Source organism: Loxodonta africana, chromosome 7 (genome assembly GCF_030014295.1).
Source record: "Loxodonta africana isolate mLoxAfr1 chromosome 7, mLoxAfr1.hap2, whole genome shotgun sequence".
Lineage (NCBI taxonomy): Eukaryota > Metazoa > Chordata > Mammalia > Proboscidea > Elephantidae > Loxodonta > Loxodonta africana.
Genome location: NC_087348.1, coordinates 130,990,018 through 131,134,196, shown reverse-complemented (window position 1 = coordinate 131,134,196; position 144,179 = coordinate 130,990,018). Strand labels below are relative to the sequence as shown.

The 144,179-nt window shown below is 40.0% G+C and overlaps 1 protein-coding gene across 4 annotated transcripts; it reads right to left on the bottom strand.

Annotated features, from left to right (window-relative positions):
* Positions 1-23,948: 23,948 nt before the first annotated feature.
* On the bottom strand, positions 23,949-117,001 carry ZC3H12C (zinc finger CCCH-type containing 12C). Of its 4 annotated transcripts, none has more exons than XM_010595441.3 (6): positions 110,446-110,543; positions 62,432-63,189; positions 43,475-43,614; positions 38,229-38,463; positions 36,171-36,277; positions 23,949-35,513 (listed from the first exon to the last, which is right to left on the bottom strand). In XM_010595441.3, exons 1-6 carry the CDS (start codon positions 110,467-110,469, stop codon positions 34,117-34,119), a joined length of 2,661 nt encoding a protein of 886 aa, XP_010593743.2. In that variant the 5' UTR covers positions 110,470-110,543; the 3' UTR covers positions 23,949-34,116. The 4 variants fall into 4 exon arrangements, with proteins under 4 accessions (XP_010593743.2, XP_023410543.2, XP_023410542.2 ...); XM_023554775.2 differs by lacking the exon at positions 110,446-110,543 and adding an exon at positions 91,105-98,808; XM_023554774.2 differs by lacking the exon at positions 110,446-110,543 and adding an exon at positions 64,642-68,191.
* Positions 117,002-144,179: the final 27,178 nt, after the last annotated feature.

Genomic DNA, 144,179 nt, shown 5'->3' with positions numbered 1-144,179 from the left:
AGCTTCTGAGAGCCCACTTTTCTTCTGCATGACTAGCTTGTAAGGAGAGACTTATGGAGAGAACATCCAGTAATTTCCCATTGTTTCAAAAAGCGTATGTGACTTATTTTTGACTTTGAATTGAGAGCAAAACCACAGCTCTACTTACTTGTACACGTCTGCCAAATCTGGAGAAATTGCTGCAACGTCCCCTTTCATGTCTGGCCTGTTTGTATAATTGTATATAATGAGCAATAAATATATTCTAACATCCATCTTGAGCAATTACTTTCCATTTGATTCCCCATCCCTGGTAGTAGGCAGCAGATATCAAGCTCTCAAGCCATTACCCTACCAACAAGGGGCTTGCCTGCCCCTTCTGTGGTTCTGATCTTCTGATTTCGCAAAATGTTAGGGTGGAGCTGGCCACGGTTTGAAGAGAGAAAGCTACGGAGTATGACGGCAGAACTGGCAGCATTATTAATTCAGTAGGTGGCACCATTGCTGGCACTCTGAGGTGGCTTGAATGTCCCAAAGCTGTAGCTTAGCGGATTTAGTGACGGTTTGCAACGTGAGTCAGCTATTTAAACAGTCACACATCCTTCAAGAATGTAATGTTCTGTGTGCAATTAAGTGACAGGTACTTGCCAGGCATAAAGGTACCCCTTAAAGAAAAACCACACAAAATATATCAACATGATACTGAATTCTCCATCTGCCACTGATGCTTTTCAAGGGTACTGAGGAAATCTAGTTTTAGTCTCCTCTCACAGGGGACGCATAAGCAGATAAGCTTTTTTACCTGACAGATGTAATGCTGTTTGCCTAGTATCAAGGAATATGTATGTATTCCCAAACTAGTCTCATAATTTATTTGAAATCTTTGGTTATCAGGCATTTTTATAACTAAAAATTAACTACATGCTGTGTCATAGTTTCTTATCCACTTGTTTTACTCAGGCCTCTTGTTGATTAAAAGCAGAAAAAAAAAAAAGAAGGTGATCTAAAACCATTTTGCCCCAGGATCTGGGAACGCAATGAAGTCAGAAGGTGGAACAGCCTATCGCAGGGTTTGCAGCACTTGAAAGACTACTTTTCGAATATTAAGAAAATATAGACTGGCAGGGACTTCAGGAAATCATCTGGTTGAGCCCTTCGACCACTGGGCAGATAGACAGTGATCTAAACTCTTGTGCCAGCTCTATTCTTACTTTCACCTTTTAATAGAACCATCAGAGAACCTGAAGCTCAAGTTCAAAAGATAAAGAAGGCACAGTGTGAGCTGCCACCGAACAGGGCAAGTCCCCGTGTGATCCCTACCACTAGGCCAACATTTTCTCCACAGAGCTTTTCCTGGCCAGGACTGGGAACAGAAGGGACAATTATTAGAAAAGGTACAAGACAAATTATCTTTTACTTCCGGTGTCAGTTGGGTAATTGACCAACCAACCAAACAACCAAACAAAAAAACCCACTACCGTCGAGTTGATTCCGACTCTTAGAGACCCTACAACTGTCCCACAGGGTTTCCAAGGCTGGAAATCTTTACGGAAGCAGACTGCCACATCTTTCTCCCACGGAGCACCTGGTGGGTTTGAACTGCCGACCTTTCAGTTAGCAGTCAAGTGCCTTAACCACTGCACCACCAGGGCTCCAGTGAGGAAAGAAAAAAAAGAAAAAAGAGGTAACCTTTATTACGGATAATGATGTATAACCAAAATGCCACACACTTAGGCTGTGAAGAACTGAGGATTTTCAGGTTTGGCTGTTAAGCCTGGGTATTGGCTGTGCCATGCGTTAGCGGTTTGACCTTGGGCAAGTCACTCCAGCTCCCTGAGTCTCTGATTTCTCTGCTGTAAAATGACATGGTTGGACTAAATGATTTCCAAGATCCTTTCTTAAAGTCTTTTGAGGAAGGGAAGGGAGTGGCATCCTTTTTTTTCCCCTAAGTTTTATTTATTTTGTTGTTATTACTAAGAATACACACAGCAAAACATACACCAATTCAACAGTTTCTACATGTGCACAATTCAATGCCATTGATTACATTCTTTAAGTTGTGCAACCATTCTCACCTGCCTTTTATGAGTTTTCCCTCCATCGTTAACATAAACTCACTGTCCCCCTAAGATTCTTGTCTAATTTTCAAGCTGCTGTTGGCAATTTGATTCCATATCCAAACCAAACCAAACCCATTGCCGTCAAGTCAATTCTGACTCATAGTGACCCTACAGGACAGAGTAGAACTGCCCCATAGAGTTTCCAAGGAGCACCTGGTGGATTTGAACTGCCAACCTTTTGGTTAGCAGTCGTGGCTCTTAACTACTATGCCACCAGGGTTTCCTGATTCTGTATAGATAGTTCTTAAATGAGCATAATGCCCAAGGCAGGCCTTTTTTACTAGTTAAGTTAAACTGGGGAGTAGTTTGCTATTAACGCTAAAGAGGAAGGGCAAGGAGTGGGAAGAATGGCTACTTGACAGGCAGAAGGCAGTTATGAAGATTGCTTCTTTTCAGATGCTAAGAAATGCATTGTCAAAATAACGACACGTCAAAGCCCTACCTTCTAAGAAAACAGAACATATTCTGCTCTCACTTCTATCCAGTTGGCTGGATTTCTTCTTGGGCTTTCATGTGCTGGGCAGAAAGACTGTAGTCTATGCTTTTCATTGCTACAAGTGGGGGAAGTTGAAGCCTCTGGACAAGAAGCCACTTTTCTTCATGTGTGAACTGTCAACACCCACCAACTGGGCAGTGCCTTGATGAGTGCCCCCTGGCCCTTGTACACCGATAGCCTGCGGGCAGGGATGGATTACTCAATAAGCAAGGTACGCACGGGCTTACTTGTGCTTACTTACTAATCTGTAGTACACAGTTGCACCTGGTTTTCACCACATCTTCGAACAGGCCTTATGAAATTGTGCACTACAGATTAGTAAGTAAACACTTTGCTTACTGGTTAATCTGCCCCTGCCTTCAGGCTTGGTCAGGCTTTATCCTCAACTGTGTAAGAGCAAAGCTGACAGGTGGAGCAACCCAAAGTGGAGAAATGCTAATCGTGTCTAATCACTAAAACTCTACATCCACATTTAAGGAACGCCTTGGAGCCCTGGTGGCGAAGTAGTTTAAGTGTTTGGCTGCTAACCAAAAGGTCGGCAGTTTGAATCCACCAGCCGCTCCTTGGAAACCCTATGGGGCAGTTCTGCTCTGTCCTGTAGAGTCACTATGAGTTGGAATCGACTTGACAGCAATTTTTTTGTGTGTCTGTGTGTGGGGGAAGGTGTCGCTCCCTCCAAGTGGACAGACCTTCATTAGCACCACACTCTAGCCCTCCCATCTGACTCTATTCTTTTCCAGGGAGATGGAATGAGTTACTTGCTTGGTGAGTTTCGAAAGAAGCCTGTGTAGCCCAGTTCCTTCCTCCTGTTTTCCTCATGGGAGCTGGCAGCCTGTGGTCAGCATGCGCCGTGGTCTGCTCCATAGTTTTACAGAAGCAGGCCCAGACTCCCACCTGGGAGGGATTGGCGGGTGCCGTAGAATAGATGGAAAACCTGGTGGCGTGGTGGTTAAGAACAATGGCTGCTAACAAAAAGGTTGGTAGTTCAAATCCACCAGGCACTCCTTGGAAACCCTATGGGGCAGTTCTACTGTGTCCTATTGGGTCACTATGAATCGGAATCAGTTCGAAGGCAACGGATACCATAGAGTAGACATTTGACTCATAGTGACTCCATGTGACAGAGTAGGACTGTTCCATAGGGGTTTCAAGGCTATAATCCTTACAGGAGCAGATCACCTGGTCTTTCTCCCTCAGCCACTAAAAAAAAGTTCAAATCACCAACCTTTTGGTTAGCAAGTGAGTGCTTAATGGTTGTGTTACAGGGATCCTTACGAGAAGGGTAAGTCTGTCTAATTTTGGTTTACTATTAGGCAGCTCACTTGCCACAGGTATAAGGCACATTCTCCAGCATTAGCTTTATCAGTGATGAAGGTGATATTTTGGCCTCAACAGCTTATTCTTTTGCCTTATTTCTCAAGTAATTTAGCCCACCACCACCACCACCAACGAAAATCCCATTGCCGTCTCATAGTGGCCCTACAAGGACAGAGCAGAACTGCCCCATAGAGTTGCCAAGGAGCAGCTGGTGGATTCCAACCACCGACCTTTTGGTTAGCAGCCAAGCTTTTAACCACTGTGCCGCCAGGGTCCCTGATTTAGCCTGGTGGCTCTCAAACTTTAATGCGCATCAGAGTCACCTGGAGGGCTTGTTACACTGCAGATGGCTGTGCTCCGCCTCCGGGGTATCAAGTTCAGCGGGTCAGAGGTGGGGCCCAAGAATTTGCATTTCTAACACGTTCCCAGGTGAGGCGGATGCTGCCAGTCTGGGGACTACATCTGCAGATAAACAGAGCTCTTGGCTGAGAGGAGGAGTGCTGTTTACTGGTCCCTCTCGAACTCCAGAAGAACTGAATGTTCTCAAGGCTGTCTGAGTCAGCTGGGTGCCCTTTGCCAAACCGGGCCAGCGAACAGTCTTCGGTCAGCGTGAGTAACTCTTACAAATCGATACGCTCTTCTAGCCCGCGGCCCTGGGGAGAAACGAGCGCCTGTGGATCACACTCACGGCTGTTCTCAGCAGAGCACAGAGGAGCCAGCCTCGGTCAGCCCTGGAACGCGGGGCTTAAAGCAGGCTCCAGGAAAACGCCCGCAGCTCTTTTTTGACAGAAGCTTGTACAGCAACTGTGCACAAATAAACATCTAACTGGACTTTTCAACAATAATGAAGCTAATTAAGGGATCTTAAAAACTTTTCATTGGAACATAATATACAGAAACGTGCACATATTAGTGATCAGCTTGATGAATCTTCAGCCTGAAAGGACCGGTGTGCAATCGGTACCCCCAGGGACTCCCCCACCACCTTAAGCTTTTTTTTTCAGTCTAGACCTTCCCTGGGAGTCCCTGGGTGGTGCAAATGGTTAACAAGCTTGGCAGCTAACCAGAGGAGCCTCAGAAGAAAGGCCTGGCTAGCTACTTCTGAAAAATAAGCCCCTGAAAACCACTGAAATAAAAATCAGCCATTAAAACATGGAGCACAGTTCTACCCTGACACACAGTGGGGCCGCCGTGAGTCAGAGCGACTTGACGACAACTGGTTAAAGAGAGGTCCGGCCTTTGCCCTCAGCTACAGACAGTCCTAGGATGTCCTGGCTGATATGAATGTCTTTGTTGGCCTGGGGGCTTTGGCCACTGGGCAGTCAAACAATATGATTTATGCTGGGGGCTTTGGATCATGTCACATCTGGTCTGATCTCTAGAGTAACTGGAGGCTAAAAGTATTAGACCAACCTCTGGGAGGGGCAGGAGGCTACAAGCCACGTGGACAGTATGTGATCAAGCCCCAATAAAAACTCTGGGTACCGAAGGCTCAGGAGAGCTTACCATGCTGACAGTATTCCTTGAGTATTATCACACTGTCACCATGAGACGGAAACACCGTCTGGGACTCCGTGGGAGAGAACAACCATAAGTCTTGCGTTTCGTTCTGTTGAGGACACCTAACGACACCAACATTTTGCCCCATAATCTCTTGCTTTGGCCAGTTCTAATTTGTATTCTTTCAGTCTAATAAAATGTAATAGATAAATATAGCACTTTCCTGAGTCGTGTGAGTTGTCCTAGCGGATTATCAAACCTGAGGGTCATTTTTTGGGGACCAGTGAATTTGAGGCCAGCTGGTCTGAAGTGCCCAGGACAGTCTTGTGGGGACTGCTCCCTTGGACTTTTCGCTGCAGAGGTTACCTCAGGCGGACAAACCCTGGAGCAATGTGTGTATGCCACACACCCCTTGGGAAGGGTCAGTGGTTTGATCCAGTCTATGGTGAGCGGGGAGGGCAGGTGATGCTCCTGACCGTGATGGGCGTGCTTTGAACATTATGAAGTCTGCCGTGACATACAGGCAGTGTGTGCGTGTGGCGGGGGGCGGGGGGGGGGAGGGGGAGGGGGGCTTCAAAGGCTTCTAAGAAGTGCATCATGACAAGGTTAACTCTAAAAAAAAAAAAACTAGTCACTGGAAAATGGGAGGAACTTGAAGGACAGAGAAACAGGAGGGAAACCTGGAAGGAAGTGGTTGTGGTAATACGAGCTCCCGAAGGCCTGAACCAGAACAATGGTGGTGGAAAGCTGGTGGTGAATGTGAAATCTGTTAAGAAGGTTAAGAGGGCTGGATGGAGCTGAATTCTTTTTTTTTTTTTTCTTCTTGATACTTTTTTTAAAAAACTTTTTTTTCCTTTAAGTGAAAGTTTACAAATCAAGTTAGTCTCTCATACAAAAAGGTATATACACCTTGCTATTGATCTCCCCCTAATGAGACAGCACACTCACTCCCTCCACTCTCTCTTTACCTGTCCATTCAGCCAACTTCTGCCCCCTCTGCCCTCTCATCTCCCCTCCAGGCAGGAGCTGCCCACATAGTCTCATATGTCTATTTGATCCAAGAAGCTCACTCTTCACCAGTATCATTTTCTATCCCATAGTCCAGTCCAATCCCTGTCTGAAGAGTTGGCTTTAGGAATGGTTCCTGTCTTGGGCTAACAGAAGGTCTGGGGACCATGACCTCCAGGGTCCTTCTAGCCTCAGTCAGACCATTAAGTCTGGTCTTTTTATGAGAATTTGGGGTCTGCATCCCACTGCTCTCCTGCTCCCTCAGGGGTTCTCTGTTGTGTTCCCTGTCAGGGCAGTCATCGGTTGTAGCCAGGCACCATCTAGTTCTTCTGGTCTCAGGATGATGTAAGTCTCTAGTTCAGGTGGCCCTTTCTGTCTCTTGGGCTCATAATTACCTTGTGCATTTGGTGTTCCTCATTCTCCTTAGCTCCAGAAGGGTTGAGACCAATTCATGCATCTTAGATGGCCACTTGCTAGCGTTTAAGACCCCAGAAGCCACTTTTCATAGTGGGATGCAGAATGTTACCTTAATAGATTTTATTATGCCAGTGGTCTTAAATGGTCCCCAAAACCATGGTCCCCAAACCTCTGCCCCTGCTACACTGGCCTTTGAAGCATTCAGTTTATTCAGGAAACTTCTTTGCTTCTGGTTTAGTCCATTTGTGCTGACCTCTCCAGTACTGTGTGTTGTCTTTCCCTTCACCTAAAATAGTTCTTATCTACTATCTAATTAGTGAGAAAACCCGTCCCTCCCTCCCTCCCCTCTCTCAGAACCATCAAAGAATATTTTCTTCTCTGTTTAAACTATTTCTCCAGTTCTTATAACAGTGGTCTTATACAATATTTGTCATTTTGCAACTGACTAATTTCACTCAGCATAATGCCTTCCAGGTTCCTCCACGTTACGAAATGTTTCACAGATTCGTCACTTCCTTTATCGATGCATAGTATTCCAGTGTGTGAATATATGATAATTTATTTACCCATTCATCTGTTGATGGGCACCTTGGTTGCTTCCATCTTTTTGCTATTGTAAACAGTGCTGCAATAAACGTTGTTGTTCTTGTTAGGTGTCGTCCAGTCGGTTCCGACTCATAGCGACCCTGTGCGCAACAGAACGAAACACTGCCCGGTCCTGAGCCACCCTTACAATCGTTGTTATGCTTGAGCTCATTGTTGCAGCCACTGTGTCAATCCACCTCGTTGAGGGTCTTCCTCTCTTCCGCTTACCCTGTACTCTGCCGAGCATGATGTCCTTCTGCAGGGACTGATCCCTCCTGACAACATGTCCAAAGTATGTAAGATGCAGCCTCACCATCCTCGCTTCTAAGGAGCATTCTGGTTGTGCTTTTTCTAAGACAGATTTGCTCGGTCTTTTGCACGGGTGTGCATAAATTTGTTCATATAAAGGCTCTTATTTCTCTACGATATAGCCCAAGGAGTGGGATTGCTGGATCATATGGTAGTTCTATTTCTAGCTTTTTAAGAAAGTGCCAAATCGATTTCCAAAGTGGTTGTACCATTTGACATTCCCACCAGCAGTGTATAAGTGTTCCGATCTCTCCACAGCCTCTCCAACATTTATTATTTTGTGTTTTTTGAATTAATGCCAGCCTTGTTGGAGTGAGATGAAATCTCATTGTAGTTTTGATTTGCATTTCTCTAATGGCTAATGATCGTGAGCATTTCCTCATGTATCTGTAAGCTACCTGAATGTCTTCTTTAGTGAAGTGTCCATTTTTTAATTGGGTTATTTGTCTTTTTGTAGTTGAGTTTTTGAAGTATCATGTAGATTTTAGAGATCAGGTGCTGATTGGAAATGTCATAGCTAAAAAATTTTTCCCAGTCTGTAGGTAATCTTTTTACTCTTTTGGTGAAGTCTTTGGATGAGCACAGGTGTTTGATTTTTAGGAGCTCCCAGTTATCTAGTTTTGTATACTGTTTATGCCAAGTATCAGGGCTCCTAGCATTGTCCCTATTTTTTCTTCCATAATCTTTACCATTTTAGATTTTATATTAAGGTCTTTGATCCATTTTGAGTTACTTTTGTGCACGGTGTGAGGTATGGGTCTTGTTTCATTTTTTTGCAGATGGATATCCAGTTATGCCAGCGCTATTTGTTAAACAGGCAATCTTTTCCCCATTTAACTGACTTCGGGACTTTGTGAAATATCAGCTGCTCCTATGCGGATGGATTTATGTCTGGATTCTCAATTCTGTGCCATTGGTCTATGTATCTGTTGTTGTCCAGTATCAGGCTGTTTTGACTACTGTGGCAGTATAATAGGTTCTGAAATCAGGTAGAGTGAGGCCTCCCACTTTGTTCTTCTTTTTCAGTACTGCTTTACTTATCCGGGGCCTCTTTCCCTTCCACATGAAGTTGGTGATTTGTTTCTCCATCTCATTAAAAAATGTCATTGGAATTTGGGTTGGAATTGCTTTGTATCTGTAGATCGCTTTTGGTAGAACAGACATTTTTACAATGTTAAGTCTTCCTATCCTTGAGCAGGGTATGTTTTTCCACTTACGTAGGTCTCTTTTGGTTTCTTGCAGTAGTGTTTTGTAGTTTTCTTTGTATAGGTCCTTTACATCTCTGGCAAGATTTATCCCTAAGTATTTTATCCTCACGGGGGCTGCTGTAAATGGTATTGATTTTGTGATTTCCTCTTCGACATTCTTTTTGTTGGTGTAGAGGAATCCAACTGATTTTTGTATGTTTATCTTGTATCGCGATAATCCGCTGAACTGTTAGTTTCAATTGTTTTCTTGAAGATTCTTTAGGGTTTTCTGTATATAAGATCATGGCACCTGCAAATAGAGATACTTCTTTGCCAATCTGGATGCCCTTTATTTCTTCATCTAGCCTAATTGCTCTGGATAGGACCTCCAGCACGATGTTGAAGTAAGAGTGGTGATAAAGGGCATCCTTGTCTGGTTCCCGATCTCAGGGGGAATGGTTTCAGACTCTTTCCATTTAGGATGATGTTGGCTGTTGGCTTGGTATAAATGCCCTTTCTTATGTTGAGGAATTTTCTTTCCATTCCTATTTTGCTGAGAGTTTTTATCATGAATGGGTGTTGACCTTTGTCAAATGCCTTTTCTGCATCAGTTGATAAAATCATGTGATTCTTGTCTTTTGTTTTATTTATATGATGTATTCCATTAATTGTTTTTCTAATGTTGAACCATCCCTGCATACCTGGTATGAATCCCACGTGGTCATTGTGAATTATTTTTTTGATATGTTGTTGAATTCTACTGGCTAGATTTTTGTTTAGGATTTTTCCATCTAAGTTCATGAGGGATACAGGTCTGTAATTTTCTTTTCTTGTGGTGTCTTTACCTGGTTTTGGTATCAGGGATATGGTGGCTTCATAGAATGAGTTTGTGAGTATTCTGTCCTTTTCTATGCTCTGAAATACCGTTAGTAGTAGTGATGTTAACTCTTCTCTGAAAATTTGGTAGAACTCTGAAGTGAAGCCGTCAGGACCAGGTCTTTTTTTTTGTTGGGAGTTTTTTCATTACCTTTTCAATCTCTTCTTTTGTTATGGGTCTATTTAGTTGTTTTACCTCTGTTTGTGTTAGTTTAGGCAGGTAGTGTGTTTCTAGGAATTCATCCACTTCTTCTAGGTTTTCAAATTTGTTAGAGTACAATTTTTTGTAGTAATCTAATATAATTTTTTAATTTCAGTTGGGTCTGTTGTGAGATCTCCCATCTCATTTCTTATTCAGGTTATTTGCTTCCTCTCTTGTTTTTCTTTTGTCAGTTTGGCCAGTGGTTTACCAATTTTGCTAATTTTTTCAAAGAACTAGCTTTGGTCTTGTTAACTCTTTCAATTGTTTTTCTGTTTTCTATTTCATTTAATTCTACTCTAATTTTTATTATTTGTTTTCTTTTGGTGCCTGAGGGTTTCTTTTGTTGCTCTCTATTTGTTCAAGTTGTAGGGATAATTCTTTGATTTTGGCCCTTTCTTCCTTTTGTATGTGTGCACTTATTGATATAAATTGACCTCTGAGCACTGCTTTCACTGTGTCCCAAAGGTTCTGATAGGAAGTGTTTTCATTGGATTCTATGAATTTCTTTATTCCATCCTTAATGTCTTGGATAACCCATTAGTTTTTGAGCAGGGTATTGTTTAGCTTCCAAGTGTTTGATTTCTTTTCCATCCTTTTTCTGTTATTGATTTCTGCTTTTATGGCCTTATGGTCAGAGAAGATGCTTTGTAATATTTCAATGTTTTGGATTCTGCTAAGGCTTGCTTTATCCCCTAATATGTGGTCTATTCTAGAGAATGTTCCATGTGCACCAGAAAAGAAAGTATACTTGGTTGCTGTTGGGTGGAGTGTTGTGTATATGTCTATAAGGTCATGTTGGTTGATTGTGGCATTTAGATCTTCTGTGTCTTTATTGAGCTTCTTTCTGGGTGTTCTGTCCTTCACCGAAAGTGGTGTTTTGAAATCTCCTACTATAATTGTGGAGCTGTCTATCTCACTTTTCAGTGCTGTTAGAGTTTATGCCTCTTGCAGCCCTGTCATTGGGTGCATAAATATTTAATATGGTTATATCCTTCTGGTATATTGTCCCTTTAATTATTATAAAGTGTCCTTCCTTATCCTTTGTGGTGGATTTAACTTTAAAGTCTATTTTGTCAGAAATTAATATTGGCACTCCTGCTCTTTTTTAATTGTTGTTTGCTTGATATATTTTTTTCCATCCTTTGAGTTTTAGTTTGCATCTCTAAGTCTAAGGTATGTCTGTTGTAGGCAGCATATAGATGGATCGTGTTTTTAATCCATTCTGTCACTCTCTGTCTCTTTATCAGCACATTTAGTCCATTTACATTCGGGGTAATTATGGATAGGTTTATGCATTTAGTGCTATCATTTTGATGTCTTTTTTTGTGTATTGTCAACAGTTTCTTTTTCCCACTTAATTTTTTGTGCTGAGTAGATTATCTTTATATATATTTTTTCCTCATATTCATTGTTGTTGATTTTATTCCTGCTGAGTCTCTATTTTTTTCTTCTATTTTATTTTGATGAGTAGGATCATTCGCCTCCTTTGTGGTTACCTTAATATTTACCCCTATTTTTCTAAGTTTAAACTTAACTTTTATTTCTTTATATTGCCTTGTCTTCCTCTCCATATGAAAGATCTATGACTACATTTATTAGTCCCTCTTTCTTGTTGTAATGTTGCCTTCTTTTACATAATAACTTCACTGTTTCCATGTTTGGAACCTTTTTTTAAAGTCTTGATTTATTTTTGTTATGTCCTTGTTTGGGTTGACGTCTGATTGCTCTGACCAGTGTTCTAGTCTTGGGTTGATACCTGATATTGTGGACTTTCTAACCAAAGAACTCCCTTTAGTATTTCTTGTAGTTTTGGTTTAGTTTTTACAAATTCCCTAAACTTCTGTTTATCTGGAAATGTCCTAATTTCACCTTCATATTTGAGAGACAGTTTTGCTGGCTATATGATTCTTGGCTGGCAATTTTTTTCCTTTAATGCTTTATGTAAGTCATCTCGTTGCCTTCTTGCCTGCATGGTTTCTGTCAAGTAGTCTGAGCTTATCCTTATTGACTCTCCTTTGTAAGTGAGTTTTCATTTATCCCTAATTCTCTTAAAATTCTCTCTTTATCTTTGGTTTTGGCAAGTATGATTACAATATGTTTTGGTGACTTTCTTTTGAGATCTACCTCATGTGGAGTTCGATGAGCATCTTGGATAGATATCTTCTCATCTTTCACGATATCAGGGAAGTTTTCTGCCAACAAATCTTCAAGAATTCTCTGTATTTTCTGTTATACCTCCCTGTTCTGGTACTGAAATCACTCATAGGCTATTTCTGTTGATAGAGTCCCACGTGATTGTTAAGGTTTCTTCATTTTTTTTTAATTCTCTTATCTGATTTTTCTTCAGATATATTAGTGCCAAGTGCTTTATCTTCAAGGTCACCAATTCTGCCTTCCACTTGCTTGATTCTGCTCCTCTGACTTTCTATTGAGTTTCTAATTCTGTAATTTTATTGTTAATCTTCTGAATTTTTGATTGCTGTCTCTCTATGGATTCTTGCAGCTTATTAAGTTTTTCATTATGTTCTTGAATAACCTTTTTAATTTCTTTGACTGCTTTATCTGTGTGTTATTTAGCTTGTACTGTGTATTGCCTGATCTCCTTCTTAATCTCATTCCTGATGTCTTGAAGAGTTCTGTATATTAATCTTTTGTATTCTGCGTGTGGTAATTCCAAGAAGGCACCTTCATCCAGAAGATCCCTTGATTCTTTGTTCTGAGAGCTTGTTGAAGCAATCACAGTCTGCTTCTTTATGTGATTTGATATTGACTATTGTCTCCGAGCAATCTATAAGTTATCGTATTAGTTTATTTTATGTTTGCTTACTGTATCGTAGCTTCTTGCTTTGTTTTGTTTTGATATGCCCAAATGGGTTGCTCAAGTGAGCTAGCTTGATTATTCCCACCTTTGCAGCTCTAATGTCCTGTCCCCAGATGGCTAGAGCTGTTATCATGTATATGAGCCTGGGAGTACATTCACTTTTCTTGTATGGATTGAGCTTAGGTGTCCAGGTAGCTGATCATCAAGTGTGTGGCACAGGCTCTGTCCTACAGTCTTAGAGGGGCAGGATTGATTGGTGTAGGTGCTGGTATCTGGTTGCCACACGGCGTCATGCTCTGAATAAGGCCGAGGGCTGACAAGCACCCCCCGAGTGTCTGTGAGGAAAGTGCATCCCTGTTCCCTAGAGTGTGCAGGTGGGTGAGTTCTGCAGATGGACCATGGGCACCCAGTGCTTTTGGTTGTAAGGACTGGGAGGTACCAGTTATCCTTGGACCCCTGTTGCAGTTGATGGGTGACCTGAGTGGAGCCACCAGCCCTTAGGCCCCTGATGTGGGTAGGTGAGGACCCTGTTTAATAGGCAAAGTGGTGTCAAACATCAAACACCCACCTCTCCACCACACAGCTGAAACAGTTGTAGTCTGCCAACAAGGGCCTATTCTCCTGAAATAGGCCCAAACATGTCCCTGCAGGGGGGCAAAGTACACAAAGTCCATGGACCATTTATGCCTGGACAGGAGCCAGTTCTGTCCTGAGCTCCCCTGGTTAATGGAGCTGGCAAATTATCTTTTCCCCCAATTGTCAATTTATTCCTTCTCCAAAGCTGAGAGGACGGCTCTAGTTGTTCAGCAGGGCCCACCTCAGGCCCAGGGAAATCAACAGCCACTGAAGCCGGCTTGGGGGTGGGCGGTGCAGTAAAATATAAGCAAGTACTTAGCTGTTCTTCTCTGGTTCCAGAGGTGTGAGCAGATTGTGTGGCTCTCTGCTCCTCCCTGAGGAAAGTGCAGCTGGATGCTAGTACCAGCCTGCTGCAACCAGCCGCTCCTGGGAATGGTGCCTGAGGGCTCCCGGTGATTCAGGTCCGGTAACTCACCTCCACTTCTGAACCATCTCTGTCTCCCCCTGCCGCTCAGTCTGTTTTCTAACTTTGCCTTTGATGTTCAGGCCTGTAGCTTGTCATAAATATAATCATTTCACTTGTTTTTTCAAGTCTTTGTTGTAAGAGGAATTGCCAGAAGCATCTGGCTATTCTGCCATCTTGGCTCTGCCCCTTGGAGCTGAATTGTTGAATGTGCATGGGGGTTGGAGGCAGGAGGGGAGGAGTGGACTTGGGGCAAGGCTCACATCTCTAGTTGGAAAAGTAATTTATGTTTTTCAGCACCTATAATGTCCCAGGCTCTGGTGCTGAATGTTCTTCGCAGGTATTATATTTAATATATTGTATATTGACTAGAAACCCTGGTGGCATAGTGGTTAAGTGCTACAGCTGCTAACCAAAAGGTCAGCAGTTCAAATCCACCAGGCACTCTTTGGAAACTCTATGGGGTAGTTCTACTCTGTCCTATTGGGTCACTATGAGTCATAATTGACTCAATGGCAATGGGATAGCTTTTGTTTTCGGTTCTTATATTGACAACCCTGAGGATGCATAAAAATATTCTCCTTTTTAATAGAAGAAGTGGCTGAGCTTCAAGACAAAAGGACCTATTCAATGTTGTACAGTGTTCAGTGCAGCACTGGTTCAGCAACCATGTCTGTCTGCCCCCAAAGTTCACACGCTTTTCCCTCTGCCTCACTGCCTCTCCTTCTACCAACAGGTGCCAGTACTGCTCTTGTCCAGGCCAGGGAGCCGCTGGCACCTCACCAGCCCCCGTCAGTGGTCGGAGGTGGGGAAAAAAAGTTCTTCTCTCTGAGCCCACATTTCCCTCTACCCATCACTCCTCCTGGGGTCTGGTGGTGCAGTGGTTAAGAGTTTGGCTGCTAACCATAAAAGGTCGGCAGTTCAAAGCCACCAGCTGCTCCTTAGAAACCCTATGGGGCAGTTCTACTCTGTCCTCTAAAGTCGCTATGAGTCAGGATCGACTCGTTGGCAATGGGTTTGGTTTTTGGTTTATCACTCCTCCTGATCAGTGATTTCTGCTTTGGGCCCAAGGCTCTGTCTGTGGAGTACAACTTTTTGCTTTACAACCTAAAAGAGCCAGTGTCTATCAAAATGTATTTTGTTTCCTCTGGGAGGTTAGAGTTAGCCTCAGAAACTGGGTTTCTCAGAGGGGCTGTTCCGGCAGAGTTTATTGGATGGTTGAAGGAGAGGCAAAAGGTCTTTTTGACCTTAGGTGGGCTAGAGTAGAGCCAGCTCCTGTGGGGAGGTTGGGCTGTTTCCTTCAGGTAAGGAAAGAGGACTCAGAGAAACAGTCTGGTGATATTGCTACCTGTTCAGATGAACAAACAGAGCCGCAAGATAGGCAACAAGCCAGGGCAGCACTCCTCACTCTTGATTCTCTTAGGAGTCTGGGGAGAGCAAGCTTTGGCCCGACTGTTCTAGAGCCTGGTATTGCTCAATCCTTGTATTTTTTCTACAGCATAACTAGAATTTGTGGCTAAAGTAGTCCCTGCACCACCCCTTTAACCAGCTAAAATGAAGATCTTAAGTACCATTTGGAATTTCCTGTTACCAATCTGGAAAGCGGTATCAGAAGTCTGTATATCAAATTCTCATTAGAGGAGAATCTTTCAAAGCCTGTTACCATCTTCCCCGTTCCCCCCATCCCCCAACCACTGCCAGCTGGGTGATCTCAATGTCCCCAGGCGAGCTCTAGCTGAGGAGGGCGAGGGGGCAAAGCTGGGAATCCTTACATTTTGAGATGATACTGAACCAGAAAGACAGGATGGAACATGTGAAGGCATGAGCTGGGGGAGCTCCAGCCTGGACGGCGGCTGCAGAGGCTTCGGAGCTCTTGGAATTCCTGCACCCAAACCTTCCTCCGCCACCCCTTGGACCAGTGGACTCCTTCCTCCATTCCCTGCTCGAGCCCCCTCCCAGCTGCCGTCCTCCTTCCGCTCCACAGAGTTAATGAAGTTGAGCTTGGACTAGAACATGCCTTCTACTCTGCTCCTTGCTATATAATTCGCAGTGTTTTAATGCGCATTGCATTCACGTCAGCACAATGCGCTTTGTCCTAGTCTTTTTCATTTGGTAACGTGCACGGCAAACCCATAAATCTCCGGAGTTTACTGAATAGCTTTTTATGTAGTTACCAAATTGTGTTTGCTGTCACCCTCAATCTTTTCACATGCATATTTGAAACAATTATTTAAATGAATGATAATTACATTCTTGGACAGCGTGGGGAGGGGAGAGGAGAGCTTTGAAGACTGAGATGGTGAAGAAGCCTCGGCCCAGACTTGAGCGTCTGTGTGCTGGCAGGAGCCTGAGGTGCTGAGGATGACCTGGTGTGCACAGCCAGCCGCCTGCACAGGCTTCTGGACAAGAGCAGGGGATGGAAGGCTAGGGATTTGGTGAATGAGAGTGTACTGAGCCATTGTTATTTCCTATTCTTCAGTATACTGTTCCTCATTGCATTCTCCCAGGGAACAGGGGAGGGAATCTATTTGACCATCTAATTAAACTTTTCTATTTCTAATTTCATGCCCAATTTGTGCAAATAGAAAAGCATGGGAAATGCAAATGGCAGCTGGTTCGACAAAAAAGGTGTTGTGTTTGCAGTGGGCATTGTCAAGCGTCTGAAAGCTAAATGGGGCTTTTCAAAAGACACCTGAGAAGGACTCCGTGCATGACTGGAAATGTTAGACATAACATAAATGTACTGCCTTTTTCTCCCTAGGACTATGAAGAATGCTTGGGAGGGGAGGCGGGAGTCCAGACTCCAAAATAGCCTCCTTCCTGCACAGAACCTTCTAGATTTTCTCATCTGAGAGGCAGCTGGGTCTTGAGCACTGAGCCTGGTCAACCGGCTTGAGTCCTGGGCCAGAACCATCATCGGGGGCCTCAGGCCAGGTAGATCTCTGACCTGAGAATTTTGCCTCCAAGGCAAGTAACATCTTTATAAAAAAAACACATCTTTATAATGACTGTTTATTCACGAAAGCAGGGTTGAAGGTGTGGGTCTCCCTGAGACCAAACACAAGCTCTAATTCATATTCTTCCTGATTATCCCCTGCTCCAGTGAAAAGTCCCAGCATGTGGGTGCCCAGTTACAGTATGACTGGTTTTCATTCCTCAGACCCACATTTGTGTAGAATAACTCACACCAAGGATTGGCAGAGGCCCATCCCTGGTGCTGTCTTGCAGCAGCAGAAGTTGGACAAGAAAGTTGGAAGTCTGGAGAGAGGGGGTCCAAGCATGGGTTTCCCTTTGAGCAAATGCTTTCATCTTTTTGAGTCTTGGTATTCTCATTTCTAAAATAGAGACAATGCTTATTTCATAGGAGTTTTAGTTTATGTAAATATATGGTATTGGGCCCTCAAATGGGAGAGGTGGCCCACCTAGCTCTTCCACTTTGGGGGCAGCAGCTATAAACAAGGAAGAAATATTCAAGGAGGAAAGCCACCACCCAATTTCATCTGCCATCTCCCTGGAAATGTATACCATCCACCTGAGACAAGCCCAGAGCATCTACTGCACTATCCACATGGGCTCCGCAAGTTCTTACAGGGAAGATCCGACACCCCCGTCACTCACCTCAGGGTTGTGTGGGTGAGGGGACAAGAGGTGCTGACACATTTGCTAAGGGTCACCGTCAGGAATAAAAATGGAGCTCAGAAGAGCATCAGCAACGCAGTCCGTGAACTATTTAACTGTGAGATTCTGGAATGTTTTACCTTCTCTGTAATCATCATTTATAATCATTATTTTTGTTATACCATTTATTTCCCTATTATAATAGAAAAACCTTTAAGCCAGGTTTACATACAAAAATAAACAATATTTGATGGTTATGAGGGAGGGGAACGGTGGGGATGGAAAAACACTTAATAGACAATAGATAAGTGGTAACTTTGGTGAAGGGTAAGACAGCACACAATACTGGGGAAGCCAGCACAGCCTGTACAAGACAAGGCCATGGCAGCTCCATGGACACATCCAAACTCCCTGAGGGACCAAATTGCTGGGCTGAGGGCTATGAGGACGGTGGTCTTAGGGAACATCTAGCTCAAATGACAGAGTTTATAAAGAATATGTTCTACATTCTACTTTGGTGACTAGCATCTGAGGTCTTAAAGGCCTGTGAGCAGCCAACTAGGATACCCCACTGGTCTCACCCTTTCAGGAGCAAGGAATAATGAAGAAAACTAACGACATAAGGGAAAGATTAGTCCAAAGGACTAATGGACTGCATATACTACAGCCTCCACCAGGCTGAGCCAGTACAACTAGATGGTGCCCAGCTACCACCACTGACTGCTCTGACAGGGATCACAACAGAGGGTCACAAACAGAGCTGGAAAAAATGTAGAACAATATTCTAACTCAAAAAGACAGACCAGACTTGCTGGCCTGACAGAGACTGGAGAAACCCTAAGAGTATGGCCCCACGACACCCTCTCAGCTCAGTAATGAGGCCACTCCTGAGGTTCATGCTTCAGCCAGGGATTGAACAGTCCCACGGAACAAAACAAGACTAAAGGGGCACGCCAGCCATGGGACGGGAACAGGAAAGCTTGGTAATAGGGAACCCAGGATTGAGAAGGGAGGCTGTTGACATGTTGTGGGGTTGTTAACCAACGTCATACAACAATGTGTGTGCTGTTTGATGAGAAGCTAGTTTGTTCTGTAAACCTTCATCTAAAGTTCAATAAAAAAGAAAAACCTTTAAGCTAAGAAGGACCTAAACTTTGAAGGCAGCAAGGAGATGAGGTGCTAAGTTCTTTTATACTTCTTAGTCAGGCCTGGGTGGACAGAGACCCAGGAATGGAGTCTTCTGGGGAAGGAAGGAAGGAAGGGAGGGAAGGAGGGAGGGAGGAAATCCTGAGTAAGGGACCTAACTGACCAGGCAATAGAGTGTACACCATTCCCCCCGGCAGTGAGATAAAAGACAAGGCACTGACATGTTCCTGTAGTTCAAGAATTTGACCACGTTTATGGAGAAAGAAGGGCTTGTAACAACTCAGCCACTTTGATACCTAGGCTCCAACTTGTAAATTCACCAGCCAGCCTTTCTCAACTGATGGCCTAAGGCACCCACTGTATGTAATACATTAACTTTCTCCTAAGAAGTAGTTGTGTATCTTCCTTTGGACATGTGAGAAATGGGTCACTCAAACCATTTGTGTTCCATGGTTTACATGAAGACTCCCCATTGAGAAAACTTGGGATAATGTGAGAATTTTCCAGTTTCAGCTAACAAACGTTAAAGACCCCAGATCTGGTAGTTATTTATATATTAAGTTGGTCTTTAGTATACACTAGAGACATAGTAGATGCTCATTAAACTTGTTGCTTCAACATGAAAGGGAAAGTCTAAGACATGATCCTGGTCTGGGCGGAGTGCTGATGATAGCCATCCATGGACAGGAATTTGTGTGGTTACATATTATTTTACACAGCTGTTTTTTTTTTGTGAAGTGCTCAAACACTTCTTTACATGGGTGAGTTTATTGCCAAGTAACCATGGGTTTCTTATCAAGACTGTTTTCCCCCTTCTGCTTGGCTTCTGTCTTGCTCTTACTCTGCGGCGCCGCCTGTGGAAAAAAGAAGGCTGGGCACAGCAAGTTCCTTAGTTAGCATTGTTCCAGTTTGAAGCTACTGAGTGCAGGAGTGAGTCTCAGAGATTCTCTAGCAAGTATTTCAACATTCAAACTGGAAGAGCTCATGATTTGCCCTCCACTCAGGGCCACCAGAAGGAGCCGTTGTGGTGCAGTGGTTAAAGCACCTGACTGCAGTTCAAAACCACCAGAGGCTCTGCAGGAGAAAGATGTGACTCTGCTTCTGTAGAGATTTACAGCCTTAGAAACCAACCCTACAGGGTCACTATGAGTTGCTATCAGCTCAGCGGCAGTGGGTTTGGTTTTGGTTTGGCAGGGCCACCAGGAATGCAGCCTTGAGAATGGAACAGATCTGAGTTCTTCCCAGAAGTGCTCAGAGCTGGGAAGGTCTCTGACTTCTAAACTTCTGCTCTACTGTACAATGCTGAAGACTTTGTGGCCTTTTGAGGTTAAAATGCAACTCTTGAAATCCCAAAGTAGACCTCAGCAGTTGAATGTATCAAATGGTATTGTTAGAATTCAGGCTCTTCCATGGCATAGCTAATAGAAAGTGCTGATGAGAACGCCCAGAAATGATGCCTATATATTTAAATACTCCTATCATTTAAATGGAAACCCTTGTGGCACAGTGGTTAAGAGCTATGGCTGCTAACCAAAAGGTCCCCAGTTTGACTCCATCAGGCACTCCTTGGAAACTATGCGGCAGTTCTACTCTGTGCTATAGGGTCACTACGAGTCACTCTCGACTTGATGGCAATGGGTTTGGTTTTTGGATCATTTAAATAATGATGGTTACCACTTATTGAACACACAGTAGGGATCAGCATTTTCAAAGGGTTTTATGTGTTTGAACTGCTTAATCTTAACAGCCCTGAGAGATGGGGCAATTATGACCTGTTTAGTGACTTGTCAATTTGTCACGTATCAGTCCATGGGTAGTGCAAACGATGCTTGGCTGCTAAGTGAAAGGGTGGAGGTCCACCCAGAGGCAACTCAGAAGAAAGGTCTGGCAATCTACTTCTGCAAGATCAGCCATTAAAAACTCTCTGGAAGAAAAGGACGGAACACTCCCAAACTCATTCTATGAAGCCACCATATCCCTGATAACAAAACCAGGTAAAGACACCACAAAAAAAGAAAATTAGAGACCTATACCCTCATGAACTTAGAGGCAAAAATCCTCAACAAAATTCTAGCCAATAGAATTCAACAACATATCAAAAAAATAATTTACCACGACCAAGTGGGATTCATACCAGGTATGTAGGGATGGTTCAACATTAGAAAAACAATTAGTGTAATCCATCATATAAATAAACCAAAAGGCAAGAATCACATGATTTTATCAACTGATGCAGAAAAGGCATTTGACAAAGGTCAACACCCATTCATGATAAAACTCTCAGCAAATTAGGAATCGAAGGAAAATTTCTCAACATAATAAAGGGTATTTATACAAAGCCAACAGCTAACATCATACTAGACGGAGAGAGTCTGAGAGCACTCCCCCTGAGATCGGGAACCAGATAAGGATGCCCTTTATCACCACTCTTACTTCAACATTGTGCTGGAGGTCCTAGCCAGAGCAATTAGGCTAGATGAAGAAATCCAGATTGTCAAGGAAGAAGTAAAAGTATCTCTATTTGCAGATGACATGATCTTATACACAGAAAACCCTAAAGAATCTTTAAGAAAACTACTGAAACTAATAGTAGAGTTCAGCAGAGTATCGGGATACAAGATAAACATACAAAAATCAGCTGGATTCCTCTACACCAACAAAAAGGACATCGAAAAGGAAATCACCAAATCAATACCATTTAGCAGCCCCCAAGAAGATAAAATACTTAGGAATAAATCTTACTAGAGATGTAAAAGACTTCCACAAAGAAAACTACAATACACTTCTGCAAGAAACCAAAAGAGACCTAAATAAGTGGAAGAACATACCTTGTTCATGGATAGAAAACTTAACATTGTAAAAATGTCTATTCTACCAAAAGCAATCTACAGATACAATGCAATTCCGGTCCAAATTTGATTGACATTTTTTAACAAGATGGAGAAACAAATCACCAACTTCATATGGAAGGGAAAGAGGTCCCGGATATATAAAGCGTTACTGAAACAGAATAATGAAGAGGGAGGCCTCACTCTACCTGATTTTAGGACGTATTATACTGCCACAGGAGCCAAAACAGCCTGGTACTGTTACAACAACAGATACGTAGACCAATGGCACAGAATTGAGAAGCCAGACATAAATCCATCCACATATGAGCAGCTGAAATTTGACAAAGGCCCCAAAGCCGTTAAATGGGGAAAAGACAGTCTTTTTAACAAATGGTGCCAGCGTAACTGGATATCCTCTGCAAAAAAATGAAACAAGACCCATACCTCACACCATGCACAAAAACTAACTCAAAATAGATCAAAGACCTAAATATAAAATCTAAAACAAGATCATGGAAGAAAAAATAGGGACAATGTTAGGAGCCCTGATACATGGCATAAACAGTATATAAAACATTGCTAACAATGCAGAGGAGAAACTAGATAACTGGGAGCTCCTAAAAATCAAACACCTATGCTCATCCAAAGACTTCATCAAAGAGTAAAAAGGCTACCTACAGATTGGGAAAAAGTTTTTAGCTATGACATTTCCGATCAGCATCTGATCTCTAAAATCTAGCTGATACTGCAAAAACTCAACTACAAAAAGACAAATAACCCAATTAAAAAATGGGCAAAAGATATGAACAGGCACTTCACTAAAGAAGACATTCAGGTAGCTAACAGATACATGAGGAAATGCTCACGATCATTAGCCATTAGAGAAATCGGAACTCAAAACTACAATGAGATTCCATCTCGCTCCAACAAGGTTGGCATTAATCCAAAAAAAAAAAAATTAAATAATATATGTTGGTGAGGTTGTGGAGAGATTGGAACACTTATACACCACTGGTGGGAATGTAAAATGGTACAACCACTTCGGAAATTGATTTGGCACTTCCTTAAAAAGCTAGAAATAGAACTACCATAGGATCCAGCAATCCCACTCCTTGGAATATATCCTAGAGAAATAAGAGCCTTTACATGAATAGATATATGCACACCCATGTTCACTGCAGCACTGTTTACAACAGCAAAAAGATGGAAGCAACCAAGGTGCTCATCAAGGGATGAGTGGATAAATTTATGGTATATTCACACAATGGAATACTACGCATCAAGGAAGAACAGTAAGAAGTGAAACATTTTGTAACATGGAGGAATCTGGAAGGCATTATGCTGAGTGAAATTAGTTCCAAAAGGACAAATATTGTATGAGACCACTATTATAAGAACTCGAGAAATAGTTTAAACAGAGAAGAAAATATTCTTTGATGGTTACAAGAAGGGGGAGGGAGGGTGGGAGGGAGAGGGGTATTCACTAAGTAGATAGTAGAAAAGAACTAATTTAGGTGAAGGGAAAGAGAACACACAGTACAGGAGAGGTCAACACAACTGGACTAAACCAGAAGCATAGAAATTTCCCGAATAAACTGAATGCTTCGAAGGCCAGCATAACAGGGGCAGGGGTTTGGGGACCTTGGTTTCGGGGGACGTCTAAGTCAAATGGCATAATAAAATCTATTAAGAAAACATTCTGTTTCCCACTTTGGAGAGTGGCTTCTGGGGTCTTAAATGCTAGCAAGTGGCCATCTAGGATGCATCAATTGGTCTCAACCCACCTGGAGCAAAGGAGAATGAAGAACACCAAGGACACAAGGTAAGTATGAGCCCAAGAAATAGAAAGGGCCACATAAACCAGAGACTACATCAGCCTGAGACCAGAAGAACTAGATGGTGCCAGCCTACAACCAGAGGGCCCTGACAGGGAACGCAACAGAGCACCCCTGAGGGACCAGGAGAGCAGTGGGATGCAGACCCCAAATTCTCGTAAAAAGCCCAGATTTAATGGTCTGAGAGTAGAAGCACCCTGGTGGTCGTGGTTCCCAGACCTCTGTCAGCCCAAGACAGGAACCATTCCCAAAGCCAACTCTTCGTACAGGGATTGGACAGGACAATGGGATAGAAAATGATACTCGTGAAGAATGAGATTCTTGGCTCAAGTAGACACATGAGACTATGTTGGCGTCTCCTTTCTGGAGGGGAGATGAGAAGGCAGAGGGGGTCAGAAGCTGGCTGAATAGACAGGAAAAGGGAGAGTGGAGAGAAGGAGTGTGCTGTCTCATTAGGGGAAGAACAATTAGGAGTATATAGCAAGGTGTATATAAATTTTTGTATGAGAGACTGACTGGATTTGTAAACTTTCACTTAAAGCACAAAAAAACAAAACAAAACTATGGAGCACAGTTCTACTCTAATGCACCTGGGCTTGCCACGAGTCGGAACTGACTCAACAGCAACTGGCAGGCTGCGGGAGCAGGGTATCAGGCCCGGGAGTCAGCCTCTGTATCCGGGTAACGACTGGACTTAAGAAAACATTTTTTTAAAAGTTATTTTAAAAATCTTAAAAAAAAAACCAACCCTTTAAAACTCTAAAAGATTTCTTTTAAAATCCTTTTAATACCTTAAAACAAACAAACTGTTGAACTCTGTTGACCCGCAAACAATATCCACAACTGAGGTCCAATGCTGATAACTCTACACCTTTAGATAGTGTTATGGACTGAATTGTGTCCTTCCAAAATATGTGTACCAACTTAGGGAGGCCACTGATGTCCAGCATTGTGTCATTGTCCACCGTTTAGTCATCTGATGTGATTTTCCTGTGTGTCGTAAATCCTACCTCTATGATGTTGATGAGATGGGATTAGCAGCAGTTGTGTTAATGAGGCAAACTATAAGATTAGATTGTATCTTGAATGAATCTCTTTTGGGATATAAAAGGGAGAAACAAGTAGAGAAACAGGGAGACCTCATACCACCAAGAAAGCACTGGAAGTACAGTGTGTCTTTGGACCCAGGGTTCCTGCGCCAAGAAGTTCCTAGTCCAGGGGAAGATTGAGGACAAAGACCTTCCTACAGAGTCAACAGAGGGAGAAAGTCTTCCCCTGGAGCTGATGCCCAGAATCTGGACTTCTAGCCTCCCAGACTGTGAGAGAATAAACTTCTGTTTCTTGAAGCCATCCACTTGTGGTATTTCTATTACAGCAGCACTAGATAGCTAAGACAGCTAATGAGGCCCAACTATTGGGTTTTGTTTTTGTTTGGATAAACTCACAATTATAGTTGCTTTTTACAACTGTCCCCTTTGCAAACATTACTTAATTCATAAATGTGTACTAACTTTTTCCTTTTAGGTGAGGGTACCAGGTGGTGGAAGAAGGAAGTACTAGTTCTAGTTAGCCCTGGAGCCTAATCTAGTGTTCTAGGTTCTCACTCAGGTCAGCCTTTGCAAGGACCTGGGGACCCTCTGCTGCCTAATGCTTACTTTGGGTATGCTGAGTTCCCGGCCAACTACCACGAATAACAACAAAAAACACCCAAACCTGTTGCCGTGGAGTCAATTCTGACTCATAGTGACCCTAGAGGACAGAGTAGAACAGGACTGCTCCATAGGGTTTCCAAAGCTGTAATCTTTATAGAAGCAGACTACCACATCTTTCTCCTCCAAAGTGCCCTATGGGCCACTGACCTTCCAGTTAGCAGCCTAACACTTAACTCCTGCGCCATCAGGGCTCCTCCGGCCAACTACTACTGAACATCAATCACCAAATCTGCTGCCAAAGGTAACATAAATTGTCTAAGCCCACAAGTTCCTAGTTAAAAATTTAGGACGATTATCTGGAAAAAAGAGTATCTGACAATGGTAAATTACAATTTTGGGATAAAATAACAAGAAAACCAAAGGTCTAAAAAGCAATGAAGGGGAAAATCTGCTAGAGGAAATAAAATATGCACTGATATTATGGATTGAATTATGTCCCGCAAAACCCATCGCCATCGAGTTGACTGACTCACAGCGACCTTATAGGACAGAGCAGAGCTGCCCCTTAGGTCTCCAAGGAGGAGCTGATGGATTCAAACTGCCGACCTCTTGGTAGCAGCCAAGCTCTTAGCTACCACTAGAGCCACCAGGGCTCCCTGTCCCGCAAAAGATATGCTGAAATTCTAACCCTTGTGCCTGTGAGGGTGACCTTGTTTGGAAACAAAGTTTTCTTTTGTTATGTTAATAAAGTTAAATTAAATGAGGACACAGGGGAGTGGAAAGGGTCCTAGTCTTAATCCCTTCTGAGTGCTGTTTTATAAAAGAGGAGAACAGATACGGAGACAGAACATTTGAAGATCCATCTAGGAGCCGTGGAATGCTTACAAATGCCTGGGGCTGCCAGAAGCGGAAAGAGACAAGGAAGAATTTTCCCCTGAAGTCTGCAGAGAGCACAGCTTTGCCAAGGCCCTGAGCTCAGGCATCTAGCCTCCAGGACAGTGAGATGATTTCTGAACTTTAAACTACCCACTTTGTGTTGTTACCACAGCGGGAGGAAACTAAGACAATTGGCAAAGAACGTATGTTAAATCACGAAGATCGTTAGGCCACTTTGGCATTGTGACCACATCTGATACGAAGCATTTTCAATTCCTACAAGGGCATAAAAGTGAACCTGGGGGGATTTGTCGGGACGGGGAGGCATTAGTAAAATATAAAGCTTGATCCATGCAACCAGACATGCAGAAAACTGGTAAGATCTGTAACGCAAAGACCTCATCGGTCAGAAGAGATGATGGTAGCAGTCTCAAGGCAAAACCAGACAATTAATTATTGATAGAAAATTCTTAGAACAATTGGGTTAGGAAGACACTGTTTTTTAGAAATCCTGTTGCTGTCGAATGGATTCCAACTCACAGTGACCCTATAGGACCAAGCAGAAATGCCCCACTGCGTTTTCAAGGCTGTAATCTTTGCCGAAACAAACTGCCACATCTTCCTCCCGCGGAGCAACTGGCGGGTTCGAACCACCAACCTCTTGGTTAGCAGCTGAGCACTTAAACGCTACGCCACCACGGCTCCTTAGTTTTTGAGAAGAGTAGGCATAAGAGACCCTGTTTATTTCAGTAAGAACGAGGTGGATGCAGTAGTGCCCAGTAAGTCCTTGCATCTCTCCTTGAATTAGCACCATGGATTGAATTGTGTCCCCCTAAAGTGTGTGTCAACTTGGCCAGGCCATGATTCCCAGTTTTCTGTGGTTGTCCACCATTTTGTGATCTGATGCATTTATCCTATATGTTGTAAATCTTAAACCTCCCTGATGTTAATGAGGCAGGATTAGACGCAGTTAGTGAGGCAGGACACAATCTATAGGATTAGGTTGTATTTTGAGTCAATCTCTTTTGAGATATAAGAGAAGCGAGCAGAGAGGAGAGGGACCTCATTACCACCAAGCAAGAAGATTCAGGAGCAGAGTGTGTACTCTGGATCCTGCCTCTGCTGAGAAGCTCCTATATCAGGGGAAGATTGATGACAACGACCTTCCCCAAGAGCTGACACAGAAAGAAAACCTTCCCCTGGAGCTGGCACCCTGAATATGGACCTTTAGTCTCCTAAACTGTGATAAATGTGTTTGGTAAAGCCATCCACTTGTGGTATTTCTGTTTATAGTAAACCCACTGCCGTCGAGTCGATTCCGACAAACAGTGACCCTGTAGGACAGAGAAGAACTGCCCCACAGAGTTTCCAAGGAGCGCCTGGCGGATTCAAACTGCTGACCTCTTGGTTGGCAGCTGCAGCACTTAGCCACTACGCCACCAGGGTTTTCTCTGTTATAGTAGCACTAGATAACTAAGACAATTAGTATCATGCCCACTATTTACTTTATGACAACATACCTACGAAACATTATTTTATAACTGAGATTGAAAAAGACTCTGAAAGGTGATGTGCCCAAATTCTACATATTGTTTGTGTGTATGTATGCACGCATGCATATGCATGTGTGTGTGTGTGTATACCACAGTAATATGTGCAGGTCTGGGGTTCAGCCACTACCCCTGAATACCTGAAAGCAGTCTAAAATCTCTTCCAAGTCTGTGAAGGTTTTTCTCAGAAGGAGAGCATTTCCCAACAGTGACTTAAGTCTTTCAGTCTTGATTATCAAAGAAATACAAGTTTCCATTTCTATTAATTAGGATTGTTCGGTCTATTTTCAAAAGCCCTTCTTATTCGTGTTGACTAAGCTGACTTCTGTAGATCCTAGCCCAGCCACAAGGTAAGCTCCTCGAAGGGACTTCCCAACCTTTTCTCTGTGCCCCCAATGCCTGTCACAAACGTACTCAAAGTTGGCCAAAGGCACACTGTCAGTAAGTACTAATCCAACGATATAAATCTTTTGCATACCCTCTCACTGCTCAGTACTCATCCTAATCAGAGAAGACACCGTCAACGTCATCCAGCATTTCGTATGAACTCACTAGACATGGCCCCTGTTAACAATCATTGTCTCAGCCAGTTGGCTGATGATAAGCAAAATCACCAGAAACGACTTAGTGACAGATGAGAAAGAAACCACTCTCCCCATGTCTTAGGGTATGACTTGTTGTCTTCAGGATTTAATTTCAATTTTCATATGAAGTTTTATGGCTCCAACACTTACGGTATGCTGATACTGAACCTGTATTCATCCAACAGAAGAGTCGGAATGGTATTAGGCTCTAAGCGCAGGCAAGCACGGGCTAGAGAACGATGATGCTTTCATTTTTTAGCACCTGTTCTGCTGTATGAGGTTCATCTCTTCATGAAACAAAACTGAACCACCGTAAGAAAAATGAACTTTTTAATTTTTTTTTTCCCCTCAGTAGCAGAATCACACAGCTGTTTTGACACGGGTTTCCGGCAGGTGTAAACTACTGCTTTTGGAGTTGTAAAAATTCCCTTACGGAAACACACAAGACAGAATAAATAAAATCACATCAGTTTATCGGATGGTTGTTCTAAACATATTCTTTACTTTTTCTGTTAAAAAAAAAAAAAAGCTTGAGATCAAATCAGAAATCCTACTACCAGTATACAACTGTGGTCTGGGAGAAAAAAACCTAAAAGAAAAAGTTAAAGTCAGCAATCTGGTACACTCTGCAGAAGTTTGCATGTCTGTGGGTATTTCCTACCAGGTAGGAAATTTACAATTTCAAAGAAGTGAAGGAAATCTAAAACAACATTTTTTATAAAAACCAACCACTTCAATGTCTTTTTCCATTGACATATATGTTGCTTTAAGAAAGGGGGCAAAAGCTTTAACGAATATTTTCTTATTCATCTGAAATTCTTGGACAGAAAACCAGCATTAGGTGCATGGTTTAAAAAGCGAAAATTTCCTAGTTTCAAACAACTAGATGAAAACATGCTTAAACATTTTCTACTGCCAAGCGGTCAAAACCTGAAAGAGTATGGCCTTAGGGAAAAATCTTTTTTTTTTTTTCACTACACAGCAGTATTATTGTAACAGAAGTAATAAGCAGGTTAACCGACAGCATTAAAGGAAAAAAAAGTAATCATTTATAACAATCAGCACTTCAAAAAGAGAGTTGTATTCCAGTTTTTTAAAGAAAAAAGTATAACTACTTAAGAAGATGGTAATACTCAAAATGATTTAATGTTCTTATGATGTTATTGAGGCAACACAATTTATAAAGCGTGGAGAATGAACATGTTCAGCAGTGTGTACTTCCACTGAATTTAAAATTACACATGATCATATTAAAAGTATCATTCACCAGTGTCTAAAAACATCTATGCTAAGGATGTGGACAGAGAAAGCAAGGGTACACTGTTTGTTACAGAGTCACAATACAACAAACACACTCACATCATAGCCAAAATTATACTAGTCACAAGTTTTAATCTCACAGGATAAAGCTACAGTATGTGGAACTGTAATATATTTATCTTCTTTAAAATCATTTTCAAAGAATGGCGGACCTGTCATTTATTAGAAGCCAAAAAAAACAGCAGAGAACTGTAACTGATCCATACGGTCTTTAAGATATTTTGTGGCCAACTGATTATATGCTAATTTTCAAAATACAACAGCATTTTTTGGTCCATGAGGCAAAGGGTAGTTTAGGGATTCCCATCTACCACTGGAAATGCAAAGTTCATTAAAAAAAAAAAACAGAATACTTATTAAAACATCTTTTTACGGAATACTTTTTTTGTGGTTATACACAAGAAAAGTCTCTAATAAATAAAAGGTATGATCAAGTAAAAAAACATAAATGGATTAAGAGGCTTTAATATGACTGTCTCACAATTTTCTTTTGAAGGCCATCAATTATTTCTTTTAATGGCAATTAAAAGAAATCCTTTCTTATATTAACATATATCAGGGTTTACTGCTTAATATGACTGTTTTCCTCCTTCTAGGGCAGGGTCAGCAAACTATGGCCCAAAGAGCATATCTGGCCTGCTGCTTGTTTTCATAAATAAAGCTTTATTGGAACATCCATTCGTTTACCTACTGGCTATTCCTGCTTTTGTGCTGTGACAGCAGAGGTGGATAGTTTCTGGAGACTATGTGATTCTCCAAGTCTGCAATATTTACTTCTGATCTTTTACTTTTAGAAGAAGTTTGCCAACCCTTGCTATAGGGGCTTTCCCAGACCAATCCAAAATAATATGTATGTTTCTTTACTTTTATTAATACTTTGGTTTTTCTTATTCTAATATGTAATTCATGTTTTTTATACTTCATTTTATTTTTTGGTATATACCTTGGAAACTTAACTGCTCAGTATTCATCTTTCGTCTATTTGGACAGAAACATTATCTCTATCCATAAATTTTTTCATTTCAGTCATCCAGGAATTCTCCAGGAGTTTGATTATAAACAAATGGATATGCCAAATACCAAGAGAGTGGCCTTATTCCAATTGTCTCTGGAATAAGGGACCTGAGTATAAGTGTTAGCAAAAAGAACAGTGAAAGTCAAATATACTTTGGAGTCAACGCCATTAAATCAGGGGGAAAAAAACCACTTGAGGGTTTTCAACACACACACACATACATACATATCCCATAGCTACCCTCCCATCTATCACAAATTAATAGCCAAAACATAACCAAAGTACAACCATTTTATAAATATATTACTGTCTATATACATATAGATACAGCCATAAGAGACAGGTTAAATAGTTATTTGTGTAATCAATCCTACTTTAAGCCTTTTTGCTTTTTAAAATTACATATTCTATTAAAATTATCAAAATAATTCTTTAGAAATACCAGGAATAAAACCAGTGAAGAGTTGCTGTCCATTCAAGAGTTCTAAATCTTACTATTGGCCACCCAGACCCCAGGCTTGGTTGGCTACATCTCAAAGGAACAGAGTCCCATCATGGGAAAGTTGGCCATCAGAAGCACCCCCCCATTCTTAATATTTCATAACAAATAGGTATGTCTATATATAGATAGATATAAAACACTTTTATATTATATATTCTCATAAATGAATTTTTATAAAAAACACAAAGTTCAAGTTTCCACCAAATCTTCTTATACTGGTGTGCATTACTTTTAAATGTTTAGGTCAATGACAAACTCTATCAGGATAGGATATAGAGATCATAAAAATGAGATCAAAAATTTATGTATCACATGCAAGAAAGGAGGAACTACTAAGGGCCAGTATTTGGCCAGTTGAGTACGATTCCCTCTGTACTAAGACACAGAGACGATGAACTGGCTAATTGCTGTGTAACGTACAGTCAACTGTCAATTATTCAGGGGTAGAATATTCAAATCTGAGTCCTTTTTCTTCTATCAGTTGACCACTTCCGGTGATTTCGATTTCAGTACTTACTAACAAACCTCTCTCTGGTTACTTATTAGCAAGTCTGGTAAAAAGATTGGATTAGGAAGAAAGTTTTAGCTAAAACGAAGGTTTGGGATCAGTTGTGGATATAATTTAACGATGGACTGACTCCTTTTACTTATTGCTTTGGATAATGAATTTGCTGTACCTAAAATCTGCCAATATCTCATTCTTAAGCTCTGAAAGCAACATTAGTGCTCGACATACGATAAAGGGACAATTGTCCTCGACATATGAAAGCTGCAATTTCTTAACTCAAAATTAATTGTTCCCGAAGGGTTTCAGTATATGTCGTTCAGAGCTATTCACTTCACTACAGGTGGTGACAGACTACACTATTTCTCCATGGTTCAAACAACAATGAAGCAACTTACATATACTCGGTCAGCTAAAAACACTGGGAGGCCAAATTAAAAGTGTGATATACATTCACCTAAGACTTCATTTAAATAAAGACTTCAGTCAAGTTTAGCAGATTTGTCAAATAATGCTAAAATAAAGCAATTGGAAGCAAAAGCTACCATGTACAATTTAAAAGCGTGAGTTCACACTAAAAAAAAAATTCTTAGAATATGACTAAAATAACAGTTACTACACATCTGTAATCCTACTTTTGGCACTGGTTTAGCCTCTACGTTTAAACTTGTTCTACAGGTAGTGACCAACAAAATCAAGGACAACAAGTTTCACGAGGGAGTAGGGCCGCTCTCAGACAGACGCCCACGCTGAATGGTTTGTGTGGCATCACCTGTACTACTTCTGGGTACAGAGGAGCGCCGTACTCACTGCAAAAACAACAGCAATAATTGTGTAGAACACCACTTTCCTGAATTAAGTTTGCTGAACACGGTTCAGATTATTGGATATGTCAATATGCACAATGCCTTTTAGAAGCATTTACTGTATACCCAAATCCTACTTCATGCAACACACAGTGTCACACAAGTAGTGAAAATGTTATCCTAGTCAAAGGTGCTTGGACATTATTTTCAGGCAGCATTTTACCTTTATTTTAAGTTCACACTAGATAAGTTTTAGGAGAAATAAAATGCCAATAAATTTATTTAATATATTTTAATATAGTATATAAAACTAAGACAGACGCTTTTTATTTACCTAAATTGTTACTTTTATTTTCTACCCTAGTCTAGACCTCAATTTTACTGTAAAAATTTATATTTAAATAAGGGATAAAATGTTGCCCAAAAGTCTAATCATAGTTACACATTTGTGTTTTAACTAGATCTACAAATCAAAATAGTTCTTATAGTTAAAAAGATACAATTTGTATCAACAGTAAAAGGTACTTTCTGGCTTTTCAGGGCTTCAAACTGTAGCAAGTAGAAAAATCAGAATAACCAGGGCATCTTGGCTGACTACAGAAACCGATCTGAATGAGGCTGTTACACTAAGTAAAATTAAAAACTGGAGGCAACAGTCCAAATTCTGTCAACCACACTACTCTCTGCCACTGATTGCAAAGATCTATCTTCTAATCCACAGAAATATATTTGCATCTAGCAAAACCCATGACTTTGAACCAGAAATATCCCTTACTAATACTAGAACAGGCTTTAGTCTGTTACCTAAAACTACACTATTTGTGGCAAGAATCTGGCCTTAATAATACAACAGCACCCCCCCCCCAAAAAAAAAAAAACTACCTTCAGGAAAATGGAAAATATACAGTATCTTACAAAAAATTTAAGTTACCATTTACAACCCCCTCCATCACCATTTGTATAGTGCAGTATCAATAAACGTTGCATACCCTCACCACATAAACCGCCGCAGGCCAGCCTTGACAGACAGCAGGAAAGCTGAAGAGTATATGAAATATAAAAGTTGCATTGAGAATAATTAGATTCATCAAAGACAGGCAAGTACTGTGAAAGAGTTATTTTATCCAGTATTGTTGTGCCCCCAAACAAAAAGACAGACACATTAAAAAAACAAATTAGTGAAAATCTAGGAATTCAATTCCATTTCTACTGTCTAGAAGCACATAATAGCTGGATACCCCAGCTCTAACTGTAACAGTTACGGCTTCTGACTTATTCATATTAAAAAATGGAAAATTTTTTCCATTGATTGCATCTGCTTTCCTTTACCAACCATATTAAATTAACTACTTAACATTAAAAAAATTCAAACAAAAAAACAATAAAAAGTGCCATCTTGCAAATCATTCTAATATATACTGTTACCCATTTCGACATAAACTGGTAACTTACATCTTGTTTAAAATATAAAGTCAGTGCTGTAGTATATCTTTGTTTCTATAAATAATGATTCTAGCAGAAAGAAGCCCACTTTCCCCAAATAAAAATAACTTAAAAAGCTGTAAAAGACTCTAATTAAGCTTGGCTTGAAAAAATAGTTTGCTAGGTCTAGTCAAATGTTCAACATTCTGTAGGTATTGTAATTGCTTGCAATTGACAAACACCAAGGTAATAATAAAACATGAAACAAGGATAAAAAGTGCTGCATATAAACCCCTGATGCACCGAAGATTAATATCAAAGATCACAGATACATCTATTAAATCAAACTGGAAAAATTTCCAGCCAAGGATATAGCTTTAAAAAGGAAATGTTAAAAAATGTTTGAATGTAAAGCAATCCCGTGATACTTCCACCATGTGGGGCTATACGTACAGATTCCATGATACAGTATTTCACATAAATGGATACTATATAACCTCCTTGCTGAGAAGGAGATCACGTGTGCTATTGTAGCAAACCTCCCTCAGCATTTGAGCTGAACAAAAAACTACTAAACACCACAAAGATGCATCATCTTTCAATAACCCAGCTGTGATTTCTCCACCAAAATGGCTGCAGCTAGCTGTTGGGCATCTGTCATGTGAGGATTCCTTTTCATGACAATTCTCACAAGGTCAGGTGGGAAGATGTTGCACAAGTTGATAAAAATTTTTTCCCGGTTGTCTTGATACCTTGGGGGTTCTTGTGGCATTCCACAGTATGGTATTCGCCAGGTAGGTTCTGGCTGTTCAGGTAGGCTCTGGAAGGTGAACTGCTCATAGCATGGCTGTGTGGAGTTGTCCGGCAAGGAGTAAGTCTGCCGATAGCCATATGCATCGATCCCGTAACTCTGCCTATCCCAACTTCCCAGCCCTTCCTGGCGGGAATAAGGTTTTCTTTGTCTTGAAGGTGAACTGTCATAGAGCCGAGAATCGGAAATGCTGTCTATTCTTGTGGCCACTAAGGACCTCCCCAGGTGTGCTGCCTTAGAGTGCGCTGAGCTTGGAGGAGAGGGGTAATCTCCGGGGCAACTGGACCGAGCACCCACAGCTGGGTGCTGCAGATGCACAGCCAAGTGTGGAAGAGGAGGCTTGTGATGGTACTTTGGTTCTTCATGACTGTAACTTTGCACTCTGGTTAAGGGGTCATGGAAATTCTGCAGGAAGGGCTGGGAATTAAGGCGGCTGTGAGGGTGCAGGTGTTGACACTTCAAATTCTCTTCTAGTTGTGGGTCGGGAGAACTGACGTAGGAGCGGTCGTTGTACCCCACATAGGAGTCGCTGCTCCCACAGCTCATGCTCCCTTCACTGCTGCAGTCTGAAGCTACAGAGCTTATTCTATAATCGGTGTCTAAGGAGAAACGCCTTTCAGGACTTCGTGGACCCGAGATGCTCAGATTTGAATATGCATTCAACATGGAATAATATCCAATGTCAACAGGGGAGTCACATTTTGGGTACTGTTCATAAGGCATTGACAGTCCATGATTTTTGGTTGCCATCATCATTGGAGGATATTGTCCCTGTGGTCTTTGATCCTGAGGTGGAAAGTGAACTCCAGATGGAAGGCCATTGCTTACAGATGTAGTGCTTTGGGGTTTTGCAGTAGAAGTAGCCGGTATACTAACTAAGGAAGGTACAGACCTGGTTTCCAATTTGTTTTTGGTGGGAAGCTTTTCCTCTAGGTCTTGGTAGACCTGAGTCCTTATGCTTGGATCTGACTGCCTCTTCGGAGCACCTCGTTTGGCATCGGAAGTGCTATCAGCCTTAGTGCTACAAGGGACACTGTTGCTCTTCACCAGTCCTCCTTCATTGGCAGTTTTGGTGGCTGTGTTCCTAGACATGGCACGAAGTTCATCAGCCACTGACCGCTGAGGCTGACTGCCCCTTTCGGGATGGTAGTATTTGCACTTGTGTCCATAGGTACACTTCTTTCCTATGAAGAGCAAAATTAATTAGGCAAAGGAGCACACCACTAAAAAAAAGATCCTGAAAAATTCAGTTTGGCACTATTATTTTAACTTGCATTAAGAAATAAAGGCAGAAATGGGAGGTATGCTAAGTGTTACTCTGCTCCTTACTCTTGAAAAATATCCGCTTTCAGTTTTCCCAGTCCTTCCTATTAAGAGCAGTAAGAAGTTGGCTGAATGATTAATCATCACCTCCAGGGTTTTTGGCTAGTACCCTGTGTGCCCGACTCACACCTGCCTCTTCTCTTCCAGGAAGTTTATGCTCAGATAGGGAATTCTGTTCTGAAAAGCAACACGTACTGCTGTGATACGACAAAACCATGCTCCTCTGATTGGTATCTAGGCGAAAGGACTCCAAGTTCTTATCCCCTCAAAAGCTAACTTCACGTGGTATTAACTGAGTTTTTGGGACCATGTTTTAACTCAGGGAAATCCACTTGGCATTGAACCCAACTAGGTGAAAATCATTCTTGCTCATGGCTAAGATAGTCTTAAATTTCATTACAATCAAAAAAACCACATACTATGCCATCCAAAATTTTAAATGTTTATTTTTATTAACAAAAGTTTAACAGTATGTTGTGTTCTAAAGGGACGTATTAAATATTCGTAAAGAAAGTTACCATATGGACAAGGCTGCTTTTTGTGTTCAGGAACAATAGGTTTCTTCCTCAGGAAATTATCCAGGCTTGGGCCATGTCTGCCAAGAGGGTCATCGGGGGGCATGAACCTGTCATGGACATAATAAAAAACTGTATCTCAAGTAGGAGGTGGATAATCAATTCTAAACATAAAGAGTACAAAGACTTGCTCATTCTAAGGTCTTTTTTTTTTAAATTTTAATCCAAGTATTTGATTCAACATTTCTGGGGTAAAAAAAAAAATCAATAAATGAAGTTCTCTTTCCTTAATGAAAATAAAATTAAAATGTCTCAAGCTGAACTTGTATTTGTTTTATTTCAATTAAGTTTTGAGTTTAGCATGTGCTAATTCTTTCTCCCTCTCAGTCTTGTAATTTCGTAAGGATTTTAGAAAACGATATTTAAGGAGTATTTTATAAACATTAATTTTGTGAAGTCCTCTGAAGCAGGTGGGGAGTAAGCGAGGAGGAGGCCGCTGAGGAAGAGAAGGGAGAGGTGATGGAAACGAATGGGAAGACTCAAAATCGCCAAATACCCATTTGTGCCAGATACTCCACACAGTTTCATTTTGCCCTCACAACACTCCCGTGAAGGTTCAGCTCCATTTGACAGATTAATAAACTTTTCTAGTATCGGTAGATGAATGAAGTCATCTTTATCTAAGATCACATGGCAGAGCTAAGGTTCGGTTATGTCTGACTCCAAAGCCTAGTCTCTTCCCGCTATAGTAAGGTGATTCTCAGCTGAGTCAGAAAAAGTCTTAAGAAAGTAAATTCATTCTTTTGCGTTGACTCTCCAACGGAGGCAAAGAGAGTCCACGGCATGCGTCATTGACTGAAGAGGTCTAACACTGGTTAAGTTACTGTTTGAACTTGACATAAGTACTTACATATAAAACGTGGAAGATGTGTAAATTCTCACAGGATTGTTAACATGATTGAGTAATAATACTTAGCAAATGTTATATTTAATATTTTTCTAAAAAGAATATGATGGTAAAAGTTAAAAAAAGGCAAATTCACTCAATCCCATAATCCCGATGCAATTATTTTCTATGTCTGTGTCCCAGTTTAGTAATTTTCCATAGGTATACACCACTTGACATGGCTTTAATCAAACATAAATATAATTTTATACTTTGTTCTTTTAACATATATTTTCCCATGTTTCTTAACAGCCTTCATAATAATTCTAAACAGCTGTACAATTTTCACTAGAATATGTCTCACAATTCAATTGATCTCTCTACTGTACATTTAGTTTGCCTTTGATTTTTTGCAATTATAAATAATACAGCAGTGAACACCTGTTTTTTTTCCTTATTACGTATTTCTAGAAATGGGATGATGAGATTGAGAGGGCATAACATTTTTAAAGGTTCTGGTAAACCATGTACCAGTTTCACTGCATTTTTACCAATATAAGGCATACACAAAAATATTTTCGAGAATTAAATGAGTGAAAAAATATGCTTTTTGTAGATTTGCATTTTTGATTAGCAACAGTTGGGCATTTTTCTACGTATTTATGATTAGACTTTTTCTAATGGGACATGCTTGTTCATGTAATTTGTCCATGTATCAACTTGCAGACTCTGATCAGGGCTAGAGTCTCCAGAACTTAAATGAAAATCATCCATTTAGCGAGCTAGCAAAGCTCTAGGTAGATTTCCAGCAGTATTTTGGGGGCATCAATATGTTCAAAATCCTCAGCCTCTAAAGATGGAAGCTGTCCCTGAGTCAGCCATTACAAGTTACTCAGACAGTCTCAGAAGCCTTGCTGTGCCCCCGGTGCCGTCAGTGGCTAACAAGGAAGGGCAGGGACCTGCCACTTCAACAGCTCCTCACACAGAAACCTTCCGAGGCACGGCTCAGCAGTTTTTCCTACTTGTGCTGAGGATTAGTGGGAAAATCAGTTGTTGGTAGAAATCCATCTTAGGTCTGGTCAGTTGCAAGAAGGGGTGGGAATCTGTAGCAGCCACCACACATAGTTAGATTTTCAGGGAAGCAATATTTTTGGCAAGTAAATGGTTTTACTCACTTGTCATTGACAAATGAATACATTAGTAACCGCTCATCAATGAACTTCTTCCACTCTGGCTTTTCATTAGCCAGGTCCCTGTAGTTGTCGTTGGACACAATTATGCCATCCGACTCGAAAGCCAGCTTCACGATGAACCTGTCGTCATAGCACACCACTCGCCTCCCCTGCACACGTCGGGATGGCGTAAACACCAGGATTTTCTCCTTCTCTAATTTACGTAAAATTTCTTGATCTGCCAGAAACACAAGGGTGAAATTTCAGGAATAAATACATAAAAAGCACATACAGCAACTATCATAAAATGTGAGCTTTTCTAACACAAACTGGATTAAAAAAAAAAAAACCACTGCAGTGGAATTGATTCTGACTCACAGCAACCCTATAGGACAGAGTAGAACTGCCCTTAGGGTTTCCAAGGAGTGGCTGGCTGACTTTTTGGTTCGCAGTCCTAGCTCTTAACCCACTGAGCCACAAGGCTTCATATGCAATCATTTAATGGGGGATTATGATCTACAGTTTGTGGATACGGTGCAATTTGTAAACGCCAATTATAGTTATTTTTCCTTCAGGAACTTCAATAACAACGGCTTTAAAAATAGCCAAAAAGCGTACAGCATGAAACCCAAATGTGCCTGAACAAATTCTGAGCTCCAGCTGCCAGCAATGCCACTTACGAGTGCGGCTCCTTGAACACCCCCCGCACGACGCCGTCCTGACAAAGCCGCTGTGCTGGGCTCAGGTGTGAGGCAGCAGATGTGCCCCCCGAGTTTGTTTATTTTACAGTCATTTTTTCTAACTAGTGCACGTGGTGGTGGGAGAGTTCGAAAAGAAGGAGCAGAGATGGCAAAGAAAAAGCCTTAAACTGCAGCATAAGGTCAAAGAGAAAGAAGGCAGTGAAAGTCAGAGCTCTTGTTATGGACACGGCCATGATCTGTTCCACGTCTCTTCCTGTAAAACATGTGGTTACCAACGTGAGCACTCCTTGTGGGGGCTGACGAAATAAGAGAGTAAAAACCCACTGCTGTCAATTCTGACTCATCTTGACCCTACAGGACAGAGTAGAATTGCCCCATAGGGTTTACAAAGAAGCAGAATGCCACATCTTTCATCACGCAGAGTGGCTGGTGGATTTGAACTGCCGACCTTTTGGTTGGCAACTGAGCACTTAACCACTGCACCACCAAGCCTCCTTAAATAAGAGATTAGGACTAATTATGACAGGAAAAAAGATACGTAGAACACTCATTTCGTCTTTGGTTGACATGCTCTTAGCACTTTGTAACTCTGATGATTTGTGTAAAAACACAAAGGTGCTGAAGTTATTTTGTTCAATTATAAAATTTTTCTGACAACCATCCCTTCTTCCTACTCTTCTTCTTCCATTCTGTGCTGTCCCACCGTTGTAAATCCTGGCACAGAATGCCAGGTATAGACCTACAGAGGTCATGATTTAAAAAAAAAAAAAAAAGAGGCTCATTGCTTCTTAAGGCTTCAAAAACCAAAACCAAACCCAGTGCCACTGAGTCAATTCCGTCTCATAGCCACCCTATCAACTGAAAATGTACTTTACTACTTTCTTCTTAGCATTTTTTCAATGGACGATTACTGCATGCCTACTCCACAGTATGTACTTGACTAGGTGCCAATGGCCACCAGGATTAAGAATGACCTCTCTTCAATGACTTCTCAGTCTTAGCAGGTTGGGTAGACTTGTAATTGCTACAGTAGAAGTGTAAGCAGGATACAGAGAAGGCGGAAGAGCAATGTGGGTCAGACCTCATGCTGGTAGAGACGTTTGATGAGGTTCCTAACAAATGAGTTCATAAGAACCAGAATGTGGGTTTAGAAAAGCAGCAGACGGGTAGAAGAAACATGGGCATTAGAACCAGCAAATCAGATAAACCTCAGCTTCTGCTATTTTCTAAACAGGACAGTCACAATCTTACTGAGCCTGTTTCTTCCTCTCCTCACATGCAGTTGATAGGCTATGAGGAGAAACTGAGTTAACACATGTGAAAGCACCTAGCACCGTGCCTGGCAAGCTCTCCATAAACAGATGCTCCTCACCTTAACTGTGTTTACTAGATGCAATTATTAGAAAGCCAATACAAAGTCAAAAGCCCAGTCTCAACTTTAGGATTGGTCAAATTATAATTATTTTGTGTGTTTCCCTAATAAAAAACACTTTGAGGGAAGAGGCCATGCCTAATTTACCCTTGTACTCATCGACACCCAGCACATGAAGCATACAGCAGGTGCTCAATAGAGATGTCTGTGGAATGAATAAATGAGCTATTTAAAGATGTATACTCCTGAGGCCTCCCAGTTTATTGTTCAATTTTATGTTCATGAGTAATCCACAGTACTTTATTATTTGTGAGGGTGATTACTTATATATGACATTTCTCAATCCTCATGGAAGTGTATTTCTTTTAGTGTCCACTGAATGTCCAGTTCCTAGCACAATAACTGATACATACCAGTCACCAACTGCCACTGAGTCGGTTCCAACTCATGGCAATCCCATGTGTGTCGGAGCAGAACTGTACTCGATATGGCTTTCAATGGCTGATTTTTCAGAAGTAGCTTGCCAAGCCTTTCTTCCAACGGGCTGCTCAGTGGACTCGAACTGCCAATCTTTTGGGTAGCAGCTAAGTGCACTAACTTTCGTGCTACCCAAGGACTACTATCTGATACATAGCTGGTGCTTATTAAATATTTGTTACATGAATAAAAGACTAGAGAAAGATGCTAGTTTGAATCTATGACCCTGAGAACTTTAAAATATTTCTTATCCAGTTTCTTTTTTGGTATATCTTGTAAGTGAAATACTTATAAGTGAAAAAAACACTAGACTATTCAATGTACCCGGTATTATCTGATTGAAGGCTTTAGTTAAGAGAATTATTACCCTGAGGCGGGGACACTAAAACCCTCTGATGATAGTTCTACAAAGTTTACAAAATAAATCACAGAATTGATCTACTCTAGAGACTTTTTTTTTTAGAGACTTGGCATGCTGATCCTGTTTGAACTAATTAAGCTCAGCCACACCTCACACTTTACCGGCTCTTTGATCTCCTATTAGTTTCATGCTCTAGAAGTCTTCCAGTCATTTACAAACTTAAACATTATTTTTCTTTTTTAGTACACTTTGCTTTTTTGATTATTGAAGTATTAAAAGTTCTCCACACAAAATAAGTAAAAGTACTAAGAAGCAAGAGGAAATAAAGACCTCAGATAGCCTCAACCTGGAGGCAATTGCTGTTAACATTTTAGTGTATTTCCTTCTAGTCATTTTCTCTGTAATTTTTTTTCCATTGTTGATATATGCACACGTGTGTGTGAGTGAACACACACAAGACCTGCCTTTGATGTACAGGAGCACTCCCTCAGACCAGTAAAGCTTCCACCGCAGTATCCTAGTGCATATTCCATCACGTTGACGTACCCTAAGTTACTGAGCCATTCTTCTCTTGATGAGTGTACAGTCTGTTCCCATTTTTGTCTATTGTGAATAATGCTGCACTGAATGCCATTAGACATACATCTTTCCTGTATCTTTGACTATTTTGTGGGGGGATCTTTTCTCAAAGGGGAACGGGTCAATCAAAGAGTATTAGCGTCTTAGGAGAAACTGCTTCCTGAAGGATGGCTCTAACAGTTTACGTCTCTACAGCAGTGTGAGTAACGGCCTCGTGTGCTGGATGCAATCAGTTTTTAAATTCCTGCTCATTTTGAGGGAGAAAAACAACAACTGTTTTAAGTTGTACTTCTTTTATTACTAACGATGTTGAATGTTTTTCTTCTTGTTTGACATTTGCACTTCTTTTGTGAGTTGCTATGTGTGCCTTTTTACCATTTATATACTGGGGAGAGCTTTGTGTTCATCAATCTGTATGAGCTCTTTCTATGTTAAGGGCATAGATGCATTGCTCAATTTTTTTTCCTTAGGTATCAGTTGGTTTTCATTTTGAGAAATTTCCCCAGGATACAGCAGTTCAAACTTTGATGTAATTAAATCTATCTTATCCTTTGTAGTCTCTTTCTAAACTTCTAAATTTAGAAAGGTGCCCCCAGTCATTCAAAGACTATTTACAGGATGGTTTGATTTCTAACATTTATTTCTTCAAGCCATTTGGAATTTATTGTTATATGGTATAAGAATATAAACATATAACATTTTTTTCCCAAAGAGTTATCCAATGTCTTGGTACTACTCGCTGAATTATGCCTACGCCTCTCCCACTTTATATTTTTATACAGGCTTGGGTCTGATTTCATGGGTCTGAACTCTGCCACTGCTTGCCAATCTATACTTCTGCTAGTTTAACGACTTAAATGATTATAAAGAGAATGTTTCAATATTTGATAGGCCAAACACCCTCTCCTATTACTCTTCATTAGCTGTTCTTGCGCCCATCTTTCCAGATGATTCAGAATAATTTTGTCAAGTATTAAAGAAAAAGGAATATAGACAGGATGGCGCTGTACTTGTATATGAATTTGGTCAGAATAAACGTCTTTATAACGGCCTTCCCTTTCAGGTGCATGCTAGGTAGTCTCATTTGTTTCTGATTTGAAAAGTTTTATGTCTTCTTCACATAGGTTCCCCACAGTTTTTGTTAATGTTGGAGTTAGAGATAGGAGTAAAAATGGTTGGATGCTGAATGAGAATCACTGAACTTGAGCAAAATGTTAAACAATAATTAACAGTTACAGAGGACACCTTTGTCTGAAACTTAAACATTAAAAAATTACAAAATAAGGCAAAATACAAACACATTACTGGGACTGAGTCATTTCCTTCTACCTGACACCAGACAGTCTTTTTTGACCTGCAGTAATTAGAATCTGACAGCCACCTAATCTAATTTCATACAGCAGATGAGAAAACTGGGGCCCAGAGAGGTCCAGTGTCTCGCTCACAGTCCTGTGGCCACTAAATGGCAAAGCTAGAGTATGAATCTTGGTATCCTGACTCCTAGCATGTCTCTAAAGGTCAGAATTTACAAAATATGAAGTCAAAAGTTTCCATACAGATGAAAAAATAAAGTGGCTTATATAGCAAAAATTAATGTTTGTTAACATAATCAAATCATTTTCAAGCTCAGAAACTTTAAAATCCAAGAGAATATGGCAATTCCACAGACTGAGTAAACAGGACCAGATTAACATATTGTTCAGCAGAATATCCGACAGTGGCATAAAGAAGCTAAGAATAAATCACTAGTGGGGCTTACCTGTAATGAGGGCATCAGGTCGGGATTGCTCTTTCCTCCATGCAGGAACAAAAACTGTAATATCTTTGTGGCCTCTTTCCAAAAACCAATCTACTGCCAATTTTATTCCACGGCAGGAAAATATTTCTTTGTTTCCATGGCTGAAAGATGATTTTAGAACACTTAAAACACAAGAAAACCCACATTCGATTTAATTAATTCATGTTTGTAAGCAGAAATGATCACGTAACAGTAACAGCAGATTTACAATTTAAGGTGGAATTGCATAGAGTTTAGAAAATGTTAAGATAACTTAGGTGTTGAGTATCAAGATCAATAAGAAAAGAAAATTGTGGAGAATAAAGAAAAGTATTTTAAAATGTTAAAGTTATAAAGGTAACTTAGTCAAAAAGATACACGCTCTTTTTTGACCGAGACAGGGAAAAAAGAAAGGGGCTTCAACCACAGGAAGAAGAATTTCAGTCAAATGTGAAAAAAAAAAAAGATACCCCAAGAAAATCTGTAAAAATAGTGGAATGGAATACTGACGAGTTTCTAAAAATGGTTCCTGCTCAAGAATTCTTATGCCGGCATTTCAAATCCAACGACTAAAAAATACGCAAAATTTATTAGATGACCAATGTAAAACAGCATATCACATAGTCACAGACAGAAAAACATGTTCACAATGCTTAATCTCATACAAGAAACACTTTCCAGTTCTCTCAATAAAAAGACACCTGGTTTCTGCTCAACGATAATGTGCTGGACAAGGATTAATGATGACAAAAGGGCATTCAAGATTGGATTAGCAGTGTTATTATCTAAAAGAAAATGCCCTACTCAAATGGGGTAGTCATACAAGAAGCATTTATCTCGCACCAGGTTCTGCTTGTACACTTCAACCCAATAATTCACTTCATCTACGTCTTTAAAGACAGTCTCCTGCCTTGAGTGCAACAGTTACATTCTTTCATAGTTTGAGCTCCAAGGGCTCCATTTTGTTATCTAGACATAGATTTTCTCTGTTTCTTGGGGCTGAGGAGAGCTGATTGAAATAATGTAGGTAAATGCTTTAACTTTTAAGTGTAACTCAAACATTAAGTTTATTAGTATTTGTTGCAGTGGTCCCCTGGGAAGCAGAACCATCTAACATACGCCTACTCATTTTTAGAACAAAACAAAAATAGACCAACTTGCTTTGTAGATGCCGAAGGACTCAAATGCAAACCACAAAGGTTGCTCTTTGTTCAACAGGCCAATCCTAATGGTCCAGGGCAAGATCAGAGGTGGACTCAGAAGCACTGGAAGTTTCAGAGCATGGGATAAGGGAAGTCAGAGTTTGAGGTCCTGTTTTCTGAGTAAGAAAGGCTACCTGACAGCCCAGGCAGCACTTAACAAAGGTACAAAGTGATGTTAGGTTTCATGGAAAATACTGAAATCTAATCAGTCTGGTGAAAAGCTGTGGTTAATGGTGGTATTATAAGCATTTGGATTTGAAATCATTAATCACAGGTAGGACAAAGGGTGTCTCTGGAATGACTGAGGAGTAGCGAACTGAAGAAAGCTAGTAGGGATTAAATAGAACTATGCAACCCAATGGCTTCATTTGCTACACATGTTGGCTCTTTGAAAGAACTTCATTTATATAAGTATCGTGCTATGTACGCTAAACCAGAAAACCAAACCCAGTGCCGCTGAGTCAATTCCGACTCATAGTGACCCTACAGGACAGAGTAGAACTGCCCCACAGAGTTTCCAAGGAGTGCCTGGTGGATTCAAACTGCCGACCCTTTGGCTAGCAGCCATAGCGCTTAACCACTATGCCACCAAGGTTTCCCCAGGTACACTAGGTGTGTTAATAGTCCTGCGTAACAGGTTTAGAAAGGCAAATCACTTCAAGCTCTGCTTTTGGGAGAACGTAAGTAGTTGCTATTTATGAATACGAAATTCAACTTGTTAAAACCTTACTATATTTTTATTTTGTATTAATGTTTTGGAATCTAAGTAGATTTTATTTTGTTAGTCACTGATGTTTGAAGGAGCCCTGGCAGCACAGTAGTTAAGTGTTCGGCTGCTAATTGAAGGGTCGGTGGTTTGAACCCACCTTTCTCCAAGGGAGAAAGATGTGGAAGTCTGCTTCCATAAAGATTTATAGCCTTGGAAACACTATGGGCCAGTTCTACTTTGTCCTATAGGGTCACTATGAGTTGGAATCGACTTGACGGCAATGGGTAATGATGTTTGGTTTACTAAGACAAGCATTTAATTGCTGCTGGCTCTAAAGAGAAGTCTGCATAAGCTTTTCCTTTCTGGTGATTTCATTTGGTGAGGGCCATGGTCACATTTTATTCACTCTAGAAATAGAAGAGTCCATCTTCTAATTAAAGAATTTCATAAAATGTGTGTAAACAGCAGACCATTTGCAATCATAGGACATTGACTCCAGAGAGTTAAAACAGGATACTGTACCATGCCACAGAGATAATAAAGGCTGTTCTCATCATCCTCTCCTTTTTCCATTTCCTTTTCCCCTTATGAAAGGGAAAGGGAAAACAGATTAGAAGGAATGGGCCTTACACTGATGAATAATGATTGGTTTAAGCTACTCATACTAATCTCATCTCTGTTGGCCAATGACCGATCTAACAGCAGATTCTCCTAACAGGGTGTAAGCAGAAGTCTGGTGGGGTGTGCTTCCCAAATAGGACGTCAGTCTCATGGGGTTGAGAAAACAAGCATGAAGACGAAAGCTGCCACACTGTGAATGCTAAAAAGAAACATATTAATGAGCCTGGGTTCCTCAGCATATGAACCCACACTTACCTTGGAGCTTCTTCTTATTTGAGAAAAAATAATCTTCTCCCCATTTGTTTCAAGCAGCATAGTCAAACATTCTGTTATTTGCAGCTGAACACATGCTTATCTTCTACACTAGGCATGCCATAAGCCAAAAGCCTGATTCAGCTCGATTAGTATTAATACCAGAAAAAATACATTTTAAGGCAGAACATTATTACAGCCGTTGCTGTCAATTCTGACTCATAGCAACCTTATGGGATAGAGTAGAACCACCCTGTAGGGTTTCCTAGGAGCAGTTGGTAGATTCAAACTGCTGACCTTTTTATTAGCAGTCAGGCTCTTAACCACTGTGGCACCAGGGATCCAGAACAATATTAGGGACAAAAAAGTTATTACATAATGGCAAAAAAGGAGCAATTCATAAAGAAGCTATAATTCCGAACTTGTGTGCAGGTAAAAAGTCTCCTAATGTGTAATGAAAAAGATGACAGACTCACTAGAAGAAATTAAGACATTCATAATCATGCTGATTGACAGAAGAAGGAGAAAAAAATCTGTGAATTTGCTGGAGTATTTGTGGCCACCTTTGATCTGATAAGAGGTCCTGACTGCCAGAAAGTCTCCTTTTGACTACTCTGGCTCAGTGGGATTGAGTTCCCAAGGAAAATTTCTAACCCTTGCTGCAAATTTTGAGTTACTATTGAGCAAAATGGATAATGTAGGCTTTGAGGTCTCATCTGATTCACCAATAGGGGAAAACCAGAATGTCGTCAGCAGGTTTCCCTCTTACAAGGCTTTCTTATCCTGTCATGTTTAGAACAGGAATACTTATGAGAACCCTGCCTTTTAAAGACCAGCAGAAGGCTTTTTTAGGTAGACAAATTGGCATATTTACAGAGATATTTAGGAAAAAAATATCCTACTTAAAAAGATTACCGGTATCTCTTGATCTCAAGAAATAAATAAAGGAATGGATTGGACAGCCAGAAAGAATGAATGAAGAAAACTAGAGGAAATGACTAAGAAACTGAAAGTACCCTCCCTCTCCATGCTCTTAATCCTTCTCTGCTGTCGGTCCTTCTGCCTCACTTCCCTTTACCCTTCTTTGCCTCAGTATGGGACCTGGAGGAGCGCGATGATGACGTCTTGGATGGAGGGTTCCCATTGGTGATGGGACCTGGTGATGACTTCCATTTGGAAAGGGAAGAACTGCCAGCCCTATCTGAATGTCTTGATACAGATTCCACTCCAAGACTCCCCCTAAACCATCATGTAAAGCATAGCTAGGGAAGCAGAAATGATTAGGAGGAAAGAACAACAAGTCTGAGAATTTGGATAAGAGACGATGTTCAAGAATTAAGACATCAGATTGGTGAGTGGTTACCTTGGTAACTTGCAAGAAGGAATAAAAAGGAGTCAGGGTTTTTTTTTTTTTTTAGGTTACTACATAGCAAAATGAGACAGAAACTACAGTGTCAAACAAGCCAACTTACTTTTCATCTCAGCATGAAATAGATCAACCCTATCTCTTTGGAGTTCCAGTGATTCAAACGTATCTTAGAAATTATCCAGGACTGCTGGAGGACTGGACATGGCAAAAGTGCATAATCCTTTTCCCCAGCTGATATTATCCATCCTAAGAGTTATTTTCCAGTGCTCTGGCTGGGAAGATTTGCAAAAATGTGGTAAGGTGCTCCACAGTATGTTTTCAGTCTACAATCCCAGGCATGGGATGTGCAGTGGCTGCTGCGTGGGGTATTGCCTCTGGCTGACTTTGCTCGACTAATAAAACAGATGTGATGGAGCAAAACAGAGACATCCTCATAAGGGAATCCATGACCTCAGAAAGCCAACTATCCAACAACACAGGCTGCTCTTCCCACTGTGGAAACCCACTGTGAGGGGCTGCTGATGGCAGTCCTTGAGGCCTTTCTGCTGGGTGAAGGTGAGCTGGGGGAAGCTACGATACTGCTGCTGCTGGATGGGCTCCTATTAATTTTCATCAGTCGCTCACTGAGGCATTTCCCAAATTTATAGGGATGGTTTCAGAGGAAGATCAGAATAGATCCTTGGCCCTCTCCAGTTTTGTGACAGCCTTGTTGCCAGGAATTCAACAAACACAAGCAAGAAAAAAGGTAATTAGATGGCAATGACAGCTTCTCAGGTAATGACAGGCAGCAACAGTCTTAGGAAAATAAGGAGAAAGATAAAGAAGACAAAAAGACACTTAAGATTGCAATGTTAGCTGCCAGTTAGAATTACTCATAAAGGGAGCAAACTGTTATCTGGGGATCTGGGGCCACTGACAAAGAGAGACCCCCTAATGAAAAGTTAGCATGTCACTATCATAAGAGGCCAGGGCATTGGAAAAAGGAATGCTTCAAGAGGCTGAGGAAAATGCAAGAGATGCCACCCAAGTATGAGGCTTTACTATCTTTCCAGGAGACTCCCCACCCACTCAGGAAACCAGACAGAAAGTAACCACCAAATGGTACAAACTACTGAGCAAAACTGACATAACTGAGGAACCTTGGAGCTGGAACGAGAAGCTAATATGCCTGTTTCTTTTTCCTGCCCTTTATTGTTGATACTGGAGTCATATATACCACAATTTCAACTGACCTTTCTTGTTTTACTGTGACCCAAGTTATGGGTATCTCTGGATGACTTTTTTTTTTTGACCTGTTCTTTCTCCTGGGAGGTCCTTAAGCAAATAGATCCTTTGTTAGAGGAATGTATCTCTCGTCTGTTTATCTGTTGGAAACGAACTTCCTGTGCAAACTAATGGATACTATATTCTGTACTCCAGGTAATATATTTTTGGAGCTCTGGTAGCATAGTGGTTAAGAGCTATGGCTGCTAGCCTAAAGTTCGGCAGTTCGAATCCACCATGTGCCCCTTAAAAACTCTATGGGGCAGTTCTACTCTGTCCTATAGGGTTGCTATAAGTCGATATCAACTCAGTGGCAATGGGTTTGGTTTTCGGTTTTTTTGCAAAGCACCTGAGTTTGTGAATATGTGCCTATCTGTATTGATAGTAAATACATGCTGAGGGGGACGTGGGGGGTCTGTCATGCTATGGGCCAAAATTTGAATAGGGGTTTCCTAGCATCAATGAGAACTAAAACATCCCATGGGAAATGAACTGCTGATCTATTGGAGTCATCCCAACTTCCCCAACAGGTTTCTGTTTTCATTGTAGAACTCGTATCAGACAATAAAGGGAGATAAATTTGCAGACTGAGATGTGAGCAGGGCTACTGAGGTTTGGACCGGGAAAACTGAAGCCCCATGACTTCTCTCCAGGGACTCCTACACACAGCTTTAGCTCTGTGCAGCTCTCTAAGAATTAGGAAACTGGGAACCGAGGGGAGATAGAACGAACACAGCTCATCTTGACCAATAAATGTATCTTCATCTGGATTTCACTATCATAACTTTTCCTTAGTCTGTAAATTTACTTTGTCTCAGAAATCTAACAGGAATTATCTTTACTTTATTCATTATGCTACTGTCACCATTTTTTTACTGTCACTAACTTGACAGGCATATCAATCCTATGTTTCTATTCTCAACAGAAGAGCAGTTCCATAAGAAGTCATAATAAACCATTGCCGTTGAGTCGGTTCCGACTCATAGTGACCCTACAGGACAGAGTCGAACCGCCCCATAGAGTTTCGAAGGAGCGGCTGGTAGATCCGAACTGCTGACCTTTTGGTTAGCAGCCGTAGCACATAACTACTATGCCACCAGGGTTTCCAGAAGTCATAAATAATAACACTATACTTTTCACTGGAGAATTAAAGTATACTTGCTTATTATGCTTTAATTTGACAAACAAACGTAATAATGTGCCATTAAATTAGCCACCTCTGATGAGTAATAGGTTATAAAAGTGTATTTTGTAATGCAGAGAAAAATTCAGGAAACCGCATATTTTAATGTAGTCCTCAGAAAAAATAACAGGCCTTTTTATGGGTCAAATGGAAAAGCCACACTGTATTCCCACTCCGTCTGCCGTATCTAGGAAATATACGTTCACATATTACACTTCTCTTCAGTTATATATACACTTATCATTAACTAGGTTAACCACAGGATAGGAAGGATTATTTTAGAATTTTAACAGTTATCTTCCAGCAGTAGATACAGGGAATAACTGAAAAACACAGAAAAACCTAAAAAGGGAATGAACATATCTATTAAAGACAGTGTCTTTTAATACTTTCCATGGCATTAGGGGGAAAAAAGAGAGGGAAAGAAAAGTCTCTTTTCAATGATCTTTTTATTTCCTCAAATTTGATGTCACTACAATTTGAGTATTTGCTTTGAATTAACATGGTACTTATAATGTTTGTAAAGAACCTTGGAAACTACAGGTGATTTTTATTTTCTAAAATTTATGTAATAAGTATATTACTATTATGATCAAAGAAAAGCTATCCTTAAAAAGTAAGCCTTTCATCACCATTCCCGCAGCAGCAGTGGCAGGGGGCTGGTACTAGCATTCGGCCGCAGTTTCCTTAGGGAGAAGCAGCCAACCACACAGCCCACTCACACCTCCGGAACCTGAGGAGAACGGCGCTCTCGGCAAAAGCTAAGTACTTGTGGATATTTTACCGTGCCCCCACCCCCACCCTCAAGCCGGCTTCAGCGGCTGAATACCTGCGCCTGAGATAGACCCTGGTGAGCACCTAGAGCCATCCTCCCGGCCTTGGGGAAGGAAAAAATTTGTAACTCAGGGGAAAAGATAATTTGCTAGCTCCATTAACCGGGGGAGCTCAGGACAGAAGTGGCTCCTGTCCAGGCATAAATCACTTGGCACTAATATATTTGAAGAAAAATCAGATAAAAGAATTAAAAAAAATGAAGAAACCTTAAGAATCATGTGGGAGTCTATCAAGAGAAATAACCTACGAGTGATTGGAGTGCAGGAACAGGGAGGGATAACAGAAAATACAGAGAGAATTGTTGAAGATTTGTTCCCAGAAAACTTCCCAGATATTGTGAAAGATGAGAAGATATCTATCCAAGATGCTCATCGAACTCCACATAAGGTAGATGTTAAAAGAAAGTCAACAAGACATAATCAAACTTGACAAAACCAAAGATAAAGAGACAATTATAAGAGCAGCGAGGGATAAAAAAGGAGAGCCAATAAGAGTAAGCTCGGACTACTCGGCAGAAACCACGCAGGCAAGAGGGCAATGGGATGACATATTTAAAAAGTGAAGGAAAAAAATTGCCAGCCAAGAATCATATATCCATGAAAACTGTCTCTTAAATATGAAGGTGGAATTAAGACATTTCCTGATAAATACAAGTTTAGGGAATTCATAAAAACCAAAACAAAACTACAAGAAATACTAAAGGCAGTTCTTTGGTTAGAAAATCAATAATATCAGGTATCAACCCAAGACTAGAACACTGGGCAGAGCAACCAGAAGTCAACCCAGACAGGGAAATCCAAAAAAACAAAGATTGAAAAAAAAAAAAAAGTAAGCATTTCATAGCTTGCCAAAATCTAATTCTAATAACCATACATAGAATGACCTGTTTCAGTAACTCTAAACAGAAGTAGCTTTTCAAGAGTAGAACAATATAGTGAAAGTAACATAGCTTTTGGAATCAGACGTGAGCTTAAGTCTTTTCTTTATCATTTTGTGTGACTTTGGGCAGGTTATTCTGAACCTCAGTTTTTCTCCTATTTAAAATGGGGATAGGCCCACCCACCCATACCTGAGATCACATATGCAGAGCACTTAGCAGAGTGCAGGGCACATAGAAGGCTTTGAGAAATATTAGTTCTCTCTCTTTCTCATGTTTTTTCAGTCCTAATTTTTAGATAATGGAAAAAAGTATTCTTTGTAATCGAAATTACACCAATCAAAGTAAGTATCTGATAGTTTAATCTCACCACAGATAATAAATGGTGATTTTTTTTTTTTTTAGGGCAGTATGTTTGATGCTTGGAAATCACTAAACTGTTTTAGTTCTAAAAAGAAACCAAAAAAATCATCAAGATTATCAGGGGACTCAAAACCAGTTGCCGTTCTATAACCGTTTTATTTAATCAAAAGCCTTGACTTATAAGGTTGCTATAGTCAATCTGGTTCTATCTGTACCTCTGATACTCTCCACTGAGGATTAAAGTATAATTATAAACCTTCTATGACTTTAATAGGTTATTATGTTACGCCACCTATGATGATAAGGACACAAGTTAGCAGGATTTATCAGTGAAATGCCTAGAACACGAAATATAAAGGTAAAAGATATCCTTTTAAACTAGAAAACCATATTTGAATCTTTAGGATTGTGTCCTTCAAGTTTCAAAACAAAAAAACCCAAACCCACTGCCATCAAGATGGTTCCGACTCATAGCGACCCTACAGGACACAGTAGAACTGCCCGATAGAGTTTCCGAGGAGCGCCTGGCAGATTCGAACTGCCAACCTCTTGGTTAGCAGCCATAGCACTTAACCACTATACCACCAGGGTTTCCCCTTCAAGCTTAGATATAGTTAATTACATTAGAGAAAGTCAGGGTGTACTAGATACTAATCACAGAATAATAATGATAATCATCATCATAATAAGTACTTATTGAACACTAAATTATTAATAGAAACCCCAGATACTCTTCAAATATTTGGTGAATTGATGTTGTTTCCTTAATTTTTAGGCCCCATTATATACAAAGCACCTTACCAAAAAAACCCATTGTCTTCGAGTTGATTTCGACTCAAAGCAACCCTAAAGGACAGATTAGAACTGCCCCATAGGGTTTCCAGGGAGAGGCTGGTGGAGCCAAACTGCTGACCTTTTGGTTAGCAGCCGTATCTCTTAACCACCACATCACCAGGGCTCCACCATAAAGCATCTTGGGTATATAAAAATAGATTTCAATTTTAAGGAACTCTTTAAAAAAAAAAGATGGCTTTAAAAAAACCTTGCTTTAAGATTTCACTAATGTATGTTTCAATGTTTAGTGATTGTTTAAAAAAAAAAATTCTCTTACATATATCCTATGCTCATTAAAGAGCGGCTTAAGCCATCAGGCTCTTTTTAGGGATGGTCTGTTTATGATTCACTTGGCAATCTAGATTTTTTTTCTTTTGTCCTGAGGGTTCATATTTATTTATTTATGCCTATTTTGCTACTCTTACAGCTACTGAACTTTATTGTTTCTGACCTCTTTTCTTATATACCAAGATCATTTTGAAGCTAACCCCAGCCCTCATCAACAGAAAACCATATCCATGCTCTGTTAAGGATCATTTAAATCAATGTTCATCAAGTTGTGTTGCAAACGGAAATTCCATGGCCTGTGGTCTTTCTAAAGGAGTGTTGTTAGTTGCTGTCGAGTCAGTTTCGACTCATGGCAACCTACTGTGTGCAGAGTAGAACTGTTCCATATGGTTTTCCAGGCTGTGACCTTTCAGAAGCAGATCACCAGGCCTGTCTTCTCAGGTGCCTCTGGGTGGGTTCGAACCGCCAATCTTTCGACTGTTTGTGCCACCCAAGGACTCCTTCTTAGGGATTAGGGAAAGGAATTACTGAGTGGAAAATACACCCTCCAGCTGCCCCTAATTCAGTCAGAACTCTGCCTTGGTTTGTTTTAAATATCGCACTTTCATGCAAGATTTGGTGGGATGGTGCTGCTTTAAAGGAAAATAACAGTCTGAAAAATCACTGATTTTGGGCAATGAAAATATTCAAGACAAAAACTACTGAGGAAGTCTTAACATGAAACAGTTTATGATTAACCTCTGGCTGGTATAGTCAAGAGAGGTAGTTTTGAGAATGGGAAAGGGAAAAGGAAATGCGAAAGAGAAATGGAAAGATTTCCTTGCCTTACAAGGTCCGTGATTTGAGACAAAAATTAGTAATAGGAAGCACATCAGCTAATCTAGATACAAAAACAAACAAAAACCCACCAAACCCACTGCCATCAAGTAAATTCTGACTCATGGCGACCCTATAGGACAGAGCAGAACTGCACCATCGGGTTTCCAAGGAGTGCCTGGTGGATTTGAACTGCTGACCTTTTGGTTAGCAGCTGTGGTACTTAACCACTACGCTACCAGGGTTTCCATCTAGATCCAAGTAGGGCATTATTCTGAAAATGCTGAAGAGAACATACCTGCTTAGATGTGAAAATGTCTGCACTAGTAACAAAAGTGGAAAACACAGGTGCTAATTATTTTTTCCTATTTCTTATCATTGGTAAACACTAACTAGGTGAAGGTCTGTAATGAATTTTATTCATATATAATAGGATTTCTAAATGTTGCTCTTTCCTAAGTTAGGGATGAAATAAGCACACTTGAGATAACAGAAAAGTTTATCGCCCACTGGTCTGCCTATTGAAATACACGATATTGATGACAACTAGAATCATGTACTGTAATAGACTGAATTATGTCCCCCCAAAATATGTTTTGTAAATCCTAACCTCTATGCTTGTGGTTATAAACCCTTTTGGGAATGGGCTGTCTTTATTAAGTTAATGCGGCAGGATTAGTGTAGGGTGTGTCTTGTGTCAATCTCCTTTGAGATATAAAAGAGATGAAACAAGCAAGCAGAGCAAAGAAGGGGGAAGAGAGATGGCAAGCAACATGAAGATCACCCAGGAGCAGAAGCTCAAAGAGACCAGAAGCTTCCTCCAGAGCTAACAGAGAGAGAAAGCTTTTCCCTAGAGCTGGTACCCTGAATTCAGACTTCTAAACTGTGAGAAAAAAAAAAATTTTTTTTTTTTTTTTTAAGAAAACTGTGAGAAAATAAATTTCTTTTTGTTAAAGCCATCCATTTGTTACAGCAGCACTAGATAACTAAGACATGTACTAAGTTATAAAGAGATGCAATGGAGTATAGTGTTTGTCTTTGTGAGAATCAACACTGATGTAATTAAACAAACAAAACTCTAGTTTTGATTCTTTGATTGTTTTTACAGTCTCTAATGATTTTCTTTAAAACAATAAGAGAAACTGGACACCGCCAACTAATCTGATACCTCCATCTCTGACCTTAAGGGAAATTAAGCTGTCATTTAATTAATATTGTTCCTAGTAAGCTGAAGCTTAAAAAAGCATTCCACTGAGAGGGTGTCCAGTAGGAATATAATGTGAACCACATATATAATTTTAAATTATCTAGCAGTCATTTACAAAAGTAAAAAGTTGAAATTAATTTTAGTAATGGATTTCATTTAATTCAATATATCAGAAATATTATCATTTTAACTCATATCAACATAAACATTACTGGGATAGTTCACATTTTTGTGTACTAAGTCTTTAAAATCTGGTGTCTGTTTTACCCTTAGGGCATATCTCAATCTGGACTAGACACATTGCAAGAGCTCAATAGCCACAGTGGCTAGTGGCCGCCATACTGGAACACACAAAACCACTGCACAGAATTTTAGTATAGTTTTGCTAAAGGAAAAAAAAAAACACCACACATTTCAGGAAACTCTGGCAATCTGTAGTCTCTCCTCTAAAAAAAAATCTCTCCTCTAGTCCCTCCCAAATACTCTGCCTAGGTGTCTGGGATGATTTTATTAACTCTGTCTGTGCTCTACTTAAATGGTAAATAGACAACAGGACAGCAATTCAACCAAACAACTCAAAGCAAATTTTAGAGTCAAGACTAGGTGGTCGTCAATATTCAAATTAACACTGAAACAAATTCTTAAGTTTGTATAACTTTGCAATATACATTACATACACAAAAAGCTTTGTACTTTTTTCAAAAGATTCATCAGAAGCTTAAATCCTGTTCTGTCTCTATTTTATAAAAATATAGGTTTAGACCACTGTTCTTGATATAAAGGAAAGTTATCAAAACTTATGCATTTTCTCTATTCTTATTTTGACTAAAATCTATATCAAACTTCTGTTCAAACTTTAAGAAAATGACTTCAACACTTCACCTGGTATGTTTTTCTACATCCCAGGTAATATTCGGATTTGTACTAACACTAGCTGGTCAGCAACATGAACATTTTGGGGGTGGGGAAATGTAACCTATCAAGAAAATGGCTTATTTCTCTATTTTGTGCCATTTGATTAGAATTCAAAAGCAACTGTATTATTAGTCCCCTTTTTTTTTCTCCAGGATTGTCCACAATTTAGCTTTTACATGTATTTTCAAATATAAGTAGGTCTCCTTATCTCCAGCACTCAAATCCACTCTCTAGATTTCAAGGCAAATTTGACAATGCTACTCTTCCCTTGTTTAAACTCTTCTGGTGGTTTGCTATGACTTACAGAGAGGCAATACAAGCATGGAGCCTATGGACCAAACATGGTCCACCTGAGATTATCAGCAAACATGCACCACTAAAGCCTATCCATCAGTCAGAAGATTTGATCTAAACCCAGAAACCTGGGTTCACTGACTATTATAGACTTAACTGTGTCCCCCCAAAATATGTGTTGTAAATCCTAACCTCTGTGTCTATGGTTTTAATCCCATTTAGCAATGGGCTGTCTTTCTTATGTTAATGAGACAGGATTAGGGTAGGGTGTATCTTGAGTCAATCTCTTGAGATATAAGAGACTAAATGCAAGTCAGCAAGTAGAGGGGGGGAAGAGACATGCCAAGCCATATGAAGATTGCCCACAAGCAGAAGCTCAGAAGAGACAGAGATCTTCCTCCAGAGAAAGAAAGCTTTCCCCTAGAGCCAGCAACCTGAATTCAAAGACTTCTAGTCTCCTAAATTGTCAGAAAAAAAAATTTCTTTTGTTAAAGCCACCCACTTGTGGTATTTCTGTTACAGCAGCACTAGGTAACTAAGACACTGACCAAGATAGAGACTTGCAATGTTAGGGGGGGAAGAAAATTTCAACAGTCTGTTCATATCAAAAAGAGAAGACTAGTGTACTCAGCTTCCACTGTAACACTCAACAGGAGAATCTGTGCTCTAGTATGATGTTCAGGTAGTGATGAGGCTGAGGGCCTTTGTGTTCACCACTCTTATTTTATATAATATTCAGAAGACGCTGAAATAGAATATGGAGATACAGTTAATTGTAATAAAGTCAGGTGACTAGGTCATAGAAGCATATTGATGAAATCAAGGATTTTTAGGAATCAAAGGGCACTGAGACCCAATGTATCATACCCTCACCCCGATGGCTCATAAGACTGTACTTTCTTAAAAATATGACAAGCATCTGAACCTGAAACCACCCAGAACCTAAGAAGTACACTGGATTTATTCAAGGAAATATACAAATTTAAACTAATGGGTACATGGAAAGAGACTAATTCTATATTCTACTGCTGAACTACCTTAAGTTTAAGGGAATCACAGATTTTGAAGAATTGTGAAGTTACTGAGAAGAAATAAAAAATCATAATATAGGAATTTCATTTCAGAATGTGATAAATGTTACTCACGCTTTGTTTTTATGTCTATCTGGAGTATTAATTTTACGGTCTATATTATCAACTATCTGCTCTACTAAGTATGAAGGCCTATTTGCTGCTAAATGACCAATCTGCTAAATTACTGTTTGTTTTTTTTTAATTTAAATTAACTGCAGCCTTTTGTCAGGATTTTTTAGTTCAGCTCCACCAAATGTATTTTCATATTTCAGCATCCAAGCACTTCTGAAATGCTCAAGGATTTATATGCAAACGTTTAGGGCTTTCTCTAAACTTAGTTTATCTCTTTTCTATTTTTATACACTGTGTCCTCTCTGTTCCTATATCCACCAGTGAAATAGTTACTACAAACTACATGTTCTGGGTTATCTGTTAATTTTTTCATTTTTTTATCTGTCAATTTTTGGTGAAGTGTTTTAAATAAAACAAACTTACCCAGAGCCCCTATCAGTATGGCACATTTCTAAAAGCAAAATCAATAAACTTCGCAAAGACGTATGCTCCAGCCCAAGGCAATACAGGATCCTGCAATGTGGAGAGCTATGCTAGATATTCTGACTATGTGGTTCACCCCTGGGCAATTTTGGAGTCTACTGAGTTTACTGAGTTTTTTTTTTACCCAGCTCTAAGAGCCCAAGTCTCCTCTATAAAGTTGTAAAAATTATCACTGAAAACCAAAGGTAGGGGTCATGTGCATAAGGTAGACTATCAAATTGCTATGTTTGCTACATGTTAAATGAAAAAAGTTGGGATAACTCACTTTTCACTATGTTAGTTACTATATCCTGGATTGAGACTGGCTCTTGAATGTCATAAAAACTAATTTTTTGAGCACCTATTACATGATGGAGTCCTGGTGGTGCAGTGGTTTTAAGAGCTCGGCTGTTAACCAAAAGGTAGGCAGTTCGAATCCACCAGCCACTCCTTGAAAATCCTATGGCGCAGTTCTACGCTGTCCTACAGGGTCGCTATGAGTTGGAATCAACTCGATGGTAATGGGTTTGGGTTTTTTTTTTTTTTATTACATGGCAAACACTTGGCATTAACTATCTTGAAACCTAATAACAAACATAACAAATAGAAATTCCCCTTTTTACAATTTTGAAAACTGAGGCTGCAGAGTTTAAGCAACTTGTTCAGAATCACAAAAGTAGTATGCAGAGAATTAAAGATTTTTTTAAAAAGTCTGTTTTGGTACTTTTAACGAAAATGTCTCTTCCCACTTTTAATTTAAATCTAAAGAATCACTTATATCAGTTTCATGGCTAGCATTTAAATGAAACTAAAAGATATTTATCTTAATAGGGAATACATCTACCTTGAAGATTGGAAAAAGAAATATATGGTACTCTATTCTTAACCAACACTCCAGATTTATATATCATATATATTATTTTATATACATAAGCTTATTATACATGATAGGTTTTCTAAACTTACCATGAGTGAAAAATTCATTTCAAAAGTAAAAGCTCCTTATATTTTATGCAACGTGAAACAGATGAAACACCTCTGCATTTCTGTTGAATTAAGATTTTGGATCTGAAGTACATATGCATTTTTAAATAACTTTGTTACTTAATGTAGACCTTATAAATGGCAGAATGTAAAAGTTTACTATGAATTTTCATGAGTTCTGGCACTTTCAAAGGTACGGCTGTGGCATCACATTTTATTGTGACTGACAGTATAATGCTGCTATAATAAAAATTTCCTGTCAGCTTGTTCTCTCCTGAAATGCCTGAAGCATTTCAATTTAAGTGTCAGATTAAAATATACAATGTAGCAAAGAAATGAATCTGCACTGTCCCATCTTTATATCAAGGGAAAGAGGACAGTGCCAAAATAATATGGGAGTAGAGGTTTGTTTTCATAATTATCTAAGAATGGGTTGTGTTGAAATGCTTTAATTACGCCATCTATTTTTGTAGTAAAGTTTTCTGTGGATAACTCTCACCATGTGAGATAAGTAAGGTCTAGAGTTTTACGTAAATTCTTAGTTACCCAATTATTTTTCATTTCAATTGGGAACTAGGTGAGGCTGACCTGGCTGTGACATCATTCATATAAATGGGTATCTTATCTTAAATAGTCATTTCTGAGAACTCCAAGTTTTATAACTCTCATGTTGCTTTTCCCCTTGAAAGTTCTGCTTTGGCCTATCCAAAAGCATATTTCTCCCCACTGCCAAACTCCCCACTTGTACCTTTGCCTTCTCCTTCAGAACCTGGCTTTCAAACTTAAACTCCTCTCTTGTTATTGCTCTCTTCCTCTCCTGTGGTGACTCCTTCCCCCTTCCCCTCCGCTTACTATACTATACAGTTTCATTCTTCAAAATAAAACAAAACTAAATCCTTTCCCAATTCTTCTTCCTCCTTTTTCTTCTCTTCCTCTGTAAACATTTTAGAACAATGGTCTGCCTCTACGCCTTCATTTCTTAACCCCCGTGACTGGGCTTTAGTCTTTAATACCATATGGTATTCTTAAAGACCAGTGACTTCCTGTCTGTTATGTCTTCTGGTCTTTTTTAAGTATTCTTCTTCAACTTCTCTACAGGGTATGCTCTCCTTAAAGCCGCCTTCTTCACGTTTGATGACATTTGTATGTTTCCTGGTTTTTCTAATAGTATTTACGCTTTTTTCTAACACTAGTGTTTTTTACACTACTGTTTTCCTGAATCATCACTTTCTTCTACCTCCCTACCTGTAGATCACAACGCCTTTAGTGATCAGTAGTTCTCAAAACTGACTATACATCAGAAATACCTGCGGCACTTTTTAAAAATATAGGCATATAGAATCTACCGCAGTCCCATTGAATCAAATTCTCCAAGAGTAGACACTGGGAAGGTGTACTTCTAAAAACCTCCTCTGGTGATTTTGGTATACAGCCATGGTTGTAGGTGTTCCTCAAGATCTTTCTTCAAACTTTCTCCCTTGGTAATTTCATGACTTTTGGGCCTTACGTATTATCAGTTTCCTAAGGTAATAACTCACTAGTTCTGGACTATTACAAGAAAAAAATCATTCTGCGGCCAAGTTTGGGAAAGATTAAACAACAGAGGTTGTCTTACTGAAGGACTTCTCAAAGCCATACATATACTTCATATCTCTATAATAACTTGTTAAGGCCTCTTTATTCCATTAGAAAGGGTTGTATGCAACCAAATTGATCTTGCTTCTAATTCCTACTTTCTATATAATTCACTTTGAACATTACTTCCAGATTATCAATATAAGACATAAATTTACTCTTCGCACTCTTCTACTAAAAAACTTCAATTACCTGTAAATTACTGAGTCAAGTTTAAATTCTCTAGCTTGGCATTCAAGGCCTTGAAATATATGGCTTGAGTCTTTTCAACTTGCTTTTCTCTTTCATTATATGATGAAAAGAGTGTAGACTTTGAAGTCAGATATATTTGGGTTTGAATTATGTTTTGTCTTGGGCAAGTAATTTAAACCCATAGGTCTCAGTTTGCTTATAAATGAAAGAAGGATAATATTGCTTCCACCTGGAAAGGTTATTTGAAGATAACACATTGGTTGCCCCTTCTCATATGGAAGAACTTGCTATCACCTACTAAAAACATTAGTTCTCAAATTTTGGCACGGGTTGTTATTAGCAGGGGTATTTGTTACAAAAGGAGATGGCTGGGCTACTACACCTTGAGCCTGACTTGGTAGTCTGTGTGGGGCTCTAGAACTACATTGCCCATATGGTTGCCAGCAGCCACATGTAGCCATCGAGTAATGAAATACGGTTAATCCAAACTGAGATGTGCTGTAAGTATAAGATACACAGTGGATTTCAAAGGCTTAATATGAAAAAAAAAATGAAAAATATCTTATTAACAATTTTGTATTGATAACATGTTGAAATGATAATTCGGATATATTAGCCTAGATAATATATATTATTCAAATTAATCTGACTTGTTTCTTTTTACTTTTTAATGTGGCTACCAGGAAATTTAAGATTTCATATGTGGCCTGCATCATGTCTATTGAATAGCACTGCTCTGATATCTGCATTTTTAACAAGTTCTCCAGGTGATTCTGTGGGAAATATCCTCAGATCCCCTTTTGAGAAACAGCATATGAAACTCTATGCTCTTTAAAGAAGAACTGGTGCCTTTATATATTTTTATTGCCTCTATATATCTTTATAGTATTCTGAACATTGCCGGCAGTTAACTACATACTGATTGAATTTAGTTATACTTTAAATTTTGAGCAATCAAAACTCATAAAAAAAATTTTCATTAGAAGCTTTGCTTTTAGTTTTTTTTTTCTTTCCCGGTTCCTAAGAATTACTTTTGAATTGTAGTTCTTAGACAGAAGAAAAAACTTGAAGCTTTGAATAGTTCCAAAATCAGTAAAAACCGTTTATTTTCTAAAAGAATTAGGGCTTTCCCCTATAGCTATTTAACTTCATGTAGAAATAAACTATCTATTTTACTAGATTCCAAAATTGTTGGATACTGTCATACTCAAGTTCACACAGTAATTTTTATACTGTAGCAATTTAGCAGATGAGAAAAAGAAGAGACCTATCTGGGGAGAGGGTGTCTATATTTAGGGGCGGATGGCATGAGGATGGCTGAGTGTCCTGGAAGTCAAGAGACAGAAAATTAAGAGAGATACAACTGAAAATATGTAAGCAATGCTGGGATGCAGACTAATCTTGACTTTAATGATTGTTAGAAGATATCCACAAAACTAGTAATAACTTTTAAAGAATGTTTGGTAATAATTGCCAGAACATTTTCCCACTTACCTCATTGCTACATTGCTGCCATCGATAACTACGGGTCTCAGATTTTCACCATCATCTGTTACGATCTCTTGCATTGGAGATTCAGACCTCTGAGATTCCAGGGAAGAAGTTTCCCGCATTATACTGTTAATTGTGCTAACTGTTTGATCAGTCTCACTTTTATTTCCAAGTTTGACAAGTTCTCCCAATATATCATTGATTAAAGCATCAGTACCGAGCTTGTTTAGCACAAGCTGAACCTGTTCTTCAGAATAACCTAACTTAAGTGCAAACTCCAGTTTTGTTTGGTATTCTCGTACCACATCGGGGGGTTTCTTTGCTTCCTTGGATGTAGTCTGGGACTCTTCGGTTTTAAAGTCTTGCAAAATTTCACTGCGTTTGAGTAGGTGGGGCTCTAAACAGGGAGACCTACAGAGTTGTCGGTGAGTCTTAGTTAATAAGCACGGCTCTACGGAAATGCTACTCAACTGTTCTGACTCATTATCAGAATTTGCGCTTTCTTCCGAGTCACCAGAGCTTGCGTTCTCTTCAGGCACCTCTTTTTCCGTATCTTCCTTCCCCGAACTAGCTTTATCCATTGTTGGTTTCTCTACCATTGGCCAAGGTACAGCTGCACTTAAATGTGGGTCCGTGGTCTCCACGTAAAGGTGGCCTAGGTCATGCCTCATATGATCCTTCAAGCCCATGAAGCTGTTCCGTGTACCTGACTCCACTTTGCTGTTTTTTCTGTATTCCTGAATACAAAGTGCTCCGTATTCCTAGGGAAAAATGTAAAATATTTAGGATTTCATATTTCCGGTTACATTTCTATCTTCAATGGTCATAAGATGATTACTTCAAAGTCATAAGATCACCAATACCTACTTTTTATTTTGTCTACATCCTCTTATCCCTTATAATGCCCTTGTCAAGACAGTATAATGCCCTATTTTTCAGATGAAGAGAGTATAAATTAGGAAGGTCATGTAATTCTTTCAAAGCAACAAATCAAACACGTAGTAGAATTAGATTTTAAACCCAGTTTTGTTTGACTCCAAAACTCATGCTCAACCTAGATGGAAGAGATTTTTCTACTTTAGAAAAGCTTATGTTTCTAGAACAACACAGAATATTATCATAAAACACATTTTAGCTATGCCAGTGACAGGTTATGTACATTTTCTCTAACAGAATTCATAAAAATCTGTAAAAATTCTTAAAAGAATGCCATGTGGAAATACAGGCTTAAAATACTTGAAAATTATCATTAATTTTAATCAACTTTAACAATCTAAAATAAAGTCTTAAAAATAATATAGATGCTATGATGAAAAAGTATATACTCTAAAATAGCCAATGAAGAATTAAATCAGTACAAAGTGAATTATATTCAATTTAGAGATGAATACAGTTTTACCCTAATAACTATTTTATGCACATTGGACATGGTAACAGAATATAACTTTTAACATTACGCCACCCTTATTAAGTACCACGGGCTCTGGGAGGAGTGGGGGGAAGCTGTTTTATTCAACGCACATTCACGGAAAGCAGGAAAGTTAAATACTCCATATAAAATTAGCAGCAAATAATTAAGATTATTAAATAAACATTATGTGAATTACACAGGAGTCTCTGGATGGCGCAAACTGTTAAGTGCCTGACTATTAGGCAAAGGTTGGTGGTTTGAACCTACCCAGAGGCACCTTGGAAGAAAGGCCTGGGATCTACTTCTGAAAAGCCACAGCCTTGAAAACCCCTATGGAGTGCAGCTATACTCTGCACTCACAGGGTCACCGTGAGTCAGAGGTGACTCAATGACAATAATAACTACATCTCAATTTCTTGAATTATATGGCAGAAAATTTTCCTGATTCCATCAGATTAATTAACCATTGTCTGCATTTGGTTAAAAAGTCATCTTTCTCCCATTTTTCCCCTATAAAAATTTTTTTACTGTTTAAGATGCTTTTGCTTTTTCACTTTTTCCTTAAAGTCTATTGGAAATAATTGTTATTATTCTATCAGGACACGTTAGCAATATAGTATCATTTTCTCTTGTGCTTCATTGTAAGGACTACATCTACATCAGCAGTTTACTTATTAAGGCAATTCTCCAGTGTTCTATGGAGGATAACTTGTCCCTGTCCAGGTGTCTGCTCTATGGAGCCCTGGTGGCATAATGGTTAAGTGCTCAGCTGCTAACTGAAAGGTCAGTGGTTCAAACCTACCAGCCGCTTTTTGGGAGGAAGATGTGGGCAGTCTGCATCCACAAACGCTGGAATCGAATCAACAGCCTTTTTTTTTTTTTAAACACAGGATAACACTAGCGTGCTAGCAGTAGATGAATTTAACACCTACTTAAATAATGTAAAAAAGAAAATTGGGAAAATATTTTATTTTAAAGTTCTTCAACACCTTGTTTACACTAGAAAGGAGCTATTATATTAATGTTAAAAATGCTAAGTAATTTTCTGAGAAGTCACAGATTTGAATGCATACTTGGTGGCTTATTACAGAGTGAAGTACTTCCACATAATGAAATAAATTATATTAACTATGGTTAATATAACCATAGTTACATTATGGAATGCTTAGCTTGATAAACAATACACTTAAAATTTCTTCAGTGTGGAACCCTTACACACTTCCAGACGAGTTTTTTCAGGTTTTATCCCCTGAGAAAACAGATAACTTTAATACCATTGTTCCACTAATAATATAGCATTCTGTAGCTTTAAAGAAACATCAAACTCTCTCAGTTCCTAATTGCACAACCGATAAAAATGAACATCCCTTAGGAGAGGTCTAGATACATGTGTGCCATTATGAAGCTATATCCATTTCCATTTTTTTCTATTAATATGGATATGCCACAGCCCAATTATTCAGAATTAAAGGAAAGGATTTTGAAAGCAAATCTTTACACTCAGTGATATATTAACTACTGTAATATACCGACACCATAATGCAAGTAACAAATCACAACAGCTTAGTAGTAAAGGGATACAGTTAAAAGAAAAATCTGCACTGTGGCCTTCATAGAGCTCCCACCAAAAGTATCTTAAACAAGGAAAATCTATTGGAAGCTGGGCTGCCTGGCAACCAGGAGCTGGTTGCTAAGCTGCACTCCTTTAACATGCCATCAGGAATGCTAGCAGAGTGAAAGAATAATTTGGTGTGAACAAAAGCCTATAAAAGAGACTGGGACTTAAGTGCGTCTGATTTACCCTCTGAGAACAATGTAGCTGCCAAACCAATCTGGAAGCTCCAACATCATTGTTCTGGAAACCCTACAATCTGTTCTGACTGCAGGAAGTGTATTTAATGGGCAACATTTTTGATCTCCCCTGAAAAGTTTGGGTTTTGTATAAGTGCTGTTGTGAGATAATTCTTCAAGATAATGACTCACTGACCAAATCCCTGAACAGAACTAGGAAATATTATTTTAATATTGAGTGCTAGTGCTCTTCTTTTGGGCTGGATTACATAAGACAAATACCTTAAGAAAAATACCGAGGAAATATTACATTTAAAGGATGAGTGGAATTATTTTTAATTTTCATATTTTCCAAAGAAACAAAACCAGGTACTATAAAGTTTTTAGAATGAAAATTAACCACTAAAAAAAAAAAAATCTGCCTACCTTCAATATAATGAAGTGTCAACAACCTAAGCTGCTCTGCTATATAATCTTACTGTTTATAATGATAAAAAAGAAAAATGGAATTATCAGCATTTCTATAACATTATGCCACATGAAACTCATCTGTATGCCAATATCACATACTTTTATACTGTGATAATTCATATAAATTGTACATATTTCAATAAAAATTTTCTATAATTGAGTTAACATGATTTTTAAGACTACGGATAAATGTAAGCCTGACCTACTTTTTTTACTAACATCGAATTGGGTTAGGTGCACAATTTTTCTTTTAAAATATTCCGGTTGAACTTTTTTCACACTGAGAGGCCTTTCTTCATCTTCTAGATTTTATCGGTTAGTTCAGATAAAGCTACCCAATCCCATCTTGTATAAATAAGCAGTTAAATAATTTTTAGAATCTGTAAAGCAACGGACAAAACAGGAAAAAGTACAAATAAGGTCAAATGAGTTCAATTACCAGGCTAACAAGATGCATAGATTTTCTCTATCACATAATATAAATTTGATATAACCTGATCTGTACTGACTCACATAGTAAAGATTTGGTTTTTAAAACTTTTATCTCTAAAACGCCTCCTTACTCACTTGTAATTACCCTGAAATATCAGAATTTGGCAGTATCTTGAAATCATTCAATAAAAAATTAAATGCTAGTCATAAGATTTAAAAACTGATCAAAAATATTTTTGTAGGCTGTAGTACTTGTTAATGTAACAGAATGTGCAAAACTTGCAAGGGAATTATTATAAAAGATTTGGGGACAAAGAATGGTATCTGACCTTTATTTTTATTCAGTGCCTTAAAAATGATCAATACAATTTTGAAAAAGATTCCAATAACATCACAAAATGTATTACTTTATATAAGACAGAAACTAGGTTTTTCCTCAATTTCTAAACCATTTATTAGACTTTTAGGTGATTGCATTTACTCAAATGTAAACTTGTGTAAATCACCTTTACTAACAAGGGTCATTTTCCTTATTTCATTAAGCAGCAGCATAGTCAAAAAGTTTCACACATAAAGTAGCCAAGGTTTATATTCCCTTAGTTATCAAAAAAACTAACGGAGAATAAACTAGATGGCTCAGCTTTTAAACTCTGCATCAGGGGCCAATTATAATTGTTTTTATATGCCACTTCTTGCACAAAAAAGGTATTGGCAAAAAAAAAAAAAAAAAAATGACCTGCGAACATATTCCTACACTTGCAAATCGACAAATTCCCTCTAGACATCATATCTGAAACTCTAACAATTTTTCTTCCTAATGGCCTAATAAGTTTAAAAATTAAATAATTCAATTTGTTCAAAATAAACTAAATTTTCATGCTAAATTTTGCAGGTGATGGTAAAGTATAATTGATTTTTAAAGTTTTCAGAAATCTTTTTTTTTTAAACTCTTTACATTAGCTGAACCCAGGTTTATGATATAATGGCTATTTACTGGAAATGTATTGCATGCCCACAAATTCCCCTATTTTAGTGAGATTTTCTGGAAGTTCTCATTAGATAACCTGGATAATCCTTCGCCTTGAATCAGGTATAAAATTTTTTTTTTTTTTTAATTTTTCATAAAGAGCCACATATTCATCAGGAATACTAGATCATAAACTTGTTAAACCGATTTACTTATTTGTAATGTAAAGTTACAATGCCATAAAAGTGGGTTCTGGTTGTTATCCAAATGGTCATACTATGAGAACAATGAAAATAAAATAATGAATATGTAATAAATACCTACTGCTGTAGTCTCCGTGTATTTAATGACCATTGTATTTCAGTGAGTGCTGTTGTCCACATCCCTCTAGCTAACAAAGGAAGGATGTCTCTTTGAACAGATTGGTTAATGCTCTGGGCCAACAGATGTCTACTGGAACTGCAGGAGACCAGCAACTGGTGGCCTGCCCATCTTCTGAAAACTTTCAATAGACTTATGCATATGTTCACACAATAGGGCATGTGGTAGAAATGAAAACCTCTTTTAACCCCTTATGCTCTTACTTTTCCCCCAACTGATAGATGAAAGTCTTTGTCTCTTCCTCCCTTCCCCTTTACAGATGTCTTGAAAGCAAGAATTTATGGGATGACATCTTCAATCTAATACTGGAAACTAACGCAAGTTAAAAAAAAAAAAAAAAAAGATGGAGGAGAAGAAATTAGAAACTGTACATGAATATTGACATTGCTGGATAAAGCAATTAAATGTTTAATCCTCTTATTTAAAGCAAGTGCTTTGAAACACCTGCCTGTATCAATCCATCTTCCCAAACTAGATTCTTAAGACAATGGAAACTGTACCAGCACCTAGGTATTGCAGTGACACCTTAAGAAACATAAGAATTTGATTAGAATATAAAATCTAAATTCACTGTTTATCAAGACATCAGAACATTTGTTATAACTTGTCTTAAAGTTCCAAACGATCACATGCCATCCTGAAGGCCTTCATGAAGTTGTAAGCCATTATTTTATATATAGCTCCAGAAAAAAAAAAAAAAATATATATATATATATAAAAATCTGTTTCATAGACATATTTTACAGAAAGAAGGTATTTTGGAGCTAAATAAAATTTTAGGCTTTCATATCAGGTGCTTCTTATCCTTTACAGAATTCAAATTAATACTATTTTGCAAAGTTTAACTTCTAAGGCGTTAAGTAGCACAGATACTCACGTTAGTAGGAAAATACAAAGACACTGGTTTCTGTAGCAGCTTCAGCAGTAACTCCTTGACACAATTTTAGCTGCCGACTTCCCGGCAGGCAAAAAGAACAATGAATGGTTGGACAGATGGAATGGCAACGTCTTTGCTTAACCTATTACTGAGTGGAATCACAGCCAATCCTAGGCCAGAAAGCTCACAATTAGTTGGTCAGGCAGATGCAAGACACCCTCAGTGTCCTGCGTCAGGTTCGTAGGTCTCTAAGATAAGCAAGTTGATGTCAGTCTTCGGGTCTGCCCTGGGCAGCATGTGTATTAACGAGGGGTACGCAGCAACAATAGGCCATAGAAAGCCGACTAGTGGGCAGCTGCTCTACGAGAGCGGTCATTAGGGAGCAGGCTGCCAACAAGAAACACCTGGCCTGGACGGATTTCAGCTCTCCTCCTTGTTTTTAATGCACGAAACAAAGAAACTAATTCTATCTTAAAATAGTAAAAGTTCCACGTTTTCAAAAAGTTGAGGCTACCCTCTAGCCTATTAGCTTTTCATTTTTGTTGGTGAAATAAAGAAAATGAGGTGTGTCAAAGTAGCAATTAGTAACCACAGCAGCAACCCCTTTTCTTTAGTAAATGAGCTACTGGCGAAAGCAACACAGGTTATAGTAAAACGGTTTCTCGGGAAATACTGGGAAGTGCAAAAGGTATTTTAAAATATTTGGTAACTTGTTGTAAGATAATAACGTGAGTAAGACAGACGATGAAAATACGGTTAAACCAAAAAAGGAAAAAAAAATTAAGAGCTTGCAAATAAAATTGATTCAGAAAAGTAAGTTATCTAAATTATAGTTAAGACAAAACAAAAGCCTGATCCAGCTTTGTGCCAAATGAGTCATCTGAACTGAACATTTAGATAAAACTATTTTAACTTCAACTTAAAACCAAGAGAACAGCCCATCCTATGCACGTCTAATAGTGGTATAAAAATCTTAAAGCAAAACATCTTTCATTAAGTTTTAACATGCAGTACGGTTTTATATACCTGTTAAAAGTATTTATATTTTATATAAGACGTGATACTCAAGTTTCAGTTCAGGAACAACAAGTTAACTTTACTGGAAAGAAGAAAAGCTAGCTATGATAATTTTAAAGGATATAAAATACACAAAAATAAGCCCCTTCAATGAGGAAGCTTGTTATTCCTGATTTATTTCAAAATTCCAGATTAAGTAGTATTCGTAATACTCTGGCCTACTTGTTTTTGAGAGCTGCGTAAGTTGCATCAGGTGTGCCTTCTGATTATGAAAAAACATTCATTCGGAATTTAAACACCACAAGGCATTGCAAGGTTATTTCCTACTTTAAAAAAAAAAAAAAAAGGAATCTCTAGATGTTCTACTGCCCACTTATGTAATATAGAACACACACACACACACACACACATCACACCCTTTTTATTTCAGTGAAAAGTAAAAGAATGAAGGCAAAGAACTGCTCTTAAAATACAATTTGCTAAAAAAAAGCCAATTTATGCAGAGCTCACACTTCTTCATTATACTACAATTAACTCTAAAGATACAAAATTTGGTTAGAGCACTCCAAACAATCTACATCAATTTCTCTTTTTCACACATAAATACAGAGGCTATTCAAAATTGGGATCCTCTGTAAGTACTTGGAAAAATGTAACAGTGATTTGGGCCTCAAGGCCATGTTCTTACTGCATCCACTCAAATGCAAATGAGGTCTTCTCTTTTTACAAAATCAAGGGAGGATCTATAGGGTTAAATTTTTCAGTTGCCTCATTGAAAACCTTCCTTATGCCTCCTAAAAGTTACTGTTGCTTCTGAAAAGGAAAATATAAAGTATCATATTGTAGATCACTATTTGTCTATAGGTATTTCTCCTGGAAAGAGCTTGATATTTAATAAAAAGGTGTCATTCAAAAAGTATTACAAAATTTAAAAATATGTGAAAATATTTTGGACTAAATATAATTATTAGATCCAAAATGCCAAGCTAAATTCTAAAACAAGAATTATTCTTTCTCTGCCAAGGGGTAGAGACCAAACTTAAGCCCATTGCCGTCGAATCGATTCCAACTCATAGCGACCCCACAGGACAGAGCAGAACTGCTTCACAGGGTTTCCAAACAGTGGGTGGTGGATTCAAACTGCCAACCTTTTGGTTAGCAGCCAAGCTCTCAACCACTGTGCTACCAGGGCTCCAAACGAATAGTAATGCTACTGAAATAGTCAGGCCCATAGCCTAATATCAAAGGGCGTTTTAAAGCCCATTAAAGGTCAAGATATAACACTACTAGTATTATAATTTATTGAAAATTACCAGGTGAACTACACAGAATTCAATTTTATGTCTTTGGTAAGCACATAAACATCACAGAAACGAGAAAAGTTAGAATTTATTTTTTGTGGTGGTGACAGTTCTTTGAAATTTCAAGAATGAAAGATATAAACCCAAAAGATAAATCAAGGCCCCTGTTATGGCTAGTAAATTTAATTCTAGTTAAACTGATTTTAATAAGATCAAAATGAAAAATCTACATCCACTCAAAGTAGTTACACCTAAAACCTAATGAAACTTAACAGCTATGCACTGACCAGAGGTCAGTATTTATGAATTCCTATTAAAAAGGCTTTGTTTTGTACATAAAAAGGAAATTCCTTAGTATGAATAGGTAGTCTTCTCTTTATCCCTTGCTACTACAGTTACTACTTCATAGCTTTAATTCAGGAGGAGGAATCTTCTCACTAATTCCTGCCGCTGTGAACACAAAAAATGAGAGAAAACTACCCAAGAGCTCAGCAGGAAGCCTGATCTCTAGCACTGGATTAAGCTTTTTTGCAAACAGCAAAGAAAGGCAGTGATCTGAAAAAGCTAATCAGATCCTGCTGTGGTATTTAGACTACCTCAGTTGCTAGTATTGGATAATGTTAAGCACATTAAAACATCTGTAGGTGAAAAGATGGCCCTAGTCTGGTTTTCCTAGTCACACAGCCCTTGTCCACTTGGTTCTGCAGGGCAAATATAAACAGCTGCATGGAGCTCTGTTTTGGTCTTTGCAGTACATGACTGAGCACAGTGCAAAGTTCTGACGAAAAATAAGACAGCCTTGTTTTAGGAGTATACTAAAATCTCTGAATGCAAAGGGTAGGTCTAACATTCGAAACGTCAACTACTTGAGAGGGCCTTGGACTTGTGCTGAAGCATGGCTGTTGATTTAGGAAGTGATATTGGAGTCATTATTCTCTGTCCTTGAGCATAGAGAATGTGACCTGGCTGGAGCTGGGCTCACAAGGTCTCACAAGGACACATCAACTGGGCCCTGAGGTATAAAGACAATAGATAGAATAATCTTGGAAGCTATCTTTTAGGGAAACTTTCACGTAAGCCAGAACACAAAAGACTTTCCACTCTTATCTTTTTCTAGTAACATATAAGACACCCAGTGCCATTGAGTCGATTCCGACTCCTAGCGACCCTATAGGACAGAGTAGAACTGTCCCGTAGAGTTTCCAAGGAGTGCCTGGTGGATTCGAAGTGCTGACCCTTGGGTTAGCAGCTGTAGCACTTAACCACTATGCCACCATATAGTGAATAGAAATTTGTTGAACCAATGAAGACCCTCCTGACTGAATGTTACTGAAACCTGTACCAATGATTGTTGACAGGGACAATTAAAAATGTAGGATCACAGTTTCTGGCCAATCTGTGAACAGGTGAAGCTTTCAATGGTTTTGCCTATTTGTAATGTTAATATATACTGATGACTCTAAATATTCTCTGGACTTGGGCAGACATGGCTGTGTTAGCATGCTTGTCCGTTTTCCCATTCTTGCCTGTTCTGTGATATTCTCTGAACTCGGCCAGACATGGCCGTGGCAGCATGCTTGCCCGTTTTCCCATTCTTGTTTATTCTGTAATGTTTCCTTGGACTCCGGCAGACATGGCCGTGGCAGCAGGCTTGTCCATTTTCCCATTCTTGTTTATTCTGTAATAGTCTCTGGACTCGGGCAGACATGGCTGTGGCCGCATGCTTGTCCGTTTTCCCATTCTTGCTTATTCTGTAACATTTCCTTGGACTTGGGCAGACACAGCTCTAGCAACATGCTTGTCCACTTCTCAACTTTTGTCTTTTTGAATATGTGCCAAATGAAACTTTCTTTTCGCTTTACTAAACTTTCTGATTTTTTTTCCCCTACAACACTGTGAAACAAGTGCATTTTGATGCTGGTGTTTGAAATCGAGTCTTTCTGCCAGTAGTGATCCAAGCTGATTTCCTGGTATTGCTCTCTGAATATGGATTTATTTCTCTTTCATATATACTCTAACAACAACCATGGAAGTGAGAATATTATATTACATTTTCCAAATTGTCCCCAAAAGATTGAACAGTTAAAATTTTAACCCCAAACTTGCCACTTTTGAGAGTTAAAAACCTAACAAAAAAAGATTCACGATGTACACATGATGTACACAAATGGAACAAAACCATTCAGTGACTAACTCTTACCTCCCAGAGTTATTATATTTAGGAAGTCATACAGACAAATGAGAGCTTTAATATACAAAACTATTTCTCTCAGTGTTAGTAAGTTAAAGACTAGCTTTAAACCACAAAACAATGCTAAGAATATTGCCTTACAAATTAATTAATGCCAAATAAATTGCTGTAGACACAGATAGCAGTTGCCGTCGACTTGGACTCACGGTGACCACAAGCGTGTCAGAGTAGAACTGTGCTCCACAGGGTTTTCAAAGGCTGATTTTTCAGAAGTACAGTAAGTCCTCGGGTTACAAACATCCAGCTTCCTGGACAACTCGTGTACTTGCCCTTTAATATAATGTAAATTTGCCCTCACTTTGAAATGACTGAACCAACCCCTACTTGCAACAAATTCTTCATCACAATCACCTTCCCCTGCTGCACGTGCAGCTTTTAAACCTGTGAAAAGGCCTTGAGCTTTTCTTGCACTGACCAGACCACCCAAACCTATGGCCAATGAGTCGGTTCCGACTCAGAGCAACCTTATGGGACAGAGTAGAACTGCCCCCGTATGGTTTTCAAGGAGTAGCCAGTGGATTCGAACTGCCAACCTTCTGGTTAGCAACCAAATGCTTAACCAACTGCACCACCAGTCCTCCTTCTTGCACTAAACCCACTGCCGCCGAGTCAATTCCAACTCATACTACAGTAAAGCTAAATAAGAACCGTGCGCACCTGTTCGACTTATCGACAAATTTGACTTAAGGACTCACCTAGGAACAGATCTCACTGGCAACCCGGGGACTGCCTGTAGATTGCCAGGTTTTTCTTCTACGGTACCAGTGGGGGCACTTGAACCTCTAAGCTTTTGGTTAGCAACAAGCCGGTTAACCATGTGTACCACCCAAGGGCTCCGCAGATACAGACAGCACTAATTCACAGAAAGCACAGGGTTAACTGTGTCAAGGGCCTGACGAACAACATCCCTAATATGCTCATTCTATGATCCTCCATAGAGCACTCTTTGTTCTCCTAACTCCTTTCTGTCAATGAAAACCATGCCAGTTTTCAGGGAAGGGGCAGGTCTAGAAAACCTCAACTTTAGCCCATATTTGGAACCCACCCTGGATATAATTCACCCAAAGTACATGCTAGAAAAATGTACCTTTATATTTAACAATAACTGTAAGAAATGGGATCTCAACTGTAATTAGGATCATATTTTCCAAATAAGTCATCAAATATAAATGATTTCATATTATATCAAGTTCATACTGAACAGTATTCACACTGGGGGGCTACAAGAGTACACTAACCTTTGAACTGATAATAAGACAACAAAAATATATGAAAATGGCACTATTAGAACATGCAGTGTAAAGGAAAAAAAGCTCCAAACACTTTTCTGCTGAAACTTCACCCATTGAGATGCCCATCTTTGCCATTTCTCCTGTTATCAGGAAACATACGGCAGGAGGGTGGGGAGGAGGTTCAAATTATCACCCAGATACAGCTATCACTATGGCCATAAAATCAGCTAATAATATATTAACAATAAAAAAGAAAGCACTTTTCCTATCCATGTCAAGAAAGAAATTGTATCAGAAATCACATTTTATCAGAAATTACGTTTGCTTCTAAAAAAAATACCAAGCCATTATCAATAGGTAAATGAAAGTTTAAAGGGAAAAAGAGTAACTTACAATGGATGCGTATCAATTTAATCCTTTCTAAGCAAGAGAAACAGCCTATTTAAAAAACCACGATGGGAGATTTATTAGAAGGGTGCCGGAGGAGCTCACAGAATCAAAGGGAGCACTGAACACTGAAGTCTCTGGAAGGCCAGGCACCAAGGCTTAACCCAGGGTCTCAGCAGCAGAAGCTTCTTAAACGGTCCCGTGGGATGACTCAGCACTACCCATCTCTGCTTTGTAGGTCTCCATTCAAGGTGCTCATTCCTGAGAGAGAGTCTAATTAACAAGCAAAGTTTAGGTCTTAATACTGCCCCTGCTTCTAACTGGAGCCCTGGTGGTGCAGTGGTTAAGAGCGTGCCTGCTCACCAAAAGGTCAGCAGTTCAAATCCACCAGGTGCTCCTTCAAAACCCTATGGGGCAGTTCTATTCTGTCCTATAGGGCCACTATGAGTTGGAATTGACTCGATAGCAGTGGGCTGGATTTTTGGTTTTGGCCCCCAGTTGCTGTGGGACCATGACTGGTTGCCCCATGAGAACTATGGAGGTGGGATGGGAGTTCCTCTATTAGCGAAAGAAGAGGGAGAAATGACGCCAGGCAGAAGGAAACACAAGGTGTCACTCCAGAGGACCCCAACTATCTCAGAGGCAGATGGTACACGGCTCCCATGAAACTCATCTTGACGGGTTTCATGCGCATCACGTGTAATCAAGGTGGATTTCACGACTTAAATCCCCCACTCCCCCTCCAAAAAACAATGCTGGGAAGTAGTGATGATAAAAATCTCTAAAAGCTGAGCAAAACAAAAGAAAGGACAATTAAATCAAAATGAAAATCCGTATTTCTGATTATTTTTTCGCATTTATAAGAGGGAAATAAAGCAAACACAAATGAAATAAACCTTATACCACTTAGAGAACAGATGCTTTGCTTGGCTTCAGTTTTCACATCTATGTGTTATGTGGTATCTAGCTCCCAAATTGCCTTAAAGGGGCTCAGCATTTCCTCAACAGCTCAGCCTTGAAACTCTGTCTCTTTTCAACTGATTTATTCATTCAATACATCTTCAAGATTCCGATAAATCAATTCCTGACTATTTTTCTCTTCTCAAACTTTCTCAGCCTAGTCTAGGCATTTATTCCCTCAGGCTTAGATTACTCTTCTTAATTTATCTTCTTCTCTGGAATATCCCCTAGGTATCCTCCCGCCAAAGTAATTTTCAATGACATCGCTCTTATGCTAAAAAAAAAAATCTCAGCAGCAAACCACAAGTCTCTGGTACTCTCCTTGTTTTCCAGGCTCTCTCGACAACCTGGGCCTCTTCTGGCCCTGTAATGTTATTTCTCATTATCAGAACATAGAATCTTCACTTTATAAACAATCATAACACACAGTAACGCACTGATTTCAGCATCTGTGACTTCATTTTTGCTGTCCCTTCACCTTAAGTGCTCTCTTTCACTGCCACACCTACCCACGGCACTTCTGTCTTTCCAGGCACAACTCAAGGCTTAATTTTCAATAAAGTCTTTTTGGAATACTTCTGTTTGTACTGATTTCCAACTCCTTTGAACTTATAAATCATAAATAGTTTGTACTGCATAACTTAGCACTTAGTTATGAACCAGGCTATAAGCTTTTTGAGAGCAGAACCATTTCATCCTCCATAATGTACATGGTTAACCTGCATGGCATGCAGCCGTGTGCTGATCTCTAGAAGATCCTTGAATAGAAAACATGACCAAAAGAAAAACAGACCCAGGCAAACCTGAATGCAGGCATTCATATGAACAAAAATGCTCCCCTACTGAGCCCTGGTGGCTCAGTAGTTAAGTGCTCAGCTGCTAACTGAAAAGTTGGTGGATCAAACCCACCAGGCACTCTGCAGGAGAACAATGTGGCAGTCTGTTCCTGAAAAGATTACATTTCCTTGGAAATCCCATGTGGCAGTTCTACTCTGTTCTATGGGGTTGCATGAGTTGGAATTGATTTGATGGGCAATGGATTACTACTTTTTATTTCCCTTTTACAATGAGGTAGGAAATCTCGGTGGCATGGTGGTTAAGAGCTAACCAAAAGGTCGGCAGTTTGAATCCACCAGGTGCTCCTTGGAAACTATGGGGCAGTTCTACTCTGTCCTATAGGGTCGCTATGAGTTGGAATCAACTCAAAGGCAATGGGTGTGTTTTTTTTTTTTTTTTTTTTAATGATGAGGGGAGCTTATTCAAGAGCCCTCAGTTGCTGGCAAGGTCCCTGTAGCCCTGGAGGTGCCACTGAGCTGTTTCCAACACTCAAGGAAGCTGCAGAATAATCAAGTGAGCTCAGGCCTCCCAGTAATGAGAGGTCTTTCCCCAAAATCTCTTTCTCTGGCTTTATGATCCCAACTAGGGTGGCATCCAGTGGACTGACACCCCAGCCTGTGCCTCCTCACTTGAGTAGGATGACTTATCTGATGGGGAAGTCTGAGAAGAGGACCTGGTAGGCCCAGCCCAGGCCCCTTCTTCTGTCCATTTCTCTTCAGGATTTGCCCACGTGCAGAGAGCACTCGCTTGCTCTGCTCTCCAGCACTGCCTGAGACTGGGTGGCTGAATCTTTCTAACTGTAGGGTTCAGTTATTACTCAGCCCTTTATGCTGTGCTCTTAAGTCATGTTCTCCAATTGTTCTATCAGTAAGAAAGCTGCTATTTTGATCTCCAGCTGCCTGGCTCCTTTGTCTTTTTCCTTATTGCTTCAGAACTAAAGCAGGAAAAAGATCCCCTCAAACTCCAGTAATACTCAACAATAGAAAATTTGTTATTAAGAATTATTAAGAAAAAAAGAGGGTGATAAAAAGACTACATAAAGTAACCCTAATCAAGCTGCTTTTATAATACACTTACTATAAATAATGGTAGTCATAAAAAAAAAAAAAAAAAGACTCAGTAACAAAAGAATAACGCTCCTTGAAGTCATGGTTTTTAGGGTTTGACTATGAAAAATTTTCTGTGTCATGTTATCAAGAGCTGACAACTCTCAATACTCTTTAAGGGCTTAGAGACGGATTCGAAATCCACAAAAACTTTAACTTTACCCCTGTTTATAATAAGCGAATTATAAAAGTGGTTTGATTAGGTCTAAAAACAAAGAAACTCTTCTATAAAAAAAAAATGGAAATATAACCCATATTCTAAGACTTCGAATATTTCCAGTGATCAGCTTCTCAAATAGTTATTTAAAAAAATTCATTAAGAGATAAGTCTTTTCCCGAGAGTATGGCCCCTGGATACCCTTTTGGCTCAGTAATGAAGTTACTCCCGAGGTTCACCCTTCGGCCACGGATTGGACAGGCCCATAAACAAAACGAGACTAAAGGGGCACAACAGCCCAGGGTCAAGGACTAGAAGACAGGAGGGGACTAGAAAGCTGGTAATGAGGAACCAAAGGTCGAGAAGGGAGAGTGCTGACACGTCGTGGGGTTATTAACCAGTGTCATAAAACAATATATGTACCAACTGTTTGATGAGAAACTAGTTTATTCTGTAAACCTTCATCTAAAGTACAATAAAAAAAAAAATTGCAACGGAAGAATCCACCAAAAAAAAAAGTCTTAAAAGATCTTCATTAGGGATCTAAAATGTTATGTGAAATCTCAATCTCATTCTTAAACAGTGGCAATTCCAGATTCACAAAACACATGGGCCACTTTGAGACAGGTGGTGTGGCTCTCCCAGCCCCTAACAGTCCTAACACTATTTTCTGCACTGAATTTAAAGGACCACCCCCCGCCCCGCCCCAGCAAGGACCCTTCTCACAATATTACTACTTGCATGCTCAGTGTTCCCAGACGCCACTCTCAGTCCACACAACTGAATCCAGAGCTCCATTTTAATACATTCTGAGCCAGTAGGGGAGACAGTGCTTTATTTATGCATTCTAACAAAAGGAAAAATTATAATTTCAGATGATACAAATTGCATTATTTTCCAAAAATTCTGTGTTTTCTATCAACTTTCACGTAAATATTCCACGTACCCTCCAAAAGGTAAACTCAGGGATTGACAAAGAATAGATACCACCATAGTTCTCACATTCACCCCTTCTTTCCTATGCCCCCCCAAAAAGAAAAATATCGTGCGTGCGCGCACACACGCATACACTAAGAAAACAGATGAACACACATGCTGGAGGGCTGAAGTACTGGGAAAGGGCAGTTTGATTTGCACACCTACTGTGCACTAAATGTGAGATGAAGGGGTCTAGTGTGCTAGTCTGACTCCCTACTATGTGCTAGGACCTTGACACATACACCATGTCACTTACTTCTAGCAATGCTACCTGCCCTGTTAGCTTCCCTAAGAACAGTGGCTAGAAATGCCATTCACGAAAGGCAGATAGAACACTGATGTACGGAACTGTCACTTGTGAGAAAGGACGTAGCCCTCACAAATAGTTTGCTTTTGTGATTACTTAGACATCTGAACTCCAAGGATCACAGAGTATGAGAAAACAAAGTCCTGTCTTCAGAAAGTTCACCAGCTCTGACAACTTCATACTTTCAAAATATATCCACAGCCAAGATAGGCAAAAATGCTGTGGTACGATACAGCCGGGCTAATTCTCTTCCAGTGCCCATTCTTCCCCTTCCTCCTTTTAGATATAGAACCCTCCCCCCAGAGTAGACTGAAAAATGGCCCACCCAAAGATGTCTACATCCTAATCCCTGGAATTTGTGCACAGGTTGCTTAACACAGCAAAAGATACATTACAGATATGATTAAATTAAGGATCCTGAGCTGGGGAGATTATCTTGGGGTGCCCACTGTAATCACCAGTACCTGTTGCCATCCAGTCACTTCTGACTGATAGCAACCATACAGAACAGAGTAGAACTGCCCCATGGGGTTTCCAAGGCTGTAATCTTTATGGAAGCAGACTGCTACATGTTTCTCCTGCAGAGAGGCTCGTGAATTCGAACCACCAACTTTTCAGTTAGCAGCCGAATGCTTAACCACTGCTGCACCAGGGCTCCTTAGTGTAATCACAGGGGTCTTTAAAAGACGGAAGAGGGAGGTAGAAGAGTCATAAGGAGGTATGACAACAGAAGCAGAGGCTGGAGTGATGTCAGGAAGGGGCCATGAGCCCAGGTATGCAGGCGGCCTCTAGAAGCCAGAAAAGGCAAGGAAATGGATTCTTCCCTGGAGCCTCCAGAAGGAGCACAGGCTTGTTGGCCCATTTGGACTTCTGACCCCCATAACTGTAAGAAATAAATTTGTGTTGTTTGAAGCCATTTAAAAAAAAGAGATGATCTCTAATTCCTATAAATCCTATAAATACTCCAGTAACAAAAAAATTTTAGAGAAGTTCAACGTATATAAATGTCATTCAAATGCTTATATAAAAGATTACTAAAGCAGCTACTGCAATGGGGGAAAAAGAAGATTTGTGACATAATAAGGATATGTACGACTATAAAAGAAGCAGGAAGTACACGAAATCAACCATGCTAAAAATCACTGTTATATGAATGTATTTGAAATTTTAAGAAAATGCTGGCCAATAATGTGTAATTTTATACAAAATAAAGCACATATCCAGGACTTTCTTTGAATTAAAAAAACAAGTGGATGATGATACCCAAAACCAAACCCACTGCTGTTGAGTCGATTCCGACTCATAGCGACTGTATAGGACAGAGTAGAACTGCCCCATAGAGTTTCCAAGGAGCGCCTGGTGGATTTGAACTGCCGACCTCTTGGTTAGCAGCTGTAGCACCTAACCACTATGCCACCAGGGTTTCCTGGATGATGATAGTTAAGTGATAACTGTATCTAATGTAATAACGATATTATTTACAGCATCATTATCAAAGCCTGGCCAAAACTCCTCCCTCCTTCTCACACCACCATCATCTATGATTCCTTTATGGCATCCTCACTTTCCCTCTTGGGTATGGTCATTTATGTACATCACAGTATATTCAGCTGAGAATGGGTGCGTCTTGTTCTTCTTTAAGTGTTAAGTAATTCTACTTAGCAAACTAATTCAAAACTGACCAAAAGCATTGTTAAAAGTGAAACTGACAAATGGGCCATGAAGAGTTAAGCACATATATAAAATTTAAAGAGGGCTTTATCATTAGATAGGCCTGTCTGTTCTTACTAATGGTCCACAGAGAGTGTAAAATAGTATATCAAATGATTATAAAGGGACTTAGGAAAAAATATATAGTATACAGCAAATACGGCGCCCTGGTGGCGCAGTGGTTAAGTGTTTGCTGCTAACCAAAAGGTCGAAGCCACCAGCTGCTCCTTGGAAACCCTATGGGGCAGTTCTTCTCCATCATGTAGGATTACTATGAGTCAGAATCGACTCGGTGGCACCAGGTATACAGCAAATAAAACAAAAAGAACCGTAAACTAGCTATGGCCTGATAAATGTACTTTATTATTTATAAACTTGATCTAAAATATAAGTTCTTACTAAGAAGCAATATAAAAAAATAGTTTCCTTACATATCAATTCTTGTAAGTCAGGAAAATGAAATGCTTGTGTTAGGCCTTCCAGGAGACCCCTATTGATTTAAATATCTGCATACTACTGATTTTAGACAACTGTCATGGTGTTCAAAAAATGGAAAACACTGAGAGGCTAAAAAAATTAATGCTTGTGTTAGAAGATGCTTAGTGATATTAGCACAAAAGTTTAGAACAAAATTTTTCTTTATAGAGAGTTCTGTTCATATCAGCGTAATAATTAAGCCATTAAATTAAGAATTCCGAGCCTTGAGGGCAAGAGTCCTTCTAAATACAACATCCTATAAGTTAAATGAATGATACTGAACAGCTGCCAATGCAATTAGATTGCAAGCACCACATGGGCAAGTATTCTTGTTTTGTTTTCTGTTATCTCTAGGACCTAACAGAGTGGCATATAGTAGGTGCTTAATAAAAATGTGCTAAATAATAGCATCTCAATTTTTTTTTCTCTACTTCCCTTCTCATAACCTACACTTCAGCCAAACTTAAATACTCTCTCAATTTTGGCTGCACATTAAAATCATCTGAGGTGAATGAGAATACACTGATGGCCTGCTCCCACCTCTAAACTCACTGCTGTTGAGTGGATTCTGACTCATAGTGACCCAATAGGACAGGCTAGAACTGCCCCATAGGGTTTCGAATGAGTGGCTGGTGAGTTCGAACTGCCCACCTTTGGGTTAGCAGCCAAACACTTAACCACTGTGCCACCAGGACTCCATTGCTCCCGCCCCTAGATATTTTTATTTAATTGGTCTGAGGTGAAGCCTGGTCAGGCTTTAAAAAAGCTCCCAAGTGACTCCAATGTGTAGCAAAGTTAGAGAACGCTGACTTAAAGATTCTATAAGATAACCTTTCTCCACAGCTTCATATATAAAAACCATATATAAATATTTTAAGTCTTAAGATACAGGTTATATTGCCAACCTCTGCCACGAAACCTTTCCTAGAACTTTCATTTGCTGCTGGACTGTGAAAACTGATAAAATCACTTCAGAAAAGTGGTGGCACCATCTACTAAGGCTGAATATAATAACCTGTGATTAAAAATTCCGCTCCTGGATATAACAACAACAACAACAACAAAAACCCACTGCCATCGAGTTGATTCTGACTCATAGCGACCCTATAAGACAGAGTAGCACTGCCCCACAGAGTTTCCAAGGAAAGCCTGGTGGACTCCAACAGCTGACCTTTTGGTCAGCAGCTACAGCACTTAAGCGCTACGCCACCAGGGTTTCTGAGTTCTCCACAGGGCCTGGCATATGGGTAAAATATCAGCTGCAGTTGAGTGGCCTCCAACTCACGGCAACCCTGTGTGTGTCGGAGTACTACGGTGCTCCATAGAATTTTCAATGGCTGATTTTTTAGAAATACATAATCAGGATTTTCTTCAGAGGCACCTCTGGGTGGACTCGAACGTCCAATCTTTTGGTTAGCGGCCAAGCATTTGCACCACCCAGGGACTCCAGCATATGGCTGGGACTTGATCAGGCCTTAATAAATGTTTGAGTGGTAAATAATTTCGGGAATATGGCACACAGAACTCAATATGTATTTATTGGAAGAATGACATAATTTCTCCCTCTCTTCAGAACTCTTAACATTTTACCTGTAATTTTTAACAGTTTCATTCAGCAAACGGGCACCTCCTAGATGCAAGGCACTGAGGATACAGAAGGGAACAAAGCAAGTTCCCTTCTCTCAGGAAGGTTACAGTGTAGTGTGTGCATGGAGGGGTGTGGGAGAAAATATAAGCAAAAAATACATGCCAGGTGACAGTAAGAAGTTTTGAAACAGGAAAGGCTTTTCAGATAGTGATATTTGGGCAAATACCTAAACGGAGTTAAAGGGAGTGTGTAACTGGTAGAGGAAGGGTTAAGTACAAAGCCCCGAGATGAGCATGCACAAACCTTCATGCAACAGCAATGTGGCCAGTGAGTGAGGGGAGGAGTCAGAAGATGAGGCTAGAAATGTAAGGCCCAGGAAAGCCAGATCATACAGCACCCTGAAGGACAATGCTTCTGAAACTGTAAAATTGCATTTGAGTCATATGAGGATCTTGAAGATTCTGGTTCAGGAGGTCTGGGGTGGGTTTTGAGAGTCTACATTCTAGCAAGATCACAGGCGATGCTATTGCTGTTGGTCTATGGAGTCCTGGTGGCACTGTGGTTAACTGTTCGGCTGCCATACTTTAAGTGGCAAGGTTGTAGGTGACAGCAAGGACTTGGCTTTTACTCTTAGATGAGAAACCATTGGAGGGTTCCAAGCAGTAAACGGTACAATCTGAACAAAGTTGTTTTTATCAACTTGGGCTTCTAGACTTCCACATGTGTTCCATTCATCTTTTACTACTTCTGTGCCTATACTACACATGAGGACCTGTAGATTTATAATATAGTCAGTATCCTTCACGGAAAGGCTTCTACAATTACACTTCCCTACTCACTTTCAGATTTTTGTCCTATTTTTGCATGCTCATGCTTCCATATAAATTTTACTTGTTTTGATAGGTTCCAACCAAGAAGCTATTGGGAGTTTGAGATTATGCTGCAGTAATACTTGCTTAAAAAGCACTGCTGATTTAAATTGCTCAATCAAAAACAATTTGTAGAAATGTTCTTTACCTTTCGACAGAGTTCCTTAGGTTTCCTTGAGGAATTTAGACATTTCTTATTAAACCTGTCTTTTAATAGTTTGCTTTTGTTGTTGATAATGTAAGTTTAAGTCTTTCTTCCCCCATTATGTTTTCTACCTGGTTATTGCTGGTGTTTAACAGAAGTCATTTATATAAAAACTTGAGTGATCTAGCTATCTCAGTAAACTCTTAATGTTTCTATTAGAGTTTCACTATATAAGTTTTTTGGGTTTTCCAGGTTTATATAGTAATATAAAATCATCAGATTGCTTCTTTCTAACATGTTTGTAGTAGGTATGTCTCTTGCTCCACACTTTTGTCAAACTGCGTTATAATTTTTAAATAACAATGGTTATTTTGTGTGGTTCTGGATATAGCAGGAATGCTCCTAGTGTTTTATCTTTAAACACTATACTGATTGCTGGCTGGGCTACACACACATACACCACAAACATGCATCACATGGAGCACATTAACCTTCCCATGCCTCAGTTTCCTGAACTGTAAAAAAATTAAAAAAGGATATAATATGGTTGCTTTGAAATTTAATGAAACACTTGAAGTAAATACAAAACACTGCTAGGCACATAGTAAGTACTCAGTAAATATTAACTCCACCTAATTATCTGTTTATATGCATCTATAAGGGTCAAAAATAATCTGAGAAGCTGGACTATATGAAGAAGAACAGGGCAGCAGGATTGGAGGAAGATTCCTTAACAACCTGCGTTACGCTGATGACACAACCTTGCTTGGTGAAAGTGAAAAAGACTTGAAGCACTTACTAATGAAGATCAAAGACCACAGCCTTCAGTATGGATTGCACCTCAACATAAAGAAGACAAAAATCCTCACAACTGGACCAATGAGCAACATCATGGTAAATGGAGAAAAGATTGAAGTTGTCAAGGATTTCATTTTACTTGGATCCACAATCAACAGACATGGAAGCAGGAGTCAGGAAATCAAACGATGCATTGCATTGGGTAAATCTGCTGCAAAGGACCTCTTTAAAGTGTTGAAAAGCAAAGATGTCACCCTGAAGACTAAGGTGCGCCTGACCCAAGCCATGGTATTTTCAACAGCATCATATGCGTATGAAAGCTGGACAATGAATAAAGAAGACCAAAGAAGAATTGATGCCTTTGAATCGTGGTGTTGGCAAAGAAGACTGAATATACCATGGACTGCCAAAAGAAGGAACAAATCTGCCTTAGAAGAAGTACAACCAGAATGCTCCTTAGAAGCAAGAATGGTGAGACTGAGTGTTACATACTTTGGACGTGTTGTCAGGAGGGATTAGTCCCTGGAGGTCATCATGCTTGGCAAAGTACAGGGTCAACGGAAGACCCTTAATGAAATGGATTCACACAGTGGCTCCAACAATGAGCTCAAGCATAACTACGATTGTAAGGATGGCACAGGACCCAGCAGTGTTTCGTTCTGTCATGCGTAGGGTCACTATGAGTCGCAACCAACTCGATGGCACCTAACAACAACAACACAGGGTCACCATGAGTTGGAATTGACGCAACGGCAATGGGTTTATACATATCACACTATACATAACCTTTAAAAACTCATTGAAAAAATAACTTTTTCCTGTTACATGAAAGGTCTGGGAAACAAAAAATGCAGATTGCCTTAAGGTGATCACATATTTTTTTTTTTCTTTGAGTTACTAATATTGTGAGTTACATTAACGCCAAAAAAACAAAAAAGAAAAAGCCAAACCCATTGCCACTGAGTCAATTCTGACTCGTAGTGACCCTACATGACAAAGTAGAACTGCTCTATAGGGTTTCCAAGGAGTGGCTGGTGGATCTGAATTGCCAACTCTTTGGTTAGCAGCCTGAGCTCTTAACCGCTGCACCACCAGGGCTCTGATTTATATTAATAGATTGCCTAATATGGAAATATGATTATATTTTGAAGAGTTATATATGTTGATGTCTCATTAAAACTTTTTATATCAGTAATCATATGACTGGCCTGTTATTTTCTTTAACATGTTTGCCATTCCACATTTAGGCACCACAATTCTGCTGACTTTAGAAAAGGGATATGATATTCCACCCAAACTTCTTCTCAATGCCAAACCAACTGGCCAATGTACCACTAAGAACTAGACTAGGCTAGGCCACTTGTTCCTATAAAGGCACCATTGCAGAGATAAGATTTATTGGTATTCTGAAACTTATCCCTGAAGCATTACTATAAATTCCAGGGTAAACTCCAGCATGGGGTACAAAGAAAAGAGGATCAGTGAGAGGGCAATTTTATAATTCATAGATATAATAACCAATATTATACCCTCTCCCCAAAACTAATCAAGTAACCCAAACAAGTTATATAACCTCTCTGTTTCTCTGTTTCCTCACCTACAGAACTGGAAAATAATAACACTGCAGCCCAGGGTTGTTATGGAGATTAATGGTGTAGTGGTTAACAGCTCAGCTACTAACTGAAAGGTCAGCAGTTTTAATCCAACAGTCACTCCTTGGAAACCCTATGGGGCAGTTCTACTTTGTCCTATAGGGTTGCTATGAGTCGGAATCGGCACTATGGGTTTGGGTTACATAATAACTAAGAACAGTACATGGCAGACAGGAAACGCTAAAGCTGTTAAAAAAAAAAAGTTTACACTAAAAGTGAACTTTCATTAAAGGGAGATTTTCATCATTTTATGTTCTCATGAACATAATTCTGTAAGTTCTCTTTATTATTGAGCAGGAAAGAACAGCATGCAGGCAAAGGCTACAATTGTGTCCCACTAGCTCTTCCTACCACATATTTACGGCACCAAGAAAAAAAAAAGACTGGGAAGCTCAAATGCCCTACTCTGTTCCTTTGTTTGTTTTATCTCACTGTATGAATTTTGTGGAATAAATAATTTAGAGCAATAATACTCTCAAAGGGACTGGGAAACAGCATTTAATTTGTAAGAAAAACTACCAAAGATTAAAGTGCCATGGAATATTTTGGCTACTAAGGGTAGCCGGTGGATACTGTCAGAGAAGTTAGTGAGGAACTTGAGTGTAAAAATGGTGTTCTGAAACTTAAAAAATGGTTGGGAATTGGTGATTTAGAAGAAACACACTGATGCGATGGTAATCAGGAGTGAACGGAAGAGGGAAAAAAATGAAAGTATAAATAGAAGGAAACATAATATCCATTGCCATTGAGTTGATTCCAAAGTATAATCGGGAACAAAGATTTTTTTCCAGAAAATTAGAAAACATTCATTTCAATTTAACAATATAGACAATGGACAGTGAGAAATTGTTTTAAAGTAAATGTAGATAGACTAAGCAACCATCCTCTGCTACTTTTCCCATAATATAACATCATTAACATTTTAATTTCTAGCTACAGAATTTTCCTAAAGTAATAAATTGGGACATTTTCAGGGTTAGCTTTCTCCCAAGTTAATATAAAAGTCATTAACTATTGAAAAACTAAAACCATGATAAATTTCCCCCAAAACAATTGTTACTTAACAAAAATCATTTATTGTTTAAAAAAAAAAAAAGATTCCAATGCCTGAGGAGCTTCTTTTACTGATGGTAATAGCACTTAAATACATAGTACCTTAGCTTCTAGGACCTTTTATGGATGTTATCTAGCTGGTCAAGTTTCACTTTAAAATTCTGTATGAATAATACATTTTAAAAGTAATCCTCTGATAAGAGGCAGGATGAAAGCAGCATGGTCCAAGAGAATTATCCTATCATTTTGTCAAAGCTAACCAGCCTACCATCCTCAACTATGCAACCCTTCTCACCCTCCACAAGATCCAGTGGCCAGGACTGACTGGGAATGAAGAGTGAGAAGCAAGGAAAATGGGGACCTGGAACAGGGAGCTGCCAGCCATCAGGGGCATCTTGGCTGCTCTTCTGCCTCCTTCTCTAAACCTTCTCATAATCTTCTTTCCCCAGCTCTCAAGATACCTAGTTTTAATGTTGCTTTAAAAAAAATTATTTTATTGTTGTTGTTGAGAATACACACAGCAAAACATAGACCAATTACACAGTTTTTACATGTACAATTGAGTGACACTGATTACATTCTTTGAGTTGTGCAACCATTTTCACCTTCCTTTTCTGAGTTGTTCCTCCCCCATTAACATAAATTTACTGTCTCCTAAGGTTCCTATCTAATCTTTCAAGTTGCTGTTGTCAATCTGATCCCAAATACCAAAAACCAACCCGTTGCTGTTGAGTCAATTCCGACTTACAGTGATCCTACAGGACAGGCTAGAACTGTCCCATATGGTTTCCAAGGAGCAGCTGGTAGATTTGAACTGCCAACCTTTTGGTTAGCAACTGAGTTCTTAACCACTGTGCCACCAGGGCTTCTGATCCTATATAGATAATTCTTAAAAGAGCATAATTCTCAAGGCAGACATTTTTTACCAGTTAAGCAAAACTACCGTTTGGTTTTAATAAGACTTCAGGGGATATTTTTGGTTTAATGCTTTTGTTCCAGTTTACTGTGCAGTGTCTGGGGTCTTAAAAGCTTGCAAGCAGCCATCCAAGACATCGTATTCACCTGAAGCAACAGAGGAACGAGAGTCAGGAAAAGGAGGAGGAAATGGAATGTGTGGCTAATTGCCTCCATGAACAACTGCCTCCCTTGCCATGAGACCCGAAGAACTGGATGGTGCCTAGCTATCATTACTGAACATTTTGATCAAAGATTCTACAGAAGAATCCTGATCAAAAGGGGGAAAACGAAGAACAGAATTTCAAATTCTCATGGACTCCAGACTTTCTGGAGCCATGGTGGCTGAATGAACCCCTGAAACTACTGTCTTAAGATAATCTTTAAACCTTAATGTTGCTTTTTGGCAGTCAAAATACTCCCATCCTACTTGTTCCTTCCCGATCCCAAATCCCCCATGAAAAATTAAAATCTCAAAAGAAAGATCAGCAAAGGTGTTGAGATGCTCCTAAGATTAAAGCAATTCAGGGGGAGGGGGAGGGTCATGAAGGCAGTGGATATTATAAGGATAGCTTGTCAAACCAAAGGTCCCTGTGTGGTGCAAGTGGTCTGTGCTTGACTACTAACCTCAAGGAGCCTTGGTGGCACAGTGGTTAAGAGCTCGGCTGACAACCACCAGCCGCTCCTTAGAAACCCTATGAGGCAGTTCTACTCTGTCCTATAGGGTCACTACGAGTCGGAAAAGGTTCAAACCTACTCAGTGGGCCACAGAAGAAAGTTTGGAGATCTGCTTCCATTAAGATTAACAGCCAACTTGGTAACACATAGGATTGCCATGAGTTGGCATTAACTCAACAGCAATGGGTTTGGTGAACCCAAGTAACTATTTAGATAAAAACCATCCTCTGGTTTATTTAGATAAAAAGACTGAGGAAATAGTTCTAAATACAGGAATCTTAGGACACTCCTGGTTTCTAGGCTTTCATCCTTGACCCTGCACTTTTCTCCTCTATGCTTCAGTGTTAATGTACGTGTGTGTGTGGAGGAGGGGATGGAAACAGCTTGCCCCATTCCTCACCTGTGGAAGAGATTTTTAAGCCACTGAGTTTGGTAAACTGAAAGCTACTTTCTTGGGAAAGCAAAGACTTCACAATTAAATAAATGAATCAATTCTCAGAACCAGTATTTCTAAAACAGGTGACCATTTTATCTTCTAATATTGATTATCTTTTTAAGTGATAACACAAAAAGTTGAGTAAGGGGCTATCACACATTGAGAAATATGGATATTCTACACAAAATAGGTTTATAAACAAAAATTATTTCTGGATTTTGATCATGTGTAAATCCATATTGACCTGTCCTGCCTATGTTTGGTGTGTATCATCAGATAAGCACTGTCTATAAAAATGCAGATAAAAGTACTCATTTGCTATCATGTAGGAACTATACACATTTATGATCTACCTGTTACTCTGAGGAATGATTTGGCCCAAGGTTCATCACCTGCTAGCACACTTGCCAAGTTAGGATTCTGGCTTCTGTTTGGCGCTCAGGTGCTTCAGGTGCTTCTCCATCTGCCACTGTCTTCACTCAGGTGCTATCACAGCACGGGGTGGTCTCGAAACTAAGCTGTAGCCACCAAGCTGGCACATGCTTTTCAGCCATGCAGGCCAACAGTAAAACCTCCTACCTCAGCCAAACTCACAAAATTACTTTGGAAAGATTTTTCTTTTAAGCAGATTCCTGATTTCCCCTACGCTCTAAATCATACTTTAAACATATACTATCTGTACTCTGCCAGGCGCTCCTTGGAAACTATCAAGCAGTTCTACTCTGTCTTACAGGGTTGCTATGAGTCAGAACTGACTCGATGGCAGTAGGTGGGTATCTATACTCTGAATCTAACCTCTCTTATCTGTGGAATCAGGATTTCACTTCAAACATTAGCCAACTCTTGATCTCTGCTGATGTTTTCATTCAAAAGGGAGGGTTTAAAGACCGTTATAGGACTAGTCAGAGACTTTCTCTCTAATATCATTAGAAGACTTGAAGAACACTGAAAAGTAGAGAACTAACTTCAGGGCAAGTAAAAAAACCAGAGATTGGAAGCATTTCTTCCTTTAAAAAAAAAAGTCAAGTTGTTAATTTTCTTATTTGCAGGAATCATTAGAATTGCCATGATTCTGCATTATCAAGAACATGGGGTGATTTCAGTAATTCCACTACTCCTTTTCAATCTATATACTTCCATAGGTTTTTAAAAAAAAAAAAAAAAAAACAACAAGGAACATAAATCATGCATTGTGTAATTTAAATAGAAAAGTTAAAAAAAAGAGAGAGGAAGACAAATGTTTGTGGGCATACAGAACTGTTTGATTTTGAAATCAGGTAGTGTATGTAGGACAACTTTAATAAATAATGGTTAGGAGTGGGAGGAGAGCCTGGTATTGTCAACTGTCACCTCTAATAAAGAAAAGCTTTTACTCTTTTTGATGGCATCAAGCTCCAGGGTTTACTCATACTTAAACAACAACATCAAAATGACCATTTTGTTAAGTACTCACCTGACACCTTTACTACCGGCTGCTCGACTTCAAAGCTGAGACACAGACACCTGTGCTGGACGTTGACACTAGAGAGCAGAGACGCACTGAGTGTAACACACAAAAACGAGAAGGTCGCTGCAGGTGGACAACCAAAACAAAACAAACAAAAACTCCCAAAACACTCAATTTTATTTATTGGTAAATTAAAACTCTCTTCCAAATAGCTGTAGTAAAAGAAAAGAAGTTTTTAAATTACAAATGGATGACAGTGAAATTACACTTACAGGAGGCAGCCAAACCGACGCTCAAAGAAAACTGACAGCACAAACGCATCTGATAGAAAATAAGAAATAAGGAAATTGAACCTTTTAAATCGGGAGGCTGAAAATAAGCAACATGAACCAAAATATGGATGGACAAAAAAACAGCATTAAAAGCAGAAATAACTAAATTAGGAAGCCAACAAAAGAGAAGAAAAAAAGGTAGAACTGGCTAATAAAATGGAGAATTGGTTCTAAATAAATGAATAACCAATTAACCAATCAACCAACCAACCTCTTAAAAGTGGGACCAAGGATTTGGGAAACTCTACAAATAAATACAACATAAATGTAATGTTTAAAAACATGCAAGAAATTCTTTAAATGTAATATTTCTGCATAAATCTCTATGTCAATAAATTAAGAACATAATCAAAACTGACTTAAAAAGAGGTTACAAGCATGAATAGCCATGGAAGAAATAAAAAATTTGTTAAAGATGTATACTCTCTATTTCTTCCAACAAAAGATGCTGTACCCATGGGTTCTATGGTCGTGTGCTAGCAAAACCTCAAAGCACTCAACAACTCCTACGTTACTCAAATTGTCCTCGGACACTGAAGAAGCTGGAAGGCATTCTATCTGGTTTATGAGGCTAGCGTAACTCTGTTGACAAAAGCCACTAACGATGACATCAAAACTTACCAAATAGTATGTATAGATTAATCTTATATGTAAAAGTACTGAATATAAGTAAATCATGTAGACTATTAAAATAATAATAATACATATTATCCAGGTAGGTTTTGTTCTATAAAAACAGAATTTCTAATATTGAACAACTCTTGTTAATTCAACTCATTACATTTATTAAGGCTCTTGCTGCTGGACTGGGTGTGGAAGATGAGACAGGGACAGGAGGAATCAAGAAACTCTAGATTCTTGGTTTGAGCAGCTAAGGAGAAGGTAGTAACACTTATCGAGTACGGAAGACTTGGAAAGGGACAGATTTGGAGGGATAAAAATTCAGTTTTAGCTATTTTTAGTTTCAGATACCAATAGTTATCCAAGTGGAGATGTCCATGAGGCAGCTGTACATAAGAGACAAGTCAGGATTGGAGATATAAGTTTGGTAGCTGTCAGCATATAGTATTGGATGGGCTCACTTTGGAAAAGTGTAGAAAAAAGAAGAGAGTTAAGGGCTGAAATTTCAGTAAACTAAGGATAGAAAGACACTGCCTAGCTTTGTGACTACCATACTCTGGTATTTTCAGCCACCTCATGTGCATACGATAAGCTAGACAATGAAAAAGGAAGACAGGAGAACTGACAGCATTTGAATTGTGGTTTTGGCAAAGAACATTAAATATGCCATGAACTCGTAGAAGAACAAACAAATCTGCCTTGGAGGAAGTACAGCCAGAATACTCTTTAGAAGCAAGGGCTTTGTCTCAGTTACTTTGGGATGGCATCAGGAGGGACCAATTACTGGAGAAAGACATCATGCTTAGTGAAGTATAGGCTAAGCAAAAAAGGGGAGACCTTCAGTAAGATGGACTGACACAGGGGCTGCAACGATGGGCTCAAATATACCAACCACTGTGAGGAAACTGCAGGACCAGGCAATACTCTGTCCTGTTATACATAAGGTTGCTATGTGTTAGAGGCACAAAAAAGAATAAATACCACAATGTTGTTTGCCTGCCAGCTTCTAAAAAGTTGGGTTTCAGTAGCACTACCATTTGGGAATTTGCATAATTATTTGAAAAAAAAAAATTTTTTTTTTGAGACAGTGTTTTTCGGTGCTCTGCAAAGATGCCTGAGTCAGGAGGGCATAGAGAACTCCCTGACTCTAAGACTTTATTTAAATAAAGGTTTTGTTTCAAGGGATACCAACTATTTCACTTTTATCCATATTTTATAAATATGACATAACTGTGGATAGTAGTGAAAAGAGGAGTAGGTATTAACCTTTATACAACTGAGACAAAGACTCATTAGGTTGGGTTAAAAGCAGTAAAATTTTTATCTTGCTGGATTTAAGTTGATCAACCGTGTGTTCAATTAATAAAGGAAAGACCATGTCTCAAACCCTGAAAATACACTGTTGAAGATGCATCTAAAATATAAAGATTTAATAACTTGAGGAAATTCTTCCATAACATATAAGTCTATTTTCAAGCTTCTCACATTTACATTTTAGGCATATTTGCAGGAACATGTGAATGTAAGTACATAAACATGTGTTAGAAAACAACAGCCATCATCATTTTTTTAAAGTGAAATAACAAAAAGGAAGTCCCATCAAAACTAGAATTAAGTCCTCAGTGCCTGCCATTATTCAATACTATTCTCTAATTTCACCCAAAGCAATAAGAAAAAAAAATATATCTGATTGAAATATTGAAAAAATTTTGACGTTATATTTTATATGTCCTGAAAACCAAGAGACTCAGCTGAAAAATATTGGAACTAAGTCTTACAGTTTATCTAATAATACATAAAAGAGTTCAGTAATCAGATGGTTATATAAAAATGAGTAACTTTACTGTATACCAGGCACTACTAGGTAAAAAAAAAAAAGTCCCTGGGGGGTGCAAATGGTTTGCACTTGATTACTAACCTGAAGGCTGGCAGTTCAAACCCACTCAAAGGCAGAAAGGCCTGGTGATCTGATTTCATAAAGATTACAGCTAAGAAAACCCTATTTGTAAAGATTACAGCCAAGAAAACCCTATGGAGCAGCTCTACTCTGTAACACACAAGGTTGCCATGAGTAAGAGTCAACTCAATGGCAAAGCGTTTGGTTTTGGTTTACAGCCAAACCAAACCCATTGCTATCAAGTAGATTCTGACTCACAGAGACCCTACAGGACAGAGAACTGCCTCATAGGGCTTCCAAGGCTGTAAATCTTTTATGGAAGCAGACTGCCAAATCTTTCTCCTCTGGAGCTTCTGGTAGGTTGGAACTGCCGACCTTTCAGGTAGCGCTGAGCGCTTAATCACTGCGCCACCAAGGCTTCTTTGATTTTGGTTTACCAGATATAAAGTATAGTGCATAATGAGGAGAAATAGCATTCATAATAAATAATGATAACTACATTTCTCAAAGACTTCAATATACAATACCCACAACCACAATATCACCATGATAAAAACTTGTTGCCATTGAGTAGGTTCCAACTCATAGTGACCCTACAGGACAGGACAGAACGGCCCCTTAGGGCTTCCAAGGAATGGCTGGTGGATTCAAACTGTCAACCTTTTGGTTACCAGCTGTAGCTCTTCACCACTGTGCCACCAGGGCTCCATTATCACCATTTTACAGATAAAGAAACTGAGGCTTACGGGAGCAGACTGCCACATCTTAGGAAGTGAGGCTTAGGGAAATTAGTAAGAAACTTGACCAAGATCACATAGCCAGTATATGGTAGAAAAGGAGCTAAACTCAGTCTCACTAACTCTACAGAATGGCTTCTTAGCTCAATTATGCCTATTGTCTCTCAAACTAACAGGCTAGGTAAGGAAACAGTGATTGAGGGAAGGAAATGGGCACTTATGCATTTCTAATGAGAATATACACCGGCACAACTTTTCTATAAGGCAACTTTGCATGATTGCTTCGAGGAATTTGTTAAAAAAAAATTACCAATGTATACAAAGATCCATGTACACGGATTATTTATCACGCTGTTGTTTATAACAATAAAAAACTGCTCACAATCTAAATACTCCACAATAGGAACTTGATTAAATTACAATATTTGGATACACTGAATGCCATTCAGCCAATAAAAATAATCTTTTAAAAGGATGGAGCCCTGGTGGCCCAGTGGTTAAGTGCTATGGCTGCTAACCAAAAGGTCAGCTGTTCAAACCCACCAGCTACTCCTTGGAAACCCTACAGTGCAGTTCTACTCTGTACTAAAGGGTTGCTATAAATTGGAATCGACTCGATGGCAATGGGTTTTTTTAAAAAAGAATATTGAATGGCATAGGGAAACTCTTATGATACATTGAAAGCAAAAACAAAAATAAAACATCTACAGCCTTAAAAAAAAGTGTTTATATTGATTAAAAAATATTTTAAAAATGACCTCAAAATTTTAAGTTTTCTCTAGGTGAAAATTACAGATGATTTTCACTATTACATTTTTTCTTTATTTTACAAATGTGATAAAATGAGTATGTCATAATATTAAACCCTTAAATTTTAATTTTTAAAAGATAAAACAAATTCAATTTAATAAACATTTCTCCCATTTAAAACTATTTTTTCCTATGCATACCATGGTTAATTTTATCTGAACATACTTTATGCCTGCAATTTTTATGTTACTTTAAGGTACTTTTCCATCTTAGCAAAAACAGAAATAGTATCTTACCCATTGCCGTCGAGTTGATTCAGGCTCACTGCAACCCTACAGGACAGAGTAGAACTGCCCCATAAGGTTTCCTAGGCTGTAATCTTTACTGAAGCAGACTGCCATATCCTTCTCCTGCAGAAATAACTTACTTCACTTAATATCAATTATCAATTGCACATTTTAAGTCTCTTGGATCTGTGCTAGTCACTTCAAGGAAAATTCCAGAAAGTATCTAACATGACCCAAAAAAACCAGATCATAAACTCAGTGGGGCCATCACAGAAAATTACAACATAACATTGAAAAAAAAAAAAAAGGTGTAAGTCAACAATGAGGTGATAGCTCCAATTATATGGGAAATACATTTCCTGAAGTATAAAAAAATAATAAATTATAAATTAAAAGCCAAGATTTGAAACAGACTAAGTCACAGAATATGGATAAAATTAAGCCCACATAATTTTGAATAGGAAATGAGTACAGATGACTAAGAACAAAAACTAATTTTAGCTTCACCCTGAAAGACATGAATAGATTTGAAAGTCCTTTGACAAACCTAAAATATAAACTGACACATTAAAAGCAATAAAAGTAGAGTTTATAGAAATTTTATATCTGGCAATTTCAATTACTCACAGTGCAATTAAGAGCCAGTGAATAAAAAAAAAAAAAAAACAAATTAATAAAATCTCTGTCCAATCAAATCAACGGGTACTGCTGAATTACAATAAACAACCTTTTATCGAGTGCCTATGTGCCAGGTACTTTTACATACATTATCCTGAACCAGTAAAACAACTCTGCAAAGTGAACTGTTGGATGGATGAGAAATCAAAGAGAATTTGCGAGGTTTGCCTAGGGTCACAGCCAATAAATGGCAGAAATGGGATTCGAAGCCAGGGCTACCTGTTTTCAGAGGCCTCGCCCTATTCTCTCCATCCGGTGCAACCTTTCAGTTCTTCAGCCTAGACTACGTGAGCATCCTATAAGCCTATAGCTGCTGCCTGGGTGGTACAAACAGTTAATGCTTTCAGCAGCTAACTGAAAGGCTGGAGGTTGGCATACACCCAGAGGCACCTCAGAGGAAAGACCCGGTAATCTTCTTCTGAAAAATCATCCATTTAGGATCAAAGACCTAAATATAAAATCTAAAACAATAAAGATAACGGAAGAAAAAATAAGGACAATGTGAGGAGCCCTAATACCTGGCATAAACAGTATACAAAACATTACAAACAATGCACAAACATCAGAAGAGAAACTAGGTAACTGGAGCTCCTAAAGATCAAACACTTATGGTCATCCAAAGGCTTCACCAAAAGAGTAAAAAGACTACCTACAGGCTGGGAAAAAATTCCAGCTATGATAAAGCCATTCAGCATCTAACCTCTAAAATCTACAAGACACTGAAAAACCTCAACAACAAAAAGACAACTAACCGAATTTAAAATGGACAAAGATATGAACAGGCACTTCACCAAAGAAGGCGTTCACGCAGCTAACAGATACATGAGGAATGCTCATGATCATTAGCCATTAGAGAAATGCAAATCAAAACTACAATGAGATACCATCTCGCCCCAACGAGCCTGGCATTAATCCAAAAAACACAAAATAACAAACGTTGGAGAGGTTGTAGAGAGACTGGAACACTCATACAATGCTGCTGTGGGAATGTAAAACAGTAGAACCACTTCAGAAATCGATTTGGCTCTTCCTTAAAAAGCTAGAAATAGAACTACCATACGATCCAGCAATCCCACTCCTTGGAATATATCCTAGAGAAATAAGAGCCATCACACGAATAGATATATGCACACCCATGTTCACTCCAGCACTATTTAAAATAGCAAAAAGATGGAAACAACCAAGGTGCCCATCAACGGATGAATGGATAAACAAATTATGGTATATTCACACAATGGAATACTACACATCGATGAAGAGCAGCGATGAATCCATGAAACATGTCATAACATGGAGGAATCTGGAAGGCATTATGCTGAGTGAAATTAGACGCAAAAGGACAAATATTGTATGAGACCACTATTATAAGAACTCAAGAAAAGGTTTAAACACAGAAGAAAGCATTCTTTGATGGTTACGAAGGTGGGGAGGGAGGAAAGGCCTATTAACGAATTAGACAGGAGACAAAAATTATTTTACGTGAAGGGAAGGACAACACATAATACAGGGGAAGTCAGCCCAACTGGACTAAACCAAAAGATAAGGAGTTTCCTAAATACAACCGAGCACTTCAAGGGACAGAGTAGCAGGGGCAGGGGTCTGGGGACCACGGCTTCAGGGGAAATCTAAGTCAACTGGCACAACAAAGTATATTAAGGAAATGTTCTGCATTTCACTTTGGTGAGTGGCGTCTGGGGTCTTTTTGCTAGCAAATGGCTATCTAAGATGCATCAATTGGTCTTAACCCACCTGAAGCTAAAGAGAATGAAGAACACCAAAGACACAAGGAAAATAGGAGCCCAAGAGACAGAAGCAGCCACATAAGCCAGAGACTCCAACAGCCTGAGACCAGAAGAACTAGATGGTGCCTGGCTACCACCAATGACTGCCCTGACCGGGAACACAACAGAGAATTCCTGATGGAGCAGGAGGAAAGTGGGATGCAGACCTCAAATTCTACTAAAAAAACCAGACTTAATGGGCTGACTGAGACTGGAGGGACCCCAGAGGTCATGGTCCCCAGACTGTTAGCCCAAAACTAAAACCATTCCTGAAGCCAACTCTTCAGACAAAGATTAGACTGGACTATAAGACATAAAATGATACCAGTGAGGTGTGTGCTTCTTAGCTCAAGTAGACACATGAGACCATGTGGGCAGCTCCTGTCTGGAGCCGAGATGAGAAGGCAGAGGGGGACAGCAGCTGGTTGAATGGGCATGGGAAATACAGGGTGGAGAAAAGAAGCGTGCTGTCACATTGTAGGGAGAGCAACTAGGGTCACATAACAACGCGTGTCCGAATTTTGGCATGAGAAACTGACTTGAATTGTAAACTTTCAGTTGAAGTATAATAAAAATTTTTAAAAACTAAAAGATACAATCTAAAAAAAAAAAAAATCAGCCATTGAAGCCCCTATGGGGCACAGGTGTACTCTGATACTTGCGGGGTTGCCATGAGCTGGAACAGATTCTACAACAACTTTAAAAAAAAAAAAAAAAAACACTTTTAATTTAGACATAATGTTAGCATGTTTCACAGTCCACAGCAGATATTTACTGCAAATTAGATGCTGGAAGTGACAATGTTCGCAAGAGAACAGCTGACACTGAGGAGACAAGATTGATTTCTGCTGCTCCCCATCCCAGAACTGAAAAACCAAAAAAGCATACCAAGTATCGTTATATTAAAAAAAAAAAAAATTTTTTTTTTTTTTTTTTTTTATAGTTTAGGCTAAATCAGAGATCTCATTAACCTCTACCAAGTTACTTAACATTTCTAGGCATCAGTTCCATTGCCTGGGGGATAAAGGAAAAACAATAGTACATACCTCATGGAGTTGTTATAAAACTAAATTAGATAACCTAAGTAAAGTACTTAATACTGTGTCTAGCACAGAGTTAGTGTCCATTAAGTGTTAGATATTACTATCCTTCAAAAAGTGAAATTATAGGCCACATATTATTTGAAGGTAGAAAAAATACATTTGTATAATTTTTTCCATTAAAAATAGTTAAAATTAAAATGTTTGCTTTTTAAAGACTTTAAATACTAACTTTTTAGAAAATTCACTTATATAACATGCTTTTCCCGGCTCAGTGGAGTAAATAAAGTCTAATTACATTCTTGGAAGGCCAATGTGTACAGCCCCTCAAAAAATCACATAAAACTAAAAATGGGGATGAATCACGTCAATTTGCTCTGCACTGATTATTGTGACCGTCTCCTATCCAATCTACTGGCTTCTGCTCATCCTACCCACCACTAGAAGGCTTCTATGGCCTTTGACGATAAAATGAAGACACATTCACGAAGTATCTCTTGTTGGTTGCTATGGAGTTGATTCTGACTCATAGCGACCCCATGTGACAGAGCAGAACTGCCCCATAGGGTTTTCTTGTCTGGTGCAGGCCCAGGCAGTGTTTCATTCTGCTGTACACAAGGTCGCTATGAGTTGGGACCTACGCCATGGCACCTTTATTCAACAACAATCTTTACAGAAGCTTTTTTTCTCCAGCAGGGCCACCGGGTGGGTTCAAACTGCCAACGTTTCCATTAGCAGTTAAGCACTTAACCCTTGTGCCCCCAGGGCTCCTTATGAAGTATCTACTATGTGCAAAATCCTGCAGAACACAGAATTCTTGCCCTAGGCACCCTGTAGACTACAAACAAGGTAAAAAATAAAAGGTACAATATGAGATGCTATAATCAACACACTTCATTATCAATTACCTAATGAGGTAGGTAGTATTTTCTCCATTTTACAGATAAAGGCAGAGGCACAAAAAGCAGAAATGAAGAAATATTTGGCCATCATATAATGTACAATTGATATGAAAGAACGGACACACAGTATTTTGAAAACACAGGGGAGTAAGTAAGTTTGCCTGGGGCTGGGGTATTAGGACATGTTTGTGAGATGTTCTTACTTAAAAATCTAAGTACAAATTCTGTAAAATTAACTATGTTATTGTTCTTGTTAGGTGTCGTCAGGTCGGGTCCGACTCATGACCCTATACACAACAGAACCAACACATTGCCCAGTCCTGAGCCACCCTTATAATCGTTGTTATGGCTGAGCTCATTGCTGCAGCCACTGTGTCAATCCACCTCCTTGAGGGTCTTCCTCTTTTCCGCTGACCCTGTGCTCTGCCAAGCATGATGTCCTTCTCCAGAGACTGGTCCCTCCTGACAACATGTCCAAAGTATGTAAGACGCAGTCTCACTATCCTTGCCTCTAAGGAGCATTCTGGTTGTACTTCCAAGACGGATCTGTTTGTTCTTTTGGCAGTCCATGGTACATTCATTGTTCTTCGCCAACACCACAATTCAAAGGCGTCAATTCTTCTTCGGTCTTCCTTATTCATTGTCTAGCTTTCGCATGCATATGATGCGACTGAAAATACCATGGCTTGGGTCAGGCGCACCTTAGTCTTCGAGGTGACATCTTTGCTTTTCAACACTTTAAAGAGGTCCTTTGCAGCAGATTTACCCAATGCAATGCATCTCTGGATTTCTTGACTGCTCCTTCCATGGCTGTTGATTGTGGATCCAAGTAAAATGAAATCCTTGACAACTTCAATCTTTTCTCCTTTTATCATGATGTTGCTCATTGGTCCAGTTGTGAGGATTTTTGTTTTCTTTATGTTGAGGTGCAATCCACACTGAAGGCTGTGGTCTTTGATCTTCATTAGTAAGTGCTTCAAGTCCTCTTCACTTCAGCAAGCAAGGTTGCGTCATCTGCGTAACGCAGGTTGTTAACTAGTCTTCCTCCAATCCTGATGCCCTGTTCTTCTCCATATAGTCCAGCTTCTCGGATTATTTGCTCAGCATACAGATTGAATAGGTATGGTGAAAGAATACAACCCTGACGCACACGTTTCCTGACTTTAAACCAATCAGTATCTACTTGTTCTGTCCGAACAACTGCCTCTTGATCTTTGTGAAGGTTCCTCATGAGCACAATTAAGTGTTCTGGAATTCCCATTCTTCACAATGTTATCAATAATTTGTTATGATCCACACAGTCGAATGCCTTTGCATAGTCAATAAAACATCCTTCTGGTATTCTCTGCTTTCAGCCAGGATCCATCTGACATCAACAATATCCCTGGTTCCATGTTCTCTTCTGAAACTGGCCTGAATTTCTGGTGGTTCCGTGTTGATATACTGCTGCAGCCATTTCTGAATGATCTTCAGCAAAATTTTGCTTGCGTGTGATATTAATGATACTGTTCTATAATTTCCACATTCGGTTGGATCACCTTTCTTGGGAATAGGCATAAGTATGGATCTCTTCCAGTCAGTTGGCCAGGAAGCTGTCTTCCATGTTTCTTGGCATAGATGAGTGAGCACCTCCAGTGCTGCATCTGTTTGTTGAAACATCTCAATTGATACTGCATCAATTCCTGGAGCCTTGTTTTTTGCCAATGCCTTCAGAGCAGCTTGGACTTCGTCCTTCAGTACCATTGGTCCCTGATCATATGCTACCTCTTGAAATGTTGAATATTGACTAATTCTTTTTGGTACAATGACTCTGTGTATTCCTTCCATCTTCTTTTGATGCCTCCTGTGTCGTTTAATATTTTCCCCATAGCAAAACCCAAAAGAATCCTTCACTATTGCAAGTCGAGGCCTGAATTTTTTCTTCAGTTCTTTCAGCTTGAGAAACGCTGAGCGTGTTCTTCCCTTTTGGTTTTCCATCTCCAGCTCTTTGCACATGTCATTATAATACTTTGTCTTCTCGAGCCACCCTTTGAAATCTTCTGTTCAGTTCTTTTACTTCATCAATTCTTCCTTTTGCTTTAGCTGCTTGATGTTCAAGAGCAAGCTTCAGAGTCTCCTGTGACATCCATCTTTGTCTTTCTTTCCTGTCTTTTCAATGACCTCTTGCTTTCTTCATGGATGATGTCCTTGATGTCATTCCAAAACTCATCTGGTCTTTGGTCACTAGTGTTCAGTACATCAAATCTATTCTTCAGATGGTCTCCAAATTCAGGTGGGATATGCTCAAGGCTCTTGGACTTGCTCTGATTTTCTTCAGTTTCAGCTTGAACCTGCATATGAGCAATTGATGGTCTGTTTCACAGTGGGGTCCTGGCCTTGTTCTGACTGACATTGAGCTTTCCATTGTCTCTTTCCACAGATGTAGTCAGTTTGATTTCTGTGTGTTCCATCTGGAGAGGTCCAGGGGTATAGTCACCGTTTATGCTGGTGAAAGAAGGTATTTGCAATGAAGAAGTCGTTGGTCTTGCAGAATTCTATCATTCAATCTCCAGCATTGCTTCTATTGCCAAGGCCATATTTTCCAACTACTGATACTTCTTTGTTTCCAACTTTCGCATTCCAATCACCAGTAATTATCAATGCATCTTGACTGCACGTTTGATCAATTTCAGACTGCAGCAGCTGATAAAAATCTTCTATTTCTTCATCTTTGGCCCTAGTGGTTGGTGCATATATTTGAATAATATTTGTATTAAATGGTCTTCCTTGTAGGTGTATGGATATTATCCTATCACTGACAGCATTGTACTTCAGGATACATCTTGAAACGCTCTTTTTGACGATGAATGCAACACCATTCCTCTTCAAGTTGTCATTCCCAGCATAGTAGACTATATGATTGTCCAATTCAAAATTGCCAACATCAGTCCATTTCAGCCCACTAATGCCTAGGATATCGATGTTTATGTGTTCCATCTCATTTTTGACGATTCATACTTCGTACATTCCAGGTTCCAATTATTAATGGATGTTTGCAGCTGTTTCTTCTCATTTTGAGTCGTGCCACATCAGCAAATGAAGGTCCTGAAAGCTTTACTCCATCCGCGCCGTTAAGTCGACTCTACTTTGAGGAGGCAGCTCTTCCCCAGTCATCTTCTGAGTGCCTTCCAACCTGGGGGGCTCAGCTTCCAGCACTGTATCAGATAATGTTCCGCTACTATTCATAAGGTTTTCACTGGCTAATGCTTTTCAGAAGTAGACTACAGGGTCCTTCTTCCTAGTCTGTCTTAGTCTGGAAGCTCAGCTGAAATCTGTCCTCTGTGGGTAACCCTGCTGGTATCTGAATACCAGTGGCATAGCTTCCAGTGTCACAGCAACACGCAAGCCCCCACAGTATGACAAACTGACAGACACTGGAGGATATATATCAAAATATTTACAGAAGTTATTTTTGAATAAGGATTTTTCAGGTTGTTATGATTTTTCTCTATATTTTGCTTTTTCTTAATCAATTTGCACTACTTGAATAATTTAAAATGTAAGTAGAAAAATCCACACTAAAAATTCGATACTAATGTTCACCTAACTGTGAAAGATTTTAGAAGTTAATACTTAGTGGTGCATTCTAAGTATGGGATGAAACCAACATTCTCGCTCTTTGCCAATGAGTGTACACATCAATAAAACTCTTCTGGAAAGCTTTTTTGGCCATCAAAAACCTTAAAGCCATTCTTTTCGATCACTACTTCTAGGAATCCATCCTAAGAACAAGATGCAGAAAATTATTTTTTACTAGGATGTTCAACAGAAACATTAGGACAATAAAATACCTGGCAGAAACAAACAAATGTCTAACTGAACTATAAGAGCCCTGGCGGCTCAGTGGTTAAAGCGTTCAGCTGCTAACCAAAAGGTCCACAGTTCAAACCTACTAGCTGTTCCACCTGAAAAAGATGTGGCAGTCTGCTTCAGTAAAGATTTACAGCCTTGGGAACCCTATGGGGCGGTTCTACTCTGTTCTACAGTGTCACTATGAGTCAGAATCGACTCAATGGCAGTGGGTTTGGTTTTGGGTACATCGTGGTACAGTGGTTAATGAGCTTGGCTGCTAACTAAAAGGTCCACAGTTGGAACCCACCAGCCACTCTGCGTGAGAAAGATGTGGCAGCCATTTCCATAAAGATTTATAGCCTTGGAAACTTTACCGGTCAGTTCTACTCTGTCCTATAGGGTCGCTATGAGTTGGAATCGACAACGGCGCTGGGTTTTTTTTTTTTAAAAACTGAAATGTGGGAATGACTAAATAAAATGACCTGTTCTTAGGAAGAAAATGTTTGAAATATATTTAATGTCATGACAAAATTCTTAGTGTAGTTAAATTGGGGCGGGAAAGCAGGATACAAAGCTCTATACACAGCATGATTCTGATTATATGGGAAAAAGATGTATTTTTTAAAACTAAACCCCCAAGAAAGATGATTCCAATAAATCGTGTTAACCTCACAATAACAGACAAATCTGTTAACATGCATTAGGTTACAGAGACGCTAATATTGTGGTTAAGAACAGGGACACTAGCGTAAGTCTGAACCCCATTATTAACCGAGATCTTGAACAAGCTATTAAACCATGTTGTGGTTCAGTTTCCTCATCTGAAAAAAGAGGAATTGAAACACTTCATAGGAGTGTAGTAAGGATTAAGTGGATCAATACACGAAAAGCACTTAGAACAATTATTTGTACAATAAACGCAACCTACTATTAACAATCTTAAGCCACAATGGAGTAGACCAAGTGATATCCAAGCTGAGACCTGAATAATGAGGTGTGAGCAAGGCAAAAGGTAAGGGAGGGATGTTCCAGGCAAGAAGGAAGATTCTGGGAATTTCCACCTATTTGCAATTCACCCTTTGAGACTTGATAATTATCTTAAAGGCAGAATGCTTTGAATGTCCAGACGTTTGCTTACGGACTTGGCTTTGCGCTAGTTCACTGGGCATAAGAATTATTGTCAGTATTGTAACGTGAAACTGTTCATACTATACTTTATTCTCTATTTTCACCTTAAGACAGTAAAGCAATTCATTGTCAAACCATAGAGAAATTAAAGTGTGAAATTCACCATAATTTTATCTCTGGGTTATTGGACTATAGGTGTTTTGAAAATTCTTTGTACTTTATGTTTTCTAAATTTTCCACAACATGCATATTCCATTTCTGTAACTAGTGATAAGAGTTGTTTAAAAAAAAAAAAAAATCAATAAAAAGCCATTGAGATTTTCACTGAAAAGTGCTCCTCTTCGTGGCTACACTGCTGTTAAAGCATTTGCCACACTGGGCAGAAAATGTGTATGGGTTTGTTTTACTGGATATAAACAATGTGCTGAAAAGATGGTCTTTGCCTTCGATCTATCCAGCCAGCCAGAATTTCTGTATTGTCCTGTTACTCTACTTTGTAGGGAAAAAGCTAATATACTTCTCTTATCCTCCATTCCCGTAATACTAATCATCACGCGTTTCTTAATTTTCAAACGGTGTGCGTCAACATGTGAACAAGCACCACGACATATTTAGAGAATAAACTAAAAATAGAACCTAGGGCAGCAGAGCTGCTACAGTGGTTAAGTGTTTAAGGGGCTGGGTTGTAAAGTCAGTCTGGATTCAAATTCCCTTCTGAAACGTACTAGCTGTGTGGCTGTGGGCAAGTTACTCAAATTCCCTGTGTCTCAGTTTCCTCATCTATAGAATGAGGAAATAAAAGCAATGCATAGAGGTGTTGAAGGGTTAAATGAGATAAGGCACGTAATGGGCTTAGCATGGTGTCTGGCTCATCAGTGCTCAGTACATATTGGGTATTATTATGTCAGGTTCCCTGAGAGGTCCAAGTGGTTAATGTGCTTGGCTGCTAACTGAAAGGCTGCAGGTTCGAGTCTACCCAGAGGCGCCTCAGAAGAAAGGCCTGGCAAACTGTTTCCTGAAAAATTAACCATTGAAAACTCTGTGGAGCACAGTTCTACTCTGACACACGTGAGGTTGCCATGAGAACTGGCTCCACAGCAACTTTTTTTTTTTTAATTATGTCAGCTATAAAAACCAAAGCAAGGATGTTGTTGTTGTGTGCTGTCGAGTCGACTCTGACTCATGGCGAGCTCTGTAGGGCAGAGCAGAACTGCCCCGTAGGGCTTCCTAGACTGAAATCTTTACAGGAGCAGATCACCAGGCCTCTTCTCCTACCGAACCACTGGGTGAGTTCGAGGCACCTACCTTTCAGTTAGCAGCTGAGCATTTAACCATTGTGCCACCAGAGTTTCTCAAAGCAAGGATAAAGAACTGATATTTGACAGCACAGATATGAATGTTATCTTTACCCTATTAAAACCCTATTAAAATCCAAAAATTACTATATGCCAGGCAACGTGTACTTTTTATATATTGGCTCCATTTAATTCGCACAAAAATCTTATGTGTATATACATGTATTTTTAATTCCTATTGGATAACCAAGAAATTGAAGGTATATTCTGGGATGAAAAAGATTTTTAAAAAAACCACATTTTCACTAATTCATCACTCCCCTGTACCGTTAATTATGAAAGAACAGCAACGGTGTATGTTTTTCGTTAAATGTTAGGACTTTAGCTTCCTAACTAACGCATGAGGTTTTATGTTGCAGGTCCATGAGGCATGTTGTTTGCTAGGTGCCTTCCAGCTGTTTTTGACTCAGAGTGACTCCATGAGACAGAACAGAACTGCCCCATAGGGTTTTCTTGGCTGTAATCTTTAATGGAAGTGCCAAGTCTTCTTCCCCTGAGGTATATTAGCACTTAGGACACAAGAAACATTTTTAGAACTTTTAGTAAATTTGAGACAAAACCCCAGAATCTTAACATTTTCGGTTTAAATTTGGAATCTTGGTTTAATACATTTTTATCATTCATTAGCCATCTTATCTATTCAGTACTTCTCTTTCCAATAAAAACGAAACCACAAAATTATCCCAGCAATCTTAATCACTACTACTCCTATCACCTCCAGACACTCCAGACGCCTTGCTTTCTTGCCATGGTTCCTTGACTCACAGTAAACCAGCTGTGGTCAAGTCAATTCCAACTCATGGTGACCCCGTGAGTGTCAGAGTAGAACTGTGCTCTGTAGCGTTTTCAGTGGCTGATATTTTTTCAGAAGTAGATTGCCAGGCCTTTTATTCCAAGGCGCCTCTGGGCGGACTTGAATTTCCAAGCTTTCGGTTACACCTGAGTGCTTTAACCATTTGCACCACCTAGGGACTCCTTGATTCATAGTACTCTTTTGAGACTCAATCTCCAACACAGCTCTACCTGCTTGAATCCTACCTTTGAGGCCTTGCATGTAGTCTTTCCAGTAACTGAATTTCTCACTTCCCTCATGGCACTTAGTATTCCATCTAGCATTACGTTCTGTTTGTTCAGAATCCCCTCTTAGAGCTCTTAGAGGTCAGGGGGACTTACACAGCACCTACATTGATACTAAACAATTATTTGCTGAAGACTGTTAGGTGGTACAGTTTGCACTTGACTGTTACCGTGAGTGGTAAATCGATTGCATGGCACATAAAAGCAGCATTTAAACTAAAGGTTGGTGGTTCTAGCCCACTCAGCAGGTACCGTGGAAGAAAAGGCCTGGCAAGAAAACCGTTCAGTGCAGCTCTACTCAGTAACACCTGGGGTCATCATGAGTTCGAATCCACTCCATAGCAACTAACAACAATTATTTGTTGACAGAATGGAAGTACACCAGTCTCCAACGCGCGAGAACTGCAGATTAGTTTATAGTCCTACATTCCCACGCTAGAGAAAACCCACTGCAGAAGAATTGATGATTCTGACTCATAGTGACCGTATAAGACAGAGTAGAACTGCCCCTTAGGGTTTCCAAGGTTATAAATCTTTACAGAAGCAGACTGCCACATCCTGCTCCCATGGAACGTCTGGTGGGTTTGAACCGTCAACCTTTCAGTTAGCAGCCAAGTGCTTTAACCACCTCGCCAACCAGAGAAGTCAGCAGCCCTAATTAACATCTTACGTTTGTTTCTTAAAAAACAAAAAACTGCAATATACCAAAATCAGAATGAAAGTCGAATTCTTCTGAATTTATGTGCAAAAACACTAAGAAGGTATAAAATGATAGCGACACATTCACATCTGTTATAGTAATTAAAATTAATGTGGAAACCACTATGGTCTGCTAAAATGAAGGTAAGATAGATAAGAAAAACACTTTTAGAATCCAATTTCTATTAACCACTAGGGGTTCAATTTGGCAAATACAACCCATGAAAACATAGCTCCAGAGAAGCCACTTATCTAAAATAGGATATTTTTATTAGTCTGGTAATTAAAAAAAAATTCGTTAGAGGATGTGACTAATAAAAACTCCTATCAGCATACAAACATTCCATGTTTCTGTTTCCTAACCTTTAATATTTTCCATTATGCTAAAATAGCTTCAATAGTTTCATTATTAAGTCCAGGTTAAAAAATACTGACATCTTTTTTGGTTGCTGTTTTGTTTAAAAGTTCATTTTACTTTGGTTATAATGTTCAAGCACTTCTGTAATGACTAGACGCTAGAAACTCTTCATATACCCCAGAAAAAATTATAACTTACTTAGAAAGTAAAATCCATTTTTAAGTATGAATACACAATAAAACGTTTTGAATTACAGATACACAATTATTAGATCATTCTGATATTTTTTTTCTGTACTTTCAAGTAGACAGATTCAGGTGACTTAAAGTAAAAATTATAAATTATAAGAAAATATATGAACAGAGGAGCAAGTCTGAAACAGGCATCTTCCTGGGCTTGTCATAGTAAGATAATTTTACAAATCTTTGGTGAAGATAGCTATATATTCTAAAATTAAATTCCTACTAAAATTAATTGTATATGCAAGATTAAATAAATGGGCGTCTTTCCCTCTAAACCCTAAATACAAAAAATATAGTTAAGACAAAAAAAATATTAACACACTCTATCCCTGATTCATGGTTCTTGGAAAGTCCAAAAAATGTGTTTGAGACATATCAAGTATTCTCCGTTTACAATATGACATTAGGGAAAAAAATGAAAAAATAACTGGAGAACTTTCCCAAATTTCTAAATTTGCAGTCCTTAGCCTTAAGCTCTCATCTTCGCATCTACTCTAAGAGGATAAAAAACACCTGAATCAATAAGCTCCTAATGGGGCTAAGGGTTCTCCAACACAGTCTCGCAACCAATAGGAAAACTTTCCCTAAATCTTGATTAGTATTTCATCTCTTTATCAGAATACACAGAGCACAAGCTGGGATTGTTAACGGATGCCCTAAGAGAAAGCAACACAGAATAATCTGTATTTGGAAGCTATGGCTGTTTTTCTAGGGACTTCAAAGGGTGAAGGATGCGCCGGTTTAGGGAATAAAAGCGACTGTCATTTCTCCAATTGTATTTTTAACACCTTTGTGTAGGGAAGTTAAAAATGTGTAATTAGCTGTACTAAAATGAACGCAGTGTGTGAAAGGGGCGAGGGCTTTCCCTGGGACTGGCCTGTGGGGGTGGTGGCGGTTGGGGTAGAGGAATGGATAATCCAGGCTAATGGCTGGGCTTGGACCCGAGACGTCGCTGATGCCTCAGCCCTCCAGCGCGCCAGGGTCTGAGACGCAGGAGCAGGCGGTGGGTCCGCTTCCATCTGGGGCGCCCGAGCCCAACTCCATTTTCGGGCGGCCGTGCCCGGGCGGGCGGGAGTGGACCCGTGCTCTAGGCCGCGGGCCCGGGGAGACCGGCCTCACCTCACCCGAAATCCCTGTGGAGACGGCGCTGCCGGTGGGGACGACGCGCCGCGCTTTCTGCTCGGCTCCGCCCGGGCCGCGGCTCCCGTCTCGAAGCTCCGCGATTCGACCTCCGGGAGCCCGACCTGCCGGGGCCTGGAGCTCGCCCGGCGCGTCCGCCCCAGCTCCTACGCCCGGAGGCCCCGCAGCCTCCGTGCCCGGCTCCCGCAGGGCCACTCCCGCCGCCGCCGCCGCCGGCGCCCCCTGCCCTTCCCGAGGGACAAACCTGGGGGCCGCGCGCGAGCCGGCAGGGCAGAGCCGCCAGGAAGCGCCAAGCGGGCAGCAGGGCCCGCGGCGAGCGGTCGCCTCCGCCCTTCCATCGCGGAGCCGCGCCCGCGGCCGCCCTTCCATCGCGGAGCCGCGCCCGCGGCCGCCCGCGCGTCCTCCCCCCGGGCCGCGGTCCCGGCGCCCCCTCCCTCAGCGTGCACAACTCACACCCCACACGCGCGAACACGGATCGGTTGCTCAACCTACTTGGAGCCTCTTCTCAGCAGCCATGTCCACATGCCCTGGAAGCCGGACAGCCCCGGGGCCCTCCGGCGGGCGGCCGCCTCTCGCCTCAGCCCTGGGCCGCCGCGGCCGCCGCTAGGGCGCGGGACGAGCGGGAGGTGCCCCCATGCCGCCCGCCCGCCCGCCCGGCCACACGCCGGGGCCCCGGCTCGGCCCGCCGCCCGCGCCGCTCCTCGGCCGGGGAGAGCGAACCCGGCTCTCCGGCTGCCGCCTCGCTCCTCGCCCGCCCGCAGCCGCCGCCGCCGCGCCGCTTCCTCCTCCCCTTCCCTCTTTTCCTTCTCCTCCTCGGGAGCCAGCCGAGGTTGGCAAACCAGCACCTGCTGCTGGAGATCACCGAGAACTGAAACAGGAAACCCCGAGCCAAGGGGAAAACCCGGGAGGCGTGGAGAGGGGTGAGGGGAGCTGCTGGAACCTGTCGGCCTCTACCCAGCCGCTGGAGCTGCCCGAGGTTCCCGCGTCCCCTCCCGTCGCGCCCATTTCTATCCCCCTTTCAACCCAGGGGTCCCGACTGTCCTCCCCACTCCCTCCCGGCCCTGTCTAGGAGGGCGCCTCTGCGTTCGGCAATAGCACCGATCATCCCTGGACAGTCAAGAAAATCGAGAGGCAGCCTTCTTAGCTCAGGTTACCCGTGGTTGTTTGCTTATTATCAATATTCCGTAATGAGGAAAAATCACACCCAGCATTAACAAGACCAGTAAAAAAAGACCAGTAAGGGGACTTAAAACAAATGAAGCTGTTGGGATTTCACCCAGGGGAAGGACTTCTGTCATCAAAGAAACTGGCCTTGTTGGAACTAGCAATCATGTCAAAATTGAGTTTAAACCCAGAATAAATCCAAATGTCTCTCAGAATGTTGTGAGCAAACAGCCCTCTGCACTAAGGTGGGGCCCCTGAGTTGCACCTGTGAAAAGCACTGAGAGCAAATTTCTGCTTCTGTGAAATGTACACCACCGAGCACAATCTAGGTCAACATTTCAGAAACGTTCAAATATGGAATTGTCGCCAGGCCCCTCACTCCTAGTTTTGGGCAGGATGTATCTGCTTTTAGAATGAGAAAGAAAAGGATTTACTACATGGATTGTGCTCCTGCCACGTGCCTTGGGCTAGGTAGCCTGCTTTGCCTTATCTCATTTGATTGCCACCACAGCTGTGTAAACTCTGTGTTATAATCTCCCTCATCTCTCAGAAAATGGAGGCTAGAAAATTTACTTGAAATCATACAGCTTGAGTATGAAGAACCCAGATCTATCTGCATCCAAATCACACAGTCCTATCACTGGACCAGGGTTCACATTTTGATCGCACTTTTTACCTTTAATAAAATTATTTTTTGCCTCTTTGAATTGTTTTCTATAGAGCACATATGGTTTAGGCCTGGATCTGTTGAATTTGCTTGGGCTACTTAAGGGTAGCCATATCCACGATGCTTCTTGGGGCTCCAACTTTCTAGTTTCCAGTTTACTGTTGTCTATCAAAAAATCTGTGGCTCAGTTGAGCGGTACAGCTCACCCTTTCCTGCTCTGGTCAGCATCTGTTGCTCTTTAGCTATTGATGATGGGGCCCTAGCTGAGAACATCCTGCTGGCTGGTGCCCATAGGCATCCTGATTCTGCCTGGGCGATGAAAGGAATTCTTCCTGAGCCTATTTCCTTCTTCCTTAGGCCACTCTTTCTTTTTTTTTTTAATTGAACTTTAGATGAAGTTTTACAGAACAAACTAGTTTCTCATCAAACAGTACAAACATTGTTGTATGACATTGGTTAACAACCCCACGAGATATCAACACTCTCCCTTCTCAAACCTGGGTTCCCTATTACCAGCTGTCCTGTTCCCTCCTACCTTCCAGTCCCTGCACCTGGTGTCCCCCTTTAGTCTTGTTTTGTTCCATGGGACTGTTCAATTTTTGGCTGAAGGGTGAACTTTAGGAGTGACCTCGTTACTCAGCTGAAAGGGTGTTCAGGGGTCATACTCTCAGGGTTTTTCCAGTCTCTGTCAGGCCAGCAAGTCCGGTCTTTCTTTTTGAGTTGCATTTTTGTTCTATGTTTTTCTCCAGCTCTGTCTGGGACCCTCTATTGTGATCCATGTCAGAGCATTCAGTGGTGGTAGCTGGGCACCATCTAGTTGTACTGGACTCAGTCTGGTGGGGGCCGTGGTAGATGTGGTCCTTTTGTCCTCTGGACTAATCTTTCCCTTATGTCTTTAGTTTTCTTCGTTCTTCCTTGCCCCCGAAGGGGTGAAACCAGTGGAGTATCCTAGATGGCTGCTCACAGGCTTTTAAGATCCCAGACACTACTCACCAAAGTAGAACGTAGAGCATATTCTTTATGAACTCTGTATGGCAATTGAGCTAGAGGTTCCCTGAGACCACAGCCCCCCCAGGCCTCTCAGCCCAACAGTTAGGTCCCTCAGGTCCATATGTCTACGGAGCTACCCCGGGATTGACTTAGGCCATTCTTAAGGAGTTCTGGTGGAGCAGTGGTTAAGTGCTCAGGTGCTGAAGGAAAGATCGGTGGTTCAAACCCATTGGCTGCTCTGTGGGGGGAAGATGTGGCAGTCTGCTTCCATAAAGATTTAGAGCCTTAGAAACTCTAAGGAGGCAGTTCTACTCTGTCCTATGGGGTCACTATGAGTTGAAATTGGCTATAAGCAGTGGGTTTGGTTTGGTAATAGGTAGGCCACTCTTGAGCCCTGTCAAATAAAATAACAGACAGGTAGCTTGTTTTGGGGCACATGAGAGCTCTCTAGTCCACACTTTTCGTACAACCTTAAAAGAAAAGCTCTTAGTGTTCTGGATTGAATTATGTCCCCCAAAATATGTGTTATAAATTCTAACCTCTATTCCCGTGTTTATAATCCCATTGGGAAATGGTTTATCTTTGTTATGTTAATGAGGCAGGTGAAGTGTAGGGTGTATCTTGAGTCAATCTCTTTTTGAGATATAAAAGAGATTAAATGCAAGCTAGCAAGCAGAGGGAAATCCTGGTGGTGTAATGGTTAAGTGCTACGGCTGCCAACCAAAGCGTCGGCAGTTCAAATCCACCAGGCGCTCCTTGGAAACTCTGTGGGGCAGTTCTACACTGTCCTATAGGGTTACTATGAGTTGGAATCGGCTCGACGGCACTGGGTTTGGTTTTTTGGTTAGCAAGCAGAGAGGTGGGAAGAGAGATGCCAAACCATGAGAAGATCAACCAGGAGCAGAAGCTCAGAAGAGAAAAGGACCTTCCTCTCGAGCTAACAAAGAAAGAAAACCTTCCCCTAGGGCCAGCACCCTGGATTCAGACTCCTAGCCTCCTAAACTGTGAGAAAATAAATTTTTGTTCGTGAAAGCCACCCACTTGTGGTATTTCTGTTATAGCAGCACTAGATAACTAAGACACTTAAGACTGGCAACCTGCTTTCTGTGGCCAGGTCAGTTTTTATTGCCAGGAAGGGAGGGGTGCACTGGAAAAGCACCCCCTGTACACTAGACCAAGCCCTCAGAAATCTCTTGAGTGTTATTAGGGAGTGGTAGAGACTTGAGAGTGCCTGGCTGACTGACAACAATAAGTGACAGCACCAATGGCATGATTTTAGTGATGCCAGGAAGTTCTGCTACTCCACAATATATTAGTTTACCCCTTGCCTTATTTCCCAAAACTGACTCAACTGTATTCTATTCAACTTTGAGTAAGCATGGTTAGAGATCAGGACACTATACCAGGTCCTTTGGAAATAAGAGACGAATAGTTTCATAATAGCTAATATTTAGTGACTGCTTACTGTGTTCCAGGCACTATTCTAAGCATTTTGCATGTGTTATTTCATATAACATCCATAAAACTCCTGAGATAATAACTTTCACTATTTCCATTTCAAAGAAGAGAAAATTGAGGCCAAGATTAGTCAGTAAATAACAGTGCAAGGATTAAAATCCAGGAGTCTGACTCTAGAATCAAGACCCATGTGAATAAGATACACCAACTCTCCTTACTTAGTTCACTATTTAGTTGGGGAGGTAAAAGCATAGGAAAGTTAAAAACAAACAAACAAAAAAACTAAGAAGACGAGATAGTTTATAAGTGTCAGCGGTCGTAAATGCCATAGGCTCCAGAGGACAGAGGACTCATTTTAGGTTGGAGTGGTTGGGAAGACTTATATAGAAGATGATTCTGGATTTCAAAAGGTTGGGGGAAGGGTTAAGGGGGATCATGATGAATAAGTAGTATTTTGGTAGGTGGAAAGGATAAGTAAGAGCATATCAATGGAACTGACGGCACAAACAAAGACTGAGTGCCAGGGAAATTTAGAGAATAGGGATAAGAAAAAGCTGGAGAGGAAAAGTAGGACCGAATTACACAGAGATTTGCAAACAAGAGAGAGACAGAGAGAAAGGGAGAGAGAGTTGAGGCGACTGGGTTGAATGCAGTATACATACAGTGAGGACTCTGAAGGGGGTTGAACAGAAGGGGATGTGGAGAACATCCTATTTGAGGAAAATCCATATTGTAATGGTTATTGGATGGTTTGGAAAGGGAAAGGATGGGGGCAAGGGGACACATTTGAAGGCCAATATCAGACAAATGACATGAAATAACAAAGTAGATAGCGAGGGAGGAAAGGAAGGGGTCGATGAAACATCATGATGTGACATCACTGAGGCTTCGTGAATGATTGGATACACTTGATAGAAACGGACTTTCAGAAAAGGGAGAAGCCCCAAATGACTTAGTGGGTGTGAGTGTGAAACCTCTAGTATTACTGACTGGGAAAAAAAGGGGGAAGTTCAGGATAGAGGAACTACTTGTTTGAGCAAATGTTTAGAATACTTTGGTTTTAGGCATGCATTTGTGGTAATAGTGGGATGTGCATGTGGAAATGTTTTATAGTATTGTCTAAAAAAGGCAGAAAGTTGGGTAAAGGAGCTTCTTATCTGTAATTGAGAGAGTAGGTACGAGAATTTAAAAGGGTCACTATCATAACAATAACCAGGTATAGCTGTTTTCTTAAGTAAAACAGAGTTGAGAGAAAACCTCTAACAAAAATAAAATACTTCTATGGCTCTGAGTTAAATAGATATTAGGGAATTTCTCTTATATTACCCCCCTTGCCCAAATTATATTTACTTAAAAGGAGAAAAAGATGTACAGGAAAGATTTTTTCGTGGATTTAGAGAATGTTAGAATGATGAAAGGAATTTAGCGATCATATAATCTGACTCCATCTTTCATTTTGCAAACGGTGAAATTGAGTATCAAATTCTGAGTGATTTATATCAAACTCAAAAAAAGGCATTAGGCAAATATAGCACTTTTGCTATTACCAACTCAGTATAGCCAATTCATATTTTAGTTATGAAATCAAATCTGGACCTTGGAATTGTGACTTTGAATTGCACGTAATTAAAGAAGTAGAGACTCCTTAACGTGAAGCAGTGGCTCCATAGTAGGCCAAGGCTTGGGGCATCCTCACTAGTTAAATACTTTGGAAGAAACAAGTGAGGGGAGAGTGGTCCTAAGAGCAGCACTTCTACTTCCTGAAATGTGGCTCCTATGAAGATTACCACACATCTCGATTCACATTTGATCCTTAAAAGGCAGAGAGTTTCAGGTGCCCCTCATAACCCACCATGGCTACCTTAGTCTAGAACTTCCAACTGACCAGCAACCTTACATACTGGTGAAGACCTCCAGAGGTCTCAGAAGTGATGGCCTGTAGGTCACTTCCAGGTTCAAAAACTGGGCATACATCCCTGGTGACTGCTTCTAGTTCTATCTAGAAATTTCCTAGTGGTGTCCTCAGGAGTTTTCTCATTGAAAATGTGTGGACACAGTGGCTACACTTGGGGATTACAAGAGAGTTATTTTTCCTGCTCTCAGGTCTCATGCCCCTACCATTTCTGCCAAAACACTTACCTTGTTCGAATCAAGGTCAATGGTCTCCTCAATGTGTCCCCAACTCTTTGGCCAACACTTGATTTCCTCTAATTGAAGAGCTTCTTAACACGTGATTTTTCTCCAGGCGACAGCTGTGGATTTTCATCCACAGTTTCTTTGATGTCTTTTAGAGAAATTCTGATTAATTCCAACAACCTATGAAGTGTAAAGCTTCATTTAGCATCACTACACTAAATAGTCAATTACTAAGCACATGAAATGTTCAGGACAGACACAGAGGGATAAGACAGTCTAGCCCAAGAGCTTCAGTGACTAGCTAGAGTTGCTTTTTTAATACCGAGTTCTTCTTAGGGACAGGAAACTAGAGGACTGTTGACCAATGCCAGGGCTTCTTTCTTTTGATGAGTTACCACAGCTTCCACAGCACCATCATGCCTCTTTTTTTTTTTTTTCTTGCAACATTTGTGAAAGGTCACAAGATAAGGCAGTAAGAGTCAGAGCAGGAAGGTTTCTATGCTGTTGTCATGCAGTCATGTGCTTGGTTTTCTACCACCTAAACCAGACAGTGACACTGACCTACTTTCACCGCACTTGGTCGAGGAATTTTGAAGACAATGAACTCTTAATATAGAAAAAATGTGCCAAAGGTGGCACTTTCCCATCTTGACAAGGGCCACGCCTATCGCTCTGCTGCAGTTCACTCAGTACACTAAGGTTTTTGTTCCTACAGCTTGTAAATTTGTGTTTCAGTGTGGAATTTCAGGTTCATTAAAGCATCCTTTTCCCCTCTATGTACATTTGTTGTTTTAAAAAGAAATTGATCAAATACAAAATTGTATTTTATATTTAAATTTTATGTTTAAAAAATACCAAATTGAACTAATTAAAAACCTAGAAAAACAGAATTATGGAATTTGGGGGTTAGAGTACATCTTATGTTAAAAGGCTATCTCTCAAGAATATTAATTTTTTTGTAAAGGTTGGAATCGACCTAAATGTCCATCAATGTGGGACTAGTTAAATATATTGTGTTATCGCTATGCATAAGAATACCATTCGGCTGTTAAAATGAGTCAAGTGACTTTGTGGGTATGGACTAAACTTCAAGCTATATTGTTAAGTGAAAAAGTAAGGTGAAGACCAGTGTCTACAATATGCTACCATTTGTGTGAAATCTTTGCTGATGTCTTGAAGGGTTCTGAATATTAATCTTTGTATTCTGCATCTGGTAATTCCAGGAATGCACTTTCATCTAGGAGATCCCTTGATTCTTTGTTTTGAGAGCTTGTTGAAGCTGTCTGTCTGTTTATGTGGTTGATATTGGCTGTTGTCTCCGAGCCATCTATAAGTTATTGTACTAGTTTTTTTTTTTTTTATGTTTGCTTACTGTATCCTAGCTTCTTTCTTTGTTTTATTTTGATGTGCCCAAATAGGTTGCTTGAGTGAGCTAGCTTGATTATTTCATCTTTGAAGCTCTAATGTCCTGTCACCAGATGGCTAGAGCTGTTACCAGGTACATGTGCCTAGGAGTCCATTCAGTTTTCTTGTATGAATTCAGCTCAGGTGTCCAGGTAGTTGGTCATCACGTGTGTGGTACAGGCTCTGTCCTACAGTCTTAGAGGGGCAGGAGTGATTGATGTAGGTACTGGTGTCTGGTTGCAGCAAGGGGTCACGCTCTGAACAAGGCAGGGGGCTGAGAATCGTCCCCCAAGTGTCCCTGAGGAAAGCATGTCCCCCTTCCCTAGAATGTACAGGTGGATGGGCTCTGCAGACAGACCAGGGGCACCCAAAGTTTTTGCTTGTAAGAATTGGGAGATACAGTTATTCTTGGATCCCTGTCATGGGTGGCTGGGTGACCTGAGTGGAGCCACAAGTCCTTAGGCTCCTGATGTGGGTAGGTGAGGACCCTGTTTAATAGGCAAAGCGGTGTCAAACATCAAACACCCACCTCTCCACCACACAGCTGAAACAGTTGTAGTTTGCGAACAAGGGCTTATTCTCCTGAAATAGGCCCACACAGGTCCATGCAGGGGGGAAAGGTACTCAAAGTCCATGGACCATTTATGCCTGGCCAGGAGCTGCTTCTGTCCTGAGCTCCCAGAGTTACTGGAGCTGGCAAATTATCTTTTCCCCCAAATGTGAATTTATTCCTTCTCCAGGGCCTGGAGGATGGCTCTAGGTGCTCAACAGGGCCTTTCTCAGGCCCAGGGAAATCAACAGCCACTGAAGCCGGTTTGGGGTGGGAGGCGTGGTAAAATATACCCAAGTACTTAGCTTTGGCCAGGAGCATCATTCTTTTCTGGTCCTGGAGGTGCGAGTAGGCTGTGTGGCTGGCTGCTTTTCCCTGAGGAAACTGCTGCCGAATGCTAGTACCAGCCTGCTGCAGTCAGCAGCTCCCAGGAATGGTGCCCGAGGGCTCCCCACGATTCAGGTCCAGTAACTCCTCTCCACTTCTGAACCGTCTCTTCCTTCCCCTGCCGCTCAGCCTGTTTTCTAACTTTGCCTTAGATGTTCAGGGCTCCTAGCTTGTCGTAAATATAATCGTTTCACTTGTTTTTTCTGGTCTTTGTTATAAGAGGGCTCTCCAGAAAAGTCTGTCTATTCTGCCATGTTGGTCCCACCTCTCCTTGTGTAAAATCTTTGCAAAGAAACAAATCTTTGGATTTGCTCATCTGCGCATATAATATCTCCGCAAAGACACCCAAGATGCTGGCAATGGTGGTTGTCCTTGGCCAGGAGAACTGGGTGATTGCGGAGGAGGGGTGGGAGAGAGATTTCACCTTTTACTCGATGCTCTTTTGAATTTTTAACCAGGTTCTCAAATCAGCTATTCAAAAATATTTCTTTTAAAAGGCTACATTTATTAAAGTGTACTATTGTCCACACTGTTCTATTTGAGTCTACAAATAACTAGATAGATATACATATTTTTTTTTTCAAAAAGCACCCGTCACAAGGAAGAGGAAGTAGGAGTCCTTTGAGTGGCACACGTGGAGCCTGGGACTTCCCAGTCAAGGGACAGATTCCTATGATTGTGTGGAGGGGAAGATCCCATAATTGCCAAAGGATTCCCAGCTGGTATTAATGGGATTAGTCACTGTTTTTACAACTTAGTTAACAAAAGTTCTAAACCCAGGCTCTATGATGATTTTTGATGGAACAGTTTTAGCTTAGAAGAACATTGAAGTAAGCTCTCATCTGCAGACACAAGAGGAAGTTCACAAAACCCGGAGGCATACAGCAGTATGCACGAGGCAGGCGGAGCATGGTTTTTTCATAATACTCATTACAAGAATTGTATTTACTTGTTTTATTGTTTGTCTCTCCACATCAGAATGTGAGCTCTGAAGGCAAGAGCTCTGTCTATCATTCTTTCTGAGGTGTCCTCAGTACCCCTGTGCCTGGCATGCAGAAGACACTCTGGATGGCTAGGGAAAATGGAACTGGGGACCACTGACTCTCCAATCAGTGACTACTTATATATTCGTTAATCTATTAGAAGGTAGTAAAGCCATAGCCATGGGAACTAGGATTCAGAACTTCAGCCTCTGAAAGCTCTGGGTGCCGGTAGGGAGCAAACAATTCAAATCTCAAAGGAACTGGGGAATTAGAAAAATATTCAAACATGTGGGAACAAGAAAGAAACCAACTACTGCATTAGCAGGACAAGACAGGCTTGATTATAAAAACAAACAAAACAACAACAACCAACCAACCAACAAACTAGAACAAAATAATCCCACAAACAAAAACAGAGGAAGCCCCATAACCAGGGCTGCATTTTACAGGAAGGCAGGATTGTCAGCAAAGCAGGTTTGCTGCTGAGTCATTGTATCATCAGAGACTAGGGGGTAAGGGTGGGACAAATTATCTTGACTTAGGGTCTAGGTTGGCTTCAGAGTCTAGCATGGGGCCAGATAAATGAGCCTAGTGGCTAAGGTCAGAAGGATACAGGGCAACAACCAACCTAGACGGTTCCAGGTATTCACTTTCAACCTTAGTGTGGAAATCAACGGGAAATTTACACTGTAAGCTATTTTTGTTTGCAATGCTGAAATTCCAGAGGGTAATCAGCCGAAGAGCATCCAATGGGAGTCAGAAATGAGGAGTCCAGACAAGTAGGAGATATCAAATATTTTTCCATGGATCCCATAAACAAGTGCCACAGGTCTAGGTGAGAGATGGGTTGAGGCTAAAGGGATAAATAGGCTGTAGCTGGGGCTGTGGTGGTGCAGTGGTTAAAAACTTGGCTGCTAACCAAAAGGTCGGCAGTTTGAATCTACTAGCTGCTCCTTGAAAAACCTATGGGGCAGTTCTACCCTGTCCTATTGGATCGCTGTGAGTTGAAATTGACTCAGTGGCAATGGGTTTGGGTTGGTTTTAGTGATCTGATGACTTTTAACGGCTTTGGTAGATATAGATCACGTTCAGAAATTCGTCGAAGGTGAGCTGAAGTATTTGAGTAAAAACCAAAAATCCACTGCCATCAAGTAGATTCTGACTCATAGCGACCTCATAGGGTTTCCAAGGCTGTAAATCTGTACGGAATCAGACTGCCACGTCTTTCTCCCACTGAGCCACTGGTGGTTTCCAACCACCGACCTTTCGGTTAGCAGTCGATGGTTTTAACCACTGGGCCACCAGGGCTTCGTTTGCGTAAAGGAGGAGCTGTTTGTCTTCTTCCTTTTCTATTCTGTGCTCAGTCCAGAGCACACAGGTTTACACTTAGAGCCAAAGGTATAGACAGACTATACTTCGGGATACAATAGAGCCATTCCCTTGTTCAGATGTTTCACAACCCTTCCACTTCCATCAAATACTTACCTCACTTGAAACAATGTCAGTAGTTCCCAGAAATTCTCCCCCAGGTTTTCAGTCATCCTGTCACTTCCTCTGGTTTTAGAATTTTATGCACAAAACCCTGAAGGTTTATTCAAAAGGGCTAGGCTTTCTCCGTCATTCTTGCAAGCGTCTATTTTTAAAAGTGAGCAGTCCCCACTTTCTAATGGAGATCTTGCTAAAGGAATTCAGAAACTTGTCACTTTTACTTTGGATAACTACAGGAGGCAATTAAATGTTTAGTAAACTCTGGACAACTTGCTTGGTAGAAGACACTGTCCTGAAGAAATGAATTACCACCCCTTTCTATGGATCACTTTGCTAAATATGTGTTTTCAAGAGCATTGGATTGGGTCTGTTCAAGTACCTGTATTGTCTTGGTGGCCTATTCTTTATGTACAAAAGCAAGAGCTGGAGTTTTCCAGGACTCTATTGATATATAGCCTACCTTCAGTGAAATTGAGACTCAAATACTTCAAATGTGTGGATTTAATGGAGGTGGATTTCACTTTTTATATTTTAATGTATCATTTTTAGTTATAGCAGGAATACTTTCTTATTGCAGAATGTTTTTAAAGAACACGAAAACATAAGGTTTCAGATTAGACAGAAAATTTAGGGAGCAGTGAGTTTATGTTAATGGGGGAAGGAATAATCCAGAAAAGGAGGGTGAGAATGGTTGCACAACTCAAAGAATTTAATTAATGTCGCTGAACTGTACATGTAGAAACTGTTGAATCGGTGTATGTTCTACTGTGTATATTCTCAACAACAACAAAAATAAATTATTAAAAAACAAACAAAGAAAATCAGGTTTCAAAAGTACTAATCATCTCTAATCCCTCCACCCAGAGGAAACCAACCACACTTACACTATTTTAATTCTCTTCCATTGTATATTCCAATTTAATTCAGTCAAACAAGTATTTGTGGAGTGCCAGCACTGGGCTTGGAGCCATAAAATAAAAGACATGGTCCATACCTTAAGTAAACCAAATTTCCTCTTAGAAAGATATGACATACATTAAAAAAAAGAAAAAAACTGGAGAAAACACCAAATTCGATATGATGAAGTGCCAAAATACATATTACTAAAGGTACATAATAACAGTAATGAGGAAAGGACCATTGTTTAACTAAGATAAGAGGGATTCTTTAAGAAGGTGGAACTTGCTTGGATTAGCAGCTTCTACACTGGAAACCCTGGTGGCATAGTGGTTAAGAGCTATGGCTGCTAACCAAAGGGTTAGCAGTTCAAATGCACCAGGCACTCTTGGAAACTCTATGGGGCAGTTCTACTCTGTCCTATAAGGTCACTATGAGTCAGAATTGACTTGACGGCAGTGGGTTTGGGTTTTTTTGGTTTTCAAGGTGGCTATATCTACTCTCATGACTCAACAGCAAGGGTTTGGTTTTCGGTTCTCAGTTAGCTGGGATCCTCAAGCTCAGATCTCAGGGTAATTCTCTGTCGACCTTGGAGAATTATTCATTCAACAAATGTTTACTGAGCAATCACGATTTATGCTTTTACCCCATTTTGTGTTTTCTTAACACATACACTAACCTGAATATATATTTAATTGCTGATAAAGAGGTCTGGAAGGAAGCCTATGGTTTCAAAGTTCACGCAACACAGGGAGAAAAAGACAGATATCATCAAGACTTGAAGAGCTGGGAAACAGGATCAGAATATAAGAATGAGAGATTATGTCTTGTGAACAAAGAAATCGTTTTATAGAAAAGGCTGAGTAGCACTATGTATATGGAGATGTGTTTACCTGAAGGTAATAAAGTCCAGGGAAGTTTATTTGAATAAGGTAAAAAAAAAAAAAAAAGAAGACATGACCTCACCATTAGGACGTATCACAGGAAACCCAGGCAGATACAGGTAAGGCTTTCTTCTGGGAGGTCCGCAAACTGGCACAACAGTGCGACAAAATAATGAGGTATGTCTCTAACTATCCAGATATCTGCTGCACATCGTAATCAGACAGAAGCAGATTATTTAATCAAGTTTTGCTTTGCAGTGTAGGCTCTCTTTTCTCTTGGCTTCTGTCTCCTGCTTCTTTCCTGGTTCCTCCCTTACAACTCCTAATCGGTCTCTTTCAGAGTTTTTCTACTTCTGTCTACTCCTACAAAGAATTCTTCCATATCTTTTGGCTCCACGCACACCCTAGGTTTTCTCACCAATTTCTGTGGCATTACCTTGAGTGCCTGGGTGGCACAAATGGTTAACGTTCTTGACTATTAACTGAAAGGTTGGAGGTTTGAGTTCACCCGGAGGTGCCTTGTAAGAAATCAGCCATTGAAAACTCTCTGGAGCACAGTTCTACTCTGACACGTATGGGGTCACCATGAGTCAGAATTGCCTCAAGGGCAACTGGTTAGCCACTACCTATGTTCTGATGATTGCCAAATCTACCTCTAAAGCTCATAGCACCTGGCACTGAGCAGGCACACAATAAAAGCATCGTTCATGTATTCAAAAATGAAAAAAGAAAAAAAGAAACAGAACTTATTGAATTCCTACTGTGTGTCAGCCTTGTTGAAAGTGCTGGGAAAGTTTCCTGCTCCAATACATCTTATTTATAAGCCCAATATACAATTAAACCAATACATAAAATACAAATAATGAACAAAATATTTTTACATAACAGTAAGTGCTCTGAAGAAATAAAATAGAGTGGCATGCAAGGGAGCCACTGGCGCTGGGTTGTGGGTGCTGGCCAGGGAAGGCCTCTTTTAAATCCCCTTTCACCTGAAATGATACAAAGGAGTCAACCATGCAAAGCCCGTTCCAGGTAAAGCAAACAGCGAGTGAAGGAGCCTCTAGGCAGTGTGAGCTGGGCTGTTCAAGGAGAAGAAAGAGGAATGTGTACTGGAGCTTGGTAAGTGGAGGCAGGGGCTTGGATGGAGTGGTTTTTCACCAGCCTCACAGCTAGCTCCCCATTGCCTTACTCGAGGCCAGCCTCACTTATTTTAAACCTTACCCGTCTGGCCCTTGTAGGCATTTGTGTTTGCAACCCTTCCATGGTCTCATTAAACTGCACTGGCATTTCAAAAAGGTACTACTGTGCTTTTGTTTACTTTCGGGGCTTAGCATAACCTGCTCCCTGCCTGGAACATCTTTCCCCTAATACTTTGCGAATAGAGATTCAGCTCAGCATTTCCGCTTCTAGTAAACCTTCTTCAATCTCATCTATTTGGGCTAAATGTCACTCATTTATGCTTCCAGAGCCCCCTGTGATAATAGAGGCACAGAAAGGTTAAATAACATCCCCCAAATCACCCAACAGAGCCAGCATTTGAACCCAAGGGGTCACACTCCCGAGCTCACATTGTAACCTCCATGCTTTAGCCCCTACCTTGTAAGGGAGAATTATGTGGGCTGATGCATGTAAAGTGCTTAACACAAACCCTGACATTTGGAAAATGCTCAATAAATGCCACTCTACTTATTGACACAACCTCTGCACCTAAGAAGTTTATGGTCAAATGAGGGAGCTAACAGTCTAGTAAATAAATGAATAAGCTGGAAAAAAAAAAAATTGACTGCTTAGAAGGCTCTTTACTGTCATCTTAACTGCTTATCTCTTTTGCCTCGCTTTCTGTAAGAAACCCCTCCTCAACTACGATGGTGCCATTCTTTGAAAAAGAAAATATTAAAATAAGGAGCAGATTTTATGGAAAAGATGATAAATTCAGTTTTGGGCATGTTGAGCTTGAGATACTTATGAGACATCCAATGAAAGATGACCAATAAGCTGGACAAATGGCACAACAAGCCACCCTTTTAGTTAAATTAAACATCATCCTTGCTCCTTCCCTTCCCTTATCCCCACTTTCATCCAGCAGCCAGGCCTCGTTAGTTCTACCTTACCTTCAGATTAAATCTGCAATCTACCCTAATTCTCTTCTCCTCTGTTATCACCCTTATTCAAGCCACCACCACGTTTTTGTGCCTCGCTGTCTTTGTCTATAAAATGGGGATATTAATAGTTGCTCTGAGTCTTAAGTAAGATAATGTATGTAAAGCACTTGAAATGCTGCCTAGCACATAAAGGTAGTAGAGACCAAAAAGTAGAAAGAAGACCAACATTTTGTAGGGCCATGAAATCCAAGGGAAGACTGTTTCTAGAATAAAAGCAGTCGTCAGAGGTTAAGAAAACCGGAAACTTCCAAACGTGGCATCTTGTTCTGTTAGGACATGTTTACACAAGAGTGGAGAAATAGAACGTTGAACAGGATTATTTCCTGTTATTTCGTGTATTCAGTTCATCAGAATAGTGTGTACAACCTTTGTCTACAGATAGGTTGAGTCAATTTGGGTCTCTTGGTTAAAAGGGACAAGACTCAGCTAGAATTTGGCTGACTCAGATCGCCTCTGTTCAGTGGGAACTTTTCGTGAGAAACTACCTCACCGGCAGCTGACCAAGCTGTGGGCCGGCTTCCCTGGGAGTCAATGGCCTACCCCTGTTCCTTCAGTGGAGGCCAGAGAGGGGTGTAACCAAATCCCATATGGCTGCCTGCAACTGTCTCGTCAGGAGAGGCTCAAGATGGAGCAGTTTCCCTCAGAAGTGGTTCTGGGCTCTGGGTGTGGCAAGCACCATGACTGACACTTAGAGGTGAGAGATGCAGTTATGTAGAGGAAAACGTCTGAGGCTTGCAGTCAAATGCCCGGTTTGAGTCCCAGAAATCCAGTTTCCCTTGGTACCAGCCACGTGACGTGGAGTAAGTTGCTTTAGTCCTTAGCTTCTCCGTTACTAAGTGGACGTGCTTGTAATTTCACAGGTGTTCATCGGAAAGCAGTAAGTAAACTGCACCCATCCCGAATCATCTACCTGGATGACCCATCTCTCTAACCCAAACAACCATTTTGCCTAAGAAGAGGTGGCTTTAAATTGAATTATTAATTGCTGAAGCCCTTTGTTAGGGTATTACTTAAAGTAGCACTCTCTCTGGGAATAGGACAATAATATGCTTCTCACAACAGGCTTTCTCTTAAACTTATTTTGTCGTTGTTGTGTGCTGTCGAGTTGATTCCAACTCACAGGGCCCCTGTATGACAGAGTGGAACTTCCCTGTAGGGTTTCCTAGGTTGTAATCTTTATAGGAGCTGACTGGCAGGTCTTTTCTCCCATAGAACCACTAGATGAGTTCCAACGGCTGACCTTTCTGTTAGTAGCTGAGCGCTTAGCCATTGTGCCACCAGGGCTTGTTTCTAAACATCGAGGAAGAAGAAATTCCTTAATGCTAGGCTGATATATGGAGCATCCTTGGCAGGAATAGTCTAAGCTTACATAATTTTGCTGCTATGATTTTATCTCCTAGGGAGTAGGATGAAATGAATGAAAGGAGATAGAATAACCAGTCAAGATTTCTCAATAAAAAACCAACATTTTACTAAGAAAATGGAAAGAGAGTAAATAAAATTATCAAGAGTCCACTGGAACAAGAAGGTTGACCTAGGATTTCAAAGTTGTTCTCAGAGGATGGGAGTTACTCCCAAAGCCAAGTACGCCAGTGGACCAGTCAGAGTGGAGAGAGGACAAGTTGAAAGCCATTTCATAGTTTGAGGACTGGTAAGTGGGAACAGTTAAATACTGATGCCCATTGCATGTCAGCACACAGACTTTGCCTCCTGGAAAGTACATTCTAAAATTCAAAGTGAGAATGCCCCACACTGACAGCAAATGGCTGCTAGTTGCCTTGCAGCACTTGTGGCTATGTATCACCTTCTCTCTTAACCTAGGAGAAACTGCCTCACTTCTCAAGCTATGGCATATAAATATAGGTGGAGAAAAGTGTCCTTTTTTTTTTTTTTAGTAAGTACACTGGAATAGTCAGAATTCTGGTTTTATACAATCGAGCAGATGCTAACTGAAAGGTCAGTGGTTCAAACCCACCAGCTGCTCCATGGGAGAAAGATGTGGCAGTCTGCTCCCTTAAAGATTTACAGCCTCAGAAACCCTCTGAGGCCATTCTTCTCTGTCCCATTGGATCGCTATGAGTTGGAATCAACTCGACGGCAGTGGATTTTTTTTTTTTTTTAATAGCAGGAGGTAGGTTCTGCCTTATAAGGTTTATTATACATAACAAGGGGGTCTAGATGTTGGAGAGCCAAAAACATTAAAAATGTATAAAAGGTTTGTCTTCTAAGAATGCCTGATTTTTATTAAATGCTTGATTTTTATTTTGGTTTATTAACCCTTGATTTAGTTAATACGAGACAGTTTGGCATGTTGTTGTGAGCTGTCACGGAGTCGGTCCCCAACTCATGAAGACTCTATGTGTTACAGAGTAGAACTGCTCAGTGGGGTTTTCTTGTTTGTAATCTTCATGGGAGCAGTTTGCCAGGTCTTTCTTCCATAAGGCCACTGGGTGGGTTCAAACTGCCAACCTTAAGTTTAGCAACTGATTGCAAACCGCTTGCCCCACCCAGGCTCCTATACTTATTTATTAATTTTTGGGGGGTACAATTCCCTATGTTACAGACATTTCATTCTTGGCTGTTTGTTTTCTAGGCAATTCCTAAGCAGTCCCCAAGGAGGTGAAGACACACTGATTCACCAGACTTTTTTACTTAGATATTTTTTTTCCCTGCAGGATATTATATAAATAATGTTTAAGTTCAAACTTTTGAACATTAACTAGCATTAAAAATCAAGATGTGTTTTTTTCATTGCACAAAGGTAATTGTTAATATATTAAATAAATAACCACCCATAAAAATAACAAATGGAATAGAAGAAATCTTATGTATTTTAAGATACTTTTACACTTAAGGTATGCCGAGATGAAATGCCATTGAAAGGTGAATAATAGTAATAGGAAAATGTTTAAAAAAGGAAGGAGTAACATACTAAATATTTTATTCTTTGACTGCTTTAGATTTCTGCCCACACCTTTGACAATGAGCCCATGCGGTAAAGAACGTTCAGTTTCCTTTTGTCACAGGTGAAATATTTTTGTAGCTCAGCATCTAGACTGTAACTAACAAGCTGTCTTTAAAGTTATCTAAGAGTCATGTCACAATGGATCAGCAAGGCCAGTCATGACTCCGATGCCTGCCACATGTAAAAATCTATAATGTCTATGCTTCCTGTACCTTCTGCCCCAACTTCTTGTCTAACTTATTCAGAATTTAGGACATTTATAAGCCAGATAGGAATTATACTATTTTCAAAAGGCTGGGAGATTTTTGTCCATATGTTTTCGGTTGTTTCATAGCGAGACTCTATTTTCCTATGCGATGTTAATGAAGGGATGAGTAGCTTTCCGTTGGTGCTTACTCAGTCTTTGTCTTTCCTGTGAGTCATTATTGTTTTCCAGCTAGATGCTGTGGCCAGCCTAGCTTTCAATGTGTCATTTTCATTCATTTGGAAACTAAAGAGCTGTGCTTTGTACCAGGCTCTTAATGTCAGCAAAGCCAGCTCTATTGGACTAAAATGCAGAGACACATTTGCAGCTAGAGCAAAGGGCAGCAGACTGCTGCCTCCCTCAGCGAAGCTGGTACACAAAGCATGTTAAAGGCCTGGTTCAGAAGGGCTTGAGGGCTGGATGCCTAATGGTCGTAGCACCTTGAGGTGGGCCAGTGGCAAGAAAACCGCCTTTATCTTTGTGATTGGGAGATATAAAATGTGGCATGTAGGGGAAATGAGGGCTGGTAGAAGTTATTGTAAAATAGTGATATGGTACTGTTATGGATCAAATTGTGTCCCCCCTCAAAATGTGTGCCAACTTGGCTAGGCCATGATTTCTAGTATTGGTGGTTATCCACCATTTTGTGATCTGGTATATTTATCCTAACTTCTATGATGTTAATGAGGCAGGATTAGAGGCAGTTATGTTAGTGAAGCAGGACACAATCTCCAGGATTACATTGTATCTTGAGTCAATCTCTTTTGAGATATAAAAGAATCGAACAGAGAGGAGAGGGACCTCATTACCACCAAGAGACAAGAGCCAGGAGAATAGCGGGTCATTTGGATCCAGGATCCCTGCACTGAGAAGCTCCTAGACCAGGTGAAGATTGATGACAAGGACGTTTCCCCAGATTCCACAGAAAGAAGAAGTGGTGCCCTGGAGCTGGCACCCTGAATTTGGACTTCTAGCCTCCTAAACTGTGAGAGAATAAAGTTCTCTTTGTTAAAGCCATCCACTTATGGTATTTCCGTTATAGTAGCACTAGACAGCTGAGACAGGTGCTTATCCTTGTCTTAGTCTGGGTTTCCTAGAGGAGCAAAACCAGTGGTATATATATATATATATATATATATATATATACACAGAGAGAAGGAGATTTACTTCATGGAAATGGCTCATACAATTCAATAGTGGGAGCTGAAAAGTCCCAAATTCATAGGTCAGGTGGCAGGCTGGAGATCTCTCCTGGCTAACAGGATTGCGGGAGTGAACAAGTCCAAAATCTGCAAGTCAAGTGGAAGGCCGAAGACTTTGCAGGCTTACTTCCCAAGAACTGGAGGTCAGGCAATGAGAAGAGTGCCAGATTGAGAGAGAACAAGCTTTGCCAGAACATCCATTTACATACTGGAGACAGGCCAAACACAAGGAAACTCCTCTTTCAGCTGATTGGCTGATTACATCAGATCACCTCATGGGAAGTTATTATATTATACTACATTCTGGAAGACCAGTCAGTCCATATCTGCCAAACCACTGAGAATCGTAGCCTAGGCCAGTCGACATATAACATTTTTTTTTATCACAATCCACTATTGAATGGGCCACCTTATAAGAGATAAACAAGTTAATATACTTGTAAAGCATTTAGAACAATGCTTAGTTATTAAAACTATACAAGCTTTTAACATACATTATCTCATTTAATATTTACGAAAGCGCTATTCAGATGAGGAAACTAGGTCCAGAGATGTTAGTAACTTGTCCAAGGTCACACAGTGAGTCAGTTGGTAGAGTCAGAATTCAAATTCAATTCTACCTGACATCCAAAGCTCTTAACCAATACCAATGACTTCAAATACAACACCTAGAATTGTAGTCTATTAGTGATGGGAGGGAAAAGCGCCATAGTTCAACATGGGGAGGAAAAGGTATGCATTAAAGAGAACTGCCTAAGGTGATGCTCTCAGATAAAGGAAGGGACCCCTGCTATACAGCTTGTATGTTCCTGAATGGAGCCACTCAAGCTGTGTCTGGAGGTAAGGGATTCTGTTGACTTCTACTGTCCTCAGTGTATTCACACTCTCCACCAAATTACTTTACTATATAAACAAACCCACAGGTGTGGGAAAACTGAGTGTGCCATGATGTAGAGATGAAACAAGAAAAAAAAAAAGGGATTTTAAAAAGTCAAGATACGATAATTCTTGGGGTAGTAACCATATTGATAGTGCACTGATATGTATTCAACAAATGTGTTATTAATGAAGGAACTTGGAGACTGGCCAAGAATATTTTGTATGTAAAGCATAGATTATACACAAACAGAATTATGGCCTTTCTAAGCGTGATAAAAATAATTTATGGGTGCGTAATTTTAACAGGTGTTTTGAAAAAATCTGGATCCTTCCGAGAAAAAACGTGGTTACATACAGCAGAAGGATTTATTGCAGCGAATTCTAGAACACCTAGAAAGCTGTGGTTAGCATGGCCCCAGGCATCTTGTGGTTTTCACAACATATTTTGCATTTAACTGTATCAACTTCAAAGGGCTAGGTTTTCCCAAGATGCTAAGGCATTACTTTCTGGAGTACTCTAGAATCTGCCATAAATATGAAGAGAAGGATGTTTCTGGACAAGGGGTGCCTCTAGGCAGCTGGTTGATCAATGGTTGAATGTAAAGTTGATCAATGATTAGCTTAGTGGGTGAAAAGTACACCTCAAAAAGATACTGATCTCCTAATTTCAGCCAGACTTCATTTCTCTGACTCCCAAGCTTGGGTAGGTGACTTTCCTACATTTTCTCACAGCTCTTTGTGAATTATCTCACCATGGCCTCCACAGGACTTTATTGTGTGAGCTGGTTTACTTGGCTGTTTCTCCCACTGGAGGGATGAGGCTGCCCACGTTCACCATCTCCACTTCTGAGCACATTGCTGGGCACACAGTAGGCACTTGATGGATATTTGCTTAATGGTTGAAGTTAAGTCATAAAGAGATGTAACTGGGAGTTTTAAAGAAGACGTGGGAGGCGAATGAGCTCTAGTTGCAGTTAGTACGGTTGTCTAAATGAGTTGTTATTTAAAATGCCTGGCATTTGAATTCTGACTCACATATTCTATACCTTTAAGAGGTTCAGCTCAGAGCCCATTTATTGTGCATTTACTGTATGCTGGGCCCTGTGTTACCAAACCAAAAAACCCGTTGCCATTGAGTGAACTGCACTCAAAGCAACCCCGCAGGACTGAGTAGAACTATCCCATAGGGTTTCTAAGGAGCAACCGGTAGATTTGAACTGCTTACTTTTTGGTTAGCAGCCGAGGTCTGCTTAGATTATGAACTATCCTATGATTGTTTCTGTCTTGTTCCCAATCTCCAGGACACAATACCATGCTTGGCACACAGTTGGCCCTCAATACATTTCTGTTGAATGAATAAAAAAAAAAAGAAAGTCTTAGAATTTACCACTAGAGAAGGCTAAGCCTAAGGGAAAAAAAGGAAAAGCTAAAAGGGATGGAGAATATGGACTGGTAAACTCAGAGGCAGCAGCTGAGAGCTGAAGTGGCCCTATCACTGATAATGTCTAGACAGAGTTTTACTGGGAACAGGGCAAACAGAACCCAGGGAAGTCTAGGGGGCTGCAGTTTTGACTTACCTTACTGGAGAGGAGGAAGCACACAACTTCTTTCAGGGTAGCCAAGAGTTTCCTAGTCCTGTTTTATTTATTTATTTATTTTAAAAGAAGTGTTACACTTGAGACTTTATGTAAGGGATGGTCATTACTGATCCCAGTGATTTTTTTTTTAAATAAGGAATTCAATAACAAATACTGTATGCATTGTTGATAAGCATCATGTTTGATAATGTGTTTTTATTCAAGGCTGTAACATAGCACTGGAAACCCTGGTGGCGTAGTGGTTAAGTGCTGCAGCTGCTAAACAAAGGGTCGGCAGTTTGAATCCGTCAGGGGCTCCTTGGAAACTCCATGGGGCAGTTCTACCCTGTCCTATAGGGTTGCTATGAGTCAGAATTGCCTCGACGGCACTGGGTTTGGGTTAACATAGCATCTAGACGAACCTAGGCATTGCATGTCATAAAAGGGATTTTCTGAACAATGGCCCTGTCAGTGAAGCTCTCCATAGGAGCTGGGGTGGCGGGGTGGGGGTGGGGGTGGGTAGATACTTCTGAGGTTGCCTTCTCTATCCAGGGCCTGATGTGCCAGTGGCCTCTGCGGCTGGTTGAGATCATTATCTGCTCTGAAAATCAGAAAAATATTGGAGGTCAGATTGTCATCTGTTATTGATATATAAGATCTTTCAGTGCACTCTTGGATGATCATTTCTCTCTCTACTTGGAAATGGGTCAGAGAATCACAAGTACAGCATCTGGGAGACATGGAGGGTGGGGGAAGGAAACGCTTCCTCCCCACCCAACTTTTTTGTTTGTTTTCACTCAACTTTCCAGAATTTAAAAAAAAAAAATTTTTTTTTTTTCCATAGAACCATCAAAAACAGTGCTTTAAAAAAAAAAAATCCCGGGCATAATTGATACTGAGCCTTTCTTTCCGGCAATAGACTCAAGGACCAATTTTTTGTGAAGCCCATGCCCTGGTTCGCAATAAAACCATGTAATAGTATGTTAGAAGGATGCTTATCTTTTTATCATCCACAGTAGGGCGCATCATTCAGGTCATCTAATGTAATTTCAAATTACCAACACATAAAATAAAAAGAATTGGGGTCAGAACACATACCACTTGATGTTGTCATCTGAATTATCGGGAGACCACTTGTGCCTACTCTGGTTTGGGTGGACATAAATAAGCTGAGCCTATAGTGAGCACATCCAGCTTGGCCCACAGCAGCTTCCTGCTTCCAGAAGGAAAGGGCAATGATAGGGTGTTGAGAGTCACAAACAAGGCTTGGGGCTGATTGTGGCCTAATGTCTTGGTGTGTGAGGACTCAAAGCACTAACAGGGCAATGATCCCTCTCCTGCACTGGCCTGGTGAGTGAGGGCTGGCTGAGGTCTCATGTTCCTCTTCTGCAGGAAACAGCCTGCAACAGCTTCTGAGCTCAACAATAGTGCCCCAGACAGTAGTGCTCCTTCTTGTTCATTGTTGTTTAAATAAATTTATATAAAACATACTCACTGTAAACAACTCAAGCAACAGATAAAAACTGAAAAAAAAGTTAAATTCATCTAATATTTCACTACATGATAAGCATTATTAACACTTTGGTGATCATTTTTTTTTTAGTATCTTTTTTGGATTATGCACAGAAATATATAGAGTATATGACACCACCAGGATTTCCATATGACCCATGAGCCTTGTTAATACCTATTGAGTGTCTTTTCATGTCTTTATCTACACTTAAATAATTATGTATAGGTTTATCTACCTATCTGCATACCTATCTATCCACCACATGTACATTTCTTTTTTAATTATGGGAATGTGTTATACATACTTTTTTTTTTCTTTGCATCTTCCTTTTCTCCTTAAACTATAGCTCATGAAATCCTTCCAGATCATCTTATGTAGCTCTAGATCCCTCTATTTAATGGCTATGTTGTATTCCATGGGCATTATGACTATTTATTTAGTTGTTCTTCTACTGATGGATTTTTTAGTTCTTGGGTCTTATATGTGTCCTTACATATTGGCACTTTTGTTTCATAGAATAGATTCCTAGAAGTGTGGTTGATGAGCTGAAGAGTATACATATATATTTTTCTTAATTTTTAATAGATGTTATCAGTTGCTTTTCAAAAAGACCATGACACTTCAAATTTTCATCTGCTATGTATAATTTTCCCCTCTATTTTTCAAATGCAAGTGTGACAGCTCTGTATAGTTTTTGCAGTTTGATGAGTATAAAGTGATATCTCATGGTTATTCTACTTTACATTTCCCTGACAATGAGTGAATTTGAACACATTTTTATGTGGTTGTTGGCCATTTGGGAGCCCTGGTGGCATAGCGATAAAGTGTTCTGCTGCTAATCAAAAGGTCAGAGGTTTGAATCCACCAGCTGCTCAGCAGGAGACTGATGTGGCATTCTGCTTCCATAAAGATTTCAGCCTTGGAAACCCTGTGGGGCAATCTACTTTGTCCTATAGGGTTGCTGTGAATCGGAATTGACTTGAGGGCCATGGATTTGGTGTTTGGTTTTGGTTGGCCATTTAGATTTTGCTTTTCTTTCTTTTTTTTTTTTATAAGCTGTCCATTCACATTCCTTGCTTATTTTTCTTACTAGTTTCTATTTTTCTACCTACTTGAAAGATCTCCTTAAATATAGTAAAAATAAACAAACAAACCCATTGCCATTGAGTCAATTCCGACTCATAGCACCCTATAGGACAGATTAGAACTGCCCCAGAGGAATTTCAAGGAGCAGCTGGTAGATTCGAACAGCCAAACTTTTGGTTAGCAGCCAAGCTCTTTAACCACTATGCCACTGGGCTCGAAAATTAAAATGGTCATTTTTAACACAGGCTAAAATATCCGTGTTATTTTAGTAATAAATAAAGAATAGTAATAAGTCAGGAAGGGTTAACTACTACCATGTCTGTAACGTTAACTTGTAAAGATGAGAAATAAGTGAAATTTATCCTAGACCCACTCCAGAGGTTGCTGTTCAACAATATTAGGTGAAATTTACAGATTTGACTAGGGATTTTTCACTTAGGTTAAAATAACTGTAGAGAAGTGGCCTATACCATGTGAAAACAATCCTTTTGGTCCAAACTGTGTTTGAGAAAGACTTTGGCAAGTCTGCTGCTAGTCTTGACATTGCATACTTCAGAGATGGTTGCCACATCAATTAGAAGCAGGCACCTGAACAATCAGCGTGCATCCTCGCTGGAGAATAGACACTGTGGCATGTCATGTTCATCTCATTAAAGAGCAGAATCAGGTGGGGGATAAATGAGTTGTTACTGTACGATCTTGGGAGTTGAGTGACAGTCTACGGGCATGGATTTAAATTAAGTAGGCTAACTCTTTTTTTCCTGCCTTTTTCTTTTCCAAGGAAACAAAAAAAGGCTTCAATTCTTGGAAATGAATTTGTTTTCTAGAATCTGGATATCTCAGTGGAATAATATATTAAAGTACACAAAATATACTTGGTTTTAAGATGGCAACCTACCACATTCCAGAAGAGAAATCTTTGTCACTTGTAGGGATGCTCCTGGGTTCCTCCTGGACCTGGATGGGGAGAACCAGAGCCACAGGGAGCTCAGTGCTGAATGAGTCTTTACTGCTGGCTGAGTATCAGAATCAGGACTGGCCAGACTCGGCTCATCTCTGTCAGGTTCATAAGGCAAAGCATGGCTGAACACTTGTTTGAGGTGAAGGCTTTGTAGACCTTTTGAGACCAGCAGGAGCTCAGCAGGCACATGGGATCCCTATGTCCTGAGCTGGCCAGTGAGAAGAGTTCACGCAAATGATGGCAGTAGAGAAGATTAGAGTTACATGTTGGTAAGAGACAGGGTGAGGCTATAAGCCCAGAGAGAAGATTTGGGAGGAAAGAGAACGCACCAACAATGCTGTAGGATGGATAGGAGAAAGAGAAAGAGAGAAGGAGAGAGAGAGAAACTCTTGCTTAAACATATTCTTCAGGGAATGTAGTAGAAAAATTAACTGGTTAAAATTCTTTTAGTTTAGGAGAATCATGGACATGGGCTAGGACTTCATGATTTATTAGGTTGTTTTTAGAAACTCAAGTCTAACCAAAATGGAGTCTTACTGTTTTTCAGGGAGCTGAGCAGAGGTGTTCCGGTGTCAGGCCTCAATCTCCTTTCTGTACTGAGAGGACTTCGTTGTGAGAGAATGAGGCCTGTAGTCAGGGAGTGAGGCAGGTCACTTATCCTTGTGGGGCTTTCGGGTTCACAGCAGACCTGGACTGCTTAATGAGATTTTGGTCTGGTTTTTAAGTAGCCCAGCAAAAAAGCAACTGAATCTAATAGATACAGATACACTCACACACACATACTGTGTGTGTGTATATATATATGTAAAATAAAATAATCTCTAAACTAAAGCAAACAAAAACCTACTCTATTAGGGATAATTCCTGCCATAGCCTACTGCTCTTTGAAATATAAAACAAAATAAGGAGGAAAACCAAAACCCAATCCCATTGCCGTTGAGTCAATTCTCACTCATATCAACCCTATAGGACAGAGTAGAACTACCCCATAGAGTTTCCAAGGAGTGCCTGGTGGATTCAAACTGCTGACCTTTAGCCTAGCAGCTGTAGCACTTAACCACTATGCCACCGGGGTGTACAAGGAGGAAAGAGATCTACTTAAGATAGAATTTTTTTATATTAAACTAGGAAAACAGATTAATTATATTAGTTATTGGAAAACTGAGGGAGTGTATAGTTTGAAGGTTTTGTTGGATCCTTATTGCGTCTCATTCTTGGGAGAGTTGTTACAGTGTTTGAGACTCCTCGTTCTTAAAATAAGATTGGGGACATTGGGTTGTGGTCCCTTGATCAACCTGGTACCTCCCTCCCATCCTGTTGTGTAGTGACCCTCTGAAGGTCTTGTTCCTATCCGTTGATTTTATACAGTAGGGACCAGAGATTCTAGGTTACACAAATTCTAACAGAAAGACATTACAGAGCGCAGTGTGAGAAAAAAATACCATTCCAGATGTTCAAGTATGCGTAGCTAGAGTAAGAAGGCTATTACACAAGGAAGGAAATGTGGCTGTTGGATCTCTTGAATCGTTTGGGTTAAAGTTTTTAGCTGGGAGTTCAGGATTGTGGATGGGGAGTGGATGTTATCACTGGAAGAAATAGGGGAGCTACTAAGAAATGCTGGGGAATCAAAAGAAATACTAGCTAAAGCAAAAAAAAAAAGTACAAAACAGGAATAAATATAGCTTTTATAAGAAGTAGGAAAAGAATTAAAATTGACTAGAAAATGATATAAAATAAACATAGGCTTTTAAATATTATTAAAATTTAAAAAATAAAATTTACATGGAAAGAAAAAAATAGGCTAAATATAATAAAGATTAAAGAAACCTACCTAACCAAAGAATACATTTAAAAAATAACAATAATAATACAGCATGTTCAAAATAATGCAAATAAGCTAGGACTGAGAAATTTAAAAAATTAAAACCTACTGAGCTAAAGGTGAAATAAAAATGGACAATAGATAAAAATTTCTGGGTTTAACATCTCCATGTGGGGACAAACCTCCATGGCTTTGAAAATGAGGTCACTAGGGGTAAATTCAGAGAGAGTTGAAGCCCAAGAGCCAGGACCTGTGATCACTTGGCTACCCCTTGCACTGCTGGTTCCCACCCATGCCCCACTTGGTTAAGTACGCTTTGTGGTGTGAGACAGCTGTGTCTACCCTAGGCAGTAGCTCTACATATCCCAGACTGGCTCACCAACAACTAGCCATAGAACCGTGAACAGTGTTGCCCAAGCTAGGGGTGGAGGAAACGCTTACAGATGCCAAGGAAGGGCATGGGGCAAAGGAAGTTCATGATATTTTTAAATGTTCTGGGTTTAAACATATTTAATAGAATGATGTAGGACTGCGTAGGCATTTAATTCACTTTAACTCTTTACATGTTGTATCGTGAAGTTGTGTTTTATGTGTATTTCCTTTTTAAATTCTAATGTGCTTTAAATGAAAGTTTATAGCACAAATTCGTTTCTTGTTCAAAAATTTACACACATTGTTTTGTGACACCGGTTGTAATCCCCACAATGTGTCAGCATTCTCCCCCCTTCTCTTTCCACCCTGGGTTCCCCATGTTCATTTGTCCAGTTTTTCTGACCCTGTCTTCTTGTCTTTGCTTTTGAGCAGGTGTTGCCATTTGGTCTCATATATATTATTGAACTAAGAAGCACATTCCTCTTGTGTGCTTTTGTTTGTTTTATAGGCCTGTCTAATCTTTGGCTGATATCAGCAATGATACCCCTGGTTGCACATCCTCTTCTGAATCCTGTTTGAATTTCTGGAAGTTTCCTGTCGATATACAAAAGAGGACGTGGAACCAGGGATATCATTGCTGATGTCAGATGGATCGTGGCTGAGAGCAGAGAATACCAGAAAAATGTTTATGTGTGTTTTTTTGACTATGCAAGGGCATTCAACCATGTGGGTCATAACAAATTATGGATAACATTACAAAGAATAGGAATTTCAGAACACTTAATTGTGCTCATAAAGAACCTGTACATAGATCAAGAGGCAGTTGTTCAAACAGAACAAGGGGATACTGCATGGTTTAAAGTCAGGGTTGTATTCTTTCACCATACTTATTCAATCTGTATGCTGAGCAAAAATTTAAGATGCTGGACTAGATGAAGAAGAACGGGCATCGGGATTGGAGGAAGAGTCCTTAGCAACCTGCATTATGCAGATAACACAACCTTGCTTGCTGAAAGTGAAGAGGACTTGAAGCACTTACTGATGAAGATCAAAGACTACAGCCTTCATTATGGATAAAACCTCAACATAAGGAAAACAAAAATCCTCAGAACTAGACCAATAAGCAACATCATGATAAATGGAGAAACAATTGAAGTTGTCGAGAATTTCATTTTACTTGGATCCACAATCAACACCCACGGAAGCAGCAGTCAAGAAATGAAAAGACACATTGCATTGGGCAAATCTGCTGCAAAAGACTTCTTTAAAATGTTAAAAAGCAAAGATTTCACCTTGAAGACTAAGGTGCACCTGACCCAAGCCATGGCGTTTTCAATCCCTTCATATGCATGCAAAAGCCGGACGATGAATAAGGAGAACAGAAGAAGATTTGATGCCTTTGAATTGTGGTGTTGGAGGAGAATATCGAATACACCATGGACTGTCAAAAGAACAAAGAAATATGTCTTGGGAAAAGTACAACCAGAATGCTCCTAAGAAGAAAGGATGACCAGACTACGTCTCACATATTTTGGACGTGTTATCAGGAGAGATCAGTCCTTGGAGAAGGACATCGTGTTTGGTAAAGTAGAAGGTCAGTGAAAAAGAGAAAGACCCTCAATGAGATGAACTGACACAGTGACTGCAATGATGGGCTCAAGCATAACAATGATTGTGAGGATAGCACAGGAACGGGCAGCGTCTCGTTCTGTTGTATGTAGTGTTGCTATGAGTTGGAACTGACTCCATGGCATTAACAACCTAACAACAACAACAATCTTTGGCTGAAAGATGGACTTCAGGAGTGGCTTCAGTTCTGAGTTGGTGTTCAGGGACCACATAGTCTCAGGGACCTCCAGTCTCTGTCAGACCAGTAAGTCTGGTCTTTTTTTGTGAATTTGAATTTTGTTCTACATTTTTCTCCCTCTCTGGAATCCTCTATTGTGATCCCTGTCAGAGCGGACAGTGGGGTGGAGGCTGTGGTTCACGTAGTCCTTTGAACTAATATTTTCCTTGTGTCTTTGGTTTTCTCCATTCTCCTTTGCTCTGGACAGGATGGGACTAGTAGATAGTCACTTGCAAGCTTTTAAGACCCCAGACACTACTCCCCAAAGTAGAATGTACAGCATTTTCTTTAAGAACTATGCTATGCCAATTGACCTAGATGTTCCCCAAGACTATGGTCCTCAGTCCTTGGCCCCAGTAACTCGGACCCTCAAAGTGTTTAGATGTGTCTAGGAAGCTTCTATGACTTCGCCTTGGTCAAGTTGTGCTAACTTCCCCTATATTGTATGTTGTTTTTCCCTTTACCAAAATTAACACTTCTGTACTATCTAGTTACTGATTTCCCTCTCCATCTTTTCCCTCCCCTCCCTCATAACCATCATGGTTTTTTTCTGTGTATACAATTTTTGGGGGGGTTTTATAATAGCGGTTTCATACAATGCTTGTCATTTTGTAACTGACTTATTTCACTCAGCACAATGGCCTGCAGATTCATCCATGTTGTGAGATGTTTCCTGGATTCATCGTTGTTCTTTATTGCTGTGTAGTATTCCATTGTGTATCATAATTTATCCTTCTGTTGATGGGCATTTAGATTGTTTCCATCTTTTTGCTATTGTAAATAATGCTACATTGAAGATGGGTGTGCATATGTCTTCTTGTGTGATGGTCTTATTTCTCTAGGATATGTTTCTAGGAGTAGGATTGCTAGATCATATGGTATTTCTATTTCTAGCTTTTAAAGGAGGTGCCATAACGGTTTCCACAGTGGGTTGTACTATTTTACATTCCCATCAGCAGTATATAAGCGTTCCAATCTCCCTGCAGGCTCTCCAACATTTGTTATTTTCTGGATTTGTTTTGTTTTTTTAATTAGTGCCAGTAATGTCGGAGGTGAGATGATAGCTTATTGCACTTTCGATTTGCATTTCTTTAATGGCTAATGATCTCGAGCATTTCCTTATGTGTCTGTTAGCTGCCTGAATGTCTTCTTTGGTAAAGTGTCTGTTCATATCCTTTGCTCATTTTTTTGTTGTTGAGGTGTTGAAATAGTCAGTAGATTTTAGATATTAGGCTCTTGTCAGATATGTCATAGCCAAAAATTTTTCCCAGTCCATAAGTTCTTTTTTACTCTTGGTGAAATCCTTTTTTCACCTAAGTGTTTAATTTTTAGGAGCTCCCAGTTATCTAGTTTATCTTTTGTTGTTTGTGCATTGTTAGTTATGGTTTGTATTCTCTTTATGCCATGTATTAGGGCCCCTAGTGTTGTACCATGATCTTTATTGATTTAAGTTCTATATTTAGGTCTTTGATCCATTTTGAATTAGTTTTGTGTATGATGTAAGGTATGGGTCCTGTTTTACTTTTTTATAGATAGACATTCAGTTTTACCAGTACCATTTGTTAAACAGACTGTCTTTTACCCCATTTAATGGACTTGTCCTTTGTCAAATATCAGCTGACTATAGGTGGATGAATTTACATCCGGGTTCTTGATTCTGATCCATTGGTCTATGTCTGTTGTTGTACCAGTACCAGGCTGTTTTGACTACCCTGGCTGTAGGGTAGCCCTGAGATCAGGTAGTATGAGGCCTCCTACTTTGTTCTTTTTCTTCAATAATGCTTTGCATGCCCAGGACCTCTTTCCTTTCCATATGAACTTGGTGATTAGTTTTCCCATTTCATTAAAGAATGCAGTTGGTATTTGGATCAGAATGGCATTATATCTGTAGATTGCTTTGGGTAGAATATTGAGTCTATCTGTGAGTGTGGTATGTTTTTCCATTTATGTAGGTGTCTTTTGCTGTCTTGTAATAGTGTTTTGTAGTTTTCTTTGTATAGGTCTTTTATGTCCCTGGTTAGATTTATTCCTAAGTATTTTACCTTTTTAGGGACTACTATAAATGATGTTGTTTTCCTGATTTCCTTTTTGAAGTTCTCTTTGTTGTTGTATCTCTTGTATCTTGCTACTCTGCTGAATCTTTCTATTAGTTCCAGTAGTTTTCTTGTGGAATCTTTGGGGTTCTCTATGTGTAGGAACATATTATCCGTGAATAGGTATAGTTTTACTTCTTCCTTTCCAATTTGGATGTCTTAATTTCCAGCACAATGTTAAATGGGAGTGGTGTTCTTGTTCTCAGGGGGAATGCTTTCAGCTTCTCTCTGTTGAGAAAGATGTTAGCTATCAGTTTTGTATGAAAACAAACAAACCTGTTGCCTTCAAATCGATTTTGACTCATAACAACCCTATAGGACAGAGTAGAACTGCCCCATAGGGTTTCCAAGGAGCGTCTGGTAGATTTGAACTGCCAACTTTTCAGTTAGCAAGCAAGCTCTTAACCACTGCTCCAGATGCCCTTTATTATGTTGAGGAATTTCCCTTCTGTTTCTATTTCATTGAGAGTTTTTATCAGGAATGGGTGTTGGACTTTATAAAATGCTTTTTCTGCATCAATTTATATGATCATTTAATTCTTTTCTTTTGTTCTTTATATATGGTGAATTATGTTGATTGGTTTTCTAATGCTGTACTATCCTTGCATACCTGGTATGAATCCAACTTGGTCATGGTGTGTTATTTTTTTGATATGATGCTGAATTCTGTTGGCTAGAATTTTGTTGAGAATATTTGCATCTGTATTCATGAAAGACATTGGGCTGTAATTTTCTTTTTTTTGTAGTATCTTTGCCTGGCTTTGGTATCAGGTTATGCTGGCTTCATAGAATAAATCCGGGAGTATTCTTCCCTTTTCTATGCTCTGAAATAGTTTAAGTAGTACTAGTGTGAGCTCAGCATTCTTTGAATGTTTGGCAGAAATCTCCAGTGAAGCCGTCCAGGCCAGGGTTTTTTTCATTGTTGTTGTTGGGAGTATTTTTTAGATACCTCTTCAACCCCTTCTCTTGTTATGGGCCTGTTCATGTTTTCTCTCTCAGTTTGTGTTAATTTAAGTAGGTAATGTGTTTCTAGAAATGTGTCCATTTCCTCTAGGTTCTCAAATTTGTTGGAGTACAATTTTTCATAGTATTCTGTTAGGATCCTTTTTATTTTAGTTGGTTCTGTTGTAATGTCCCCCATCACATTTCTTATTTGGGTTATTTGATTCCTCTCCTGTTTTTCTTTTGTTATTTTGGCCAATGGCTTTGGCAATTTTGTTGATCTTTTCAAAGTACCAACTTTTGGTCCTTGTTGATTGTTTCCATTGTTTTTCTGTTCTCTATTTCATTGATTTCTTCTCTAATCTATACAGTATTTGCAATGAGGAAGTTGTTGGTCTTGCAAAATTCTATCCTGTTATCTCTGGCATTGTTTCTATCACTAAGGCATATTTTCCAACTACCAGTCCTTCTTCTTTGCTTCTAACTTTCAAATTCCAATCACCAGTAATTATCAGTGCATCTTGATTGCAAGTTTGATCAGTTTCAGACTGCAGAAGTTGGTAAAAATCATCTTTGGCCTTTAGTGGTTGGTATGTAAATTTGAATAATCGTCCTATTAACTGGCCTTCCTTGTAGGCATATGGCTATTATCCTATCACTGACATCATTGTACTTCAGGATACATTTTGAAATGTTCTTTTTGACAATTGATACAATGCCTTTCCTATTCAATTTGCCATTTCTGGCAGAGTATACCATATGATTGTCTGATTCAAAATGGCTAATACTAGTCCATTTCAGCTCACTAATGCCTAGGATATCAATGTTTATGAGTTTCATTTCATTTTTGACAATTTCCAATTTCCCTAGATTCATACATTCCATGTTCCTATTATTAATGGATATTTACAGCTATTTCTTCTCATTTTGAGTTGTGCCACATCAGCAAATGAAAGCCCCAAAAGCTTGACTCCATCCATGTAGTTAAGGTTGACTCTGCTTTGAGAGGCAGCTCCTCCTCAGTTGTATTTTGAGTGCCTTCCAAACTGAGGGGCTCATCTTCTGGCACTATATCAGACTATGTTCTGCTACTATTCATAAAGTTTTCAATGGCTAATTTTCTCAGAAGTAGACTGCCAGCTCCTTCTTCCTAATCTGACTTAGTCTGGAAGCTCAGCTGAAACTGGTCCACCATAGGTGACCCTGCTAGTGTTTGAAATACCAGTGGTATATCTTCCAGCATCACAGCAGCATGGAAACCACCACAGTACCACAAACCAGCAACCCATAGTGTTTTCAATCCCTTCACATGCATGTAAAAGCTAAACAATGAATAAGGAAGACTGAAGAAGAACTGATGCCTTTGAAATATGGAGTTGGAGAAGAATATTGAATATATTGTGGACTGCCAGAAGAACGAATAAATCTGTCTTCAAAGAAGCTAGAATGCTCCTTAGAAGCAAGGGTGGCAAGACTTTGTCTTACATACTTTGGACATGTTATCAGGAGGGACTAGTCCCTGAAGAAGGCCATCATGCTTGGTAAAGTAGATGG

Excerpts from the sequence above, each read along its gene's own strand:
- ZC3H12C (XM_010595441.3), bottom strand. The coding sequence starts at position 110,469 with ATGGCTGCTGAGAAGAGGCTCCAA. Across the intron at positions 38,464-43,474 it reads ACCTGATGCCCTCATTACAG|ATCAAGAAATTTTACGTAAA; the intron begins GTAAGCCCCACT and ends TGTTTCTGGCAG. Across the intron at positions 35,514-36,170 it reads AAAGCAGCCTTGTCCATATG|GAAAGAAGTGTACCTATGGA; the intron begins GTAACTTTCTTT and ends TGCTCTTCATAG.